Source organism: Vicia villosa, linkage group LG3 (genome assembly GCF_029867415.1).
Source record: "Vicia villosa cultivar HV-30 ecotype Madison, WI linkage group LG3, Vvil1.0, whole genome shotgun sequence".
NCBI classification, from domain to species: Eukaryota; Viridiplantae; Streptophyta; class Magnoliopsida; order Fabales; family Fabaceae; genus Vicia; species Vicia villosa.
This window is the reverse complement of record NC_081182.1, coordinates 40,120,850-40,245,837: the sequence shown is the minus strand read 5'-3', so window position 1 is coordinate 40,245,837 and position 124,988 is coordinate 40,120,850. Positions and strand designations below refer to the sequence as shown.

General features: G+C 31.9%; 6 protein-coding genes and 1 long non-coding RNA gene across 12 annotated transcripts; 2 read left to right on the top strand and 5 right to left on the bottom strand.

The window, feature by feature from the left end:
• Positions 1-10,303: 10,303 nt before the first annotated feature.
• Positions 10,304-16,377, bottom strand: LOC131661080 (beta-galactosidase 6-like). Its single transcript, XM_058930493.1, has 17 exons — positions 16,100-16,377; positions 15,519-15,614; positions 15,295-15,407; positions 15,135-15,201; positions 14,949-15,041; positions 14,727-14,870; positions 14,509-14,603; positions 14,309-14,414; positions 14,151-14,235; positions 13,806-13,924; positions 13,556-13,720; positions 13,279-13,460; positions 13,099-13,190; positions 12,907-13,016; positions 12,597-12,818; positions 12,364-12,509; positions 10,304-12,259 (listed from the first exon to the last, which is right to left on the bottom strand). Exons 1-17 carry the CDS (start codon positions 16,280-16,282, stop codon positions 12,103-12,105), a joined length of 2,175 nt encoding a protein of 724 aa, XP_058786476.1. The 5' UTR covers positions 16,283-16,377; the 3' UTR covers positions 10,304-12,102.
• Positions 16,378-62,409: 46,032 nt separating this feature from the next.
• On the top strand, positions 62,410-64,082 carry LOC131661079 (NAC domain-containing protein 2-like). The gene is made up of 3 exons (XM_058930492.1): positions 62,410-62,737; positions 62,823-63,097; positions 63,196-64,082. Exons 1-3 carry the CDS (start codon positions 62,578-62,580, stop codon positions 63,634-63,636), a joined length of 876 nt encoding a protein of 291 aa, XP_058786475.1. The 5' UTR covers positions 62,410-62,577; the 3' UTR covers positions 63,637-64,082.
• Positions 64,083-64,400: 318 nt separating this feature from the next.
• LOC131661078 (aspartic proteinase Asp1-like) lies at positions 64,401-69,334 on the bottom strand. Its single transcript, XM_058930491.1, has 8 exons — positions 68,951-69,334; positions 68,496-68,613; positions 68,099-68,322; positions 65,879-66,103; positions 65,643-65,781; positions 65,252-65,452; positions 65,067-65,139; positions 64,401-64,911 (listed from the first exon to the last, which is right to left on the bottom strand). The coding sequence occupies exons 1-8, from the start codon at positions 69,148-69,150 to the stop codon at positions 64,802-64,804; spliced, it is 1,290 nt and encodes a 429-aa protein (XP_058786474.1). The 5' UTR covers positions 69,151-69,334; the 3' UTR covers positions 64,401-64,801.
• Positions 69,335-81,990: 12,656 nt separating this feature from the next.
• Positions 81,991-84,207, top strand: LOC131655495 (uncharacterized). Its single transcript, XM_058925351.1, has 2 exons — positions 81,991-82,965; positions 83,056-84,207. The coding sequence occupies exon 1, from the start codon at positions 82,040-82,042 to the stop codon at positions 82,958-82,960; it is 921 nt and encodes a 306-aa protein (XP_058781334.1). The 5' UTR covers positions 81,991-82,039; the 3' UTR covers positions 82,961-82,965; positions 83,056-84,207.
• Positions 84,208-85,890: 1,683 nt separating this feature from the next.
• On the bottom strand, positions 85,891-102,197 carry LOC131661077 (cyclin-dependent kinase E-1-like). 6 transcript variants are annotated; one of them, XM_058930486.1, is made up of 16 exons: positions 101,863-102,197; positions 101,539-101,649; positions 101,151-101,254; positions 101,020-101,062; positions 100,792-100,890; positions 100,348-100,417; positions 99,774-99,868; positions 99,635-99,668; positions 99,450-99,534; positions 99,208-99,285; positions 95,283-95,330; positions 93,248-93,280; positions 92,872-92,980; positions 89,221-89,430; positions 89,050-89,116; positions 85,891-86,347 (listed from the first exon to the last, which is right to left on the bottom strand). In XM_058930486.1, the coding sequence occupies exons 1-15, from the start codon at positions 102,070-102,072 to the stop codon at positions 89,051-89,053; spliced, it is 1,395 nt and encodes a 464-aa protein (XP_058786469.1). In that variant the 5' UTR covers positions 102,073-102,197; the 3' UTR covers positions 85,891-86,347; position 89,050. The 6 variants fall into 6 exon arrangements, with proteins under 6 accessions (XP_058786469.1, XP_058786468.1, XP_058786470.1 ...); XM_058930485.1 differs by having other exon boundaries at positions 85,891-86,307; XM_058930487.1 differs by having other exon boundaries at positions 85,891-86,295.
• Positions 102,198-106,099: 3,902 nt separating this feature from the next.
• Positions 106,100-107,095, bottom strand: LOC131657920 (uncharacterized). Its single transcript, XM_058927268.1, has 3 exons — positions 106,755-107,095; positions 106,465-106,639; positions 106,100-106,420 (listed from the first exon to the last, which is right to left on the bottom strand). Exons 1-3 carry the CDS (start codon positions 107,093-107,095, stop codon positions 106,100-106,102), a joined length of 837 nt encoding a protein of 278 aa, XP_058783251.1.
• An 11,567-nt stretch (positions 107,096-118,662) lies between these two features.
• Positions 118,663-120,404, bottom strand: LOC131655494 (uncharacterized). The gene is made up of 3 exons (XR_009299791.1): positions 120,203-120,404; positions 119,406-119,632; positions 118,663-118,989 (listed from the first exon to the last, which is right to left on the bottom strand). It is a non-coding gene; the product is annotated as an uncharacterized LOC131655494 (long non-coding RNA).
• Between the last annotated feature and the right edge of the window lie 4,584 nt (positions 120,405-124,988).

Here is a 124,988-nt window from a genome sequence, read left to right as displayed (position 1 = left end):
GTTTATAGGGCGGACATCATGCTTCTCGTAGAGATTGACACGCCATCGTCGCGATGGTACCAATTCAATGAGGAGGCAATGAGACAGGCCTTAAATGCACAACAGATCTGATCGACGAGTTAGAGAAATTACCCATGTCCGAGAATTCGCCGCCAAACACAAGGTTGCTAAGAGATATAACTCCAAGGTTAAACTGAAAGAGATGCAGGAGTGCTTCCTTGTCTTGAAAGAAGTAGTTCTTTCCGCACAACAGGGAAAGCCGCAACCTAACTAGGAAGGATAATACCACAAATATCAGAAGCTCTGACACGGAGCGTACTAGTTACAGGAATTCGAAGGGCCACTTTTGCCCAGAACCTGTAACACTATTCATCTTAGATATTAAAATTAAAGTTATTTGTAATTCTCAATTAAACATCATGTTTTTAGTACCTCTAAATGATTATTAAGTATTTTATGCTCGACTTCATAGCGAATATCCTTGCCGCCCCTCAGAATAACATCTCATTGTTGAACTTCATAGCGAAGATCCTTGCCGCCCCTTAGGGCAACATCTCCTTTGTTGGATTTCATAGAGAAGATCTTTGCCCTCCTCAGGGAACCATCTCCTTGTTGGATTTCATAGCAAAGATCCTTACCGCCCCCCTCAAGCCACATGTCCTTGCTGGATTTCATAGAGAAGCTCCTTGCCGACCCCAGGGCAACATCTCCTTGTTGGACTTCATAGCAAAGATCATTCCCTCCCCTAAAGACAATATCTCATTTGCTCGACTTCATAGCGAAGATCCTTTCTGCCGCTCAAGGAAACATATCAATTGTTAGACTTTATAGTGAAGATCAATATCGTCCCTCAGGGAAACTTCTCCTTGTTTGACTTCATAGCAAATATTCTTTCCTCCCCTTAGGGAAACATCTCCTTGATGGGCTTCATAGCAAAGATCCTTACCTACCCTCAGAGAAACATCTCCTTGCTAAACTTTCATAGAAAAGATCCTTGCCTCCCCTCAGAGAAACATCTCCTTTGCTATATTTCATAGCGAAGATCCTTGCCACCCTTTAGGGCAACATCTCCTACTAGAATTCATAGCGAAGATTCTTGCTACCCTTAAGGGCAACATCTCATATGCTTGAATTTATAGCGAAGATCCTTATCGCCCCTCAGGACAACAAATCCTTGTTGGACTTCGTAGCAAAGATTCTTGCCGCTCCTCAAGGCAACATCTCCTTACTAGACTTCATAGTGGAAATCTCTTTCACCCCATAGAGCAACACAGATAGGCCTGGTAGCTTCATCATCTAGGCTATATACAATTTTTCATCTGTAAAACTATCACTCTCCAGGATAAATTAAATCATCGCCTGAGGGACCTAATGTCTCCTCAAGCGGGACAAAACTCAAAGGTCGCGCCTAAAAGTCACGAAGGATATCCAGCCTGAGAGACTTAATAATTAGTCTTGCCTAAGGGCTCAATGTAAGTCCCGCCCAAGTGGGTAAAAACCCTCGCTCAAGGTACTTATAGTCTCGTCATTCGGGTCCTATACAATTTCTTCTGGAAGACTTAGACTCTTCACACTAAATTAAATCCTCGCCCGAGGGACAAATAGTCTCGTCAGTTGGGCCATATACAATTCTGTCTAGAAGACTTTGACTCTCCAGGCTAAATTAAATCCTCTCCTGATGGACCTAGTGTCTCCTCGGGCGGGACAAAACTCAAGGGTCACGCCTAAGAGGCGCGAGGAATATCCAACCTGAGAGACTTGATAACTAGCCTTGCCTGAGGGCTTGATGAAAGTTCCGCCCAAGTAGGTAATACGCCTCACGCGAGGGACTGATAGTCTCGTCAACCAGGCCATATACAATTTTTCCTGGAAGACTTAAACTTTCTAGGATAAACTAAATTCTCGCCTGAGGGATTTAGTGTCTCCTCAGTCGGATCTCCCAAGACAACTAAGATCTCGTAAGGGGAAGTACTAGTTCTCGGGATACTCCCGCTAGTCGTGAGTAAAATACAGTTCGTCTTCTATCAAAATCCTCGTGCCTGAGGGACTGTATAATGTTATATTTGTAAAATACCTTGCCCAGGGCGAAGCCCTTGGAATCTCCCTAGAAGTTGAGACGGTAGAAGGTCGCCCAAAGGGAGGTATTGCCTTGCCTTGTAGTTTTCTCTCGCCCCTACGTGTGGAATGTGAGATAAGACATTGCTCGGGCATAGAGAAAGTTAAGGTCATTAACTAACCTACGACTCCCTTGAAAATAGGGATTCAACTATCCACTACTGACTAAGTGGGCGGTGTCCCTTTTCAAGGAAACCTTGTGTTATAAGGACCTCTATAAATACATATTCTCTCAAGGAGAAAGACAGACCCTAACTAATACACATTTCTTACATCCTAAAGAGCATCATGCTCATTACAATCTAAATACACTATCGTCGGTGGTTACATGCTTGCTACCAAGCATCACCGGACATCAACAAAGCCTCTCACCTCACTTGAACATCACTCCTAAACTACCTCAAAACATCATTGTACAGGGCTTTCCCGCCGCCGTAAACAAGCCCTTACTACTCAATCGTGTTGTAAACCTACTAAGACTTCTGAGTCTCCTTATTCTTACGAGAGAAACATACACACCTATACTTTTTAATCATTACAATAATGAAAAATATTAACTTGAAAGTGCTTTATGTAATATTAATTTGATGCAACAATTGAAATAGTACTAATTAGACTTAATTAATTTTTTTATCTTTTAAATACTTAATTGTTGTTACATTTAAAATTTTAAATATACTTTTGTTAGTCAATTAATTTTTCTTTAAATATCTAAAGTGGATTTATAATTAATTAAATATAAAATTTATATAATCTTTTTATTTCCAATTCACTTTTGACTATTTCTCATACTTTGTGTTTAAAACTGATGAATGCCACTTGAAACATAATAAATTATAATATAATTTTTGTAAAGAATTTAAATAATAAAAATAAAATTATATATAATTAAAAATAAACATGTTATCAAATTTTAGTAAAAAATATAAAAATTAAAATTAAAAGTAGTGTAGAGTCCTAGAGTTATATATATGAAAAGAAGTACTTATTAAGTCGAACAATAAATGGGGTCAATTAAAATTCCAGAAAAGTGTAGCCATAGATTGATAGTAAATGGATATAGTAAAAGAAATTGTGTAAACTCTATCGTGAAGTTTATAAATATATGAAAACTTATGTAAATCAAGCCATTGAATAAAAGCTTGTAAAATATTTTTCTCGTATATTTTGACTAGTGTCTTTTAGAAAACAGCATGGGGGTCAGGACAGCATGTGCATCATTAATTTATCATTTGATCCAAACATATCTCTGTTGTTCAACAACCTGACCAATGTTTGCGCAACTCATACTGCACCACGTTCGTGTGTTTTTATCAAGAACTGAAAGGATTCTCCTTTAGATTAAATCTTAAAATTCCCAATTCTAATCCCAACAAATCAAGAGAGGTCAAATGAGATTTTTTTGCCCAATAATTAACAATAACTTGTTAGGTATAGGTAGATCCAAAGAATCAATTCAGATCTGCATAGGTTTCAATAAAGTAATATCTAGTTTTCTCATAAATAGTCAATATATATTTTCATGTGTACTACAAGCTACTAGTAAGTAGGGCGCTTCATCTTACATTTCTATTAGAAAATTGAATTGAATCCAACTATCTTAATTTTTTATAATCGAAATGAATAAAAAATATTGATTTACTATAAGGGTTTTAAATTTCGAACTATACCAAATTATTAGAAGACAAAATTTTTTTAACCAAATTATTTGTTAAATAACCGAACTGTTTTATTCGTTTTTTTTTATTTTTTTAAAATAAAAAATTTATTTAAATTTATTTTTAGTATTATTTTATAAACTTTTTAATATATTTTTTTACATAACCCTTTTTAATAAAAAAATATATATTAAATTTATTTTCGGAAAAACATTTTTTATATTTGAAAAAATTGACTTTTTTATTTTCTAAAAAAGTAATTTCTTTTTTAATTTTGAAAAAAACTCGACTTTTCTTATTTTGGGAAAAAATATTTATTTCGAAAAAATCATCTTTTTTATTTTATTTTCATCGTAAATTGACATTTTTTATTTTAAAATATATATATTTTTTTTCAGAAAAATTGATTTGTTTTTATTTGTGAAAAAAAATCAACTTTTCTAATTTACGGAAAAACAACTTTTTTTGGGGAAAGATCGACTTTTCTTATTTTGGGAAAAAATCGGTTTTATTTGTTTAAAAAAAATCGACTTTTTTTAGCCTGTCACACTTGGAACTAATGAGCCCTCGCTCACCTCAGTTGTAGCAAGTCACATTCGAACCAACTCTTCAATCATTAGCTTTGTGACCCATCCTGCCACACTTGAAACACTTCCTATCATCTTTTGTGCACTCAGAAGCATGATGTCCTTCGACACCACACTTGAAACACTTAATCAGAGTATTAGCTCCTCCCCCACTTGGCTTCTTGTCATAACTAGCTTTTTGTTTCCCTTTATGAGCATATGACTTTCTTGGGAATTGACCTTTCCCTTTCCTATCATTCAATAGTAGGCAACACTCTCCCTACTATCCTCATCATAGATCATACTCTTGTTAACCAACTCATAAAATCTTGCAATCTGTTGATAACCAATAGCCTTCTTGATATCAGGTCTCAAACCTTTCACAAACCTAAGACACTTATACCAATAGCCAACAAGACCATTTTTATTGAAAATAATATGACATTAGCTTCCTAACACTTCAAACGGGGACTCAAACGCAGATACAGTTTCAAAGAAAATGCAAACACTGACATCATGCACTGACACGACAAGACCTCATTACACACCAAATAGATTTATTTCCAGAATATGTAACCATTTTTACAAGAAAATACACTGTATTAGGTTTCTCCAGGTTTGAACGGTGAGTCAAACGGACACCAGAAACTCAACTTATGAAATTTTTGAAGTTTTACAAAAATCCTGCATTTTTCCTGCGAGCAGCTCTTGGGTTCCCACTCAAATCCCCACAAAATCTCATTTAAACATCACTATAATACAAATTAAATACATAACAACCTATATCTAACATTTATCAACAATTAGATGAAGACACTTCTAGGATTCTTCCTTCTCTTCTCATCTTTTCTCCCTTTTCTCCTCTTTTCTTCTCTTCTCTTCTTTCTTCACTTCTCTTCTTTCTAATTCTATATCTCTCTTGTTTTGTATAACCTTTACTAACTCAAATCCACTAACGGCCTTAGTAATACATACTCCTACTTTACTTACTTATTCTCATTATTAAGCCCAACTAGTTATTTCTATTCTCACACTCATAAATTCAAATAATATATAATACACATCCATATATTCCATTTAATCAATTATTCATATATGTAAGATAAGTAATACACACGAAAATACAAGAGAAAATCTTTATCTTCCCATGCTTGATAACCAAAATAATAATATCAGTATCAAATGCTTCCAGTAGAGCGTGGAATAAAGATGATGCAAAATCACCCCATAAGATATAGTTCAATTCAACTATGTGCATGAAAACACTGTGTTTGTATCATAATAAATGAACAACAAAAGAATAAAACACATATAAGATAAAAATATCTAGTATTAAGCATAACAAAAAAATGCACTTTTGTTTTGGACCCGACTGTTGTTGGCAATAAATCATGTGTTTGAAAGTGCCAATGACATATGCTCAATGAAAAATGTGCACACTGTTATATTGATGTAAATAGAAAATATAAACGATATTAAGTTTGATAGTATTTGATTTGGCTCACTATATAGAACATTAGGAGCATATTTTGTAAAATTTATTTCTGTAAGTCTTTGAAATTGAGCTTATACATGGGGATGTCAGAACACTCCTCTGGACTAACAATTGTTCCATATTTAAAAATCAGCTTAAAACAATGAGTGCATGACTAATATTATAAATTATTTGGTAAGAACTTAAAAGTTTTTCATTAAATAGGCTTCACTTTCAACCAACTTAGGATTAAGTGATGCCACCATAACAGTAATATTAAAAGAAAATACATTAACCTACTATATTTGTACAAGGGTAACAGTTTTATAGTGTATTTAGGTGTACCTCTCTGTCAAGTAGAATCATCTCCAAATGCTCTTCCTTCACTTTACTATAAACAGACTGGATATCTTTAATCTTAACGTGAAAGTTCCACGGTTCCTTCATATCATTAATATCCTTTATTCGATTTACAACTTTAGCCATTCTACATTCATGTGGAAACAAACATTCAGATGTTGAGATGAAAACAACATTCAGATAGCGATGTAAGAAATACATCTACAGAAAATGATACACATCATCATATACATAACATAAGACTAAAAACTAGAAGAAAAAAAAAACATGAGCACCATGATATACATAACATAAGACTAAAAACTGAAAGAAAAAAAAAAACATGAACATCATCCTATACATAACATAAGACTAAAAATTGCAAGACTATACTTCTGTTGGGTTTGGGTTGTTTGCGTTTGGATTATAGAAAAGGATGAACAAAAACATCAGAGAAAATAAACTGCCTAAAAGAATGAACATATACATTAATAAAAATGTGAGCTTAGAGAACTGAAGAACAAACCATGATCTCAAAGAAAATAAACTGCAAAATAGAATGAACATATACATTAAAAAAATGTGAGCTTTGAAAATGGAAAAACAAATCCTTATCTCAAGAAAAAAAACTGCAAAAAACAAAGAACATATCCGTATTTTCAGCGTGTTAGAGAGGCTAAGAGAAAAGATTGGCTCAAATGAGAAGTGAAGAGAGAATGAGAACTGCAAAAGAGGTGAAGACTTAAGAGTAAAGATTGGTTCAGATGATAAACTATTTATGCCTATTCAGAGAGATATGCATAAATGTTGGAGAATGGACTGAGGTAAAAAATTTAAAATTTTAGGTTGGACTGTGAGGAGATTGAAGGTGTGAATGTATGGTTACAGAGGGTGCAACGATAAAGAGGCGTACTAAGTCGTCTAGTTTAAAGTTGACGGTAGTGATAGAAAATGTAAATTTTAATTATGTGTTTTTAACCATTTGATCAAAATCAGACAATTATGATAGATTGAGAGTGTAAATGTGTGGTTACAGAAAGTGCAGGGAAACAAAATCGAATAAAGGAACAGTTAAATGTTATATGACATGGCAGCATGTGGTTCAAAAAGGAGTAATTTAGTCATTTCATTTTCCTTCAACTTTTCTAAATATATATAACAAAGACTTTAGAGACAAATTTGTAGATAACATTACAAAAAGCAATTAGATTCTTAGTATTTAGGGCCCGTTTGTTTTGGCTTTTTTTAAAAATGATTTTTATAGTATTACTAAATTTTGCGAAAATTTTTTTTACAAAGAAACTTTTTATAAAAGCTTCAAATGAAAAATCTGTTTGAATATTTATTCTTAAAATATGATTTTAGGTTAATTCATCTATTTATGGGGAAAAAACTTGGATATCAAAATTTCAAAAAATCACTTAATTTTGAAGCTATTTCAAATAGATTTTCATAAAAATCATTTTTGAAATACAACTTTTTGGAAAAATTATGATTTTGACTAAGTTTTGGTCTTCAATTATGTATATTTATATTATAGGATGTCAAATTAAGTATTTCATTTTAGAAAAAACGAATATAAAAAAACTTGTAATATTTTGAAAAACGGTTTTAGAAAATCTATTTTCAAAAATACAAAGAAAAAACTCATTTTTTTAAAGCTGAAACAAACTGACCCTTATTTATGGGTCATGCTAACGAGTGCACAGGGGCAATGGTTAAACATTCTAAATTAAGAAAATATTTTAGATTCAATGAATTGATTACACCTAATCTTCTTTAAAAAAGTTAATTATTTATATTTTCAATGCATTTAATACATATATTTTGGATAAAAACATATCTTTTTACTTTATTAAACAATGTTCAACTTATCTTTTTAATCTCTTAATCAGTACCCCTGGAGCACTTGTTAGCATTACTCTTTATTTATTTACTCATAGTTAGATCATTGCTAATATAGAAGATTGTACAAAAACAAATACAAAAAACATCTCATTTCTTTCTCTTTCATTAACTAATATTGCTTTGTGTTTTGTTCTAAGGCGACCCTTCCATTAGCCAACTCTAACCTTTGTAATTCCTATAATTTTAATTTTAATTTTTATATAAAAACACATTTAAAATATATTTTATTTTTGTTGTTTTCAATTCTACTTTTTATGTATCCATGCATCATAAGAATTCAAATGCAAGGAGAAAAAAGCTATTTAAAGTACATTTTATGGACCCGTTTGTTTTGATTTTTTGATATTAATAGTGTTACAAAATTTTGTAAAAAATTTTTTTACAAAGAAACTTTTATAAGTTTCAAATAAAATTTTTGTTTGAATAGTTATTCTTAAAATGTGATTTTAGGTATTTCATTTATTTATGAAAAAAAATTGGATATCAAAATTTCAAAAAATCACTTAATTTTGAAACTATTTCAAATAGATTTTCATAAAAATTATTTTTGAAATACAACTTTTTAAAAAAATTACGATTTTGACTAAGTTTTGGTCTTCAATAATCTATGATTATGTTTTAGGATGTCAAAATTAGTGTTTCATTTTAGAAAAAACAAATATAAAAAAACTTGTAATATTTTGAAAAATGGTTTTGAAAAATCTATTTTCAAAAATACAAAAAAAGAATCCATTTTTTTAAAGCTGAAACAAACAGGCCCTATATCAGCAAACATCAACGCTGGAAAAGGGGAGTAAATTAACCATTCATTTGTAGGTATATGATAAATTGATGATATACTTTTTTTTAACCAAAAGAAAGACGATATCATTAAAAGAAGAGAAGACTTAGCTAAGAATCCTTAATGATAAACCCTAAATCTAAGAGAAGGGTCGGTCCAAATCATTTAGAGGTCATGTTCTATTTTAACAATAGGACCTATAATAAATTAAAGTATAAAAAATTATTTAAATTATTAATAACATAAAAATTTTAAAAATTATTTAAAAATATTTTGACAAATGCAACTATAACTTTTGTATGTTTTCTGTCTGTAAATTTTCTCTATTTTTTAGGATTGTTACTAAGTCATACAACTATGAAACCAATTGATTACAATTTACGTGGTAAACTTTAATTTTTTGATCTACTAATATATCTTTTAGGCTATGTTTGGATACAATAAAAAGAACGGAGCGGAATGGAGCGGAGCGGGATGAAATAGAGCGGAACGGAGTGGAATGGAATAAATACGTCATTCCATTGTTTGGATACATCATGATGGAATAGACTATTTTTTTCATTCCGCCCAAATCGGAGGGTACAAAAAATAGTGGAAAGTGATGGAATGGATTCCATCCGATACCACTCCATTCCATCCGTTTTTAATCTATCCAAACGATGAAACATAAACTTATTCCATTCCATTCCGCTCTATTTCATCATATTCCATCAATCCAAACATACCCTAAAGTATATTCTTTGATAACAATAAAATTAAGTTAGGTACCAGTATCTTTAATGTAAATTATATTAAAATTTTAATTTAATTTAAAATAAAATAAAATAAAAATTTGACATGGCAGTGAATCATAGTATTTAATTGGTTGAGGATATGTTACCAGCTAAATTCAAGGGTAGGAGTGTTCACCATTTTTTTAATACAAAACATAAATATTTCTTTAAAAAAATTCATACAAATTTTATTAGGAGGTGATACATTTATGTGCTAAATTAATAAAAAAAAAGGTATAATACTACAATAAGTTAATAAAAATAAATGGCTTAGTAGTGGGGGAGACAATTTGCACTAAACATAAATACCATTGAACATTCATGTAGTATATTTTATTTAACATTTGTAAATATTTAGAGGCCCCTAGCAATATGAGGCCCTTTATTGTGGCTCATGTTGTACATGCACAGAACCGGGCCTGTCTGTCTAGAAGTGCCCTTCTTGTTTAATAAGTACTCTCCAATGAAATTTTGATGTACATTATAAAATCAAGTTGTAGTTTTGCTTTTTAAACCAATGCTAGCGAGAAAATTCAAACAAAAATTGGCTTCCATATACATATATATATATATATATATATATATATATATATATATATATATATATATATATATATATATATATATATATATATATATATATATATATATATATATATATATATATAAAGCCAACGAGATCTGATTTTTCAAGGCACTAAATTATGGTCTTTGAAAGCTTTAACAAGAAGCATGCAGTTAGATTCTAACCAAAACTTAGAAAGATTTAATTTCTTAGACATTTCCATGGCCATAATAGCTGTTAAGAATTCCGCAGATTCCGGGGATTCGCTACCCAAGAAAGCACTGAAACTAAGGACATGGTTCGCATCATGGTCACTAAAAATGCCTCCACACGCGGAGCTCCAAGGAGAGCCAGATGCAACGCCATCAATATTGCATTTCACCCAACCAAGATTCGGCGGAGACCAAAGGACATCCACAGTAGTCAAAGATTTACTAGGATTTAGAGTGATGTTAAATCTTTTGAGCATAGAGAAGTTGGAGATAAAAGAGTTGGATATCCTGTTAGAATTGTTACTCACCAGCTTCACATGAGCAGTAACCATAGAAATACAGGATTTCTAGTGAATACAATTGTCCTTAAATCTGGCCTTGTTCCTAGCATTCCAAACTTGATAGAAAATACACACAATGCTAGCATTAACCACAGCTTTTGCCTGAGGAGACCAGTTACGATCAAGAATCTTCCTGCAATCCTCAAGGCAATATATGGAGAAATTCAGTTGAAGAATGTTACCAAGCCACTGCTATAAGTTCCTCACATATTTGCATTCAAATAATATGTGATCAGAATTTTCAGGATGGGATAAGCAAAGACTGCACATATAAGGAAAGGAAAAACCACGCTGCATCAGGTTTTCATCAGTTGGAATTTTATGGTGGATGTATCTCCAAACAATCATTGAATGTGAGGGAGGAGAATCCTTGTCCCAAGGAAAGGATGACCAGTTAACCGAAGGACACGACTTGAGAATCAAGTTGTATGCATCCTTAATAGTAAAAATGCCATTAGCTTTATGCCTCCAATCAAAAGCATCAGGAACTTCAACCTCAGGAATAGATATGTTAGAAATTGAGTTTAGGAGAGTAGGAAGAGCCATTTGAATGTTACTATTGATTGACCAAGCATTGTTAGACCACGAATCCCTAACAGTTGAAGTTAAAGCATAATAAAACCATTCCGAAATTTTATACTTGCAGGCTAGATTTTCACCAAGCCAATTGTCCAACCAGAAATTCAAATTCCTACCATTCCCAATGATCCAAATGCAATTATTTCAGACTGTTTCATGAGCTTCTTTAATGCCAATCCAAATTGAAGACTTTATTGAATACTTAATGACCTTGCCATTTCTTTTAACCCTGGCCTTAAGCAGATTAGTCCAGCTCTGATTGTTGTTAAGAAACCTCCAGCACAAATGAATATTAATAGCAGAGTTGTAAGTAAGCCTTAAGAGAATCTTCTTTCTGATAAAAATAGAATTCGTATTTGATAAAAAAAAAAAATTAATTGTATAAACTTTTAACACTTACATCCATACATCTAACTTTATAAGCATTTGTGGGGATGCTTTAGGAATAAACAATAATAATAGTATCGAGATATAATAATTTGATTGGAAATATGTCTAAATTATTTTCCTTCAAATTTTGGTGTATAAAAGTTGATGCGTAAACTTTTAAATATAATTTCTTTAGATTAAATATTACAATTTTCAATTATAGTCAGAAGTGATCAAGAAAGGTCAAATGAAATTCAATTTCCAATTAAATAACAATTTTTTGTCAGGAATTATATGGATTACAATGAAATTCCTTTAGATTAATTATTTTGGTGTACAAAGAATCAATCCAGATCTGCATAGGTTTCAATATAATTCTATAAGTATGATTTACTTATGTGTTTTATATTCTCTCTGTAACGTTAAGTAAAAGTGGGAAGTGATAACTTAGAAAAGACATCTTGTAAATCAGTAACTGAAACAGTATTCAATGATATACCAAGAGGGTTCCCACCACCTTCCTCAAACAAAACCAAACTATTTTCACTGTCTTTAAGGAAAGACCGAGGAACATGATACCTGTAGCAACATAATACATAACATTAATTAGTAGTTGAAGTGTCCTTGTCATAAATGGTTCATCCTTTTTTTCCAATGTAAAAATTACAAATATAATAACTTACAATGATTGTGAAGGATTGCCTTTGGAATTATGAAACAAAATCCAATAGCGACCAATGCTTTGTCCATTTATCCAAACCTCACCTTTCCCCATTGAGCTAAGGTCTAACACCACAGGATCATCTCCTTTCGGTGTCTCAAATGTTGTCTATCAAATTTCAAATGTAAGTACTATTATGTAACAGAACTAGAACTTCAAATATGCTAACAACTACTGTTTCATGTGTTATTTTACCTTGTACCAAGTGAGAGTAGTTTCATCAATCATGATATTTCCGAGTTCAGTCCATTTATCGTCTCGGCTATTTTGTTCTTCATATACTTCTAATTGTTCTCCAAGTAATCCAACCTGATATCCCCATGTAGAATTGTTCAAGTTAAGAGTCTCTTCTTCACTGCACTGAAGTTCCACGTTCATTAAACCAGCAAATCTTCTTTCTAGAAATGCGCCTGAATCCTTTTAACCAACACGAAAAATCTCAAACTTAAAATAAACTTTGAAAGTGGAAAGACATCATCAGTGTGTGTTACGATAAAAATCATACCGGAAGTCCAACCATAACGCTGAGAATAGAAATGTTGTTTGTTCCTTTGTCTAATATAACCGGAAGCTCTAATGTAAATGACTTCACATCATGGTTTCCATGCACACCTCCTAGAAAATTTGTTTAGAGTAAATTAATGATCATTTAACTAACACTTAAGATAAAAAAATTGTTAATTGCGTGATTATGTACCAATGAATGTGTTGTTCACAAAAGCATGAGCAACATGAGCAGCAGAATGAACAAGAAGTATTGGAGCACTGCAAGATAAATTGTTTTCAAACCTGTTCATAAAATCAATCAATTCAGGTTTTAGTCTAAAATCATTACTACATAATAACATGATACAATATATTAACTCATATAGCTCACCTAAGAGTATACCAAAGGTAATCAGAAGTGTCTTTAGTTGTATTCATTTGCTCGAGTAATGAGTTTGATCTTAATGAAGTGTCATCGAAATTTGGAATCACATCTTGAAATTGTTGCCATTCATCAACTGAGCTGAAGTTTTGTCTTGAAGTTATGATCCTTCTGTTGCTGGTTGTAGTTACCTGTGTATTCATCGTATAATTAAAAGGACTAAAACGAAACAGAAAAATCATTTTGGTACACAAATAATTGATTCTGAAAAAAAATTAGAACTTACATTTGCAGTATTGAAAGCTACATTTTGACAATCTGGTAAGATACTTATTGACTTGGGGAGCAAGTCATATGAACTATTGTGGAATTGGACAGTAACATTGTTCCGTATATCATTGTTTATAAGGAATGCAACACATCCTCCATTTTTGTCTTCAAAAACATAACCCTGATCAAAATCAAACAAAAGCCTAAGAATAAATTTAATTGATTTGCATAAACCTGTTGTAGAAAGAGAATTTGAGATTACTCACTTCCTGTAATTCACCTAAGGAGAAATTCCTCTGCACTCCTTGTAATAAAGTGGTTGAACAAGACTTGATTGCTGCATGCAACTCCTTGAGATGTCCATACTTTGGTTGTCTGAACAAACCTAATGATAATATTTGCAAAATTTAAATTTAACATCACAAACTTAACCAGAGGTTCTTGGTTCGAACTCAATCCTGGGCACGAACCAATGTTAAATTCTTTTGAGGGAGAGTTTTGGAGGCCACTCTGATCCTCCTTACTCAAGGATTAGTCGTTGTAGTTGCATGTCGAGGATACATGATTTCTACCACTCAAAACATGAATAAAAAGTGATGTTATACACTTACCATATTCATCGAGCGGTGCTTGATCATAATAACCTGTTATAGTATAAGCAGAGCCAGTTCTCCCAAAGTTTGTTCCACCGTGATACTAAATTACAAACAATGTTAATTGCATTTGTATAGTATTGGATTGATTTTAGATAATTGAAATGGATGCATACCATATAGTAATTGATAAAGCTTCCGTTTCTTGCGATAAAAAGAGTGACATGAAACGCAATGTCTTGAGCAGACCGTATATATGGCAATCCACCATACACTTGATAGCTTCAACCAGAAAAAGAAAAGAGGCAAATAAATATTTAATTAATTTGAGTTGAAAATAAATGTGTATAAGGTTGCATGCAATTCATGAACTTACAATGATGTCCAGTTCTCTGTCCACATTGCAGGCTTATTAGGAGAGTTTGGTCCTGTAAAAGTTTCTCCACATTTCATACCATTGCATGTGTTGATCTGCAGCAACATATAGAAAATCCATGCATTCATTTAAATAAAGACATCATAAAATCATTAATTTGTTTTTTTTTTTAAAAAGTTATAAACAAAATAGTCTGGGCTGATTGGAACTGAACTGACCACAGGATCCGGAGCATCTGTTTGCTTGCACATTACCCACGGTACGCCGGTATTAAGGCCTACTGCCATTTTTGCGGCCCATTCAACATACCGCGATCCTGCCGTACCGAATGCTTTTTCGACGTTTTGATATTCATTCTCAATCTATATATTATTTCACAAATGATTAACCATTCAATTCAATGGCGGGAAAAATTTGTCAAATTAAACTTTGATACATACCTGTGACAATATAATTGGACCTCCTTGTGAAGCATATAAACCTTCTTCTTTCAACATGTTGACAATTTTTGTTGTAAAATTTTGCATGTAGAACTAAAACATGTATTCATAAAAGTGAGATAAAATATAAGATAGATAAATAAGCGAACATGTTTTATATCAAAATAGTGTATAAAATGAATGTACCTTAAATGGCTCATTGTCTGTTCGGTAAACAATGCCAGGGACATCATGTAGCCAAAATGGAAATCCTCTTCAAGTTTAGCATTATAAATTAGTAATTGAAAATGAAATAAAACTTACTACATTTTTATATATGAAGTTGGTAGGGTGAAAATGAAATTACCCATATGTCCATTCACTTTCAATGAAGGGTCCAATTCTTAGACAAACATAAAGGCCTTGACTTTGAATTTCTTTTATGAATCTCACCAAGTCATATCTGCCGCTAAAATCATACTGTCGTATGTATATATTTATATAATTATATAATATGATTAAAATAAAAAAAATTAATAATTTAATATTTATAAAGTCGGAGTAATCTAGGATATGCAGAAAAAGCAGTACCTTGCCGGGTTGAGGTTCATGAAGATTCCAAAACACATACGTTTGTATAACATCCAATCCTCCTTGTTTTGCTTTCGCTATCAAGTCTCCCCACATCTACACAAACGTTTCAAATATTTTCAATATCATGTCACTGTCATCTTGTCTTGTTCTTCCTTTCAAGCAATTGATACCTATGTGTAATGTAACCGTAAAGTCTTTTTCTTTCAAACTTACTCATTCTTATTTTTATATAAATAATTAGCAAGAATAGACGCAACATATTTAGACGATGTCTCGTGAGTCCAATGAAACTGGACTATCCAAACAAACCATAAAGGTTTGAGACAGAACATTCTCTATCATACCCGTGATGCAACAGTGAATGTGTTACCTACAAAGTTCTTTGGTACAACCTTACCTACCAGAAAACACAAACAAAGTATGAGCTTATGAGTTTCACAAAACTAGATTTTTCTGTGCTCTAACGCCAAAACTGTTAATTAACTAATACTAAACTGAATTAAACTACTAAGTTCATAGATTAATTATATATGGAAATGGACATTGAATCAGAACTACATGCAAAAAAGTGTATATACCTGAGGGGTGCTGCGGGGATAATGAATAGAACCAGAGAAGAGAATATTTCTATGGCCATTGATGATAAGAGATCTTCCATCGTATGTCACTTCTTCTGCAGCTTCAACTCCAAAGCTTTGTCTCATAGTTTTCAACCATATTAACAACAAAAGTATCATCACCAAAGACATCCATTTTTCCATCTCTCAACTCACTTTCTCTGTTATCTTTATATATTCCTCTATGACCCTTTGTTCCAGTTATGAATTTGTGTATATAAATAATACTATGTATCCGTGACAAACAAGAATGAAATCTTTTATAACTAATATAGGTGTGAAGAAAACTCAAGCTTCTGTTAATTAAGTCCATACAGTAGTTAAGTATTTAATTTTTTTTTTTTTTACTCTGACCTCTAGTGTTATTATTTTTTAAGGAAATTAAGTAAGAAGTCTTAAAATTCTTTTTTTAAAAATATTTTGTTTATAAAATACGATTTTTTTAAAAATTAATTCCAAAAATACATTTTATTTGAAAAGGTAATTCTAAAATAATTTTTTTCTAAAAATAGAACAATTTTCTAAATGTTAAAATAAAATAATCTAATTTTTTATAAATAAAATTATTTTGTTCTTCTGAACACGAATTTATTTTGAAAATAAAAAAATATTTTTTCGAAAAATTAAAATATATAATATATTTTAAAACTATAAAATTTTAGGTGAAAAATTGGGGCCATTAGTTTAGAAGAATGGCTTATCTTAGACTTATTTATTTTCAAAATTTTAGAAGCCTTTAAAGTTAGGCTCAATTTTAAAAAAAAAAAAAAACAGTGGAAAAGATATGTGAGAGTCACAATTGAAATGGGTGTTTAGAGAATATTGTAAAGGTGGACCACTGGGCAGATATAGATGTCACAAGTTCATATTGTTGTTATGATAGTCTTTATAAAATATGGAATGAAAAATATATTTAATTACGAATTCACACTCATTTTTTTACATAGGGTTAAGTTACACTCCTTCTTATTCTATTATGTTAAAATAAATATTTTATGATCAAAATTATATTTTGTGAATTTAAAATGAATATATTTTTGTGATTCAAATATTCATCTCATATTTTTAATTTATTATTGATAAATGTGTTTCTTTTACTTTTTTTTATACATTTTTTTGATAAAAAAGATATTTGTCTCAATACAAGTATTTTAACCATATTTTATATTAAAAAATATATTAAATATTATAGAAAATATCTTACCCCACCCTATAATGCAAGTTGTCAAAATTGTCCTATGCTTCTGTAGATGTACTTCCACAAATATTTATTCTTAAAAAGAATTTAATTTTTTCTTAGGTGCAACTATGGAAGCGTTAATCCCAAATTAAATTAAATAAAATCTTCTGTAACTACATATACATATACAGAAGGTTTTGAAAATAGAGTATTACATAAATATACGTACGGAACATTATGTTACATTTTCAAATTAACTACATTTCACTCATAAACTCCAATTTTTTAAACAAAAATAAACATCAAATGATAGTAAATCAAAGTAATTAGAAATCTCAATTGCACTACTTTGATTTAGTATAATTTAATGTTCCATTTTTGTTATAAAAATTGAGTTTTTGAGTGAAATGTAATTGATTTAAAATATTACAAAATGTACGGAACACTATATTTTCAAGAACTTCCGTAAGTGTTTCATTTAATTTAGGATTTTTTTAATTAATTTCACTATTTTAACGTTTCGTAGATGTATTTACGAAAAAAATTTATTTAAAAAAAAAAAATACTTTCAGAATATATCTTCAAAAACAGAGGACATAAATGAAATTTCATCCGATGACTAAGTTCAAGTGGATTGAGATTTTCTCATATTATACTTTATTTAATTTAATGTATGGGCTATAAATATTTTTCTTGTGTTCTTTTTACTTATTACTTATTAGTGATAAACATTGATCCCAATTTTTTATTATGTAGTATAAATAAAAAGTATTTGTTCGTATTATTTTAAGAACTATCAATGACAAATATGTCATATAAATATTTTATATCAATAAATGACAACTATTTGTTATATATTTTATTTGGATGGATTGGATATAGTTGAGTGATGTTTATTAGTATAAATAGAGCTTGGAATATTCAATTTGATTAATAAATACTTTGATAAAATAGGAAAATGGACCAATGTTTTTTTTTTATTGCGTTGATAGTTGAAAATTTAGCATAATGTTTAAGATGTTCAAAAAAATAAGTTAAATTTAATGTTTAAAGTAATAAAAAAGGGGTTAAGTTGTAAATTTAGTGGCATCTAATTTATTTTAAATTTATAATAACTCAAATTCGTAAATATGTTTGTTAAAAAGTACAATTAGATTAATAGCCCTGTGATCGAAAGATTGTCCGCGATAGTAGGGTTGTTGATGGTGTTTTTAGAGCTAATAACTTATACAATGTGATGAGAAGCTTTGTATATTTACTTTTTGGCTGAAAAATAATTTGATCCCTCCTCAGTCTTAAGACTGAAGTATTTATATAGACTCCTTGGACCTTGGCTATAGAGTGGTAACCAGCACTCCTCCTTCAAAAACATGGAAAGTAAAGGGATTATTCTTCCTTAGATCATAAAGATGAAAATTATCCTCTTTGACCCTTTCTTCCAGTCTGTGATTGGACACGTCATCTCACACGTTCATTGGGAATGTGGGTAATGGGAGTGAGTTTAGGTGAACCAAAACAACCCAAGCGGGTGGCTACTAAGATCCTAGCGATCTTGTTGCCCATTTCGGGTGGCCTATGCTTCGTAGGACAACTCACCCCCTTGCTAGTGTGTTGTGTCTTCCTTACATGGGTTATTCCTTCTTAGGGTCCAGTACAATTATAACGGTAGACGTTCCTTTAAACACGAGGGCTCATAAAGAACAAACATGATTCAGTTTGATCATTTTCAATCTTCACATTTGCCCTAACCACCAAGGAGCTTTTTCAGGTCATATGTGTGAAAAGTATCTTAAGTAGAGCTTGGGGGCTAGTTCCTCAAGTAGAACTTGGGGTGAGTCCCTAAAACAGAACTTAGGATGAGTCCCACATGCGTCACAGACAAATGCACATGCAACATTAAATGCAGCTAATTATTGGTTTGTATTTGGAAGCTAAACTGGTATGGGTTCCTTACAAGTGTCAGAGAAGTTGGGAATCCTTTAGCAACCGTTGGTGTACATAGTGAGAGGGGTTCATCCTCTACTCTTTAACTTTTCAAACACTTTCTCCTCCTAACTCTCATTTGAACCTTCATCAATCTCAAAGCGGACTCGCTTCCAAACTTCACCAAATTCAACTCTCATTCCTACATTTACAGGTATATGGTTTTACTCTTCCTCTCTCGTTTTCTTCTTTAATGGAAATCATTAGGGATTTGGGTAATAGTAGAAATGTGATAGGGCTTTGAATAGTAGATAATGGTCATAAATGTATATACATTGCATGAGAAACATTGAAGGGGTGAATGGTTCAATTCACTATAGGCTCTTAGAATATGAGTGTTTGGGAGTTACGAGAGCACTAATGATTTTGCGAGTGTTTAGATAAGAGCGGTAATGTGATAGAGCATTTGAGTAGTAGAGAATATTTAGAAGTGTATGTGTGTTGCATGAAGAACATTGAACAAGCGGATGGTTCAATCAAATATAGGCTCCTAGAAATAAGAGTTTTTGGGAGTTACAAAAGCACTAGTAGTTATGCAAGTGATATTGACTTTATTTAATCTAGTTCTTTCCCAAGAAACTCCTAACAACTAATGGCTATTAAGGATGCTAAGTACACGAGTGATGTAGACTTTGGACGCCAGTACACATGTGAGGAAAAGGTGGCCTCCTTCCAGCGACATACCAGGCTCTCCGGTTCTCCCTAACTTTCGCAATCCTTATTTTTATCGGTACCTTCCCGTCATTCAAGATTTGAGGGTTCTAATTCCATTTAACTTGTTTGAAGCAAAAGTTTTAGCTAATACAAACATCTCTCTTTCCTATATTTTACCAAATGAATGGGGCTTTATTAGGCCTTCGAGATTGTATTATGGCATTGGATGTCTGCCTACCAAAGGGATATTTTTTCCTTTTATGGTATAACTAGTCCGAGAGGTGGTTAGGTGAGTCTTTGTGCCTTGTCTAGGAGGACATTATTCATGCCTCACTCCAACCATTACAAGAATTGGAAATACAGTTTTGTGAGAATAAGGGGGCGAGATGGTGCCTCCATGGTCACAACTGTGGAGAATGACGCCTCTCACTTTCCTTTTATTTGGATCGAGGACCCAGTGGCGACCATTGGATTCAACTTTGATTACCTTATCCTTATTGAGGGAGATGCTGTTCTTTTTTTGAATGGATTTGAAGTTATGAGCTCTCATAAAATGATTGAATACTTGTGTAAGTATATGACTGTAATTATTCCTAATTTTTAAGACTATTTACTCATTTGGTTATTTATAGTTTTATTTTTTCTCTTTTGCAGAAAATATGTCGTCTATCCTAATCGTTGAGATGAAGGCTTGACCAGGAAGAATGTGGGCCTTGTTCTGTTAGAAGCGAATCATGTGGTTTGGAAGAACTTAAACATTGAAGAACATGATGTTACTCAAGAAGATAATGGGACACAACTAGATTTATAAGAAGAATGTGAAGAGTTGAAGATGTATTTTAGTACATTGGATATAATTGGCTAGAAGGTAATAAAGAATTTTTTTGGGAACTAACACATCCATCCACAACTTCCATGTGTCCACCACCAGTAAAGTACAAGTCAAAAATGGGAAATAAGAAGAGTAAAAAGGGTCAAGATAGTGATGTACATCGTGATCCTTCACAGTGGTAGTATGTTGAGGGCTTGTAGGAAAGTCAGACAACAAAGAGACCATGTACAAAACCAATTGCAAGTCAACCATCTAGCAAGTCTTCAAGACATCTTTACTTGTCTCAGTTTCCTGTTTTCTTACAAGACATCTTTACTTGTCTCAGTTTCCTGTTTTCTGTGCTATTGCAGTTTTACTAGGATAGGGAGAAGAGTCATGGTTTTTGGTTCAAACATAGTTAGATGGTGAAGTTTATCAAAACCATCAATTATATTACAAGGTGTTCTACATTGTGAATAGCTAGCTTGGGTGTTCAGGGTCATGAAAAATGGATGACTATTCCTTATATGGGTTACCCTATTGCTTCTAGATTCAATGTAATATTGGTCTCGTTGTCCAAGAACCTTAACATCAATTTCTCTCCACTAGTGGTATCTCCATCTATTTCTTTGAGTAGACATAAGCTTATTGCAGTTGGTTTTGTTAACAACATCATTGAATTTAGGTGAAGTTGGAACTCAATTGTCTATTGCCACCTGACGTTGACCGCTGGAGACAGAACTCTAGTGAAGGTCCAAGAGCATGCGAAACAACATATGCGGAGTGTACAAGGTACTAGGCAGAAGTTGGGAAGTCAACATAATTTGTTTTGGATTCATATTGTAGTATATTATCCATTATATGTATATATTTTATCAGGTTAAGTGAAATTGTAAAGATACTTGTGATAAAATATGTTAATATTGTTATATTGTTATGTTAAAAATATCAAAAGCTTAGTTTAAAAAGCAAAAACATATAAAAAAAACCACTGCTTACCCTTTTTTTTTTAAATTTGAAAAAATTTGGAATGTATTGGATTTTCAATATATCCGGTATCTATTTTAGGTTACCAGCATTTTTGAAAACTTCGATAGTTACGTCTAAAATTCCAAATAATGTTTTTTAAAAACAAAGGGCCAATATTAAATTTTTTGAAAAATTCAATATTTCATCATACATTTTTCAGAAATCTTAAAAAATATCAAATCAATAGATTTTTATCGTTTTTTTCAAAAATATCTGATACTTTTTTCATAAAAATCAATAAAATTCAATAAATTTTATAAAAAACTGGTATAAATTCATCTTAAATCCTGTAAAACTAAAAACTTGTAAAAAATACGATATTTTAACATAAAATCTAGTACAACAAAACACTTTTTGAAAAACAAATAAAATTTGATGAAGAGTATAACGGTAAAAATATAACTACATGGAATGTGTCAGGTATAACTGGGGTGGCAAACAAAATTCTCTTAATATATTATGGAAAATTTTACTTTACACCCCTACAATTATACCTATACCCCTACATGAAAAAACTTTGGACCGAAATGCCCTCGTATAAATAGTACATATTTTAAAAAAATTCATTTTTTCCTCACATTTCAGAAAATTTTTCGAAACACCCAAAAATATATAAACCGGAACACTTTTTCAAAGTCTTCCGGTTTAGAAAAAACTACACCGGAACACTTAAAAAAAGAGTTCCGGTAATTTTCAGTTGTTTAAAATTGCATACCGGAACACTTATTTAAAGTGTTCCGGTAGTTTATTTTTTTATAAAATTCTAGACTTTACGCAACGGTTTTAAAACGTTGCCTAAAGTGAATGATAAATTTAAATAAAAGCGTTGCCTAAAGTGTGGTTTGAAGCAAGCAATCAGCGTAAAGTTTAGAATTATTTTAAAAAAATTAAACCTCCGGAACAGTTTTAACAAGTGTTCCGGAATGGATCTTTATACCTCACTTTTAAGCTACCGAAACTCTTTGTCTAAGTGTTCCGGTGTGATTTTTTTTAAACCGGAAAATTTTGAAAAAGTATTCCGGTTTATATATATTTTTGGGTGTTTCAAATATTTTTTTGAAAATATGAGGAAAAATGAAAAAAAATTTAAATATGTATTATTTATAAGAGGGTATTTTGGTCCAAATTTTTTTTGTGTAGGGGTACAAGTCTAATTGTAGGGGTAGGAAGTAAATTTTTCTATATTATGTTGAGTCTTAATCTCTAAATCCAATCTAAAAGGGATTTTAACCCACTCTTAGTTTGGGTCATGGGCTTATAGACATTTAACAAACAAGTTCCAAAAAAATTGTCGCATACCTTGACATTTATACTTTCATTCTTACAAAATATTTAAAAAAAAAAAAAAGTTGAATTTTATCTTTTTGTTCATTTATTTTATCCCTATAAAATATTTTTTTAGAAAACTTAAAACTTAGAGCTAATTTTGTTGATTGTAAAATTTATACATAAAAAACTCGTAAAAATATTTTTCTAGAAACATACTCACAACTTAGCTTACCTATGAATAAATCTATGTTTCTATAAATAAAATTGAATACCATAATACATTAAAAAAAATTTAAAATTACTTATAGCTTAATCGTAAACTTTGTATTAAACTTCCTAAAACTTTTAAAAAATTTATCCGCAGCTTAATAATGAATAATTTGTGAATTGTTTCAATTTAAAACTTACTTAACTGATCATAACTAAAATTGCTTGTAAAAAATATTATTTACAAATAATAAATAGAGGTTGAAGTGATAAATAATTGTAAATTCAGTTTTTCATATTAACAAAATGATGACTATTAATATGTTTCATTTTTATAAATAAAATAATGTATTTGTTATAATAGTTATGAGTTAAATTAGTTTTAGATTGAAAAAGTTGTGCATAAATTTACAAAAATTTATAAAACCAATTGTTTAATCATATAAAAATATTGTAATAAAAATTGTAGATTAGAACACTTGATCTAGTATTTCTGTCAATGTATTAATTGTGCCTAAATACATTTTTTACCATCACAAAGTAATATAAATGATAAAGCTTTCTATATATTTTTGTCACGTTAAAATTGATAAATTATGAATTCTTTCAATTTAAAACTAATTTAACTCTTACTTAATATAACTTTAAAAAAACTTAAATTTATTTATAGAGTACTTTATTTTTAAAAAAAGAGGTTTGCTAACGTAAATCTACTTGATTTTATATGAAAGTCTATTTTAACAAATAAGTGGGTGTATTTTAGCAAACTCCCGTGGAATTTGCTAAAATACACCCACTTATTTTTATGAAAATGTGTTTTAGAAACATGCACCTTAAAGTACATTTATTGATTTTGTAGTTAATGCTTTCTAAAATAGACATTTATAAAATCAAGTGGGTATAAATAATTTTTTTTAATATGAGAAAATAAATTTATGAAAATATTTCAATTCAACCTCTATTTGTCATTTACAAACAACCATATTTTTTTTGTTTACAAGTAATCTCAATTATGAGTTGAATAAATTTTAAATTGAAAGAATTTACAATTTAATTTAATTTTAGCAAGAGATAAGTCATGGATAATTCTTCTAATTTGTTTTTTAAAATAATATTAGTATATAATCTTATTTACAAAATTTAGATTTATCCGCAATTAAACAGTAGAGAAATTTTAAAAAATATTTCATACAATTTTACTTAAAATTTTTATTATAGAAAAACTAAACTCTAAATTTTTTGAAAAAAAAAATGTTATCAATATTTTTTTATAAGGATGTTGTTAAATAAATAAAAAATTATTTTTTAAAAATTATAAAAGTGAAAGTATTGTAAAGATATGAAACAAAGTTTTCACAAATATTTGCAACAGGTATGCTAAAAAAAAGTTTAGATTGTCCCGTAAAAATTTTAAAAGTCGAGTTGAAATGAGATAGATAAATAAGAGGGTTCGAGCTAAAATTTTGTCTTCAAAAAAAAAAAAACTCAACTTATCCCGTGGATCTCTTAAACAGCATCCCATATTTTAAAAAATTTTGATTTCTTCCGTAGATGCATCTACGGAAGCTGGAAGCGTATAAAACATAGTAAATCTTGGGAATTTTCGAATTAATTGGGAAATTCCCAAGTTCCGTAGATGTATCTACGAAACACTCTATTGTCAAACCCTATCAAAATGTATCTACGAAACATTTTAATTTTTCCATTTAATTGGAAAAATCTCACGTTTCACTATGCTTTAAGGGGTTCCGTAGATGCATCTACGAAAAAACCTAAATTTAAAAAAAATGGGGTACTTCTGGAAATGCATCTACGAAAGTACGAGGACAATTTTATCAATTCGGTAGTGCGTCAAATGTCCATGGGGTGAGGTGAGAAATTTAAAAAAAAAAGTGTAAGAACGTATATTTTAAATTTAAAAATAATTTTTTTTATATTAATATCTATTCTCGTAAAAGTTAAAAAAACAAAGCAAAGGAATATTTTAGTGTGAATCTACAACTTTAAGGGTGTGTTTAGTTCGAGGTAAATAGAGGGGATGGGAGGGGAGCAAAATCCCTCTAAGTCACACTTTTTGCGTCCCCTCGAATCGGAGGAATTCGGAGGGGAAAGGAGGGAATGTGACTGTTAATATTTAATAAATTAATATATTTACTAAAATACCCTCAATTTTATTTTATTATTTCAAAATTATTATTTTCTTTCGTCTGTTTTTTTTTCTCTATTGCTTATATCAATTTATTATAATTATTTTTTAACTTTAAATTATTATTTTTATTTAATAAAAATTATAATCACTACAATTTTTTATTTTTTATTATAATTTTTATCAAAAGTTGCTATCAACGTATAGATAATTTTGCGCCGAAAGTTGTAATACGTATCAAGTGTATTCAATTTTTTAACGCTATGTGGTAAGTTATAAATTTTTAATCACTCAATTACAAATATTATTTCCAAAAAATTATTTATGAAATTTTCACCTTGGAATATCATATCAGTTATATAAAATCATAAGGATAAAAATGTAAACTATTAATAAAACCCTTCTCATCCCCTTGTGAACCAAACATCTTTTTAATCAAAATCCCTCCCCTCCCCTCCCCTCCCCTCCCCTCCCCTCGTTTGAACCAAACATACATATAATTAATAAAAATCTTTTCCCTTCCCTCTCATTCCCTTCTCTCCATTAAAATTCTTCCCCTCCTCTCCCTCTCATTTAAACCAAACATACCCTAATATGCACCTAAAGATACAACTAAAACTAAAACAATATGTTTAACTAGCCGAGTCCATTTTTATTACCATCATTAAGGATGTCAACGGGGCAGAGAATGTTCGGAGGATACTTTTCAGTTTTTCGTTTCACCCCCAAATTTATTTTTCATCCTCATCCCCAATTTTCGTAACGGGTGAATATTTTCCTCCATCCCCATTCTCACAAATCCCTACGGAGATCCACAAAGATCGAATTTTAATAAATTTTTTATACTTTTTGATCAAAATTGTGAGTATTTTATTTTTTTCTTAAAAAAAAGACATATTTTGCATTTTGTTTTATAAAAAAAACACATTTATTATGCGTGAGTGTTGCAAATTCATAACTACCAGTTAATAATTGAATGAAAAACATCTTACTAATGGAAATGGACGAAAGTAAAGTGAATTTGAAGATTAATTATCATAAGAACAATGAACAAATGAGAGTGGTTGTTGTGATGATGAGAATAGAGGATATGATGAATGGAAGAGACAAATATAATTGAGAAAAGAAAAAGAAAAGATATTGTGTACATTTTATGTATTGTGTGCACTTTTTTAATACATTAATATTTTTTTTATGTAAAATTATATAATTATATACTCCCTCTGGCCATTATTATATGCAAATATTATCTTTTTAGGTTCATTGAATAATGAATGTATCTGATATTTTATGTATAGCAAATACATTCATTACTCAGATCCTAAAAAGAGAATATTTACTTATAATTTGAATATGGTCGGAGTCATAAAATTTACGGGACGAAGGATATTTTCATAATGATCCCCTCCTCAAAGTGTTATCAGAGGAATTTTTCCTCCATCTTCACCTCCAAAAAAAAAAATATCTTAACTTCAATACTTCAAACAAATAATTCCACAAAAATCTCCATTAATATATATAAATTACTATTCCTAACCATTAATATATCTATATATAAAACAAATTTAATTTAATTAATTTAATTTAATTATTTGATTATTTGATGTATATAAGAAGAGATAGAGTATAAGTTAAAGTCAATGTTGGTAGGCGAATGAAGAACCTTCCTAGAAACAAACACATTGAATTGAAGATGTTCATTTCACTTGGACCTGCTCCGAATCGCTACATCTTATGATTCACTGCTGACATATACATGTTTCTTATTTTTATATTCTCAATCAATTAGCTTATCATTACAACACTTTATAAGAAGACATGCTAAATTAAAATAACATTCTTAATGCCCAAGTATCACCTACTGCATCAATATTTATTTGAAAACCACTCGCATAAGACAAATTATTTTATGAAAATTTATTGACTATCTTTATGATATTATTGGCTGAGGCAACAATTATAATAATGTTGTGCTAGAGAATATTGTATTCAACTTTTTTTTCTAAATTGAAAACTACCGAAAAATTTGTCCTACTGCACGAGTCCCGTTTAGATTCACATCACATCAGATATCCATCAAACCTTTATTTATAAAATTTGAATTTATTCTTCAATTGGTTAACACATAATTACAAATGAGAATTTTTTTTATTGACCCCTCTATGGGGGTGATCCCTAACAAAATTCCCAAGTTGCTCCTGCTTCCGAGATGCATCTCCGAAGTATTTATTTTTAAAATTTTTCCAGACTTCGGAAGTGCACTTCCGAAAACACCAAATGAGGGGTGTTTTCGGAGATGCACTTCCGAAAACACCACCTCCTCCTCCTCTTGACAGGAAGAAGATACCCGAGCCATCCGACTCCTTGATCCAGACGAGGAACTAGACTCATTTGTCTGTACGAGTGCTCGTACTCCACCCCGTCCCCGCGTCGATGCAAGCTGCGCCGCACGTTCGCGTCTAGCCGACGCTGTTTGTGTCTCTCTCCCCTGTCTGATACGTGCTGGGTTGTCTGCCATATTCTTGAAACAATTGAAATCCATAAGAATGCAAAACAATTAAAAAAATAAAAAAAACACTTCTGGACACTTTTCGGAAGTTCATTTTCGAAACTGGTTAGGGAGGTGTTTTCGAAAATGAACTTCCGAAACACCCCTGCGAACACCATTTATGCAGGTTTCATGGCAGACCCCAAAACACATTTCAAAAACAGTTTTTATGCTTCTAAACAACCCTAAATACTACTAACAACCTACCCCTATATCATTTTTCTAATTTCTAACAACCCTAACATGCATTTCAATCATGGATCTAAAGCTTTAGAAACTTACAAATTGAAGGTGATTGAGATGCTTTTGAATGTAGTAGAACAAGTAGATGGAGCCTTTGATTTAGCCTTGGAAGTTGGTTTGCAGAAAATCTCATAGAGGTTGAGTTTGAAATTGGTTTAGGGTAAATGATTTGGGAGGGAGGGGTTGTTTTGTTTAAACTGCAAAACGCGCAGTATTTCGAAAATGCACTTCCGAAATGGTGTTTTCGGAAATGCATTTCCGAAATAAGAAAAAATTTGAAAAAAAGTGTTTTCGGAGATGTATCTCCGAAAATGTCATTTTTTTGCATTTCGGACATGCATTTCCAAAGTCTAGGGGCGTTTAAGGGTTTTCACCAGGGGTCACCAAGAAGATAGGGAGGTGGATAAAGAAATTCTCACTACAAATATATGCTAATAATATACATCAACTTTTAAGCAATGATTCGTATTTACATTAAATTGTACAGTCGATTATCTAACTTCAATTATATAAATCAACAGCAACATAAATATTTAAAAGATGAGTATTAAAAGTTAAAAATCTACCGCTGATATCTTTTAAATAGGTTTATATCTATCAGTGAGTCCAAATGAGTTAACAAAACTCAATTGAATCCATATGTGTTAATTTTAAATCTACAGATTTGAATAAAATTATTTTCCCAATTTAAATAACATTACTTTTTATTAGATATTAGTTCATTTTTCCAAACCTAAAAGTTATAACAGCTTCCCGTCAAATATCACATTTAAATCATTCATATTATATCATATTTATAATTTTTATAAATATACAATATATGACAACTCCTCGTCAAATTTCAATTCTAAATGAATATCTACACTCTATGGAATCTTAAAATTTCATTTTTAAATCAATATTTTCTCTATTTTTTTTTTGTCCAGGAGAATTTCATAATAGAAGTTTAACTCTACAAAATTTATAAACTTTTGTAAATTTTAAAATTTTAAAATTATAATAAAATTTGTTAAAAATGTAACTAATAATAATAATTTTAAATTTATATAAAATTTAGTATGCTTGATAATAATATATAATGATAATCATTATAATTAAATTAAATTGTTATAATAAGTTAATAGAAATATTTTTGCAAATCAACATATTCTCACTCTTAAAATTATGCTTAAATATGTGTTTTTCATTAGAAAGTTGTGTTTTTCATATATCATAATTGTCTCTTGTTTTTTATTAAAACAAATATTTACACCAATTTTTAGTATAAATATTATTATTTTATCATTAAAAAATTATATTTCACATAGGTATATATAATTGTGTGTAATTGTACATATTCCTAATATTAAATTAAAATATATTATAAATATTAAGTTGTATTTTAGTTATAAACTAAAATCCGCTTTAATATAGATCTATTCAATAAGATTGAGTGATGTATAAAACAAAATTAAATTGTTTATTATTATTAGTATTATTGTTAAATTTTAAAGCTAATGTAAAATTTTTAATATGATGGGTACTTTATCATCATTCATAAATATGATTTTTAGGAATATTATCTTAAGATTTTTTTTGGCTAAATTACAGTTTTAGTCCCCTAATTTTGTCTGATTCATGAAATTAGTCCCCCTATTTCAAATTCAAATAGTTTTGGTCCCCCTATTTTAAATTTTAACAATTTTAGTCCCCCTCTCACGTTTTTTTTATAGAAAATCGATGATATTTTTTTGTTTTTAACTTATATTTTATGTATAACGTACAACAATATATTAATATACGATGATTTGTCATGTTTCACAAGTAACTTGTTATTTAAAAAATGAAAGCATCGTTAATTTTAAGTGAAAAGTATGAAAGAGGGATCAAAACTGTTTAAAATTTAAAACAGGAGACTAAAATTGTTTAAATTTAAAATAGTGAGACTGAAATTGTTTAAATTTAAAATTGGAGAACCGATTTCGTGAATCAAGTAAAGTAGGGGATCAAAATTGTAATTAAACTTGTTTTTTAAATTGAGTGAGGTATAATTTTTGTCTATTAATATTAGAGTGTGTTTCATAAAAAAGTTATGTATTCGTCCGTCATAATTGATTTATAAAAAAATTATATATAAATTCATTGATAGTTTTTATAAATTCAAAATTATAAGGTATATTTGTTTCAAGACTGAAAACTACATTTTTTAAGAATTATATATTTAAAAATTGACCCTTAAATATGATAAAAATAATAATATCTCAAAATAACTATCCTATGCTAATAAAATCAAAAATAATAATAGTGATTAAGCAACTATTATTAATAAAATAAATGGGAAATAAATTGAACCAATAAAGTTACTAAAATAATAGATATTATATTTTAGGAGATTTCGTAATGATAGTTTATAGATACAAATTTTTTTATCTATATTTCCTATTAAAAAAATTAATGGTAAATTTTTTTTGCAAGATTTTATTATAAAAATGGATTTTTTTTATAAATTAATATTTTAATATAAATTATCATACTTTAATGTTTGTAATAAATTAATTTATTACATATATTTTTAAAAAGATTTCACAAGTAAAGTTTATAGATCCAAATTATTATATATTATTATATGCAATTGTGATTCGAAGAATCTACAAAAACCAATTTATATAATCAATTTTATTTTAATTTTCAATAACTATGAGTACTATGCAAAACAAAAAAAAAAACCTCAAGAATCACAAAGAAATGAGCCATTAGAAAAACTTGAGAAAGATTATCCAAAAACAAAAAAATATAGAAGATAAATAAAATGTGAAAAATATACAAAATTATTTTTTAGTGATGGAATAATGATTTACCTCAAACACAAAATGTGCAAATATTTGTTTTCACCAATAAAACAACTGAGCACCCAAAATATTATAAAAAAAATATATGGATATTGAGGGAATACACAAAAGAAAAGACGGAAAATCCAGTTTCAGACCAATTGTGATGTGATAAACGAAAGATAGAAGACATCACATGTTTCAGATTAAACAACTGAAATGAGAGACATTGGGTTTATGTAATAGTTCAACTTTGATAACTGAAACACTCAAGATTTATGGGAAGTCCTTGTTATTTGAAAGTAGACTTTTCATATTCTCCATGTATACATGTACATGTATTTAACTACTCTCCATGTAAACATGTACATATCTTAATATATATAAATGCAAGGTTGTCATGATGGCAACCCTAGCCACATGTCAACCTGATAACAACTCTAAGCATAAACCCTAATTTTGATTTTACTAATTTGACCTTATATTCTAATTGTAATTTTACCAATTTAACCCTACATTAAAAATAAATATAATAATAATAAAACCAATAATAGTAATATAAATAATAAGTAATATATATATATATATATATATATATATATATATATATATATATATATATATATATATATATATATATATATATATATATATATATATATATATATAGGGAGCATATCAAGTGAGAGCATTTTTAAATGAGAGATGAGAGGAAGAAATATCAACCATTGAATTCATCAAGAGAGAGAATGTTAATACATTAATGAGGCTATTAATTTCTCTCTCTTGATGAATCCAATGGTTGATATTTCTTCCTCTCATCTCTCATTTAAAAATGCTCTCACTTGATATGCTCCCTATATATATATATATATATATAATTTATATAAGTAATATAATTTATACAATCCCCTAATTCTAACTTTTATTATTTGATATTATATTGAATATAACTAATAATAATAATAATAATAATTTTATAAATATTGTATAATAACATAATGTTTAACTAATAATAGTAAGAGATAATAATAATAATAATAATAATAATAATAATAATAATAATAAAAATAATAATAATCTCCTTAATATAAATCTAAGAATGTCATCATGACAACCCTAGACACAAACTTAATCCTAATGCTTATTATTTAATATATTTTAGATTTAAAAATAAAAATAATTTTTTATAAGTTTATATTTTATTAATTTTGTTAAAAAAATTCAAACTATTGTTATAAATGATTAATAATATTTTAATTAAATTAAAAAATAAAATGATTGTATGTAATTTGTATGCAATTTGTAACAAAAAATTAAAAGTCCTTATTATTTAATTTATTTTAGATTTAAAATAAAAATAAATTTAATATAAGTTCATATTTTATTAATTTGAAAAAAATTCAAACTATTTTTATAAATGATTAATAATATTTTATTTAAATTATAAAATAAAATGGTTGTAAGTAATTTAGTTAATCATTGGTATACAAATGAAATTAAAAAAATTGAGTATTAAAAATCAATTTTTTTATATCTAAACCTTACTTATTTCATTCATTTTTTCAATCATTAATTAATTACTTTTATAAAAAGAACTAATTCTAATATTAGTAAAAAATTTATATTGTATCCAAATATTAAAAATCTTACTTATTCCATTTACTTTTTCGTTAATTAATTAATTAATATTATAATTTTTGAATTAATTATAATAAATATAATGACAACCAATCGTTACATATTATTCAAAAAAAAAAATCAAATAATTGTTATTAATTTTATTTATAATATTGAGCATATATTTTTTTTAAACGGTGAAGTATAATCTAAATAAAACAAAAACGGTAGATTATAACAAATGTTACAATTATGAATTTTATTAAAACAAAATTCAACCATCATTAATTGATTCCCTCATATTAGAAATCTACGTCTGATCAGTTTTATAGTTACTCTTTTTCAACTTTTCCACACTAACTCCAAATTAATTTTCTTTATTACTAAATATATTTTGTTAAAACGGTGGAGTATTATTTCAAAAAAAAAGGTGGAGTATCATTCATCAATCATATTTATATAATTATAATAATTCATATTTATATTAATTAATATTTTGTAACTTCCAAATATATATACATATATATTAATTCATATTTATATTAATATTTTTTTATTCTTTATAAATATGTATTTCATTATCTCTGTTTGGTCATCTTATTACACACATATTTATATTTTGTCATCTCATATAGCCTCATGCTTATGTGTCATCCTTACAAAATTATACTAATTAATTAAACCTCATTTACCAAAATAATAATAATTAAAATAGTAATAATAATAATAATAATAATAATAATAATAATAATAAACATAATAATTATAACTATAACTAATATAATTAATTCTAAAATTTTAAATACTTATTTTGAATATATGTTAATCTTAATATATATAACTCCTATTATCATTGATATTATAAACTATATTTTATTTATTTTATAAATTAGTAATAATAAAAATAATATAGTATTCAGATATGAATATTTAAAATAACAATAATAATAATAAATATTCTATACAATTCTATATTCAGTTTCCTTGGAATGTTGGCAATCAAAGGAACAAATGACTTTAATTTGTTTTAATATTAATTTATTCTCAGTCAACTTATATAACTTTTAGAATATTTAGAATACATATATATTTAAGTTATATATAATTTTATAATATATTGATTTAAACATTGGGTTATATTTTTAAGATACACACTTTTAGAATTATTACTTCAATTATTATTATTATTATTATTATTATTATTATTATTTACATTTTATTAATTTGTTAAAAAAATTCAAAATATTATTATAAGTGATTAATAATATTTTATTTAAATTAAAAAAATTAAGTTGTTGTAATTAATTAAATTATGAGTATTAAAGCTACATATATTTAGTGAATATAATGTTGTTTTAATAGACCGTTTTGAATATCAATGCATAATTGAAATATAATCACCATTTAATTAATTCACCTCTCTATTAGAATCCTACGTTAACAAAACTGATACATTTATTTCAATAAAAAAAACTGATACATAGTACTCATATTTACGTTAACATTCATATAATATAATTTATATTTATATTACTTAATATTTTGTAACTTTCATATAGATATTAATTCATATTAATATTAATATTTTTTATTATTCATTATAAATACCTCTTTTATTATCTCTCTTTGATCATCTCATCACACACGGGCCTCTCATCACACACGAAATTTTTAAAAATCAATGAATAGTGTTGTTTTGTTGTTTGTTTATATTTCTTCTACGATAACTCTAATATTTGAGATTTTGAGTGGCAAGATGTCAAAATTACTACCAATGGTTAGTATTGTAAACATATCATCAGTATATCATATTTTGTATTTTATTTTACATGATTAAATTTATGCTTTGTCATTATTTTGTTGTTATATGGATTACACCTGATCGCACAAATTCATGATCAATTGGGATAAAGTATTTCTTTGGTAAGAGTGAGGGCCTAAACCCGATAAAAAAAACATTATACAACAATATGCCTCGGGGTAGCATGTCCCCTAAGATCAGCCTCATACGACTCTCTAACGTGCGGAAGACAATTCTCAAAAACTGTTAAAGAAGCATTAAAAGTACGTCTCGACTAGCACACTGATTTACCTCCCGATAACAATGCAGAATATTAACCTTCCAATTCCTCTTCATCATATCTCAAATATACCTAATTAAAGGTAATTCTTTTTATCTATATTATGTATTTTTTTTTTGGGTTTATTACTTTTATATTATGTATTTAAAATTAATAAAAATATATGAAAACTTTTATTAGTATTTATCGCTAATAATTACCTTTTAAAATGTAATTTAGGAAGTTATTGAAGGTGGTGACTCAAATTTCAAAGATGAAGTGGTTGTTGCTAATACTTGCCAGACTCCAACTAGCAACTCACTTGGAGAGCGAAAGCTATGAGTTTGGAATCTTTAGAAACAATTGATCTCGAAGGTGACAATGCATCCATCACTAAAGAGTCAAAATTGTTATGTTTGAAAATAAAAGAAACAAAATGATTCACTCTCTTTTCAATTTGATGATTGATACTCTTTTTGGATTTGTTTTACGTCTTTTTTATCTATGTAATAACAGTCAAATATTTTATTAATAAATAAAAGATATTAGCCATGATTTTTTATTAATAAATAATAAATATTAGCATGAATTTTACTTTATTTTCAATTATACACTTATAAATTTTCATTCATTTCCTTTTATTTGCAATTATGTATTGATATTTAAAACAACTCATTAAAGAAAAATCATATTCACTAAATATATCTGGCTTTAACACTCATAAAGTTTTTCTTTCTTTCAATTTATTACCAATTATTGTCTAAACTTTATTACAATTACTTGATTTTTGAAATTACTTCCATAATTAAAAAATAACTTTTATATAAATAATTTAAAATAGAGAATAATTAAAAATATAAATATATAAATATAATTTTAATATATATTTATCATTTCTAAAATATAAGCTAAAAAATCTCCCTCTTCTATATTTTATATTTAAATTTAAATAATAAGTAAAAAAATTAATTTATATTATGAGTTAAATGTTAAACTCAATATAGTTCAGGTAGTCATATTTTGTAAAAAAAAAAACTTACTTATTTTAATATATAAATGAAACCATAATAAATCTTCTAATAACCTACAAAATAATATTATAAATACTTTTTGTATTATTGTTTCACATTAAAAATTTAATAATACAATTGCAAAATACTTTAAATATCCTACAAGACAATTTTATATATAAATAAAAGTTAAATATCAACTATTATAAAAAAATGTAATTATAAAAAATGTAGTTTTGTTTCTAATATATCCGTGCTCCCCGTGCGGAGCACGGGTCGACAATCTAGTATATTTAACTATGGAGAATTAGGTTAAAAGAATTTGTGCCCTTTTACATTACTTACACTTACACATGGTGGGATATTAATCATAATTAGAATTAGGTTAAAAATTTATTGTTTTTAATATATATTTTTTATTTTTGACTTAGGACTTTTAAGACATTTGTTGGCATATAAATTAATGCGATATTTAAATTTCCTTTTTATAAAAACAAAATATTGTTTTTTAAAAGAAGTGTCATATTTTCATACCAAATATTGTTTTTGTTAATAAATACCATAAGAGTACTTTATTAATTAATTAGAAGAGTTTAATATTTTTAGAAAGTGATTTTAAAATTATCTGCGGACAAGTTTATAGGTTTAGGGTCTGTTTGGTAAAAATAGCGGTTGACTGATAAGCTAATTGATAGTTTATAGCTTATAGATGATGATTGGTGACTAATTTATAGCTTATGGCTGATGGTTGAGACTGGTAGCTAATAAGCTAATTGAAATATTTGGTAAAATTAGTTGTTCAAGTAACTTGTAAATGTAAAATGACATAAAAAATATTTAATACATAATTATTTTATTTTAAATTAAAATAAATTATAAAGGATAAAAGTAGATTTTTACTAAAATAATAAGGATAAAAAAGGAAGAAAACATGATAAGCTATAAGCTATAAGCTAAAACGCTATTTGAAATAACGTCTGAAAAATAAGTTATAAGCTAGAAAAATAAGCTATAAGCTCGAGATGAAAAGACCGGTACCAAACCTGTTTAAATTGTCATATGAGTTTATAAGCTATAAGCTATAAGCTCAAAATTGTGTCTTACCAAACCCAGCCTTAAGATTTAGTTATCCGAGCAAAATATGGAAACCTTTTTTAGTTAAAATTTTCAATCGAAACTGTATTTCAACTAAGTAAAGACTCTAATTTCTTAAAATAGAATTTGCTACTTTAACGTATAACGCCCCGGACACGCGAGAGCATACAGTATAATTTAGAGTGTAAAATTCAGTTCCAAATACGCGAAAGTGACCGTTCCTATTTAATTATTTTTTCAAGAAAGAAAATATTGCCCCGCATGTAATCCTACTTAGAAATAATAAGGGTACTTTTGATCGATGAGAGCTTGATTAATGCATTTGAATGTGCATTCTCCTATGTTTGTAATTAGGCATTTTTCTAGTTTATTTTGTTTATTTTACTGTTTATTATGTTTTTAGAATTAAGTCTTTGTTTGCCTTTAATCTATTTTCATTTGTTGTTTTCAGCTTTAGCAGTTATTTGATACCTGGCAACTGTTCGAATCATAACTGGAGCTACGACAATCAGATTGACACATTCTGATATGCGTTGGAAAGCTAAGAGAAAGAGCTACAACTTCATGTTGAAGACAAAAGCTTATTCGGACTGCATAAGTCCCAAATATTTCGTTGAAGTTTCAGGCGTTAGAAAATAATTTTTTTCGGGACATTTTGTGGGTCTGGTTTATGTTTTCGACCCGGTTTGAGTTAGAAGTGAAAAACCTTATTTGATTTATAAGGTTTTCAGTCGCGCAACAGTAGCTTTTGACACATAATATTCACGAGAAAAATATACTTGGGCATTAAGAACGTTATTTTAATTTAGCATGTCTTCTTATAAAGTGTTGTAATGATAAACTAATTGATTGAGAATATAAAAATAAGAAACATGTATATGTCAGCAGTGAATCATAAGATGTAGCGATTATGATGAGGAACTAAACACCCAGAGTCGATCTACTGTAATTGAATTCTAAACGCTTTGAGATTTTTATTTTATCAATTCAATTTCGTTTCTCTTTCAATTATATTCTATGAAATTGCATTTGCTTAATCTGTTATTTCTTGGAATGTTTTGATTAAATTCCTATGATTGTATTCCTAACTGTTAATCGTTGTTTACATCTATTTGTCGTTAATTTGTGTTTCTATATCGTGTTTGCTTTATTCACGATTGTATTAATCTGTTTTCTTAAATCAAAATAGGAATTCAATCTATTTTATATCTATTGCACTTGTCAATTGGAATTGAAATCGAATAGAGATCGAAGCCGCGTAGAGAATTCGTATGGTAAAAACCAGTGATTAGCAGGAAACAGAAAACAGTAGATTGACTTATTTTTATAATCTGTTATTTTAATCACTTATTTATTATATTCCTTAAATTGATCCTAAAATCATAACCCCCCGGTAATCGATTATGTAGGTTAATATATTCAAGAATCCTCGTGATACAATACTCGAGTTGTCGTTACCGTAGCTATATTTTCAAAATTACTCGTTTTGATCTGTGCCCGACAGTGGATCAGTGCATTCCAGTACTATATCCCTGAATTTATTCAAAGTCTATTATTTCATTTTATTATTCTTATTCCATACCTTCTAACGACCGCCTTAGATAAACATCGTAGCAAAAGTAAACGATTGATTGATCATTTGGTCTTTGTGGGTTCTACAACCTTTTATATTACTCTGATACACTTTGTATACTTGCGGAAGAAAGCACATCAGTGGACACTAATGTTTATACCCGTACTCGTACCTAAGTACCCATAATCCTACATGTTTATCCGCATTTCTAATAAAAAATCTGATCGATTATAATTTATCATTTCATTTTAAGTTTTAAACAAAATTTTAAAAAAAATTAAAGATGTTATTTTTTAGTTAAAAAATTAACAAACATTTATATTAAAATGCATACAAATTTAATAGTTATGTATTTAATAAAATTGATAAGCATACATGTGTATATAATAATAATAAAAAATATAAATATATATAAATATACATTGTGCAGGTATGAGACGGGTATGTACTAAAGTACTCGTACCCGCACTCATACTCGCTTATTTAAGTGGACAATTGTCTGTGTCCATACCTGTACTCATTTTTCATATTTTTAATCTATTTTTTATATATAATTTTTGCGAGTATTCACAGTAATGAGTTTAATTGTTATCCCACCAATAAAGCGTTGAGTTTTGTGTGTCCAGATATAATTTTATTTTTCTCATCCTTATCCTTATCCACATTTTTTTTCAAATCAATGATTCATATTTGCTTAACTAAAACTCTAGGTTTTTTATATAAGCAACAAATATATTGAAACGAGTACAAGGGGTACTCAACTCGATTATAGAGAAAAATCAATTTACAATGGTATCTGTAAGGGGTTAACCTGTTACGAAATGTGATTGCGTCTAACTCATCCTTACAAAGCCGGCTAATAGGGTGAAGATTGCCCCCCTCTTATAATCACAGGTTCAGTTCATATATTGTCTGATGTGAGACTCTTAACATAACCATCTAAATAGCTACAGATAAGTTAAGCTGATTCGAATAACCAACATAAAACCAATCTCAAACCAACAATTCTCCCACAAAAACTATCTTCGGACTTTCCTTCACCCCTCCATTGAACAAGATCTAGGTTATTCATCTCAAGTGGTAAGTGTTAGGTTTGAAGATGAAGTAAAATATCATAAAACATTGGAATAAACATAAATAAAAATTATTGTTTAATTATAATATATCGATATGTATGATATGTAATACGAGTATGAGTATATAAAATATAGTATATAAAATACTATATGGATAGAGAATTAAATTTTTTAACTCCCAACAAAATACATAAATATATTAATATGTAAAATAACCATAAAAGATTATTTTAAATAAAATAATAAAGATAAAAAAAATATCACAAATACTTCATGATTTTAAACGTATTTTATTTGACATTGTGAATAAGAAATATACGTATAAAAATAGTAGTACTGGTCAAAGGATTTCAAAAGGGGAGTGAATATTCGTTACAAGCTTGGCCAAATATAAAAGAAAAAGACAGCAATTTGACTGGAGGAATTAAGAAAATCTCAATCCTAATCCATAGGATGGAATATGTTGGGCAGCCATAAATAATGAGTGTCCCTACTTGTTGAGATAAATCTTTTGGAAGGTAACATCCAGGTAGCTTCCAACGTTAGACCCAATTTCTTATCCACGCTACGCATATTAGATGAGTCACCCACTACGTCGGTCAAACTATATTTTTGTCTTTTTGATGTAGTTTTTATCTACTTTTTGTTGGATTTAGAAAAAAAAAAAACTTTTACAAGTTAAAATAAAGATAGACACTTTAAGACCAATGATATTCAATACAATCTCATGATTTAATATTATTTTATTTTAAAATAAATTAAAATTTTAAATTTATTTAAAAGTGACGAATATCAAAGAATTTGTTGAATATAATTCAGATTCAGTTTCATTTGCATTTCTTTTTAATTTTGCATTTGAGTATCATTTCATTTGGGTGTTAGTATATAAACTCAATGTTATTTTAATTTGTAATAGAATTCACAATTTCAATTTTGAGATAAAGTTAGTTACATTATCTCTTCTTTCATCTTCATCCTCATCTTCAATCTTGTGCACAAACAATTGATATTTAGAGCTCCGGTTAGATTCACAGGGAAACACGAGTGCACGTGAGACGTGTGTGATTAATTTTGTTTCTTGAATTTGCGTTGAATTTACGAATAGAATCAGAACACAATCACATTTCTTGATTATACGGAATTGAGAAACACATGTGTTGGTAAGATCTGAGTGAATTCGCACAAGAACGAAGATGAACGGCCAAAATGGTAGCTTAAACACAAAGCTTCCAGTATTTGATGGAAAGAACAAGAATCAGTGGATGATTTAGATGCGTGTGTTGTTTGGCGCTCGAGATGTTCTCGATCTCGTCAATGACAGTTACACGCCGGTTATAGCAGATGCAATTGACGTGCAAATAAACGCACAAAGAGAATTGAGAAAGAAGGATCAAAATAAGTTGTTCTATATCCATCAGTGTGTGGATATGAATGTGTTTAAAAAGATTGTTAATTCAATGATGGCGAAGGTTGTGTGGGACACATTGGTACGATGCTACAGCGGTGATACATTAGTGAAGAAGATGAGGCTTCAGAGTCTACGTAAGCAGTATGAGAATCTCAACATGAAGAACAATGAAAAGGTACTGATTACATCTCCAGGGTGATTCTGATCACAAATGAGATGAAGGCTTGTGGAGAAACGCTATCTCAACAAGTTATTATTAAGAAGGTACTGAGATCTCTTAGTCCTCAGTTTGATTACGTTATTGTAGCAATTGAACATTTTAAGGACCTGAGCACCATGAGAATTAAAGAGCTACAGAGTAGTCTAGAGGCACAAGAGTTGCGTCTGATTGAGAGAAACTCTGAAAGAGAGGTATAATAAGTTCTAAACGTGTCTTCTGGTAAGAAGAATCAAAAGTAGTCTTGGCCAAAGGCCAAGAAGAGACATTGTGGTTCTCAGAAGTCAGAAGCCTCCAACTCTGATGAGAAGAAACATCAGAAGGAAAAGGACAAGCTTGACAAGAGAAAGGTTAATTTTTACAACTATAATAGGTTTGGTCATTTTGCTAAGGATTGTTGGTCAAATAAGGAAAGGAAGTCAGAATAAGCAAATATAGTCATAGGAGATTATGATGATTAACATGTATTGTTGATGACTTCTGAATCTAATGGTGGATATTTGGTAGACAGGTGGTATATGGACACTGGCTTCTCAAATCACCTAACTGGAAATAAACAATGATTGATTGATTTTGACTATAGAAAGAGGACAAAGATCAGATGTGCTGATGATAAGTACCTTAACATTGAAGGAAAGAGAAATCTCAAAGTCAGAGTGAAGAATGGAAAAACTGTACTGATCAAGGATGTTTGATATGTTCCTGGTATGAAGAGTAATCTGATGAGTGTATGTCAGCTAATTGAGAAAGGTTTCTCAGTAACTATGAAGTATAATCTCTTGAAGTTGTATGATTTTGATCAGAAACTAATTATGCAATTTGAAAAGGGAAACAACAGAATATTCAAGGTCAATGTGGAGACAATTGAAACTAAATGCCTTAGCGCATAATGTGTTGAAGGTGACAATGAGATGCGGTATAAGAGATTGGGCATCTGAACTTCAGAAGCTTAGGGCATCTGAGTTCTAAGAAGCTAGTACATGACATTCCTAAGATTGTGAAACCTAAGAAGTCGTGTGAGATATGCATGAAAGGAAAGCAACCTAGATTTCCATTTGCATCAGAAATGGCTCCACGAGCAAAGCATGTTTTGGGAGTAGTGCATTTTGATGTATGTGGGCCATTTGAAGTGCCTTCACTTGGAGGAAACAAGTACTTTGTGTCTTTTGTGTATGAGTCCACAAGAATGACATGGGTAACACTCATCAAGTTTAAGCATGAGGTGTTTGCTGAGTTTCAAAAGTTCAAAGTGAAGGCTGAAAATTAGAGTTGTCAGAAGCTGAAAGTTCTCAGAACTGATGGTGGAGGTGAGTACAACTCTATATAGTTCAAGAAGTTATATGAGGAGAATGGAATTGAACATAAGATTATTGCATCATATACTCCTCAACATAATGGTCTTGCTGAAAGAAGAAATATAACTTTACTTGATGTGACAAGGAGAATGTTAAAAGAGAAAAAGCCCCCCTCACACCTTATCGGGTGAAGTTGTTGCCACTGCAACATATGTACTCAATACGTGTCCAACTAAGAAGCTGAAGAAAATCGTTCCTTTTGAAAAATGGACTGAAGATAAGTAAAGTGTGAGTCATTTTAAAGTCTTTGGTTCTGTTTGTTACAAACATGTCCCATGTTCAGAATTACCGACTGATGTAACACCCCTTTTCTAACCCCAAATAACTCAATACAAATACAAAGTAATATAACACGCATATAACAAAAGGGTGCCATGTGTCGTTTCCACAACAATGAAAACCAACAAAACCATACATCACATACATCTGATCATAATTATAACACATATTTAAAACTTCATGTTCTCTCAAATATGCATATTGCAACGAAATATTTATTTCTCAAAACAATTTCAATGATCATATCACATACTACGATCATCTACCAACATAGTGACAATATCATCTAATTAATAAGCCATATGAAATTCAAACATCGGCACCAATGCCATTTAACATAATATATCTAAATACAAGGTTAAATAAAAGAACATAACAATATCTCCTAGCAACACAACATGAGTTCAAATACCCCCTCCCGAGTTACATGACCAGAGCATCGACTCACTACCTAAAACAAGCAAAATGAATGGAAAAGCTCCTTGGCTAATCCTCGTTTAAGCACAACTATTCTTTGGAACCTGCGCGATGTCGCATAGAATACCATTACAACAGAAGTGAGAGAATTCACATCATTATAAGCGTATATAATATGAACAATGAATATAACACACAAATACCCAATAATTCATCACACTTCATAATCATAAGAGTTCTACAATTATCACACATACACAATTATCATTGATATTCACCAAAGATAGCAAGTTCCAATTATCACATAAGTACACATCAAACTCAACCACATGACCTAGCAACCAATGTAACTCCAATACAATTTAATGCGATTCATGCATGTGGTACCATCGTCAACATCGAGCTCACCTCGCTTTCGATTCATTTCTAGAATCAAAGCCATGCTCCCGATTCAGACTAGGATCTAAGCCAACAATATGAACTTATAGTTCACTGCTTCCGTTTCCACACTAGGATCAAAGCCACAATCGGAGTACAATCTCTCCATGAATGCATGTGCAACAAGACTCATAATTTATGCAATTAATATTATCACACAACCTTAATTATCCAAGCATATCACAATAATTCGCACACATCGAATTATCTACCAACACGTTGCACAATACACATATATTATCCACAAAACATTCATATAGCACTTATCGATTACACGTAACACATAACAGACAAGCCAATCCATGTTATCTTCCACAATTCACCAAAGTCAAACATAGAAACACAAGAATTCACCAAGTCAAGTTCCACACAAAATGCCTTCTAAACCTACCAAAACGTGCACAAGAAATTCCAAAAAATTCTCAGAAATTATAATAAATTATAAGCTTCCCCACTCGGAAACCATTTTCCAAAAATAATAATTTTCAATTTAGGAACCCGCGCTAAGCGCTCCCTATACCGCGCTTAGCAGGATACCTTATGTAACATGGCTTACATTATTTTCAGGAGCACGCTAAGCGGCCTTACCGCGCTAAGCGCCACCTGCGATTTAAAAAAAAACCATTTTAAAAGAACTTTCAAAAATTCATTTTAAATCAATTAAACACCTCCAAGCAACCATTAACCATACATAGATAGGTTCTTAATCATGGTTCTACCATATGTTATCAACACAACAACAAAACATGATTATTCATTCATTTTCCATAGATTCTACATAAACCCTAACATACAAAGTTATGAGAAATTGATATGAATCAAACCTAACATGTAATTTACCCATTGCATGGCATATACACCCATAATAACATAGATTACCCCCCCCCTTTACCTCTTAAAGATTTCTTCTTCTTCTAGGTTTTCCGTCTCTATTCTCCTCTTCTCTTGTTCTCTCTCGTCTGTTTCACCAAATGAAACTTACAAGACTAACCTAATCTCTACCTTTACTATCTTTGTAAGTTAAATGGTCTTAGCCACTCTCACCCCCTTATCACTACCACTTCTAATAATTAGGCCCAATTGAATTGTTATATAATCCACCTAATAATCCAAATAGCATAATTAACACAATAACACATAATAGTTAATTATCTCACAAAATAATAATTAAATAAATAGCTATTACTAAAATAATTATTTAATATAAAAATCGGGATGTTCAACATGCTTTGCCGTCCAAATACTACTCAAAGGCAAGCACAAATAACTATGTAGTTCTTATTTGTTAGACAACCGAAAATAAGATGCATCTTGTTGGTATAGGTAGTACCAATCAATCTTTATAAGCCTTCCTTCAACCATGCAGTCTCATACCTGCACAATCTCAAGATCCCTCTCATTCCGATGCAAATTCGGTTTTTTCCTAGAAGCTATCAAAATTCGTTCATTATCGTTTCTTGTACACCGGTGACCACTCCCCTCCCTCTTTGGCCTCAAGTGGTACAAACATTGTGGTCGGCATAATGGATCATGGGAACAATGTTCAGAGCCCTTCGTGCTTTTTCTTGATAAGTATGGAAATTTTCTGCAATACATAATGCCGAGAAAACCTAACATGAGCGGAGTTATAGAACGAAGAAATTGAACTCCTAAGGATATGGTGAGGAGTATAATTTGCTATTTTTCTCTTTTAGAGTCACTTTGAGGAGAGGCATTAAATAATGTAGTTTATATCCTTAATGGAGTGCCTAGTAAAGTAGTAGCTAAGACCTCTTATGAGTTATGGACTTAGAAAAAACCCAACATTAGGCACATACACATTTGGGGATGTCCAACTGAAGCAAGGCGTTATAGGCCTCATGAAGGTAAGTTGGATTTAAAGACAATTAAATGATATTTTATTGGATTCGTTGAACGCTCCTATGAGTACATGTTTTATAATCTCGTAAATAGAATAATTTTTTAAACGGGAAATGCTAGGTTCCTTGAGGATGTAGTGTTTGGAGGGGAAGGAAGCATAAGGAGTGTTGTCTTTGGTAAAGAAATTGTTTCTCACAATGAAGAAGTCTTTGTACCTATCTTTGTTCCAGAAAAAGATCATGAAATAAACAATGATGTTATTCCTAACATCCCTCAAGAACAAGACAATATTGAGTTTCTTCCTTAAGCACCACCTATAGTTCAAACTCAATAACCTCAAGAGCCCCCATTAAGAAGATCCACTAGAGAGAGGAAGAATACAATTCTAGATGTATGTTTTATTGCTTCAAGAACATGAAGATGTCATTAGTTTGAATTAGGAAGATCCTATCAACTATAGTTAAGTTATGCGGAGCCAAACTCTCTTAAGTGGGTTGATACCATGAAAGATGAGATGAAGTCGATGGCTGACAATAATGTTTAGGATCTCGTTAAATTACCTGAAGAAAATAAACTCATTGGTTGTAAATGGATATTTAAAACCAAAAGATATTCAAAGGGAACATTGAGATATATAAAGCTCGTCTTGTCGCCAAAGGCTTTACTCAAAAGGAAAACATTGATTATAAAGATACTTTCTCTCTAGTTTCTTCTTGCATTAGATGGATGTAAAGACTATGTTTCTAAATGGAAACATTAAAGAGATAATATATATGGTGCAACTAGGAAACTTTGTGTCAGGAGACCTAAAGTTTATGGTTTGCAAATTCAAGAAATCAAACAATGGCCTTAAACAGGCTTCTCGTTAATGGTATAACAAATTTCATCAAGTTATATCCTCATTTGGTTTTGAGGCTAATCCAGTTGATAATTGTGTGTACCAAAAGTTCAATGGGAGTAAATTCGTTTTCTTGGTACTATATGTGGATGACATCCTTCTGGAAAGCAACAATATACACTTATTGCACAAAACCAAAAGATTTCTCACAAAGAAGTTTAAGATGAAAGATCTTGGGGATGCCTCCTTTGTTTTAGGAATTCAAATACTTAGAGACCGCTCTCAAGGTATTTTAGGATTGTTACAGAGGAGCTATATTGATACAGTTTTGGTTATATTCAACAAAAAAGATAGCAAGCCAAGAGACACGCTCGTTGCTAAAGAAGACAAGTAAAGTATCCAACAGTGCCCCACCACGGGTCTTGAAAAATAAGAGGTGTATAAAGTTCCATATGCCTCATCTGTGAGGACTCTTATGTATGCTCAAGTTTGTACATGTCCCAACTTAGCATTCATTGTAGGAGTTATTGGCAGATATCTAAGCAACTCTGGTATGTAGCACTAGATATCAGTAAACGAAATAACGCATTACTTGAAGAAAACTAGAGACTTTGTGCTCACATATCAAAAGTCTGATAACTTGGAGATCATTTGGTATCCTGACTCCGATTTTGCAGGATGCCTAGATAACAGACATTCCACATCTGATTACATATTTCTCTTGACTGGAGGAGCCGTCTCCTAGAAGTCTTTCAAACAGACTTTAGTGGCTCCCTCCACCATGGATAGATTCTCCAAAAAAGATGGCAAGTTAAAAGACACGCCTGTTGCAAGAGAAGACAAGTTAAGTCTCCAACAGTGCCCCACCATGGATCTTGAAAAGGAAGAGATGCATAAAGTTCCATATGCTTCAGTTGTGAGGATTCTTATGTATGCTCAAGTTTGTACACGTCCCAATTTAGTATTCATTGTAGGAGTTTTTGGCAAATATCTAAGCAACCCTGGTATGCAGCACTAGATAGCAGTAAAGCGAATAACGCATTACTTGAATAGAACTAGAGACTTTGTGCTCACTTATCGGAAGACTGATAACTTGGAGATCATTTAGTATTCTGACTTCGATTTTGCAGGATGCCCGGATAACAGACATTCCACATATGATTACATCTTTCTCTTGACTGGAGGAGTCGTCTCCTAGAATTCTTCCAAATAGACTTTAATGGCTCCCTCCACCACGGCAGCAGAGTTTGTGGCTTGCTTTGAGGCATCAAATCATGTAATTTGGCTGCAGAACTTTGTCATAGGCCTACACATCATTGGGAGCATCAAAATGTCCTTGGAGATTTATTGTGACAATAGTGCAGTTGTGCTCTACTCCAACAACAATATGAGTTCTAAAAAATTAAAATTTATTGATATCAAGTATCTTGTTGTGAAAGAAAGAGTTCAAGAGAAGCAAATTTTGATAGAACATATGGGGACAAACTTAATGCTAGTTGATCCATTAGCCAAAGGTTTAACATCTAAGGCTTTTTATGTGCATGTTGCTAATATGGTTCTTGATTTTTTTTCTTCTTATTTCTATGTTTTATGCTTTTGTTCTGTTTTAGTTCAAACTTTATGTTATGTTTAATTTTTTACAAAAAATAAAAACTTATGAGGTACTATTGTTATAACAATGTTAATTTTTTTACTATGTGCAAATATTGTAATTTTGAATTGCACCTAAGGAACTTCAATTTGATCTCACTAAAGATTTTAGGAAGATCGATTGGAAATATGCATGTTTTATAGATCACATTCCATAAAATTTTCATGTCACTCATTCATATCGATCTATGTCATCAAGTACATTGATGTGGTGGTCGTCGGAGTTCCATCACGTTATACGCCAGTGACGACAGTCGTAGTGGTCTCATTGATGAACGAGGTGAATTAGATTGTAAAATTGAAATTTAAAGATAAATAGAATTCAAATGTGCGCCTAAAGAACTATAAGATAATTATTAAGATATATCGATCAAGTGGGAGATTGTTAGAATATTTTTATATGCAGAAAATTTATATACAATTTTTTAGGCGTGATTTTTACTATTTTCTAATGAAATTTTGACAAGTGCACTTAAATATTATTTCGGGAGTGAAAATAGGAGGAAATTGCATATATGTAAAAAAAAATTATACAATTGTCATATTTTTATTGAAAAATAGTAAAAATCACACCTAAAAAATTGTATATAAGTTTTCTCATATATTAATTCATATATATATTCTAATAATTAAATTAAGCGTATTAAATAATTAAGTGTCAATAAAGTTAAAGGATAGTTAGATTTCATTTAGAAATTAATTAATTAATTGGATTTGAGCTCAAATATAAGTAAATGTTATAATGGTCCATTTTAAAATAATGAGAATCCTAATTGGTTATACTTTATAAATAGAATATGATTCCTAATATAGCGCACACAAACATATTATCTCTTCTTTCCATCAGAAGAATCACAAAAAGCCGTCAAGTGCTTGTTGCTCGACTCATTAACCTTGGTGTTTCAGGATTACCATCAAAATGTTTTTTATCAATGAATTCAAGTACTACTAATATTATTTTGCCAATCATTCAACTGTATACATGCTTGTATGATTATTTAATTTATATTATACGTACGTAATATTTGGTTGGAGGTATATTTCTCATTGATGTTAATGATTAAATTCAAACAGATTCTTCACCACTAAAGGTGGAAAGAGCAATATCTCTCTCTAAAATAATCAAGAAAATGAATGAGATTAAGAGAGATAGTAAAAGTTAAAAAGTTAAAAAAATATTTTAGCACTAATTTTAAATAAAATAAAAGAACTAAACGTGCATACACTTTATGCTTTTTTAACTATTATGGCTTGATTTGTGTATTGCACAAATATTTCTCATTGTACATTTCTAACATTAGAAAGACACTATAGCTCTCATAAAATAACTCCTTATTTATTTTTAACATGAATACATATATATTTGGTCTCTAAAATATACCATTTTCTAAAAATTTCCTTCAAATTTTAGCCACCTAAATTTTTTCATCTACACTATATTAAATATTATTTGAAATTTTATCATTAAAAAAATCATAATAAAAATATAAAATATTTAAAATGATTTTTTAATAAAGACTATGATATTAATTTAAAATTTACTTTCTAATAAAATATTTATCTTTTAATGTTCATAATCATAAATGTACAATATAATAAAATTATTTTTCGAAATATTTTTAACAAACGGATTCATTTATGATAAAGCCGGGACCATTTCATACAAATTTATTTAGATATGATAAATATTTTTCTGGTACAGGATATAATAAACATTTATTAATTATGTATTATAGGATGTGTATCAGTGTATACAGGTTTTGCACAAATCCACGTAAAACATGTGATGGATTGATAAGCATAATATTCGGATTATGTCATTTTCTATAACCCAAAGTTAGCGATTCTTAATTATCCTGAGAGGACTAGTTTTTTTTCTTTAAATTATTTTATTCCAAACATATTAATGAGATCAATTGGGAGAGGTTATAAATTCATGCACCTTATAAATTGCCAATGGGAGTGTGATATTGATTTTTCACATTGACAAATAATCACGAGCTGATTATTCAATTTATTGATGTGACAATGCCAATAAAATACTACTAATATTCAACCTAACTCCAAAATACATTTTCAGTATCGTTATAATATAATGCTAAAAAGGAAACTTGAGTGTTACTTCTTAGACTATTCTTCTACATGTTGTTCAATTTCTTGTATCACAAGAAATAGAAATGGTGCGAGAGGGGTTTGGTGGGTTACAGATGAACTGAAACCACAAAAACTCAGCTAGACGTAGACAATGACGATGGTTTGCGTACGTGAACACCAATTTTTTTTACTTAAATCACGGTTGAATGGAGCTACCTTTGGATTTTGCTTAAACTCACTCCTATGAACATACAAAAGTACCTATTTTTCTAATTTATTTTCAAAATACCCATATTTACTATTTTTAAATAGAAATAATTTTAAGTGCCACGCCAAATAGGAGCGACAAAACGGTTCGTGGACTACCAGGTCAGTCTGCGCATCCGTCAAAATTGGCGAGTTGGGTTGAAATTTTGAAACAGCCTATTAACTGCAGCCCGCCCCGCGCATCTGCCGCAGCCTGCCTCGCCTACCCGTCGTGCCGACCTGCGGGCCACGACCCGTACATGATGTTGCTTTGGAGTTAACAATTATATCATATTACTCCCTCTCTTCCTTTTTAATTGTCACATTTTGACTTTTTATACATACCAATAAAATTAATAATGATTGTTACTTTTTAAGTTATAATTTATTTTATCTATAATACCCTTAACTTTTAATCATTTCAATATACTTTTTTTCTCTCTCAGAATAATTAGTTAGGGGCAATTTTGACAAAACTATAATGATTACTACATTGAAATTTGAAAATGACAATTAAATTAAAATATTTTTTTTTACACAAGTGACACTTATAAAGGAACGGAGGGAGTATTTTTTATTTCATGTGTAATCAAAACTGAAATACATTTTCAATTATATCATGTGTATATTTATAGTTTTGAAGGTGTATTATTCAAGGCTATTCTTTTTGTTGCATAGTATTCCTATTTACATGATTTCGATTGTGATCTTTTTTAGTAAACAGATTTGTAATAGCTGTCATCCGAAACAATAGTGTTGCGGTAATAGTAAACATACTCCAATGCCGTAACATATGTATATATTCTGAAGCAAAATTTAGTTTGCAAACATGCTAATTTTATTATTATTATTATATTATTAAAATTGCTACTTCTGGATGCATTCATCACTCTAATCCATTTCATTTATTTTGTTTATAAACAAAATAAAGTTAGAGATATATGAATTTAGAAATACCATTGATATTGACAAGTATGAAACAAAATTTGAGATCATCAACCATTGAAGTCATTCCATTTTAAAAAGCTTAACATGGAGCTATCAATTCTTGTTCTTACATTTGTTCTTTGGCAAGCTTTATAATAAATTGTTCTAAAATAAGTGGAAAATCTAATTGAAATAGGAAAAAACCTATTAATTTATTTTAAAAAATAAAAAATAAATAAAAAATTAGGTTGGCAAACCCACCACCCGCCAACCCGTCACATTGACAGGACGAGTTAGATTTTTAAACACAATTTCACATGGTGGGCTCCCCCAACCCCTTTTTTGGCAGACTTAAGGCGATGCAGGGTGGGGGCCCATTTTGTCAACCCTAACACCAAATCAATTGGTGTGTGCTCCTACTTTTACTTTGTGTGGATTTTTATGCACATTTTACATTTTTTTATAGAATTATTTATAGATTTACCTGTGAATTTTTTCCTACATAAATAAAACAAATTGCCGCAAGAAAATTCAGAATAGATGTAAATTCCGCAGAAACACACACAAAAATAACTAAAACTTAAAAACCACAATGGTACTAATGCAATTGGCGCGCTCCATTACAAATAGAAACACACGCCAATTGGTTTGACATGTCTTTTTTTTTTAAACATAAGTACTTTGAAAAATAAATTGAAAATATGAGTAGATTTTAAATTAAAATGGAAACTAGGGTAGAGTGGGAAAATTTCTAAATTTTGTTGAAATTTTAAAATGAAAATATCACTAAAATTAGTGTTTGCATTTAAAATTAAATAGTATATTGACTGAAGTCGATAGACAAGAAATTTACGTTAAATGATCTTTTATTATTCCTGAAGAGATTAGACGAGTATAAACAAAAGTAAATGTGATGAAGTAAAAAAAAATTGAGATCCAATACTCAACAATATTTAATAATTGGATCCAATACTTGTGCTGCAATTTATAGTACCACCAATTAAAGAAAACTAAAAGCAAAGAGTCGTCTTCGGTGGAGCTACACACGCGTAGATAAGAGAAAATGGTAAATGTCGAGAAATGAAGAAAAAAAGAGTCGAATGTGGGGCACCATGTAGCTCTAGTAATGGAAAAATCATGTATCACTTGTGTAAATAGTCGGACAAGGCTAATTAATGAAGGTCATGTCAATTTGGCCAGTAAGACTATTGTTTGTCTATAAATATTGGACTTGTAAATATTTTCAACACCCACAATCAATCACACAAGTTTTTAACGCAATTTATGCTCATGTATTTTTGTCTTAATAGTTTCTTATAATGCATTTCTGAGTTCAGTAATCCAAACTCCAAAATGTCGTACCTAACACTCTTTGAACTAGATAGCTGGGGGACATTGTTCATACCTAAGCTCAATCGTTTGAAGAAAAGAAAAACATTGTCGAGAGCTATTAGTCGATATCTCAACTAAGTTTCTAGTTCAACAACTGACAAAGCCATTGAAAAACTCAATTCGTCATCCCAAGATTGGGTTTGGTGTATGCACGTGTGTTTTGAGAAAAATCTCAGTAGCATAAATTATCCACTTTTATCATCATCAAACCTCCATAAATGTTGGGAATTCCAACACCATTGATTCCTCTCAATTCTTCTAGAGACACGGATGCTGATTCACCTAAAGCACTGGGGATTATGACAACGCCCTTTATTGGACACTAGATAGACAAGGGAATACAAGACATTATTTATCAAGTCTTTCAATAACTTATTGACATTATTAAATCAAAGATTCACAATGAGGTTCAACAAGCCAAAGAGTTGGAGACTATACAATCTAATTCGAGTGAGAATTATGAAATTTAAGGATTTCATGGGAAGTAAATTCAGAGAGATATTGCTACTCAAATCCATGTGATCGTTACAATAGTAATACCTTCAAAGATTCAATGATTCATATGCAATAAATACCTTTTATTCCTTTAAACTTTCAGCTTAGTACTTTTACCACATCTAACCTTGGGGGCACCCATGGGCGATTGATGTGTTTAACGAGACTAATTTTCAAATTGGATAGGTACATATGCAAGAAGGCTACCTGAAGTAGTTAGACAAATTAGCATGCCATAAATTTTTCCTTACGCACACACTCTACAGGTGAACATATCCTATGTCGGAGAATAAATGTTTGACCTAGTAACATAAACACAAAGGCCAATTGTGGATTAATGGACTGAGCAACAACAAGGTTATTTACTCATATGTATTAGATAATCCAATAACATACTTGCAAAGATTAATGCATCAATTTTAACCCTATTGGGTTCGATCACACCAATACTAATTAATGGTTATATTGGTGAATAATAATGAATTACTAATCCATTTTACCAACATATGGCGCTAGTGGTATCGATAATTTATTGAATCGCGATCAACAATGGGAAACCCTTCTCCTCATGTTCAATTCTAGAAAGGTTTCCATAACCTCTGAAAGAACATGTTTGCAGAAGTTAGGTGTAGCTAGACATGGCAACAAAACCCATACTCGCGGGTACCCACCCGAACCCGCCCCGAAGTTGACGGGGAAACCCCGCTTTGACTGGGTTTGGGTTCGGGTTTGAGTTTTCCCCGATCACCAAATATGGGGACGGATCGGGTAATGGGGACACTAGTACCCACCCCGAAACCGCCCCGTTTATTTCATTATATACATTATTATTTATTTATGATAAATTATAATATTAAATATGTGGTAAATGTTTTAGTAATTTGATTTGTATTTATTATTTAAAATATTTGAAATGTATCTATAGAATATTTTGAGATTATTTTATTTTATCATTTATAATGTAATTTGATTTTGGAAAAAAATAAATATTTCAATTAAAAAAATTGATTTTACTAAATAGATGGTGGCGGGGCGGGGATACCCGAACCCGTTTGGGACGGGTTTGGGTTTTATTTCTTCATCCCCGTTTGGGTTTGGGGCAGGGAACGGGGATTGTTTGGGGATTCGGGTTTGGGTTTGGGGGAGGTAAAAATCGTCCCCGACCCGCCCCGTTGCCATGCCTAGGTGTAGCCGAGACAAGACCTTATAGGAAACACCTGTTGGATCTAAACCTCATAGATGATACACTCAAAAGGTGTTTCAGAATACAACTTAAACTCATGAATATGCTTATATATATATTAACTATACTATGAGTAATTGGAAATATTGGTGTATTTTACCAAAGGTTACACAACTCTAGATTTGTCTTGGGGAAGATTGCAAGTAGACTATGGAGTATATAGGAAGTTTTACTATGTGATACAGTAAGGGAAACCAGACTGAATTCCATAAACTACAAATGTATAGGAATATCATTTATGAGGTATTCCTCTCTCCCACAAAACTTAACACAAACTCAAGGATACATGGAAATGTGTTTCCATGACAAATTTTATTGACTTTAGCCCTGAAGTTACGACAAGAGATTATATGAACTTGAAATAATAAGTAAATGAATCGGATGTAAACTTTATAGAAAGGTCCAGAAAGAAAGTTAGAAATGTTTTAGCCTAGTTTCGTCAAATGAAAGAATTTTACGTCTAATGAGATTCTTCCTGGTAGACAATATATCCTACAATAGCTACCAAAAAACTACCACTTTAGAAGGAACACAACTCTTCCAAACCCTATATAACACTTTGATCGCTCGGGTCGACCTACCTTATACTCCTTCCTCCAAAGAGGAAAGTCTGGTATAAGCAGACCTCACTATATACCCTCTCAAGGGATCTAGGATCCAAGCTCAGACATTCGTCCCCCTACTTAACCACCCCAACAATAGAATCAACAAAATCCTCCAAAAGCTCTCCCTCCCATACAAGAAAAGAGTGCTTCCACCTAAAGTCCCATACCCAAACATTTCCATCCCATGCTCCCATTAAATTAAGGGCGGAAAACGGGCATGCCCTCCCCATTTAGGTCCGCCCCGCAAAAGCCTGCAAAAAAAGGGGCAGGGCGGGGCGAGGTGGATATACTTGAGGGTGTGGGTCTAAAACCATGCCCACCCCGATCTATAAGTAAAGGTCCCCTGGCAGTGAACCTTTTAAGCCTAATAATATAAAAAATCATGTAAATTCCTGTGCCCATAAAAAATAAGGCGGACAGGGGGAGCACATTAGAGGGTGTGTGGCTAAACCTTGACCTACCGGGAACTAAAGTGCGGGCAAAACAGACATGTCTAACGGGCCGGACCCATTTTGTCACCCCTACTTTGAACCCACTGCATGAGACTTCTATTATGAGATGAGGATCATCCTTTCAAAAGAGACACTTAATGGGAACCCCCCAACCCAAATATAATGCTAGAACGAGATTTTCATACCATTTTCGACCTCCTTAGTACAAGAATAAACAAACTAGTATGAATGTCACTCACCTGTCAAACCAAGAAGGTTGATTTAATGAAGCCTTCCTAAGATCAACCTATCACGGCGCAAAAATACTCAAGCGTACGAACGCTCGAATTACAAAAGAGTCGCCACTGAAGTTTATTTTTTAAAGGAAAAATGTCGATAAAACCCTAAAAGAACGAAAATATGGTCATCACAACCAAATTTATGTTCGGGGTTTGATTATACGAGGGGAGGGTATTACCCCACACATCCATTGTACTCAACGGGAACCATTTAGGTAGTTTTACGAATAATGGTGTTAGCTTAAGTTATTTGATTTCTTCTAATTATTGCGATATATTTATAAGATAAAGAGAGGGGAAATTTTAGGGTTTTTTATTAGGGTGTTTGACAAGATTCTGAGTCATTCTCCAACGTACCCTCAGGTGCGATGAGGAATTCAAAGCTACATAGTTTTTAGTAGCAAATGAGTGTTTGTCTGTTGATTTAAATGTATCATGTTTAGGTTGCATTATAGCGGTTAAATGTTGCTTGTTGCTCTGGCGTGGGAGGCTGAAGCATTAGTTTGTATTGCGTTAAAATGGATAAAACATCATTCAAATGGTTTCGGGCGCACTTGGGAAAAAAGGATAGGTTTGATTGGTTGAAATTATTTTTAGGCGGAAGACGAATTCTAGGTTGGAACAAGGTGTACACCTCGGGTGTGATTATTCGGGGATCAAAAGGATGTGCATCCCAGTGTCCTTTTTCATCCATAATTGATTTATGAAAATTGTCTTTGAGGAATACGAGTAACTAATTGGAATAAAGTGTACACTTTGCGTCCGTTTATTCGAGGATCAAAAGGATGTGTATCCAATTGTCCTTTTTAATCCAAATATAATTATGTATTTTCAGGCGAAAGACAAATAATCGATTGCAACAAAGCGTACACTTTGCGTCCGATTATTCGAGGATTAAAAGATTTGCATCCAATTGTCCTTTTTCATCCGAGTTTATTGAGAAAATTATTTGAGATAAATTTGAATAATTTTGAAAATGGTCTTGGTTTTAATTGTGAAAAATAGTTTAATTTTGTTATTTATGACAGAAGACGAATAATCAGTTGGAACAAAGTGTACACTTTGCGTTAGATTATTCGAGGATAAAAAAGAGTGTACACTCAATTTTCTTATTTACTGAGAAAAGATTTTGAATCCGATTAAATCATAATGCAAAATTACAAAGAATAATGTAAGAACACGAAATGAGTTAACATACGCGAATTGAGTTAACGCATACAAATTGAGTTAACGTACGCAAATTCACGTAATGCGTGAATTGAGTTGACACACATGAATTGTGTTAACATACGTGAATCCGCATAACACGCAAATTGTGTCGCGATGGCACAAAAGTTAACGTAACGTTGCAAATTGTAACACGAGGGCACGAAAGTTAACGTAACATTGCGAATTGTAATGCGAGTTAACATAATGTATCGTAATGCATGAAATGTGACATAACGGAAAGTGATACACAAACAAGCAGCAATCATAACAAATATGCTAAAGAAAAATGCATAACACCACTGAATCGAAATGCAAACCGGCATAACGTAAGCGTAATGAAACATGATGAGATGTAATGCAAAAGCCGTCAACAAAAAAACTCATATCCATATAGCACGCAACGACAACGAAAGCAGAATGTCGCACTTAACCATAGATAAAAAAAACAACAAAATGCTAACGCAGAGTGTACGTATCATGATCAAATCGAGTCGAAATACCAACCGACAATAATATATGCGTTCATAACATAAGCAATATCCAAGACGTCACGCCACAACAATACACAGGAACATAGTCGAGGCAGTGACACGCAAACAAAATACAACCACATCTGTAATACAAAAAATAACAAACAACAATATGAATCACATGTCAAAATCAGAAGTTATATCTCATACTCCTTTTGAACATAATCAAACTTTCCTCTCAATACTTTTCTTCTTAGCAAGCCAAATCAAAACACATCAAGCATAAAAAACAAGATCGACGAACGGATAAGATTTACCACAAAGGAGTATTCTCCGGTGAAATACTCAATTTCAACAGAGTGGTGTAAAACATAAAGAGTTGAATCTTGAAGAGAGATAGACAAGAATGGACGGTCTGAGACAGAGTCTTATGATAGAAAAGATCGCGGTTGATGAAGGAGAAGATTCATTTTAAAATGTGTAACGTTTAAAATTTTTTCACGAAGATTAAAGAATAAAATAATATTATTATAGAACCTTTCATTTTTACTAAATTAATTATATTAATGTAAGTTGAAAACAATACTCAAAGTAAACAAATAAAAAAATGACATAAAAATTAAACATTTTAAAACAAATTTTATGTGTTAAAAACCACCTTCATTTTAAATGTTTGACCTAGTAATATAAACACAAAGGCCAATTGTGGATTAATGGACTGAGCAACAACAAGGTTATTACTCATATGTATTAGATAATCCAATAACATACTTGCAAAGATTTGATGGATCACTTTTAACCCTATTGGGTTCGATCACACCAATAGTAATTAATGGTTATATTGGTGAATAATAATGAATTACTAATCCATTTTACCAACATATGGCGCTAATGGCATCGATAATTTATTGAATCGAGATCAACAATGGGAAACCCTTCACCTCATGTTCAATTCTAGAAAGGTTTCCATAACCTCTGAAAGAACATGTTTGCAGAAGTTAGGTGTAGCCGAGACAAGACCTTATAGGCAACACCTGTTGGATCTAAACCTCATAGATGATACACTCAAAAGGTGTTTTAGAATACAACTTAAACTCATGAATATGCTTGTAGGAAGTTTGCAAGTAGACTATGGAGCATATAGGAAGTTTTACTATGTGATGCAGTAAGGGAAACCAGACTGAATTCCATAAACTACAAATGTATAGGAATATCATTTGAGGTATTCCTCTCTCCCACAAAACTTAACACAAACTCAAGGATACATGGAAATGTGTTTCCATGACAAATTTTATTAACTTTAACCCTGAAGTTACGACAAGAGATTATATGAACTTGAAATAATAAGTAAATGAATAGGATGTAAACTTTATAGAAAGGTCCAGAAAGAAAGTTACAAATGTTTTAGACTAGTTTCGTTAAATGAAAGAATTTTACGTCTAATGAGATTCTGCCTGGTAGACAATCTATCCTACAATATCTACCAAAAAACTACCACTTTAGAAGGAACACAACTCTTCCAAACCCTATATAGCACTCTGATCGCTCGGGTCGACCTACCTTATACTCCTTCCTCCAAAGAGGAAAGTATGGTATAAGCCGACCTCACTATATACCCTCTCAAGTGGTCTAGGATCCAAGCTCAGACATTCGCCCCCCTACTTAACCACCCCCAACAATAGAATTAACTAAATCCTCCAAAAGCTCTCCCTCCCATACAAGAACGGAGTGCTTCCACCTAAAGTCCCACACCCAAACATTTCCATCCCATGCTCATATAAATTAAGGGCGGCAAACGGGCATGCCCGCCCCATTTAGGTCCACCCTGTAAAAGCCTGCAAAAAAAGGGGTAGGGCGGGGCGAGGTGGATATACTTGAGGGTGTGGGCCTAAAACCTTGCCCACCCCGATCTAAAAGTAAGGGTCCCCTGGCAGTGAACCTTTTAAGCCTAAAAATATAAAAAATAATCATGTAAATGCTTGTGCCCTAATAGGGCGGATAGGGGGAGCACATTAGAGGGTGTGTGGCTAAACCTTGACCTACCGGGCACTAAAGTGCGGGCAAAACAGACATATCTAATGGGCCGAACCCATCTTGTCACCCCTATTTTGAACCCACCACATGAGACTTCTATTATGAGATGAGGATCATCCTTTCAAAAGAGACACTTAATGGGCACTCCCCAACCCAAATATCATGCTATAATGAGATTTTCATACCATTTTTGACCTCCTTAGTACAAGAATAAACAAACTAGTATGAATGTCACTCGCCTGTCATACCAAGAAGGTTGATCTAATGAAGCCTTCCTAAGATCAACCTGTCGCGGCGAAAAAATACTCAAGCGTACGAACGCTCAAATTACAAAAGAGTCACCACTGAAGTTTATTTTTTAAAGGAAAAATGTCGATAAAACCCTAAAAGAATGAAAATATGGTCATCACAACCAAATTTATGTTCGGGATTCGATTATACGAGGGGAGGGTATTACCCCACACATCCATTATACTCAACGGGAACCATTTAGGTAGTTTTACGAATAATGGTGCTAGCTTAAGTTATTTGATTTCTTCTAATTATTGCGATATTTATAAGATAAAGAGAGGGGAAATTTTAGGGTTTTTTATTAGGGTGTTTGACAAGATTCTGAGTCATTCTCCAACGTACCCTCAAGTGCGATAAGGAATTCAAAGCTACATAATTTTTAGTAGCAAATGAGTGTTTGTCTGTTGATTTAAATGTATCATGTTTAGGTTGCATTATAGCGGTTAAATGTTGCTTGTTGCTCTGGCGTGGGAGGCTGAAGCGTTAGTTTGTATTGCGTTAAAATGGATAAAACATCATTCAAATGGTTTCGGGCGCACTTGGATAAAAAGGATAGGTTTGATTGGTTGAAAATATTTTTATGCGGAAGACGAATTCTAGGTTGGAACAAGGTGTATACCTCGGGTCTGATTATTCGGGGATTAAAAGGATGTGCATCCCATCGTCCTTTTTCATCCATAATTGATTTATGAAAACTGTCTTTGAGGAATACGAGTAACCGATTGGAATAAAGTGTACACTTTGCGTCCGTTTATTCGAGGATCAAAAGGATGTGTATCCAATTGTCCTTTTGAATCCAAATATAATTATGTATTTTCAGGCGAAAGACAAATAATCGGTTGCAACAAAGTGTACACTTTGCATCCGATTATTCGAGGATTAAAAGATTTGCATCCAATTGTCCTTTTTCATCCGAGTTTATTGAGAAAATTATTTGAGATAATTTTGAAAATGGTCTTGGTTTTAATTGTGAAAAATAGTTTGATTTTGTTATTTTTGACAGAAGACGAATAATCGGTTGGAACAAAGTGTACACTTTGCGTCAGATTATTCGAGGATAAAAAAGAGTGTACACTCAATTTTCTTATTTACTAAGAAAAGATTTTGAATCCGATTAAATCATAATGCAAAATTACAAAGAATAATGTAAGAACACGAAATGAGTTAACATACGCGAATTGAGTTAACGCATATAAATTGAGTTAACGTACGCAAATTCGTGTAATGCGTGAATTGAGTTGACACACACGAATTGTGTTAACGTGCGTGAATCCGCATAACACACAAATTGTGTCGCGGGGGCACAAAAGTTAACGTAACGTTGTGAATTGTAACACGAGGGCACGAAAGTTAACGTAACATTGCGAATTGTAATGCGAGTTAACGTAATGTATAGTAATGCATGAAATGTGACATAACGGAAAGTGATACACAAACAAGCAGCAATCATAACAAATATGCTAAAGAAAAATGCATAACACCACTGAATCGAAATGCAAACCGGCATAACGTAAGAATGAAACATGATGAAATGTAATGCAAAAACCGTCAACAAAAAAAAACTCATATCCATATAGCACGCAATGACAACGAAAGCAGAATGTCGCACATAACCATAGATAAAAAACAACAAGATGCTAACACAGAGTGTACGTATCATGATCAAATCGATTTGAAATACAAACCGACAATAATGTATGCGTTCGCAACGTTAGCAATATCCAAGACGTCACGCCACAACAATACACAGGAACATAGTCGAGGCAGTGACACGCAAACAAAATACAACCACATCTGTAATACAAAAAATAACAAACAACAATATGAATCACATGTCAAAATCAGAAGTTAAATCTCATATCTTTTTCAACATAATCAAACTTTCCTCTCTATACTTTTCTTCTTAGCAAGCCAAAGCAAAACACATCAAGCATAAAAAACAAGATCGAAGAACGGAAAATTTTTACCACAAAGGAGTATTCTCCAGTGAAATACTCAGTTTCAACATAGTCGTGTAAAACATAAGGACTTGAATCTTGAAAATAGGAAGACGTGTATGGATGGTCTGAAATCGCGGTTGATGAAAGAGAAGATTCATTCTAAAAATATTGACGTTTAAATTTTTTTTCTCAAATATTAAATAATAAAATAGTATTATTATAGAACATTTCACTTTTACTAAATTAATTACATTAATGTAAGTTGAAAACAATACTCAAAGTAAACAAATAAAAAAAATGACATAAAAAATTAAACATTTTAAAACAAATTTTATGTGTTAAAACCACATTCATTTCTGTAATGGAGGAAAATATATCTATGACAAATAGAGTTTACTTTTAAAGAATGTCCCCCGACACTTTATTATACTATGCTTAAACATTCACTGCAAGTTGTTACTTCACAAATTTTGAACACGAAGCATAACGGTGATGGGTAGCCCAAGAATAGAACCACATGATTGGTCTGATCGACATGACCATAACTATTCAAGCCGACATTTAAAAAACGACCGTACGGGCTCACAAGAATAACGTAAGCAATGACAGAATCACCAAAAAACGCTGAACAGTCACACGTGCAAACCACCACTCAAACACTGCCACGTAGTGGCTGCGGTCAGCTGAAAATATCACGAACATTATTTATATGTTGAAAATTTATAGATACGACCTCCACCTCAGCATACGCACGTGTCTAAATTCACTCATCACTTTCTCTCACGCTCCTATATAATAAAACCCATCCATTGACTCTGTCTCATCGCAACTTTCATTTCACAAAACACAACACACAACAACATCATCAACAAGAACAAGAATCATCAACAAGAACAAGAATCATCGTCAACAACAACAACAACGAGAATTAACAACAAGAACAATCATCAACAACAGAGTCAACGTTTGAAGAAGCCTTCAGATACGCGAATGCAAGGTGAATTAGAGTTACCACCTGGTTTCAGATTTCATCCAACCGATGAAGAATTGGTGAATCATTACTTGTGTAGAAAATGTGCTGGACATTCAATTTCTGTTCCCGTTGTTAAAGAAGTTGATTTGTATAAGTTTGATCCATGGCAGCTACCTGGTACTTCATTTTTTCACTTATCACTTTTTTTTTTGCTACTTTTCTTTCTAATTGTATATCAATAATTTTTTTCTTATGTTTGCAGAAATGGGTTATCAAAGTGAGAAAGAATGGTACTTTTTCTCTCCGAGAGATCGAAAATACCCGAACGGTTCTCGGCCTAACCGGGCTGCTGGAAGTGGTTACTGGAAGGCTACCGGGGCTGATAAACCGATTGGGAAAGTGAAAGCGAAGGGGATAAAAAAGGCACTGGTTTTCTATGCTGGCAAAGCCCCCAAAGGAGTGAAAACTAATTGGATTATGCATGAGTACCGTCTTGCCAACGTTGATAGGTCCGCCGGCAAGAAAAACAACTTGAGGGTACGTTTGGTGTCCAATTAGTTTGATTATGTCTAAGTGTTTGTGTTAATGTTTCATAGAAAATTTTATCTGATTTTAGTTTGGTTTTTGATTTGCAGCTTGATGATTGGGTGTTGTGTAGAATTTACAACAAGAAAGGAAAGATTGAGAAATTCAACACAGGCAACACACAAGAGGTTCATAATTACTATCAGCATGAAGAAGAAGAACATGAGAGAAAGCCAGAAATTCAGAAGTTGGTGAATTACCAATTGTACATGGACACATCGGATTCGGTTCCGAAGCTGCACACGGACTCGAGCAGCTCCGGGCATGTGGTTTCACCGGATGTCACGTGCGACAGAGAGGTGCAAAGTGAACCAAAATGGAATGAACTTGGGATACAGCTGGATGACGCGTTTGGTTTTGAGTTCAATTACTTGGATAATAGCCTTTCGTTTGAGTATGAGGATGACCCTTTTGGGACCAATGATCAGTTCCAAATCAACCAGCTTTCGCCGTTACAGGATATGTTCATGTACCAACAAAAGCCATTTTGATTCTGTTTTGACAGAAAATGATTCTTTTTGGTATTGGGGGTTGCCTAATTTAATTTATTTTTTAGTAGGAAAAGTCATCGTTAATTAATGCAATTACACCTAATTAACTACTGTATGTGGACCACTATGGATAATTATTCTTATTCTCTGCTAGAGAGATCAGAGAATTGTGATTTTGGTTGACATGGACCATTTGGATTGGATTAGGTTGGACCTAATTTGTGCACAGATAAGGAAAAATTGTATGTAATTAAAAAAAAAAAGAGCAGTAGGGTTATCTTATCTCCAGTAGGTGTAGATCCAAACCTAATGGTTCATGCATTGGTGTGTCGTAAGAGCAGGAACTCGTGTAGAAAATTCTTGTATTGTTGCTGGTATGAAAGCATTTTTTCATATATTTGTAATATACTTTTCAATTCAAAGAGATGGAATGCTGCTTTATATTAGACTATTATACGCTTTATTTATGAATCCAGGACAAAAACAACGTTCAATGAAAAAGACTTGCATTAAAATACTAACACATAACAGCTTCCAATGTATTACTACTAATAATAAATTGATGCTGCTCAAAGAATTGTCATGTAAATATAAATTGTTTATAGTTGATGATGTTACTCTGTCTAATTAATGTTCACAACTTGAGGTTCCTATAATATACTAATGATAATAGTAGACATTGTGTGTTGAGAAAAAAAGCAGTATGCTAGTCTTTTACGACTGAATTCGTCTGTCTGAATAAACTGAATTTTTTTTTTTTTTATATTTTGTCTCACTTTTGGTACATGATTGTTTTATTCATAACAGCTGAGATATTGCAGCCTAGCAGGTGGTTTTATAATTTTGCTTTCTAGCAGCTGAGATATTATTGTATGAAATTATAGATCAATTATAGAATCAACAAATGCATCTGATCTTTGCACCAATTCCTCTTTCCAATTTAACTTCTCAAACTTTCCTGATATGCTATACTACTGATCATATTCAGTTGTGATCAGTTGGAATTACACTTTAAACACTAAAACTCAGGGTTGACCTCTATACCATACCAATATACTATTCACATGGATATCTTTATGAGGATATCAACATTTATTTGATACAACCATATACCCTGTTCTATAAAGTAGGGTATAAGTTGCTATGATGATACAATCTGTTGTAATCAAATGCTAATATCTCGGGATTTTGGAACTCGGTTACAATCTGTTGGTGCCCAGCCAATCAACTGCTTCTCATTGTCAAATACCATCACTTTGTCTAGCATGGACATGTCTGCATAAAAAAGGGCTTTTTAATAATGCATAGTTTCATCAAGAGTTTTGGTGAAAAAGATGAAGCTGAAAAAAATGGACAAAAGCAGTACAATTGATGAAAGCAATTAACAAGAACGAGCATCGAAAGAAAAGAGAAAGTAACACGATTCCTACCTCCGATTAGGTTCAAATCCTCCATTCCTACTTCAGAGCCGTTTAGAATGCCCAAGCAAACATTTCCCATGTTCTGAAAGGACAATTTATCAGCATTCAAAATTCAAAAATGAAAGGTATATTATTAACGATATAAAAGTTAATCTTAATTCTTGAAGAAATTGATTAGTTGGGACTTGACTCACTGATATAATCAGGTATGCTTCAGGAGGAATTTCAAATTGGGCTTTTGTTCTCCCACAGCCTGGGAAATTGAATGCAATAGGCTTGAAGTATTTTTTGACGTCGTATACACTTCTAAAAGGTCTTTTTCCAGACCAACATAGAGGGAGAGTTTGGTCTTCAGGTGCTTCTTGTAAAGGCTTTCCAGCTAATTCTTTTGCCAACTACATATGACAAACAAATGAAAGACCCGTGTTAAACAATGTGTCGGTATTTTCTTGTATTACAGAAGAAATAAATAACCTTTATTTTTATTTTGAAAACAATTCAAATATTGACATTGTTGTGGTAATGGCTTATGCATTTTGAAATGCTTGAAATTGGAAGATGTAATGAAAATAGCTTTCAACTGACCCAAGAAATTAGTGCTTGATAAGTGTTGGAGTTGAAGTAAGTGTAAGAGCTCCCAGTGTCAAAAACAGCTAAAAGATTTCCACACCCGGTCTTCTTCCCTCCAAAAACGAGTTCAGCTGGCCCTGCCGAGTAATGCTTGCTGAGAAAAATCACAAATTAACAAAAATAAATATTAATATGATTACATAAATGAGGAGAACATAAAATGTAGATCTGACATGTGAAAATCTACTTACTGATCATTCGATGACATTGGAGTCCAAGTCAATCGAGACAAATCATAAACATCTCCAAAGAAGATGTATCCTCCTCCTTGTGCACTCAAACAGTGTCCAACCACATTTCTTATCAAACCCTGACTACTCAACTGTGATACCAAGCTAGATTTTCCCCTGCCAAGGCCAAGCATACCATCTACAGGGTGGTAGGAAGATTCTGGAAAAATCTGATCATATCCACATCTAGAGAAAGTAACCAAAAAGAACAGTATTAGAGAGCAGGATCTTTACCCCTTAATAAAAAGTTGTGTATGGTATAATCATCATGCAACATTTGTGTTTTTCTGAAACACTTCTTGCAGAAATGATAAATTTAGATAGAACATACACATAGGGCCTGTTTCGATTTATTTATTTGATTTATTTACCAACATAAGTTTGGGAGAGTTTATAAAAACAGCTTATGACATGTCTATAAGGTGTTGTCAACATTTTTACATAAACTCTCCATGATAGGTTGTGGAAACAACTTTTAGTTTGTATGGAAACATGTTGACTAGAGCTGTCAAATAAGCCCAATTTTTCAAAGCCCCAATTTTTTAGCCCCACTAAAGCCCTATTTTATTAAGCCCTTTGTTAATGAGAAATTTTTTAGGCCCCAAAATTTTAGGCCCCTTAATTAATGTGTTATTTTTTGGCCCTATTGAAGGGCCTTATTTTGTTTCAAAAATTTCATTTCTAGTTCCAATATAGATTATTACTCTTGTAATCTTGCATTTATTTTGCTATGTGTTCTTTATTTATTCTCATTTATTCAGTTTGATAGTATGGTTGCATTTATTTTACAAAATATGCAATTCAGTCTTCTGAAGTTGTAAAAAATCAGTCGATTTATTTCTTTAAATTTACAAAATATAAATTTCGTTCTTTAATTTAAAAGTATTGATTAGTTTAGTCCATCTATCTAAATAGTTTTAAAATAAACACCTATCAAAACAAAAAAGATATATATATTTTAACTTAAGTAATTTTTTGATGAGAATTTGTGGTGCCACCCCTCAATTTATATTGCATACTCACGAAAAATCTGATACTACAAATGAAAAATTTGATAGTGTATTTTACAAAGTTTGAAAAGAATTTTGGCCGGTTTTTTAAAAAATAAATTTAACATACCGGATTTAACTATCGAATTTTTTAAACAAGTGTTGTAATTTTTTGAATTTTTTTTAAATTAAATGCAGTTTTAGAAATTTCAAAATTTTATGAATATATTTTGAATCCAATTTAAGCCAATTTGTGAATTTAGGTCCTACACAGATATGCAAATTAAATAAGTTTGATGTTTTATTTTTTACTATAAATATCACCACCCGTAAATTAAATATACAATTCATATAGTCTATAGTTGTTAATTTATATAATTAATTTATATTAGTACAATACGAAAAACTATTACAAAAATGCAATGGTTGAATGTTGTACCAACTGTTCGTATCTATTTATGACAACCAATAAATATCAGATGAACTATTCCCACATACTTGAATTTGTATAAATTTAATATAAAATGTTTTTATATAATTAATCTATTAATAATAAGTGCATGTTTGTACTAAAAATAATTATTATTTTATGATCTTTAACAAAATTTGATTTTTATCATACACACTTTAGGATAATACAAATTTGTTTTACAAGTTGCGACAACGGCCACTTTAGGATAATCTATTAGTTTTTTCTAAATAGTTGTTTTTTTAGTTTTAGAATTTCTTTAGTGCAATTTTTTAATTTTTTTTTTAAAAAAAAATTTAAAATTTTTTTATTTATTTATAATTTTTAATATATTTATTTTGTTTAAAAGTTATTATTTTTTGAATTTTTTATTATTTTATTTTTTAAATTAAAATTTAAATTTTATTTGATTTGGGGCCTAATGGCCCTCTTTTAAATTTTGGGGCCTTTTAAGTTTGGGCCCTATGTGTTTAAGGGCCTATTATTTTTGAATTTTTTTTAGGCCCCATTATTATGGGGCTGGGGCTCAAATTAATTGGCCCCATAAATTGACACCTCTAATGTTGACTATATGTTATCTTTTATTAAAGAAATATCTTATCCATAATAAGCTCTTATACGATGGCAGTTATGCGCTATCCAAACAATAATATAAACTAAGGAAGTGGTTTGAGTTTGAGGTTAAGCATTAAAACTAGCAAATGATGCGAAAGAGTTACTAACCCAAGTCCCATACGAACTTTAAGTTGGACTCCATTTGTAAAGTTGAGAACATAGACATCATTGACTAGTACACCAAGGGATGAGTAATAATCTGCATACTCAACTTCATAGTCACACTGATGCTGGACTTCACAGTCATAGTTCTCCGTCTGATGCACGGATGCACAGAGGGGATGCCTGCAGGGGACTAAGTCATTGCTAGGCCGGTAAAGCGGATGGGGCGTCTGAAAAATAAGCAACAATCATTGAAGATTAGTTATTATAGGAGTTTTTAATCAAACAAATTCTACATAAATATATCAATTTAGCTATGTAGTACCGAAATTCAGATTGACATGTCAATGTCAGTGTCATTGTTTCATTAGTATTTGACAATGAGTAAAACGAGTGAGAGTACCTGAGAGCACCGGGAGCAAGGGGCGTCACATTGAAGCCATGTTAGGTCGCTACCCGTGTCAATATCAAGAAAATATGGCCTTGGTGGATACCCAATGTTGAGAGTCACATTATAAAACCTGTAAATGTAAAAAAGTTTGTTATGCTGTTATACATAGATTCATCCATTATATATATGTTAAATAAAAGCTATAAGTTTGTGTATGAATGAGATGAGACAAAGAAAAACATGCTTTAGGAATGGGAAGAAACCTCAAAAAGATGTTTAATATATTCAAATTCATTGTTTAATCGTCACTCTTTTCGAGGAATAAAAGAACAGAACAAAACATGGAGAGGGGCCTCATAGGAAAAGCCACGAGGAAAGCAACAGCGGAGAAAGAAAGGCATAAAGTGAAACTGAAGGAAAAAAAGCAAAACACAGAATGTAAGAAAAAAAAAGTTCCTTTTACATACCCAACAGGGTAAACATTTCCGTGAACCGGGAACACGACGGATGAGCCAGAACGAAAACGGTTCAAATACGAAGGTGATGATGATGAGGATTGTTGATTTGCAGTTGAAGTTTTGTGTTTACTACTACCAAACCAAGCTAAACAAGTAGATGAACTCAACAAGAGTAGAACAAGACAGAATCCCAATTTCTCTGATTTCATGGTTTCACAATTTGGAGCACGAAAACGGAGTCTATGTTGGGGTGGGTACGTGCGTTATGTGTTTGATGAAATGCATGAAAGAAATATCAAGGGTTTTTAAATGAAGATGTGTGTGTCCGTAAAAGCATTGCTTGGATAATTAGAAGTGGGATTTCTTCTCATGCATGCCTTGCGCGGGGTTCTTATTCTTTCCTTCCTCTCTTATGAACCCTCCTGGGCATAAAAATACTTAAAAAATTATTGAAGCCAGACTGGTTAGTACAGTTGGAAATGTTTCTTTTATTTATTATTATGTTGAAAAAATATATTTTATATTAGTAAAAATTATAAATAAACATTCTTATTTTTTAGGAGTGTTCAAAACCGAAACGGTTCAATAAAAAATTGTAAAATCAAACCGAACCAAATCGAAATTAGAATAAACCGCATTTGGTTCAAATGTGTGGAGTACATTAGGTGCTCCAATTTGTTAGTTTAATTTATGTTTTGTGTGTAGAGGTTAGCAAAAGTCAAGCTGAGGCAAGAGTTAACTAGTCTGCTGATGGGATACGAGCTGAAGAAGCTTGGATTATGGAGAGTTAACATTTAAAAGTTGCTAGCTAATAAGGAAAGAATGGAAAGAAGTACTAAGTATTGAGAATCAAGTGTGAGTGTGGATAATAGTCCCACATTGGAAATGTGTGTGGTGACTTGAGCATATATAAGTGGGAGAACCCACTCACCTATCACCTTAAGGTTTTAGGTGGAGAAGTGGTGTCTCTCCCACAAAGGTGTGTTGCTCAAAGAAATGTCCCGGAAATTAACAATGCTCCCGACTCGACCCTCCCCTGATGTTGCGCTAACAAATGGTATCAGAGCCTTTGGTTCGAGAAAAAGGGACCGGCTAAAACTTGTAGTTGAAGAGAATCAACGGATGCACCTGCTGTGGCAGTCTGCACACCTTGTCTCCCATTGTTGTCTGCTAGTACGGAGATTCTTATCCCCTATGCTAAAAAGAGTCTTCTCTCCTCATCCAAGTCTGTGCTGGCTGATGACCATTGGCGCAACAATCTCAAGTCCTACTCTGAGTTCCTCTTAGGTTTATATTTTTTGTTCATTTTCTTGTCTTAAGATGTTTCCTTTGAGAAACATGTTCATAGCTTGTACTTAGCTCACTGTGAGCTAAACCTCTTATAGTTGAGCAATGTGATATTAATATTAAAAGTGTGTTTATGTTATATGATTGTGTGGTTAGTGCTTGCTTTATCATGTGTTTACAATTCCAACACTTATTTCTTTGATTGATCACCTTAGAGATAGGTAACAACTTGTTGTTGTGAGAGATCCAACAACAAGTGTATTTTGTAACACCCGAGGCCGAAGAAGGCGAGGGGTTGTTGCACCGCATGGAACACCTGGGGCCAATTGGGGCTAGGGTGGTCGCCACATCAGAATGAGAGGGATCCTAAAGCCGTGCAGGTATGAGACTGCATGGTTGAAGGAAAGCTTATAAGGATTGATAGGTACTACCTATACCAACAAGATGCATCTTCTTTTCGGGAGCCCGTTCCGTAAGAACTTCACAGTTAAGCGTGCTTGACTTGGAGTAGTATTGGGATGGGTGACCTTCTGGGAAGTTTCCCGGAAAGCGTGCGAGTGAGGTCAAAGCATGCTGAAAAGACCCGTGTTGGTTTGTGGGGTCAGTCGATCATCCCGAAAGCAGTCTGGGGCGTTACATATTTCATGAATAAAAATGGTTGAAAGAGTAGGATTGAGATATTCACTTGACCTAGATGGCTTAGATATAAGAAACTGCAACCATTAAGGAAAATCAAAACATTTAACAGACGTATATTAGGGTTACAAGTGGAACTTAGAGAATTGGTTTTCGCGCCTTTGTATGCATGTTTCTGATTGAGGTAGAAATACATCACAAGATCCTTCTGGCCTTTCTTGTCACGACACCACTCGTCATTAAACAGTAGCACACTAAAGTATATTAATGGATCAAAGCTCAACTATATTACTCTAACTACTTTTACACCACGTTTTTCTACAATTTACTTTATTTTATATGAAAGCTGGATTCAAAACATCACATATTATTATTTCTCTACTTATGCTTAAAGTGACATAATAGATTTAATACAAAATCATATATAAGTAGTAACACTCCATGTGGGTACGATACTCTTATTTTTATCACTTGCTATAATAAAAAACATCTATACTTGCATGTGACACCTTTGAGATTCGAACAATTGTGCTCCAAGCAAATTACTATAAAACAACTAGAATGCAATATAACAAAAACTAAAAAAACAAATTAGCCATAAATTAGAAGAAGATTAAGGGTGTATTAACTCATAAAATGTGGGTTAACAAGGGGACATGGGACTATAAATACATCAGTATCGTGATACTTAGGAGGGTAAGACATAGAAAATGCATAAATATAATAGCTTTTTACCTTGCGTGAGATGACTCTCAATACCACAACAACCTTAAAGTCTTTGACATTCCTTATCTACCAGGGATTGTTTTACATTTGTACGTTTAGTGAGTACAAACAAGTATGTGCATATCAAGCATTAATGAACCTAGGTGATTGTGAAATATGAGGTACGATCAACTAAATTTTAAAAGTCTAAATGAATTGACCATTAAGAATTTATAGTATGGTCTGCCTAAACTTAATGCAAACACAATGATATGTACAACCTATTTTAGGGGAAAGTAAAGCAGATTGGCCTTTGCATCAAACATACCTAACAGATTAAATAATGTACTAGAAGTTTGTGTGGTGATATATATGACCCTTTTTGAGTATTATCTCTAGCTGGGATCAATTATTTCACCATTTTTATTGATGAACATACAAGAGTGTTATAGACGTATATCATCAAATTCAAAAGTGAAGCTCTTGAAGTATTCAATAAGTTGAAAACCATGACTAAGAATAAGAGTGGAAAAGCAATAAAGATTTTGAGGACTGATTTTTAGTGAAGAGTGTACATCAAAGGAATTTGATTCGTTTTGCATTAGTAAAGGCATAAGACAATAAGTTACCTCACCATATACTCCTCGACATAATGGTCTAGCAGAAAAAGAAACAACATCATACTTAACATGATCAAAAGTATGTTAAAGCACAAGAACATGCCTCATATGATATGGGAAGAAGTAGTCAACACACCCCTTATATACTAAACAAATGTTAAACAAGATCATACTTGAAATGACCAAAAGTATGCTAAATCACAAGAAAATGCCTTGTATGTTATGGGGAGAAGCAATCAACACATCCACCTATATACTAAATAAATGCCCCCTTGGGGGTTTTAAGCACATATGTGATCAGAGAAGAAGTAAGTGGGAATTACAAAGTGAAATCATGATATACATATGATATCACTCCTCATGAGCCTATAAGTTATACACTCACATGGACAAAAGGGTGCACACCAATAACACATATGTGATTTTCAAGGAATTAGAGACATAGAAGTGACATGACACAACAGAGAAAGAAAGTGATATTAGTCAAGTTTTTGCACAAACTATTAAAAGTGAAGGTTTAGACGAAGAGATTGATGTTGAAGACACCGAAGTTGCAAATGATGGATCAATGGAAACTCAGACACATGTGAGGCAAGAGAGAACAAGGTGAATTCCTATTAGACTTGCGAATTGTGAACTACTATCTAACATTTCAGTCACTAATGAAGGTGAGCTTATAATTTTTTCTTTGCTAACTAATGTTAAGCCAATCGTCCATGATAAGGTAATGAAGAGTAAGGTTCGAAGAAAGGCCATGATGGAGGAACTCAACTTAGTTTAGAAGAATCACACACAAGGGTTGGTTTATTTACCTGAGAGAAACAAAATTATTAATGTGAAATGGATATTCAAGGTGAAGATGAACCCACATGATAGTAGTTAGAGGTTTCCCACATAAGTATATTATTGACTATAATGAGGTATTTGCTCATGTGTCAATACTTAAGACAGTGAGACTAGTTGTGGCAATAACTAGTAGCAAAAATAGGTTTCTCTATCAGTTAAATGTAAATTATGAATTCCTAAATGGTCCATTAGAAGAGAACATTTTTGGCACTTAACCACCATGTTTTAAGGTAAAAGGAAATGAGCACAGGGTGCATGAGTTGAACAAAGTCATGTATGGTTTGAAGTAAGCACCTAAAGCCTCAAACGGGAGAATTAATTAATTTTGTATTCAGTTGGGAATTAGAAAGCGCATAATTGAGTATGATGTCTATGTGGAAAATTTTAGCAATTTAAGAATCATGATTATATGCATGTATATGGATGATTTACTCGTCTCTTGCAGCCATTAATTTAAAATTGAGAATTTAAAAGACAAAAATAATGAAGGCTCAGTTTGAGATGAATGACTTAGGTAAGCTCTCATACTTTCTTGACATGAAATCTGTGAAAGTCAAAGAAGATGTGATAATGCATAAGCAAAAGTATGTGAATAAGATGTTAGATATGATTGCAATGACTAATTGAAATAGAATTACAAACTCATATGAAACAAATGCAAAGCTTGGTGAATTCTATGATGAAGATAAGTAGAAGCGTCATTCTACAAGCAAATTTTTGGATCACTGAAGTATTGATGCAATAGAAGACATAGGCATATGTTATACAATAAGTATAGTCAACAAGTACATGGGTGAGCCTAGAAAATCACACCTAGTGGCTACAAATAGAATATTCAAGTACCTATAAGGAATTATGAGATTTGGCTTGCTATTTCTATCTATTATGAAAGAGAATAAGGTAGTATTGATAGGTTATCCAAATTTTAATGGTGTGATGACTGTTAGGAGTAAATTAGTAGTATTTGCATGTGTCAAATTAGCTACCTTTTGAGCTGAAAGTGAACATATCTTGTGCTTTTTAAGGATTTTACGGTTAGAATTGAACTCTAGAGGTTCGATGCTAATTGTGGAACAATTTGCGTCACTTTGGGTGTTATTTGTGCAGATATTGAAGTTAAGAAGCAAAGACGAAGAAACACGCAGGCGTAGAGGCTCTGAAGAAGAGAAATCACAAAGAAGTGGGATAAAGCAAAGGTCGAGCCGCGCCAATCATGGGCGACACGCGCCTTAACATTCTGACTTGGTCTCGCGCCTCGCCAATCCGTGTCGCGCCGCGGTGGCTGCCTTACAAGGACAAATTGTTATAAATAGAAGCCCTAATCCTCATAAGAGGGAGATCTTTGGTGAACGAAATTGAGAGAGCAATCCTACTCCAGAGCCAACAACAACTTCCGACGGAGAATTCAACATCAATTGAAGACATTCCCTTTATGAAGATGAATCCCTCCATGAAATCTTGTGTGTTCTTGATGGCTATAGAGAGCTAAACCCCATTGTGTTGAGTTTAAGGTAGTAGTTAACCTATGAAGATGCAATTACTTTGATTAATTCCTGTGAACAATTGTTTAAGTTTTATTATCAATGAAAATCCTTGCCTTTATTTTATATCATTGTTGAACTATCAATCGAGAGATAGGGTTTATACTTTCGCCCTAGGTTTTTACGTTGACTTGTTGATTAATACTCAGAGATGAGGTTTTGAAGAAGTTTTCATAAATCATCGTTATTCATTCCCTTTATCTTTATAGTTATTCTGAGAGATCGAATATCATACCAGTAGAGGTGGTTCTAGATTGATCATTAGACATAATATCGGTTTTGAGGATGAATGAAGATAATAACTTAGATAATGTTCACATGTGGATTAATTGATTATTGTATATGAATAGGTTGATGAACCCTAGAACTCAACATATTCATTCACCATTGTTATTCAATCTTTAAGCTTTTATTCGTTTAAACCTTATTTTATTAATTGCAATTCGAGATCACATAATCAAACCAATACTTTTCATGACTCATTATAAAGTAACTATAGAACGGCAGCAATATTACTCAGTCTCTGTGGATACGATATATTAGAAAATATTTACCCTAAAATACTTTCAACAAATTGGCGCCGTTGCCGGGGACTGTGTCAATATTGCACGCATTGCAATAGTCGTATTAATTTTAGTTATTTACTTAATTTTAGATTTTTTGTTTAGTTCCTTTATTTTAGATTTTTTTTTTGTTTTGTTTGGTACTTAATTTTAGATTTTTAGTTTAACTCCTTTATTTTAGATTTTTAGTTAGTTACTTTATTTTAGATTTTGTTATTGCAATAGTCTTTTAATTTTGATTTTTTTATTATTATTATATTTTTTTTCGTGTTATTTCACTTGGCTACTAGTTTTGTAGATTTTTGTTTGTCGGAATATTTGATCCAAATATAAATGCCGCGATTCATGCTCAAAACGAGATCCTATTTCAACAAATGGAGTATCTCCTTCAAAGTGTGTCACAGTTCACACCTCAAGTTAATGAGTTTCATGATATCGGATGGTGCACACCGGAAGATGAAATGGAGTATCATATGGCTAACCATGAATATCAACAACAAGGGCTTTCACACTATAATCAAGGTTATCAAAGAGGACCCTCTGAGTTAGAGGAAACCATGAATCAATTCATGCAATTCTCTTTAGCCATTCAACAAAACCGGAAAATGCAAGATGTTCAACTTACCAAATTCTTCGCCGAGCAAAACGTAAGGCAAGTCTCAACTTTTCAAAACCCTATGACTTGTGTAGAAACTTGCAATGCTACTTCAATAAAGAGTGCAAAAGTGCTTGATGAGGAAGTTGAAAACAATGATGTTGAGAAGGAAGATGATAATCGTGCAGCGGAAGAGGAGGAAGATGAAATTGTTGTAACTGAGGTGAATAAAGAAGTGAAAAAAAGAGATCAATCCAAAAGGAAGAAAGCATGTGACAAGATGGCAAGCAAGGTGATACCGAGTCAACACCTCCCATACCCACATGCACCATCAAAGAAAGATAATGCTAGGCAACATGCAAGGTTTATGGACATATTTAAACAACTTCATATAAATATTCCATTTGCCGAAGCGTTGGAGCAAATGCCCAAGTATGCTAAATTCATGAAGAATATGATCGCAAAGAAAAATAAGTACCCAGATGAGGAGACCGTGTTGCTTGATGCCCAGTGTAGTGCCATAATCCAAAGAACTACTCCAAGAAAGGAATCCGATCCGGGACGAGTCACTTTGCCATTAAATATTGGAGGTAACTTCACTGGTGACGGGCTGATTGATCTGGGGTCTAGCATCAACTTAATCCCTTTATCCATTGTCAAGAAATTAGGGAATATTGTGACGAAGCCTACTAGGATGACATTGCAATTAGCCTACAAGTCTATCACCTCACCATATGGAGTGGTTCAAGATTTGCTAGTAAAAGTAGACAAATTCTTTTTCCCGGTGGATTTTGTGGTAGTTGACATGGAGGAAGATCATGAGGTACCATTAATTCTTGGAAGACCATTCATGAAAACCGCCCGAATGATGATTGATATGGATGCGGGGATCATGAAAGTAAGGGTGCAAGATGAAGAGGTAAAGTTTAATCTTTTCGAAGCCAAGAAGCATCCTAAGAACAAGAAGGATAGTTTCCAAATCGATGCCACCGAAGAAGAACTCAAAGATGCTGAAAATCAAGTTCAGAAAGACAAAATGAAAGCATCTCATGATAGAAACATCAGCCACAAAGAAATTCAAGTTGGAAAAATGGTGCTCTTGTGCAAATCAGGACTCAAGTTATTTCCGAATAAAGGGAAGTCAAAATGGTCGGGACCATTTGTGGTAAAAGAGGTATGAAATTATGGAGCCATTGTGGTAGAGAATCCTAAGACAAATGAGAGTTGGACCGTTAATGGAAAACGGTTGAAAGATTACTTTGAGGGAGTGGAGCAACATGTACCATTTTTAGTTCCTTGAAAGCGTTGACCGTCGAGCTCAAACAACGTTAAACAAAGCGCTTTTTGGGAGGCAACCCAACGCAGTAAGTTTTTATTGCTTTCTCGTTTTTAATTTTAGTTTTATGTATCATCAGACCGGTTTGATTGAGCAGGAACAGAAACCTAAGAAAAATGCAGCACCGCGCCGCGAGACCTCATACCGAGGCGCGACACGTTGGCAGAAGCTTTCGCGCGTCGCGGAAGATCTGCGCGCGCCGCGGTGATGCGAAAGCAGTTTTTCCCCTCTAACCTGACCTCAGTTGCCTTGCGTACTGTGGTTAGCCGGAGCCCAACCCTCTTCTTTTGGGGGGAGATGCAGGTGCTCGACCAGATAAGTTCCAGGAGTAAACGGAAGGGGATAGTGAGCTGTTATGTTTATGATAACTGTTGTGATGATTTTTTTTATGTCATTTTGTTTTATTTTTTGTCATTTTTGCTTTTGTATTTTTTGTTATTTATCCCCAGTTTAGAATGAGTAGTTCCACAGCATAATGAAAAGCTCAGGCAAGACAATGAAAGTACCAACAATGGAGCAACATGCGTAAAGTGGTAGTGAGTGGAATTTTTTCAAAAAAAAATTAATTTTTCACTTTCTTTTTCAATACGTGACAAGGCAGGTATGAATTTTCGAACTTAAACTCTTAGTGTGTGCATGAAACGTAGATTGTTAGAAATACTGGCAGAAGTTCTTTATGGTACATTATTTTTGTTGGATCAGCTTAGCCTTAACCATTGTGAGGAAAGCTTTCCATTATTTATGATATGCAGGAGACCATCAATTTTTTTGACTTGTTTGTATTATGCTAAACCGTTTGTCGCATCGTTTGTGGAAATCTGTGGAAGTGATTTAGGCATTTGTTTGAATCCGAGAGTTTCTTTGAGCCGATTCCATCTTAAAACTTATTTTCTTCTGTGAGAGTGTGATCCTTTGCTAACCATTCTTTGAGCCTGAGGTCAAGATAAGTTTCATCATATGCACCAAGGAAACACCTGGTGAGTTTTGATCTCAATAAAAAGTTTTGTTTTGGACCATCAACCATAGAATTTGGTGATGTGTTTTCTCTTTGACCTTCATAGAAAGTAGGAGAGCATTCATATAATCTAAATACAGGTTGATCTCCAAGTTGGGGAGAGTCATAATCAAAAGAAGAGTAAGTATAGATGGTGATTTGCAAAGAACGAAAGAAATTCGTAGCTTGAAAAAAAAAAGAAACAAAAGAAAAACAATGTTTGAAAGGAAACAGTTGTTGAAAAAAAAAAGAGAAACATCGAGCTACGAGTGAAAAAGAAGAATGGGTGAAAAAAGTTTAAGGTAAAAAGGAAAAGGAAAGGAGTTATGATTTGGATGCTTCCCTAGAATAAGAACAACCCTCGTTTATCTTCTTTTCTTTGAATCTAAACCACATTACAACCCTGGAAAGACCTTCTGATTCTCAGATTCCACAGGACTTGATGCTAACAATATGGTGAATGTATGATATGGATTCTTGTTGATTTAATTGTTTGGATGAGTGTTTAACCCCTCTTTTATTCATCATACTTTTTGATGAGAGTGATTAGTGCTGATTCAACTGCGGTTGTGTAGTGTTTTGAACTTCTGGAGGTAATTTTCTTTCAAAATATGTTTCATGTGTGTGATCTGAGTTTGCAGGGAGATGAAGAGTGTCTGAATTGGTCACTGAATTGAACCATTTGAAAAACTTTTTGAAAAACTTGTTGCATGACTGGTGGTATGTTTTGTTGTTTTCATTGAGGTGAGTAATTTTGTTTAGGGACAAACAAAACTTTAAGTTGGGGAGAGTTTGTTAGGAGTAAATTAGTAGTATTTGCATGTGTCAAATTAGCTACCTTTTGAGCTGAAAGTGAACATATCTTGTGTTTTTTAAGGATTTTACGGTTAGAATTGAACTCTAGAGGTTCGATGCTAATTGTGGAACAATTTGCGTCACTTTGGGTGTTATTTGTGCAGATATTGAAGTTAAGAAGCAAAGACGGAGAAACACGCAGGCGTAGAGGCTCTGAAGAAGAGAAATCACAAAGAAGTGGGATAAAGCAAAGGTCGAGCCGCGCCAATCATGGGCGAGACGCGCCTTAACATTCTGACTTGGTCTCGCGCCTCGCCAATCCGTACCGCTCCGCGGTGGCTGCGTTACAAGGACAAATTGTTATAAATAGAAGCCCTAATCCTCATAAGAGGGAGATCTTTGGTGAACGAAATTGAGAGAGCAATCCTATTCCAGAGCCAACAACAACTTTCGACGGAGAATTCAACATCAATTGAAGATATTCCCTTGATGAAGATGAATCCCTCCATGAAATCTTGTGTGTTCTTCATGGCTATGGAGAGCTAAACCCCATTGTGTTGAGTTTAAGGTAGTAGTTAACCTATGAAGATGCAATTACTTTGATTAATTCCTGTGAACAACTGTTTAAGTTTTATTATCAATGAAAAACCTTGCCTTTATTTTATATCATTGTTGAACTATCAATCGAGAGATAGGGTTTATACTTTCGCCCTAGGTTTTTACATTGACTTGTTGATTAATACTCAGAGATGAGGTTTTGAAGAAGTTTTCATAAATCATCGTTATTCATTCCCTTTATCTTTATAGTTATTCTGAGAGATCGAATATCATACCGGTAGAGGTGGTTCTAGATTGATCATTAGACATAATATCAGTTTTGAGGATGAATGAAGATAATAATTTAGATAACGTTCACATGTGGATTAATTGATTATTGTATATGAATAGGTTGATGAACCCTAGAACTCAACATATTCATTCACCATTGTTATTCAATCTTTAAGATTTTATTCGTTTAAACCTTATTTTATTAATTGCAATTCGAGATCACATAATCAAACCAATACTTTTCATGACTCATTATAAAGTAACTATAGAACGGCAGCAATATTACTCAGTCTCTGTGGATACGATATATTAGAAAATATTTACCCTAAAATACTTTCAACAATGACATAAGTGATAGAAGAAGTACAATAATGCTGTAATTTCTTGGTGTACAAATAAATAGTTTGTCACAACATTTTTACCATGTGAGGCAGAGTACATAGTTAGCTCATTTACTTCATTTCAAGCAATTTGACTGGATTCATTATTGAAGGAGATGCAATGTGAAGTGCAGAAACCATTAAAACTATAAGTCAGACATAAATTAGGCCAAGATTTCAATTTCACTTGTGAGGAGCTAGCTCATAGAGACTAGGTACCACTTCATAGAGAGCAAGTGTTGAATGAACACTACTAGAAAATTCACTTTTAGTGATCGATTTAGTGTCTGGAAAATTTCGGTCATTGTAGAACTGAATTACTTACTAAAATTTGATATTCATGAGCCAATTTTATAAGGTCACTAAAATAAATCTGTCACCGATTTAGAGACTAAAATTTTGTGATTGCCTATTCGATCACGAAAAATATTTTTATTTACAAATTAATTTATATAAAAAAATTAGAGACCGAAATTTTGATCATTAATATTTTTTTGTCATTTTCTATTTTTAATCCTCATTATTATGTTACTATTCCTCTTCCTTTTTTATTTTAAGATTTTAATCTCTTTTAATTTTCAGAATACATCTTTTTATTGTTTGTACAAATTTAATATATATTATATAAAAATGATGTTATTTTATATTTATATATGCATAAATAAAAGTGAATTATATTTTTATTATACAATTTTTATGTGTACAATGAAGTTGCATAGTAAAATCAAATTTATATAGTGATTTTTTTAATTTTATTTAATAATTTTTAGAGATTTTATTTATTTGTTATATGTATATACGTTTAAATATAAAATATAATAATATATGTTAAGTGGTGTAGTGGTATTGTGTTATTTAAATATGCAAAGGTCATGAGTTTGATTTTTGGGTATCACAACTTTTAATTTTTTTTAAAAAAGTTTGATATTGTTCAATAAAATTGCAAATAAGGGATAGATTCACAAAGACATTAAAGATAGATAGATTGTGTTCTTAAGAGAACAAATAAAATTGATGCATACATCGGTTTATCAATTAATAGGGGAATGTTAAATGTTAATAATCCATGATCATTTGTATCATTTGTTTTTTAGTTATTATGTTTAGGGACTTTAACAACTAACTAATTAACTTAGTTAGCTAATTGAGTTGGTTACTTGATCAACAAAATATATAAAGCTATTGTATACTTTAAACTTCATTCTATTCAATAATCAATCACTTTTAATAATATGCTTCATCTTTTCCATTACATATGTATATGTATTCTTGCTTGCATCACTAAAAACAAAGTGTTGAGCTAACAATATCTGATAAAGTACAAGGAAACCTATCTATGTTAAAATAGAAGGATATTGTTGTAAAGCATTTGGAGGTTTTGCATGGACAATATGTCACAAGAGGACACAACAAAAAACATGAAAAATCTTGTTAACAATAGCGACAATACATCAATTTAAAACACAAATGACCGACGAAATAACATGAAAGATCACTATTGTTATTGACAAAGACAGATCATATACATTTGTTCCAAGACAAAAGTTTGATTGTCAAACCAGACATTCACATTCAACATGTTAATTATAACCATTATTATAAGTACCTATGAATTGAAATACACTTATGTAACACTCCCCCAAGTTATTCAATTGAAGAAAAGAAAATGATTCATCCACCAACTCAAATTTCAAAATCCAATGCTTGCTTCCATTTTGTAACCCAACATAATTATCATTCTATGAAAAACATCCTCCCCTAGTATGATTGTAAAAAACATCATTAACCAAGAAATCTAGACACAAAATATATAGAGTAATCAATTTGAACCTTTTGAATATCAAGGTCTAAACTCATTTTTTGTTGTTTACCAAAAAAACATATAGATTCAAAAGGTTACTTCACTAGAGTCAAAGAAATGAAAGAAAAGAAAAGGAAAGCGACCAAACATGATAAACATATCTTGTATTGTATGTTAAGGACACACACAAAGCAAAACAAAGCAAAGAAAGAACCTAAGAAAAAGATGCTTCCACTAAAGCTGGTTCGCTCTCTCATCTTAGGTGAATCCATATCCATCAACAACAACTCTCACTTTCTAAACCAAAATCACCATCACAATCACAATGAACAACAACAACAACAACCCAATGAAACAACAACAACAAGAAGAAAAAGATTCAGAAAAAGACATGGTCTTTTGTTTCTCCCAACCAAAGAAATCATAACAAACACATATAGGCTTGCCACCATTGCAAGAGATTTAGGAATGGATTTACACCCAACACCATCACTTTCTCACATCATCTTCTCCAACTCATCTTCTGCACCGTCAACATCTTCTTCTTCTCCTTCAACACCCTCTACATCTACGTTCTCTGTCTCTTCAGCTTCTTGTTCTCTTCTCAATGACGCTGTTCCAATTCCTTTTCCTTCTTTTGATACAGTGCCACTGACCCATCTTCGATACTTCGTCACGCTCTTCCCACGCGCTTTCAAGGTTGTTCTTTTTAACTCTGATGAGGATTCTAACGCTGTTGGGTCATCGAGTGGAGACGTCAGTAACTGGGATTGCTCTTCTGTTTCGCTGTGTTGTCGGGTTAGTGGTAATCGGGTTGTGACGATGGATGGGTTTTGTCGGATTCTTGCTGGGAAAGGTTGGACCTTTTTCAAGACGAAGCAGAATTCTTCCGGGGATTTGCGCGGTGGTGGTGTTGTTTATCTTTTCAGGAAGGTGGATGTGAACCGGGTTTGTGTGGGTCGGGTTGGAGGACGTGATGGAGCATGCAGAGTGAGGGAGGTGAGATTGCCGTATTTGGATTTTGAAAATGCTCCTCTCAGGATTTTGCAGTATATTTTGTTGATGACTGATGATATATTCTGTTTAGCATGAATCTGGTAAGTCTTTTCATCACTTTCTGCTTCATTCAATGTTTTGGTTTATTAGAATAGAAATGTGTTGATTAGGGTGACATTTGAACTGTGCAGTCCTTGACTTTGCATAGAACCATAATCAAATGTGGTTTTGATTATCTTTGAATTTGAGGGAGGTTTTACATGATGACAGAAGATGGAAAAAAACAAATAAAGCATCTGCTTTGGTCTTGCAAGATGTGGTTGATCTGGTTTAAGGACTATTGAAATGATGTTCTCTAGTGATGGGAAAGAGCTAGACTTTTTTGTATTAGCGGAGGTGCCAAAGTGATTCAATCTCTTGGCCTTATCATCTCTTGTATTGTATTGGTGAAGGAGGATTTTCCTTGGAGAAGTCTATGAGACGGAGACAAGACACAACATTGACATTGGTAATAATTTGAGAAAATAGAAGGAATCGATTAGTCATATTTGTTGGTGTTGGGTTAGTACGTGTCAGACACCATACAAACATGACTTCAATATAATTTGCCGGTTTTACAGAAGGGGAATTGTGAAATCCTTTGACTCATGTGGATTTTACCTTGAATGCACATGGTTTGTTGTTTGGCTAAGGAGGGAGGTGGAAGGAAATGAAGCCGAAAAGGTTGCTAACCTGAAGAGCTATAAAGTTTTCATGACAGCAGTTTATGGTAAGTTGCATTTGGTGGGTCACATTGTGTGTAGAACTCGAAGATGATGCTGGTGCCATTTTCTGTGTTCCTATATCAATGTGTATCTGGAGGATGATAATCATCAATTCTCCAATGCTCTGGAGGAGATTGTAGGGGTGTGATTTAAACTTCCTGTACTTGATCATCTTCATCCCTTTGGTTATGAAAGAAGTGCATATTTATGATTCATTTACTTTGTAAAAAAATAATGAAATTCTTCAAGCAACATGTTTTTCATAGGTGAGGAGGAGGGCCAGGGAATGTGAAGCTTATCTCTGGAAAAACAGCATACCTTGGATTAGTTAAAAATTGGGATGAGAGATGGATTTTGTTGGAAACATGAGCAACAAATAGTGTAGTGAAGCATCCTCTTAGAGATTAGTTCCAAGTTTTTGCAGATAGTCCCAATGTGTGTTAATTAGTTAGTCGATGGTTCTCATTGTTACAAACTAATAGTTTATTTGCGATGATATTTTATGTAAAATTTTGGATTTGAATATATGGTGACCATTAGACCAATAACAAAATTGAAAAAGTTAATTGATTATGACAACTATTTTTTGTGTTAGATGATAACTTAGTTGATTGAATTAATAAAGAGATAATGATTTTGTTTCAAAAACTTCACTAGAAAGAATGATTTTGTTTTATGGAGGATGAATATGAGAGCTTCTGACTCATCAAGGGGTAAAAAGAAGCCTGAGAAGAAGAGAACAAGTTACCATTATCTCACTGAACAAGAAAAGAAGAGCATCTTGAGCAAAGCTAATAACATAATAAAATTGAGCTTAGAAAATAAAGTTCTACGTGAGGTATCAAAAGAATAAAACAAAAAAAATTGTTGTTCAAAGACACTTGCAAATGGTCTCTATCTCAAGCAAAAATGTATATTCTTAATATGCAAGAATGAACATCAGTGGAAAATCATTTGGATGAATTCAACAAGTTAATGGATTATAATTCTGCCATAAGGAAGTTAATGATTTATGTAATGAGCATGGCATATATAGAAACAATAATGTCAGATGCATGTATGCAAACTTATCAAAGAATTTTTGGAGAGAACTCGTCCACACAGCTTGCTATTTGATAAATAGGTATCCCTGTACTACGGCTGTAAAACTCCTCAGCAAATATGAAACAAAAGACCAGCTGAATACAAAAACCTTAGAAGTTAGAACCTAGTTTACTACCATTCAAAGAAAAACTACAACCAAGAGCTAAAAAAGGATCTTTATAGTAGAAATCCTTACGGTTAAATAATCTAATCAATTTATAATCATAGATAATTTATATTTTGTAATTGGTCACTAAAACTAATTGTTCCATTTTCTTAAGATGGTTATAAATCAGTTATTAATCAGTTTTATAATTAATTTTGATTTAAAAAATTTTTAAAACTATTTTTTATATTAAAAAAATGTTTTTTTAAATTATATTTAAAAAAAATACTTTTTCAGAAGATAAAAAATTTATTTCAGAAATAAATTGGAAAATTTATTATTATAAAAGTTAATTTAAAATATTTTTTGTGATTTTCAAAAAATTGACTAATTTGATTCATATTTTTTATATGGATGTCCAAAATATAGATTTAGTTAAAACAATTTAGATATAAATAATCCAAAAAACCAATTAATTTGAGCACTCCTAATAAGTAGTAGGGATGTTAAATTCAATGAAAAGGATAGTGATTAACAAGATTGCTTAAGTGATTGACCTGAACAAAGATAAAGACATAACCGAGGTTGATGTGGAGCCTAAAATGACTAAAATTGGTGATTAGGATGCAGGTGATGATATTGGAGAAGATCCTTGAGATTCAAATGAATAAAATGACTATGTATTGTGTAGAAACGGAGTAAGATGAGCCATCAAACACCTATAGTATGAACACTAACTGAAATTGACATATTTAAGCATATAATTGACATTTTTCAATATTTCATGTAATTTTCTCTCCTCAAACACCTCTAGTATGGACACAATGGTTGAAATAGTAAAAAAAATAAATCTAGAATCTAACAAAAGAGAGCAAGGAAGAAAATGTCCCTAGTAATATATTTATGCTAGATTGCAGGTTTTGGTATGTACATGTTCCACCTCTAGTAGTAGAAAGCTTATATACCTCTGATTACGTTATTAGAAATATATTTCCGCTAAAATTAGTCCATGGTCAAAAAGTAATATCATTCCAAGGAGCACAACAGATTCAAAACGGAGGAAAAGTCAAGTATATATTTCCTTCAATAAAGTGAGGCAATAATATACATCAAGTACAATAAAGTTTCAGTTGATTCAATTTCCTATACGATCCCTTACATTTCACCTTGAGAAACAGCTGTGAGAATACAAGAAAATCGTACAACTATACATAAATATGATATACATGTCTCACCAGTAGCTCAACCATTTCCCTTGTTTATTCCCCCTTCAATGGCTCCATTGCTGTTCCAGGAGAATAGTTCATATTGCAGCATCCAGCTTCATGTGCCCAATGAAGTTACAAAAAGTGAAGTTCACAAGGATGAAGACAAATCTATCCACAGGGTTATGACTTATGAATTGTCCTGATGAATGAGCTCAAGTTTGCCACTATTGACTTGAAATCTATCTTCACTTCATATCTTTCCATCAAAACCTAACATAATATCTTCAGAATATCTTCCATTAAATCTATCTTCACTCGATATCTTCAGAATTATTGCAAATATAAAAGAGTCATCCAACACTACTACTAGTACAAATATTCAAAAAAGTTGAATATTGATGACAGAAAATGAAACTATAGGAAATAATTATCAAACTAATTAAAATCAGACTAGACAATGAACCTGTGTACCGATTTAAGATTCAAATGTTCGACCAAAATTCAACCAAGAATGGACTGGTAATATTTAAATTTAATTTTCTATATCTAACCATATTACTTTTTTATATAAATTTTAACAATATACTATAATGGGTATTTCTTTACCTAAACATCTTACTGATAATAATATTACAATTAGTAAAACATTATTTTAATTTAAAACTAAATTAAACTTAAATGGTAGTAAGTTAGTAACATTTTTAACCATAACTTTTTTCTACTTTGAAATTGGATTCTGATAATTCTATTTCTGACTATATTTGCCTATTGTTTCACGACAACATAATCCGCAACTGTTAGAATTTGCCCCGATTTTGACGGAAACCCCCTGCTTTGACCAGGTGCACTGGTTAGAATTTTTCTCAATATTCAAAGTCGAGGACGGGGTGTACATGTGAATATATCTGTCAGGCAACATTCCAAGAACCCACCCTATTAGTAAAAAATATTATTTTTTATATACATACCACCCCAGGTAGCGGAGGAGCGGAGCGGCTGACTCCAAAAATTAGATTGCGGGATGACCGCTATTTAATTATTTTTTAAACAAATTATATAAATAATAACTACAAAAATAAATCAAACAAATAAATCAATAATACAACAAAACCCATACAAGATTCATAAATCAAACTATCAAAACACAAAGATTAATCAAAAACTCTTAATCAATTCAACATCAACAACTCTTAAATTTAATCAAAACATCACATCTCAAAATTCAAACTTAGACTACTATTATATCAAGAATTAACATACAAACTATTCTTCTTCAAACAAAGCAACCTTGCATTAATTTAAAGAAATTGATACTAACAATAAATAGAGGAATATATTGATTTAGATAAAAGATTTAGATGATTTATACAGGAAAAAGAATAATAGAGGAAGAAGAAGAAAAGAAGAATAGAGGAAAAAGAAGAAAGGTACAAAGACAGCGGCAATGGCTTGCCCTTCGAATGGAATCAAACGCGAGAGAGGAGAAGAACTACACGGGCAAACGCGAGAGACGAGTAGAAGTAGAGTTAAACACGATAGAGGGAGAGGAAATGGAACTTAGGGCAAATGACAAAAAAATTAAAGGTGTTTTGGGATTTCGCAACAAAAACACAGAAAGTAAGTTGGTTCAGGAAACCACTCCGCTTCGCAACCTGCGATTGTTCCAAAAGTGTCCGCGATTGAAAACTGTTCCGCGACGTGCGATTTTATGTCGGCCGGCCTCCGTGCCAGTCCCTCTCCTGGGATAGCGCCACTATCAGCCGGGATTGATAACTCTTATAAATACTTATGCATTTTATGTAATATGTAGTTAAATACTATAAATATAAATGGCGAAGGCGGGGGAACCAATTTCAATCGGAACGAGTGCATGGCGGAAGAAACTGATCTCTGCCGAGGGTGGGGGAGACAAAACATAACCCACCCCTGACCCACCATGTTGTCTTTCTCCTGTGTTTTAAATCTCCACCTTTAACCATATTCTTTCCCTTTTTTTCAAATTCTTAAACCCCTCTACCTAATATATTTCAAGGGCCATAGTTTCTCCACATTATTTCTTCATGTTGAAATTAACATGAGAGATCCTACTAATCTAATTCATAAACAGTTTATATTGAAAATGAAAGGTAAAAAACTAGTATTGAAAAAAGAAACAGTAATGACACCTAAAACCGGCTTGTTGTATGCCTATGGTCAAATTGAGTTGCAAAATATACAGAAAACGGCATTAATGTTGTAAATTGCAGATAGTGAAAAATAGTGAATTGTTACGATTCTGCTATATACTGATTTTATAGCACCACTATATCAGCTATTTGACAACATTTGGCCCTAATGGCATATCGTGGAACAATAGCAGTTTGTTCAAATTCGGGGATACTATAGCGGTATAGCGGCTATTTAACAACATTAAACCGCATAAGTCATACATTGAGGAATTAAGGAAGCAACATAAAACAAGTCAAATATAAAATACAAAATGGAGCCACTTTTAGGTAATATATTTCTCAGACTGCATTTATGAACTGCAACAAACCAGTTGACAGCAGGTTTTGACAGTTTTATATCGGTTCTCGATTTGTAAATCAGATTTTTTTCTAGGCGGATTTCAGTCCTAATTGGACTATATGCATATCCGATTTTGGTTTGATTGGTCTAACGAGCAGGTCCAAATTTTGATTACCCTAATAATTCTCAATAAGATATACACAGCATGATGTTTTCCACAACCCAAACATCACAAGTGACAATTAAAGAGGTGAACCAGGTTATGCGCAATATGTAGTTTCTCAAATACTTTGTAAGAATCTCTAATAAATTTAATTCAAAATTTCATATAGAACTCTCATGAATCCTAATTGCCCATTAAAACTACTGGACAAAACATGAGAAATTATTGATATTCCTAATAATCCACATAAAAGAAATTCTTCCAGTTTTATGAAATGCTAAGTTTCTCTATGACAGAGTACATCTACCACCACCGCCGTTGCCACTAATATGCAGTGGAACAATGTTATTTACCTTACATACGTCTTGGTTTCTGCTGCGGAGGGTATCCTGGCATTCCCATTTGGTCTTTTCTCCTCAACTGTCAAAAAACAAAATAAAACAGAGTTAGTTACATATTACATCGACCACAAAAAACGAAAAAACAGGATAATAATTTCCTCCTTTTCCCAATAAACAATAAACCTGTTGCTGCTGATGGGCCTGTTGCGGAACACCTCGTTGCATTGGGATGCCAGCAGGATTAATTCCACTACCCATCCCTGGCTGGGATGGGAGGTTATAAGCTTGCAGCTGATGCATTCTTTGCATGCCAACATTCATTGGTCGAGGGACAGGTCTATTTGATACATGACCACCAGGCATGTTTCCAGCAATAGCAGCTCCAGACGAAACCTGAAAAGTTATATACATTAAAAAGCATTAGGTGGAAATGTTTAAGCATGCATATGCTTGCTCGAGTCCAAGTATGCCAATATAAACCTTTACTTACAAGAATCATGAGCAAGCAATTTAAAATGACTTAAACTTCAATAGGAATCAAAACTTTTCATTAATAGAAGCTACTCAAGTATGTAATCAAGTCATAGTAAGTATAACAAAACCATTGAAAATATTCATAACCTCTAAGGAAAGAGCAGTTAAACTTGGGGCAGCCTAGGTAATTCATCCCAGTATTTTAAAATCGGAACAGACTGGTCAACTGGACAGGTCTAACCGAAAACTGGACCTATGGCCTATCGGATTACTATATTAGATTCAGACCGCACATGTATTTGAACCGGTTCAAACTCGTGTAAACCAGCAGGAACCGATGCAGTCCAGTTTAGTGAAAATAAGTTAGCATTTTAATTACAAAATGATATGATGCGAGTGGTCTGATCAAGGATCGAAGTGATGGTTATCAAATTCACGATCTAAATCTTAAAATCTTATGATTTTACGATCTCACTCATCCCCAATGATCTAGATCTTAAGTAGAATCGTGTGTTGTAGATCTTAAGTAGAATCGTGTGTTGTAGTCAAATTGTGAAAAAATGGTAAAAACCAATTATTATGTGTGATTGGCCAATTCCGACCACAATCGGCCATTTTTCTGCCCCCACCATTACAAGCCGAAAAGGATGACGATACAAAGGCGCAACAATTTTGGTTCGGCGGCGTCCATTTTCCCACAAATACACTTGCCTACGAAAATATAATATTGAAATACTTATTATTTTCCATTTAAGTAGTATCTTATGATTTGTTACGATCTTATGTTTTGCAATCTTGCTACCCCCTCTCGATCTTACAAAATAATTGAGTAGGATCTTCCGGTCTTAGTTGCGATCTTATATTTTAAGATCTTACCATCCCCTCCCGATCTTATGCAAGATCCCGATTTTGACAACCTTATAGAACCCGCATTACTAATCTTCAACAATGCACCTTCTGCCACTGCACCATCTGTCCGTCGAGTTTTGGTTAAACCGGTCAAACTCGTGTAAACCAGCAGGAACCGATGCAGTCCAGTTTAGTGAAAATAAGCTAGCTTTTTAATTACGAAATAATTAGATGCAAGTGGTCTGATCAAGGATCGAACCACATTACTAATCTTCAACAAATGCAACTTCTGCCACTGCGCCATCTGTCCGTCGATTACTCTAATGTTGCTTTTAATTCATATATCCTATATAGGTATTTGATTTAAGAAAATCACATTGCAATTAATACTTGCCACATATCTTGTACTATATATGTGTAATATTTAGGTAATCATTCATCTCTTTTTTGGGTATAAGGTCATATTAGATGTAAGTGGTTTGATCAAGGATCGAACTCGCATTAATAATCTTCAACAATGCAACTTCTGCCACTGCGCTATCTGTTTGTCGATTACTCTAATGTTGCCTTTAACTCATATATGCAATACACGTATTTGATTTAAGAAAATCGTATTGCAATTAATATTTTCCATATAACTTGTACTAATCAATCATTTCTTTTTTGGGAATAAGGTAATAATTCATCTTTAAACGCGAAAGAATCCAAATATTAGGTAATAACTCATTATTTTTAGTTTTTGACGCGTAACTTGTACTATTATAGAATTCAAATTGTAAATACAAAAATGATATATATTATATTAACTAATAAGTCTTCCTTTATTTAAACAATAATAAGTTATTAATATTAACATTCAAATTTAGAAAGAATAAATTTAGGATACTAAGTATTTTATAAAAAATATATATAAATTTAAGTTGTGAATTTATTTATTTTTTGGGACACAATGGAGCCAAAGTCCAAAAAGGAAAAGAAAACTACAACGCTACAAGCTGAGGTAACGAAAAATCCCAAAAATCATGAAGCTAACATCTAAGACACCTGAAGAGGAGGCAATTGGAAATCTAAAAAATCCACTTCTCTAACACATTTCATGTTGGACAACACATCAACACATCTATTTTCTTCCTTATAAATATGCATGAAACGAACATTCCAATCGGGGGAAAGCAAATGTCTAATCTTACGCTTGATAGTCCATCCCATAGAACTCCCGGTATTGCCACACACCCACACCATCGATACTACGAACAATGACCTCCAAATCCACTTGCACTATCAACTTCAAAATACCTTTTCTCCTAGCCAAGCTCAAACCTTCATACACTCCCTGCTATCAACTTCGAAATACCTTTCCTCCTAGTCAAGCTCAAACCTTCATACACTCCCCATATCTCCGCCATATAAGCAGTAGTTTTCTCCTTAGTTTTTGCAAAACCACACACCCAAACATCATTCTCATACCTTATCAACCCTCCACAACCTGCAAGCCCACAACTTCCTTTGGATGCTCCATCCGTACTCAAACAAAACCATCCATTTGGAGGGTTTTTCCACTCGCTATTGTTGGTTACCTTAGGTCTCTTAGCCATATCACTCTCAACTTGTTTAGCCACTACTTCCTTTGGATGCTCCATCCATACTCAAACAAAACCATCCATTTGGAGGTTTTTTCCACTAAATATTGTTGGTTACCTTAGATCTCTTAGCCATATCACTATCAACTTGTTTAGTACCAAAAGATGATGAAGATCTTGATCCATAATATATTGGGGAAGACAAAGAAGACTACATGTCTAATAGCAAAGGAAATGATGATGAAGAATTAGATTTTCATAATGCTTAAACTTTTATTTGAGTTTTGATAATGCTTAGAAAACAGTTTTGAGATTTTCATGATGCTTAACTTTTTTGTTCTCTTGAATTTTGTTGGAATTATTGACAAGTATGTTATGCTTAAAATTGAGGCTTTTCCTTCTAACTACGAATACTGCATGAATTTTAAGTAATTTATTTCATTTTTCAGCCACTATGTTTTTATTAGTATTAATTGTATAATAATCCCTAAATATATGAAATAGCACCCGCTCCGCTCGGCTTCATTTTTAGGGTTGGCCGCTCCTCTCTCCTCCACTATCTGGAACTGACAACAGAACTAACGTTGTCCTTCACTTGTCTAATAGTCACTTATTGCTCTTTCTAATTTCAAACTTATAATAATATTTCGCAAAAAGTAAAGATTCATATAGTACTGCACTGCCAGATTAATAAAATAAATACTAACTAAATCCGGTCAGTAGCTAAACTTCTGAGAGTATTACTCTTTTACAATATATGACTATTTTCCACTAAAAAACAATTCAGGGACAAAGCTGAATCATGTCCACTAGTTCTGATATACCCTACTCATTGAAAATTTTAAATCTACAACACTTATCAAAATGGGTACATGATAACTCAAGCCTGCACAATTTCAGTTTATAATGATATATTTCTATAGGACTTTACCGGCTGTGATTGCTGCATGTTGGTTGTCCCTTCAAAATCTGTTGTTGTATCCACTGGACGTGTGGGATAATTTACAAATGGCTCTCCAGGTTGGCATGGTACAAGTGCACTGGGCATTGATTTGACAAAAATGTTTAATCAAAGACAATAAATGATTTTGGAATGCATGCTTAATGAAGACAGCTGCTTTACTATAGTATACATAGAGCAGGAAGAGGAGAAATAATGAATATTTATTTATAAATCTTGCAAAGAAATTTTCAAAGTAATGAAAAGTAACCAATAATTCTGGGAAAAGGCTTTATGCAATAAAAATGGGGAAAAGGCGAAAAGACCAAAGCAAAATAGCAAAGGAGGAAGGAAGAAAAGGCCTTACTTCCGCCCAGGCTGTGGTTCCATTTTGAAATACCTGGAAAACAAAGTATAACATGTTGAAAATATAATATCTCAAAGATAAAAGGGAACTAGTTAAATACCCAACAAAGATATTACATATCTAACAAGGTGTATTTCCATCAAAACTCATAGTACATGGTCTTTAATGTAAAAAAGATTTACAAATGCAACAACCAATTTTTAAACTCGCCGAAGGCATAAAACTAAATCGGCATGAGGACATCAAATCTCAATTACCACTAAAACCAGTGATCCAGCAATATATGGAAGCTCTCCAAGGATATATATATATATATATATATATATATATATATATATATATATATATATATATATATATATATATATATATATATATATATATATATATATATATATATATATATATATATATACACGTTAAAAAGGCTGTTTGTTTCGGAGTTTTTTGGTAAAAAATAACTTTTATATTGGATAAAAAATGCTTCTAAAATTTTTAGTGAATTTGCTTTCAGCTTTTGAAAAATATCAGAATCTAAAAATCTTAGTTTTGATTATTTTTTAGTAGCTTCTAAACAAACCGAAATTATAACTACCTATTCAAATTCAAATAAAATGTATTTTTTAATAATTTGACTCTAATTAAAATTTTCTGATTTACATAAAATCTCAACAGAATAAATCATTTTTTTAACACTCAAAATGAAAAAGACAAATCACAAGCAATTATGAAACAGTCAGTAGACCACTTATATGAAAACATAACATGAAATATTTGATAACACTCTAAAAAAATTGAACCATAACACTCTAGACCCTTGGACATCAAGGGTCTGATGACACTCCATGAACCAACTACCCCAAAAGCTTAAACTGTTAAGCAAAAAACATATAAGTGAAACATATTATAAATTCACACAAAAACTTTAATCCAGCAGCATTAGGGCTACATAACTGCTTTTTGTGTAAATAAAATAGTTTAGGTAAAGCTTCTGGAGTTTCTTTAATGATGACTACAACGTAATAGTTGCTCATCCTCAATAACTTTTGAAATTTTCAATCAGGATTATGTTAAATACAACAATAAGAAGGCAACTACATCAGTTCCAGAAAATCTTTGATAGTATGCCATATCAAGAATATAAAAAATGGAAGGAGAATATGTTGTATCTAGTCATATTTCTGTAGGCAGAAAAACCATAAACAAATATAAGTTAAATCCAGAGAACGGATTCAAAATTTAATCATAGCAGTGGCCACAAGATATTTAATGATAAGTATTATTTAAAGGGGGATTGTTAACGTAGACCCACTTATTTTTATGAAGGTCTATTTTAGCAAGCATTAACTAAAAAATGGTTGAATGCACTTTAAGGTGCACGTTGCTAAAACACACCTTCATAAAAATAAGTGGATGTATTTTAGCAAATCCCTGTGGGATTTGCTAGATGTACACTTATATTTATGAAGGTATGTTTTATCAAACTTTAACTAAAAAATGGTTAAATGCACCCTTAGGTGCATGTTGCTAAAATAGACCTTCATAAAATCAAGTGGGTCTACGTTAGCAAATCCCTTAAATAAATACAAATGAAAGGTATATATTTTAACACATTGAATGTGGTTTGAATAATTTTAGAAACTTTTTAAATTGTGTAATTATCAATATGAGCATATAAATACTATTTATTAATAATATAACATTATAAGGTATGAGAATATTTTTTCTCAATACATAATTAATATAACATTATAAGGTATACGAATACTTTTCTCAATACATTCTTAACTAAATTTTACTGCATTCGAATGTCACATAATATTAGTTTTATGATTGGCCGACAAAAACACTATTAATATAAAATAAAATTGATTAAACAATAAACAGATTAAGCACAAAATGTAATTATGTTCCAATCAGCGGCGGTTATGCCCATGCTTGCGCTTCCCTAGTTCCATCTCTAGTTAAATCATCCTTTTAATCACTAGATATGTAAATTTCATGCAAGAATACAAGAAAATAAAAGGAGTCTTACTCATGCTCCAAAGCTTGTGCTGCTGTTATACGCCTTTTAGGATCGTATCTGCACATAGGTACACAAGCCAATATTAGAGGGCAAAAAATACAGAAAACTTTCATTAAAAAAGAAAGTCATACATCAAATTCACGTATCAACAAATACTAGATGAAATTCTTACAGGTTGAAGGCCACATGTAACAAAACTGAAATAGGGTTGCATTTGGTTAACTAAAATGACTATAATGGGAATGACATAGAATCATAACTCCTACTAGCAATATTTAGCATTAAAAATTAAATGAATATGTCATTCTATCACGGCATGGTATGCCAAATCAGATAGGAATCAGAAAAATGCTTGGTGGCAATATTCCTGTAGATGGGGCTATCACGAAGGCCTGCAAAAGAGAATAAGTAAACATGATAGAGAGATCCGCACTCAGTTACAGAATAAGGGGGTCACTCTCGAGGTTCTGAAAGATGTGAAGCCTACACATGAGACATGACAGCTGGCAGCACGACTTCGATTGGTGACTATCATATTTCCATCACAGGCATGGCTCGCTGTTCCATTTTGAACAAACTCATCGAGGAGTAGAGGTGATTGAGGAAATCCGAGGTCAACTCCCAACTCATGGTCTACTATGGCCTGCTGAGATTCACCATCTCTATTTTAGGTATTCGGGAAATCCTTCTCAATAGACGAAATATTCCCATTATGTAAATGCCAATAGAATCAATGTTATTCATTGTGAATTTGAACATTTTGGCATTTTTTTCGTTTCTTCAAATGATATTGTTGATTGTAAATATATTGTGTTTGTTATTTGATTATCTTCTTATTTTATAGAATCTGAGTTTCCTTCAATACTCAAGGATTGATTTGATTTGATCCCTGTATTATGGGTTTGTGTTTGATTTGTTTCTTCTATATATACATGTAAATCTCTTATGAAAGTTGTGAGAAGTATTAAGATTAAGGTTATTAGAGTTTATCTAAGATATGTTGGGACACCCGCTACTGGGCCACTTGAGTCACACTCCAGTTGTCTGGTCCTGGGCATGAGGAGGAGGGGGTGTTGAGAGACTCATATTAGTTTAGATATGGTCTAAAAATATGTTTATAAGTGGGAGGCATCTCCCACCTTAAGAGTCAGTTTTGTAAGGTTGAGTTTGGACACACCAAAATTTTAAGAGATATGGGTCAATCATTTGTTTCTTTAGTTTCAACAATGGCACTTGTAGAACCGGCTATTGGGTTAGCCATTTTCATTATAAATTTCTAGATCCCAAGGACTATTATAGTAGAAATTATTAACAGCATTCAAGGAATAGCCCTAAATGTCTGTGGATATAAGCAACTTATTACATGGAAGGCTTGAAAGAAGAAAATGAAATAACGACACAGGTCATAATAGATAGATGTTCGTGCTAGTTCTTCCTCTAGCATGACAGCTCCATTTCAGGGAAGGCTTTTTGAACTATAGTACCATGATACTCTGTTTTTTGGGGCCCTGGTTCGTGCGGGTTCTTGCTCTAGCATGACAGCTCCATTTCAGGGAAGGCTTTTTGAACTAAAGGTACCATGATACTCTGTTTTTTGGGGCCCTGCTTTGGTTTCTGGTTTGGTGGTTGCACGTGTGGGCAACAGTATTAGTTGTCGCATTAAGGGTAGTGGCAGTAAGGATGGGTGATGATAGGAGCAGTTGGCAGGTGACATTCGTCATGGTGGTCACTGTGGGACGGGTGAGGATTTCCATATTTCTAAAAGAAGGTATAATGCTGCTAGATAGAGTTAACTTAATTAGCTATTAATGGAAGGCATGATCGTTCACTTATTTGATAGAATAGCCATTCAACTTATTCCTAATCTCTTTCCATAGTAACTGCCAAATATAAGCCATTTTGGCTATTCAAACTCTTAGATTGCTCACAATAAAGTTGGTTGATAGATTGTTTTAGGCAGCGTTACCAAATATCCGCAATTGCGGCGCTATGGTGGATATACATGGCGGTTTTTGAGCTAGCCGCAATGGTAAATATCGGCCGGTATTGCGGGTTTTTCCGCCATAATTCGCTATAACAGCACCACAAAGCGTCCGGTATGGTGGAATTTCGGCTCTCCGACATGGAGCGCCATCTACCATGGGCAACACTGGTTTTAAGTAACTCATTCTTTCATAGAATTATACAAGCGGAAAGAAATTTCCCCTAATATCCCTAGTTTGAAGAATAATGATAATTCGTACTCGGGGAGAATAAGAATTCATCATGTATTGATTGATTTCCTTCTATCTATTTAGTGTTGTAGAGAAGATCCTCAAAATCCTTAGTATCAACAAAGCACTCAATGACAAATATACTCTTTTGTGGTTCAGATGGCGATTTACAAGGATAGCAGCAATGCTGAAATCTCTAACAAATGGGAAGAATCAACATTGCCACACAAGCTAAGCAGATTGATTGCATTAACTACTAAACACGATAACCTAAAATAATTCAAATTTCAAACAACATAGAAAGAAGTCTATGCTGTCAATCTCAATGGTGGCTCAGAGGGACTGGCTCCGAAACTAGAATAGTGGCGTGGCGTATAGCAGAATTATTGCTATTATAATATTACTATGTTTTTACTAAACCACTACTACATGTATATAGATTCCAGTCTCGATTATAAGCAAAAATACCTACCCTCACACTGATTAAGAATTTTAGTTAGTTGTAAATAATTTCTTATTATAATAAAAGAAATGTTTGTACTTCCTAAATTGAATTTCGTGGAAACTTGTTCCCTAAGAATAAAAAGGTTAGTAGAAAATAAAATCAATACTACTTGAAGGGCATTTCAAGAATGATATCATTAAATTAGGTTAAATTAGTTTTCTTTAATTGGCAACTGTTAGTATGTTAGTATACTTTTTCCCCTTTACCAGGGTTTGAACTCTGGTCCTTTCGCTACTTTAACTCAATTAACCCTTAGTTCATACCAGTTAAATCATACTAGATTTGTTTTAATTTTCAACCACAAAACATGAGTATTTTTGTACTTATAATCAAGACAGGAGGGACTAAGTATATATAACTATGAATCATAATTAATACTATTTATTAAATAATTAATACTATATATACCAAAGTTCTACAGCATGGTAGTGGCTCACTAGGTTTGCAGACTTATAGAGCTGCGTTGCCCAGGGTATGAATCCTATCTTGTTTACTTTTCACATTTTTTAATAGTTTTAAGTGGTACGTGACCAAGCCCATTCTAATCTAACCCTAGATCTCAAGGATTTTGTATCCCTGCAAACAGACTACCAAGGCGCCGCATTTCTTCTGCTTTCTTCATTTGTTTCTTAGATCCCTCATCTTTGCATCCTTCTTTCGTCCTTTCTTCTTCTTTGACTAGATGCCCTTCCTCTTCATTGTTTTTATTCTTTTCTCATCCACATCAATTTTTTTCTGGCCATAAGAAACAAAAGTCCCTGTGGCGGCTGCGACATGACAAATTCGGCGCAATTCCAGCGCAATTTGGGGTCGCAGTAGCCGCACCTGCAAAACGTTTTGCAGTGGGCACCATAACTGCACCACGATTAGCCGCAAAAGCGGCGCTATTCACAGTATAGAAAGAGGTAGGGAATGTTTGAAACAAATTAACATGTGAACCGAAACTATAAAATTAACAACAGGAACAATTACAACAATAAGTGATGATGACAATGATTATGATGAAGAAGATGATCACAAAGTTAGAAAACATAAGTAACAAAAAAACACAAACCCATAACCACCTGGATAAGGCAACGAAATATTGAGGCTTATTTGACCACCCTATCACAGTATTGTGGGGGATATCACTAAATCATTAGCACATAAGGGGGTAACTTTTCATCATGTTCAACTTAGCATCATTTAGAATTTAAATGAAAAAGGAAATACTTACTCAAGCATCTTTGACAAAAGGTCATATGCAGGACTTTTTGGAGATAGGTGTACAACACTATAGAGATTAGCATTGTCACTGTTTGCAAAAAGCAGAACAGGTCCATTAGTTTCATGAAGAAAAAAATATATGCATATCAGTTACAAAGAACAAGCACGTAAAAGAGAAAACAAAGGACTCAACACTATGAAAATATGTCTATCCTGCATTTATTAGAATTACACAGCAATTAATGATCTTACTATTTGTGTCCTTGTATATGTTGTGTATCCTGTTGCCAATGGGGATGATGTTGTAAGGAGGGCCATTTTTCTGATGTGGGATGGCCTGACACATTAACAATGACCAGGATGTGGGTTTGGGATATCATCAAGAGAATAAACATCCCCCAACATGGAGAAAGGAAAACAGTAAGCAAATAAATTACCTAAAACCTTGAATATCTTGTCAAGTTGATCAAGCTGCACAAGTGGAACAATGATTATTTAGAATCCAACAATGATACTACATCCAATAATAATACTCAACTGTAGAATAAAAAGAACACAAGTTTTAGCATCAAGTACCTGAAAAGGATTTGGTGTAGCTTTGACTTCTGCACCTTGAAACAGTGGCTTCAAGGTCAACAACTCAGCAAAAATGCACCCCACAGCCCACATATCTAAATGTCTCTTTAAGGAAAAGTAACTGAACCGCTATTAGAATGAGATCAAAGGGAATTCAGACACATTTATTTATCACACACAATTGATTAGTCTATCTTTCAATTATGTGTACCAAAGTCCCCAACATTAACTACATCCACTAAATAAATTACATTCATCAAAAGTTAGTCATACCATGTCAACCTTTTGTGTATGCTCTGTTCTAAATATTGCTGTGTCAGATTCATCAAAACCGTAACTTATTCAGACATCAACCTCAAGTCAAACTAAGGATAGCAAAAACACCAATGTAATAAAAAAAAAGTACAACACGGGTTAAAAGACTGAAGAAATACCCTTGATGGATTGATAACGATCATAACATCACACAAGTGTAACTCCAAAGTTAACATAATCTTTTATACAGTAAATCTTGACACACAACACACACAGAGATGGAGGGGGAAAGATACACACCCCTAAAATTAAAGGATACCAACAGCACTGGTATAATGTTTCGCTCCAAGAAGCAACTCGGGAGCACGATACCAAATGGTTACAACAACCTGCATGTCAGTATTTTATAAATCAGGAATCTAAACGATCAAACATATCAAAAGGTAAAATGAAGTACAAGTGCACAGCTAATTGAAGTTAAAGATGACAATAGACCCAACGGCAAACACATAGAGAATCAAAACACATAAGTTTTGACGGAAGGCTCAACAGTTCAACAAGTTAAACTTGAAACAAATAACAATATCCATCACTCAGTAAGCTTACAGCAGAAAGCTGGGATAGTGCATAAACATTTAATGTAGTCTTACTGCAGGTATTATATGCATAGCCAGATTTCAAGTCAAATATTAAAAATAGAAGAATCATGCAGAGAATATACATGAAGATTTCTCAAATACACAGATGAAAAATGTACCCATACCCCATTTTCAGATAATGGCTTCAGAGGGGCTTGATATATCCTTGCAAGCCCAAAATCAGCAACTTTAACAACTCCATGTTCCTCCCCATCACCCATAACCTTTTTGAAGAAAGCTCGTTAGAAAAATGAGTCCACAGATAAAAGATGGACAAGTAAATTTAAACTCAAATGTCTACTTCGGGGGATAAAATTATTAATCATATCATAATAAGGTGGCAAAACTCGTACCAATATATTCGATGGCTTCAAATCTCGATGTATTATCCAATTACTGGAGGGAAAGTATAATAATACAATAAATCAACACAGGAAAAAAAATAAAATGGAATATTCTTCAACTTCACAAAGAATAGACTAACCTGTGCAGATAGTTCAGTCCATTGAGCAACTGCCATAGTATCGATTTAACAGTGTACTGGTTAATCGCTTGGTTGACCTTATCTCTATGATGTCTTATTATTTCCTGCCATTCAAGATTGCAATCTTTATACTCAACTAACTACAAGAAACAATTCCTTGCTGCCTACATATATTTCTTCCCATATAAATTCACACAACTTTTTAAGACACTGAAGTAACAATAGCACAAAATCTGATATAAAACTCATATTTAAATGAAAAAATGAAATATTTAAATGAAAATAACCTAAAAAATAAGACATTCAGAAACTATAAACTTTCAGCAGGAAACACTGGTAAACTGCAAAACAAAATGACAATTTCAAGTCAAATGCGTCGTCGACTCACATAAAGGTCATGTTCGGCATAATCAAAGGCTAGATACAGAGACATGTCTGTATGATTGATGTGAACATTCACAAGCTTCACAACATTTTCATGAGTGATCTCCCTCAGCAACTGCAAAATCAAATTAAAAAATACTCAAAACCAATCCAAACCATCAAAACTTCAAAAATTGAAATAACCGAAAACATCCGCTACACAGAACAGTTGCATTAGTACTAACAATCCAGTCATTTCAGCGAGTTTGGTTCAAAGCTCTTCATCAGCTGCAACATAAAATTCGGAGAAAAAATTTATAAATAAAAAAAAAAGGAAAAAATATTATACCATGATTTCACGAATGGCGGTGGGAGAGACACCGTCGCCGTCTTTAGATTGTTTGAATTTCTTGATGGCGATGGATTTTCCGCGGTTTGTAGCGGACTTGATCCGAGCGAGGAAGACGAGACCGTAGGTTCCTTCTCCGATCTTCCCGATCAGATCGTACTGCTGAAGCCACTCTGGTTTGTTGCTGCTGGAGCGGTTGCCGTCGCCCATGGTTGCTCCTCCTTCGGTTTGTTTCGATCACGAGCTCGACGCAGCCACGAATAAGAAACTGAAGACTTTGAATTGGATGGACCAATCGGTTAACTGCTCTGCATAAGTAAAGTACCTCTACTTTTTTTGTTTTTGTGGTCAAAAAGTATATTTTTTCTAGACCAAATAAATAAATAAAAAGTCGATATAAACTCGTGCATCTGCACACAAAAAATCGTTCATATCTTAGATCATTTGATATAAATATTTTCGCAAATAATGAAGTATTGTAAATTTTATATTATTAATACAAAACAAAAAGTTTATGTTTGCGTCTGTGTCTTAATACATATGTATTAACAACAAATAATAAAATATCATTGATAAATTTGTCATTTGAGTAATATGTAAATCTCGACTTCAAGCTCAGATAGAGAGATTTGATTTGAGTAGTATTGCCTAGGTAGAATCTCATTAATCAATAATATATAAGTTTTAAACTTATACTCGATAAATTTTACTTGATATAAAACATATGTTGATCAAATAGTTATTCGACTAAATGAAGCTCTAAATTATTAAAAACAAACTAAGTTATACAAATGGTTGTTTTGACTAGATTGGTGTTTTTGGCATGTCATCGACTGAAGTTAACCATTTGTCCATCCATAATGTTGATATTTTGACGTTGAAGTGTGATCAATCATAGCATAAATCATTGAAAACTATGCAAGAATCATGTTGATGTGGAAGATTGGATTTCAAGCTTCAATATTATTACATCAAGCATCTATTAAGACGCGCATAATGCGCTTTCAACACCAAATCAACAAATGCTAAAATAAAGAAAATGCAAAGAGGTCAATAACTATGTATCGCATAGTGAAATTGTCGACAGAGAAAAAAAAGGGTTTTCTCCAAGATCTTGACATAGCTCAAAGATTTAACATACCAAAAAGCATGCGTTGAAGTAGAGCAATATTCGTTATAAAAAATCAAGTGTTGAAGAAAAGTAGTTTTTAGGTTTGTGCTACGTGGCAAACATGCAAGTCACTAGCTGTTAATTTACTTTACTATAAATAATCGTCGATGACTCTGAAGTCAATAGTGTTTTATATTTTCCTAAATCACATCTATCAAAAATATAGTTGTTTTTTTTTTTGTTAATCTTAAGTATGTTGTGACATTTAAAACTTAATTTATACTTTTTATGATTATACATCTTTTAATTTTTGCATTTTTCTTGCATTAATTCTTTGCACTTTAAATTCACTATAATTTAGAACTCCCTACACTTTTCTTGCCTCAATTTTAAATTTAACTTATCAATATTCTTTCAATTATACATATTTATGTTTTATACATTTAAAATTCAGTCGATTGTCATTTTGATTTCTTCTGAAATATCCTTTATTTTCTCATCTATTTTACAATTCTTGTCATTGCATTCACTTCATCATTTTTCTTGTTGCAATTATTCACCTGTCATCCATTTATTTGATATGTGTTTACAAAATAACTTTAACATAAAAATAAAATACAAACTCGTTTTATCCTTAAATTGTTTGCATATGTATATTATATGTTACTTTTTAACTTGTATAAGAATCTTACACTAAAAACTCTTTTTTTTTTTATGTTAAGAGATTCATGCCAAAATTAAATTCAACACTGACAAATTAGCATACTTAACATAATTTTTGTGAGTAGTTTATGCACTTAAATGGGTGTAAATCGCACACTTTAGAGATACAATTTGTATGCGATTAAGAAGTGGTAAAGTTGATTGTCCTAAAATGCTCTTAATAAATATAAATATACTTGTACCAAGACAGTGATAAATTCTACAAGTGTTAGTTCTAATAATGTGAATGTTGGTTCGTTTATGTCAATTACTAGAGGTTCAACAACATATGTTGGTTCGTTTAGAAAAAGGAATGGAAGGTCAATGGTTGAATTCAAGTTTTACAACTTACATATCTTTGGCCTTAAATATCAGGATTGACCATATAATTTTTTACATAGTGTTATTCTCTAGTTGTCATTTGACAAAAGTCTTTTTTTTTCGGTTTTGGAGTTTCCATGTTAAGTTCTTGTGTTATTATTATGTTCATCCTTTTCTCTACGCATTTGTTTATCCTAACAATTCACATGTCTTTGGCTAAGAATATTCTTGGTACACCTTCATCCAATGAGCTCTGGGAGACACTTGAAGGGCTATATTAAGGAAAAGGTGTATCAAATCGGTTGTTGTTGAAGAAGCAGTTTCATAGCTTGTGTATGGATGAACATATGAAAGTATATGATCATCTAAGTATTCTCAATGGTATTGTTTCTTGATTATAAACTACTTGAGTCAATATTGAAGATGAAGATGAAACTTTGAGACACATATGATCTCTTACATTTTCCCATGAGCATATTAAACCTGTTTTGATATATGGAAAGTTATATTATTTCTAAAGAAATAAGATTGAAGGGTGAGGATAATACTTCATCAAACTCAGTGTTGGTTGTTAGATAAAGGTCTTATATGAAGAAAAGCAATGAATTGGGTGAGAGATGTTGGGAATATGGAAAGATTGAGCATGTAAAGTATAAGGGTTTTGATGGGGCAGCTTCAGAGAAGGACTATGAGTCAAATGCTAGAAATCCCTCGTTGTGGGAGATGATGATCTTCTATAAAAATTGAGAAGTGTGTCCTTGTGAAATTTTTTCGTTGTCATGGAAAAGGACGAGTTACTGTTAATGGATTAACACATGGCCATTGATGCAAAATGTGTTGTGAGATTATGTCGATGGTTGAAGAGATTCCTACCAACTTGTAAGTTGCACCATAAGTTTTCAACTTAGTTTTTTCGACATGTGGAAATTCTTGAAGTGGATTAGCCTCAAGTTAAGTGTACTCTTCTTTAGATGAAGTTGATAGTTTTTTTTAAACTATGATTGTCGGTGAAGACGATGTGAAAATTCTTGAAGTAATGTAGTTTCAAGTGACGATACTCTTTACAATGGGTATGATTATCGGTGAAGACAATGAAAGCTAATGTATTTTTTTAATCAAGGAGGATATTATTAGGGTTGGTTGAAAATAGACATGTTGAAGAAGTCCCGCATCGCTTAATTTTGTAAAGGAAGAGGAAGTCCAAGGCTATTTAAAAGATTCAAGTTCTTCTGCACCAGTCAAAAACACTTTAAGTTTGTATTTGAATTTTTATATTTTCTCTTATACTCTTGTGTTAGGGTGTTGTAAGGGTAGTTAAATATATGCTTTCGAGAGTGTGGATGTATTGGTGTCTTGAGGTGGTTGAGGATAATCTATGTGTTGTAAGTTGTAACCATTTTTATATAGTTTTATGGCTTAAATATTCTTTTGAACCCTTTAAGTTGATGCATTTTTTATTTTCATCCTTGTATATATTTTTTCTTGGAAATGATCCCTGAATGTTAAAAATCTTTTTGGTTTTAGTCTTTAAAATTAAAATCTGCATGAAAATTCGAAGAAAAATTTGCAGAAAACTTGTAGATTTTTCTGCGAAATTTTAGTTTCAAGAACTAAAAGCAAATGAAATTTAACATTTAAGGACTTTATCTGAGAAAAATATATAGGGACGAAAATAAAAAATATGCAAACTTACAAGGACCAAAAGACTATTTAAGCCTAATTTTATTCTCTGATTGTCAAACATGGAACACATAAAAAGCTGAAAATGATAATGAAGGACTCAAACATGGAACACATTCTAAAAGTTCAGTATTCTCTTCATCAAACATAACATCGAGCTCGTGCAACTACAAATCTAAAACATTAAACAAACAGTCATGCTTATAATGATGCAAATTAGAAACACTAGAAGTTGTAGCATGTCGCCTAGGTTTCTTCCCTTATACTAGGCACATCAATATCATGCTTATTGCAAATTTCCATAACCTTAGATATAAGTTCTTCCCATCCATCATTCCTTATTTATTGTAATTCTTATTTGGTAGCATTGACAGGTTATAAGGCATTCAAAAGATCTTGATCACACTTTTGTAATGCTACACTCTAATCATTTGTAAATTCTACAATCTCAACCATCATATATAATATGAAGATTAAATCAAAGGATTGAAGCACATCTAACAAAAGCATAGTTTCACCATGTTTTTCAAATGACGTATCATTCCCAACTTCTTCAAGTACTCCAATAATGGCATCATACAACGTCATCAAACTTGTGAGAGTCCTAACATGGGAACCCCAATGAGTATCACCCGCTCTAGCAATAGATGATTCTTGATTTAATCCACTACCTGTTTCTATTTGGCCCTCTTCAATCAATTTAGCAAACTGAGTTACTTGTTTGTCTCGAGGTAATTCTTGTCTCTTGTTATAAGATCGAATGAAATTAACAAGCATATTGACCTTACCAAAAAACCACTAACATCTTTGTGAGTCTTAGCACATGCAACAAGTGCCAGTTGAAGTTGATGGGCGAAATAATGCACATAATAAGCAGATGGATTCATATTTTGGATTAAAGTTCTCAAACCACCAAAGTTACCTCTCATATTGCTAGCTCCATCATACCTTTTCCCCCTAATGCTAGATATACTCAAACCATTAATAGACAACAACTTTTCAAGTGCCTCCTTAAGTGACTCAGCACTTGCTTTCTTTTACCAAACTTTCATTTTTAACATAGCGAATAACAACACACATTTGTTCTTTGCGAGCAACATCACCACATTCATCAATCAAAACACAAAACACATCATCCGCAATATCACATATAATTTGTTGAGTTGTTTCACTAGCACAAGCAGCAGGAAGATCCTTTTGAATCTTAGGGGCAGTTATAAGGTTATTTCCAGGAGCACAATTTATTACACTAGCTATCTCTGAGTTAATTTTCTTTAAAGTGACCACCAACTCAAGAAATGACCCCTTAAACAAAGAGTTAATAGACTCATCACTACCTCTAAATGGCATGCAACAACTAAAAAGAAACTTCGTAGCTACAAGGGATGTGTTTACACGAACACGATATTCAACAATCATTTTTAGTTTGATTAACAAATGAGGCCTTAATACTTTAGTTCGGATTTATGAGAGCCTGATCCATATGCACGCAATCAACATGACTATTGGAAGAAGTAGCATGGTTAGCCAACATTTGAGCCTTCTTACACTCACCAAAACCGTCTCCCGCAAAGTGATCCCCCCCACATCTAAAGACATTTAAAAAAACATGGAAAATAAAATGCTAGGTCCTTGATTCACTATAATCAGTCCAATCATACAAGTCAAACCAATTTTTGCAAAATCGACAGTTTTGTTTACCTTGAATAGACCAAGGGTAAACAAAATTATGAGGAGGTTGATAACGACCTATTTTTAAATAAGCTTTCCTTACCTCATTTTGGATGTCACGATGATAGCTTGAAATTGGAGGTCTAATTTCAAGATTCGTTTCTAACAATTTATAATCAACAACTTTGATACTCTCACTTGGATGTTAAGTTTATGATGCTTTAGATTAGCCGAAGAAGTAGATTTGTCTCTAGAAAGTACCGGAAAAGATTCTTCATCCTATAAAGAGAACAATGAAACAAATTGATTAGAAAGAAAATAATTTATGAGAAATTAAGAAAATTGATATTTTTAATAAATTGGGGGGTTTTTGGGTTCAACTCAAAAAGGAGAAAAGAATGAGGGAAATTTGAAATACCCACTTTAACTTTGATTTTCAATCACCCACAAATAAATGCGACCAAGCCAAGTGAACAAATTAGAGGGAAAAAATAAGGGGTTTTTGGATTAGGAAATATGATGATAGCAAGAGACAAATATGAGAGATGGTGGGGTTTGAAAAGAGAAAAGAAGTTACTGAGTGAGTGAGAGAGAGAGAGAGAGAGAGAGAGAGAGAGTGAGAGAGAGAGAGAGAGAGAGAGAGAGATGAGTTGGTGGGTGTTAGTATTATTTTTTTTCATTTATAAATTAACTCAATAATAATAAAACTAAGTATTATATATAATATTAAAAAGGCTTAATTGTAATTTTGGCCCCCCTATTATTTATTTTTTTGGGTTTTGGTCCCCCTATTTTAAAATTTGGAATTTTAGCCCCTTTGTTTTAGTTTTTTGAGGATTTTGGCCCCTCTATAAATTCAAAGGCAATTTTTAATGAAATGAAACTCAAATTAATGACATGTTCAACATAAATTTTAAATAAAAATAGCTTTTTTGAACAGATTATTGCTGAACTGGCACTGACACATCATCAATAAGGGCGTCATTTCATTTAAAATTGCCTTCGAATTTGTAGGGGGGCCAAAATCCTCAAAAAACTAAAATACAGGGACTAAAATTCCGGATTTTAAAATATAGGGACCAAAACTCAAAAAATGGATAATAGAGGGACCAAAATTACAATTAAGCCTATTAAAAAATGAAAAATATGGTATGCTTGTAGCCACACTGTTAACCCACATTTTGTGAGTTAATACATGCCTTTGTAGTCGTAAGTTTTGTTTTATATTCTGTTTATTTGCTTAATTTTCTTGCATTTTTATTATCTTAGTTAATATAGTGTGAAGCAAGGGATTTTTAAAATTCTACCTGCAAGTCCGTCTACCCGAACTAACCATATTAATTCATATGATTTATATCATCATTATTGTGAGATATTGGATCGAACTCTAGTATTGTCGAAGGGTAGCTTCTTGGTTCGACAGTTCGACAGAGTTAAGCATGAAGTCGAAGGATTGTTCACATGCTGGTGTCGAAGTGTGCATGCTGTAGTCGAAGATGGGTCTAGCGTGCAGATGTCGAAGATGCTAGAGTTGTTAGCATGTTAAATTAGGTTTTAGTGTTTAAACCCTAATTTGTTCAGTTAGCTTGTTTATTAAGTTGGCTTGTGTAATGGGTCTTGCTGAAAAAGCCCATTAGTTAGTATGTTAGGTTTTATTATAAATAGCATACTAGTCTCTCATCATTGCTAAGCTGCAAATCCTAATTTAGGGTGAGAGAGGTTATTTGTTATTCTTGTAAACTTGTAATCTTGTTTTAAGAGAAAGTGAAAGAATAACAGTTATAACCAATTCTTGTGTTCTTATTCTCTTCCCTAATTCCCTATTATACTTTGTTATTGGTATCGTTTTTCACAACAAATTGGTGCGGTGAGCGTGGAGAAGATGCCGTCAACAAAGTATGAGATTGAAAAGTTCACCGGAGTGAATGATTTCGGTCTGTGGCGCTTGAAGATGAAAGCCCTACTGGTTCAGCAGGGTTGTTTGGAAGCGTTGAAGGGAGAGGCAGCCATGAATGCTGCATTAACGGCAGCGGAGAAGACGACTATGATTGAGAAGGCACACAACGCAATTTTGTTGAGCCTTGGTGATAAGGTTCTCCGGCAGGTATCAAAGGAGACGACGGCATCAGGGTTATGGGTGAAACTTGAAAGTTTGTATATGACCAAATCGCTGGTAAATCGACTCTACCTGAAGCAAGCTTTGTATTCATTCAAGATGATTGAAGACAAAGTATTGGCTGAGCAGTTGGATATGTTCAACAAGCTGATTCTTGATCTTGAAAATATTGATGTGAAGATCGATGATGAAGATCAAGCGCTGTTACTATTGTGTTCTTTGCCTCGATCACATGCTCACTTCAAAGAAACTCTCTTGTATGGAAGGGAGTCCCTGACGTTTGAAGAAGTTCAATCAGCCTTGTACTCTAAGGACTTGAATGAACGAAAGGAGCATAAACCTTCGACTGTTGGCGAAGGTTTGGCCGTTAAAGGAAAACTCTTACGAAAGAATGGTAAGTTCGACAAGAAGGGCAAAAGCCAGTCGAAGTCTTACAGTGGCGAAGCATCTGGCATTCGATGCTATCATTGTAAGAAGGAGGGTCACACAAGAAAGGTGTGCCCTGAACGCCTGAAAGATCATGGAGGTAAGGATAATGGCAATGCAGCCATTGTTCAAGATGATTTTGAATCATCTGATGTTCTTGTAGTTTCAAGTAGTGACTCGAGAAGAGAGTGGATTATGGATTCAGGGTGCACTTGGCACATGACTCCAAACAAAGACTTGTTCGAGGAATTATGTGATCAAGATGGTGGATCAGTATTGCTGGGAAACAACAAGGCTTGCAAGATTGCAGGTATTGGATCTGTTAGATTCAAGCTCCATGATGAGTCAATAAGGTTGTTGACTGAAGTCAGGTATGTTCCTGATTTGAAGAGAAATCTGCTTTCTCTTGGTGAATTCGACAAGAAAGGATATGTTTTCCAAGGAGAGAAAGTATCCTAAGAGTCATGAAGGGTTCGAAGGAAGTCTTGAGAGGTGTGAAGAAACAAGGCTTGTATACCCTTGAGGCTGAAGTTGTAAGTGGTTCGACAAATGTTGCATCCACGAAACCGTTGTCGAAGACAGAAATCTGGCACATGAGATTGGGCCATGTCAGTGAAAGGGGTCTGGTCGAATTAGGGAAACAAAATCTGCTTGGTGGAGACAAAGTCGAAAAGCTGAAGTTTTGTGAACCCTGTGTATTTGGAAAATCTTGCAGAGTGAAGTTCAACAAAGGCAAACAAAGAACACATGGATCCCTTGATTACATCCATGCTGATCTTTGGGGGCCTGCAAGGTGTCCATCACATTCAGGAGCAAGGTATTTTCTATCCATAGTAGATGATTATTCCAGAAAATTATGGGTATTCATCCAGAAGACTAAGGATGAAACTTTTGAGAATCAGACTGGCAGAAAGGTCAAGAGGTTGAGAACCGACAATGGCCTTGAATTTTGCAATGAGGCATTCGACAGTTTTTGTGCTGCCTCTGGTATTGCAAGGCATAGAACTACTGCAGGTACTCCACAGCAAAATGGTTTGGCTGAAAGGTTTAATCGAACTATTTTGGAGAGAGTCAGATGCATGTTGACTAGTGCGGGGTTAACAAAGGTGTTCTGGGCTGAGGCTGTTTCGACAGCAACATATCTGATAAACAGATGTCCTTCGATAGCGTTAGATATGAAGACACCTGAAGAAGTTTGGTTGGGACATCCACCAGATCTCGACAAACTGAGAGTATTTGGCTGCGTAGCCTATGCTCACATTAGGCAAGACAAGGTCGAACCTAGAGCTCTGAAATGCATGTTCATGGGATACCCTGAAGGAGTCAAAGCTTATAGGCTATGGTGCCTAGAGCCAGGTCACAGGAGGTGTATCACCAGTCGAGATGTAGTTTTCAATGAAGCTGAAATGGCTTTTAAAAAAACTGATGATGTTGGTCGAAGTACAGAAACATCTGACGAAGAGCTGGAACAGGTAGAGATTCCTGTTGAGGTGGAGCATGTTGATGCTGAATTGCATATCCCAGATGAAGTCGAAGAAGAACAGAAGATGCTGAAGTTGAGGAAACTGACGATGACTACCTATTGTCGAGAGATAGGTCGAGAAGAGTCATCAAGCCACCTCAAAGACTTGGATATGCAGATCTTATAGCTTATGCCTTAATCTCTGCAAGTGAGGTTCTAGACGAAGAACCTAGAGATTATAAGGGAGTTATGAGGAGTCAAAATAAGACTGAATGGCTGAAGGCCATGGATGATGAGATGAAATCTCTTCATGATAATCACACTTGGGAACTGATCAAGAAACCTGCTGGGGCAAGGTTAGTCAGCTGTAAATGGATTTTCAAAGTTAAGGAAGGAATCGAAGGAGTGACGTCGAAAAGATACAAGGCAAGGCTGGTCGCAAGGGATTTCACTCAGAAAGAAGGTGTCGACTTCAATGATGTGTTCTCTCCTGTTGTGAAGCATAGGTCCATTCGAATGTTGCTTGCCATGGTGGCACAGTTCGACCTTGAACTGGAACAAATGGATGTGAAGACTGCGTTCTTGTATGGTGATTTAGATGAAACGATCCTGATGAGGCAACCTGAAGGGTATGTCGAAAAGGGAAAGGAAAATTATGTGTGCAAGCTAAAAAGATCTTTATATGGGCTGAAACAATCTCCTCGACAGTGGAATAGGAGATTCGACAAGTTCATGACACACATAAGTTTCATTAGAAGTCAGTTCGACCACTGTGTTTACTTCAGATTTCGACCTGGTAATTCATTTGTTATTTTGTTGCTTTATGTTGATGATATTCTCATAGCAAGCAACAGTGTCGAAGATGTGATGAGGGTGAAGGCTGAACTCAATAAGGAGTTCGATATGAAGGATCTGGGAGCTGCTTCCAGGATTCTTGGAATTCACATTCGAAGAGATAGAAAGAAGTCGAAGTTATGCCTATCTCAAGAGGCATATCTACGGATGATTCTTGAAAAGTTTGGTATGTCGAATTCGAAGCCAGTTGTGACTCCAACAAACCCTCAATTCAAGCTGAGTATTGATCAGTGTCCCAGTACTGATGTCGAAAAAGCCTATATGAATAGCATCCCATATGCTAATATAGTCGGTTCTTTGATGTATGCTATGGTCTGTACTAGACCCGACATAACATACGCAGTAAGTCTTGTAAGCAGGTACATGGCGAATCCTGGAAAGGCTCACTGGCAAGCATTGAAGTGGATTTTAAGGTACATAAATGGGTCTCTGAATAGAGTCCTAATTTATGGTGGAGCCTTGGGTGAAGATAGTAAAGCAGTAATAGAAGGATATGTCGACTCTGATTATGCAGGTTGTATGGATTCCAGAAAATCTATTTCTCGATATGTTTTCACTATGTTTGGCACTGCAATTAGTTGGAAAGCAACACTTCAGAAGGTTGTTGCTCTATCAACCACTGAAGCGGAGTATATTGCCCTAACTGAAGCTGTGAAAGAAGCATTGTGGCTTGAAGGTTTTGCGAAGGAGCTAAAACTTCAAGGTCGAGGTATCACTGTTAAATGTGATAGTCAAAGTGCAATACACCTGTCGAAGAATTCAGCCTATCATGAGCGAACTAAGCACATTGATGTGAGGCTGCATTTCGTCAGAGGAGTAATCGAGCGTGGAGAAGTCCAAGTGCTGAAGGTTTCGACTGAAGACAATGCTGCTGATATGATCACCAAGACATTGCCGAGTTGCAAGTTTTTCCACTGTATGCAGTTGATAAAGCTGCATGAAGAAAGCTAGTTTGTTCCTTGACGTTGTAGAGTTAGGTCCAAGGTGGAGATTTGTGAGATATTGGATCGAACTCTAGTATTGTCGAATGGTGGCTTCTTGGTTCGACAGTTCGACAGAGTTAAGCATGAAGTCGAAGGATTGTTCACATGCTGGTGTCGAAGTGTGCATGCTGTAGTCGAAGATGGGTCTAGCGTGCAGATGTCGAAGATGCTAGAGTTGTTAGCATGTTAAATTAGGTTTTAGTGTTTAAACCCTAATTTGTTAAGTTAGCTTGTTTATTAAGTTGGCTTGTGTAATGGGTCTTGCTGAAAAAGCCCATTAGTTAGTATGTTAGGTTTTATTATAAATAGCATACTAGTCTCTCATCATTGCTAAGCTGCAAATCCTAATTTAGGGTGAGAGAGGTTATTTGTTATTCTTGTAAACTTGTAATCTTGTTTTAAGAGAAAGTGAAAGAATAGCAGTTATAACCAATTCTTGTGTTCTTATTCTCTTCCCTAATTCCCTATTATACTTTGTTATTGGTATCGTTTTTCACAACAATTATCATAAAAAATAAAAATAGTATAACATATTCCACTTCATGAAGAAAAAGATTAAATTAAACCTCATTTTTTACATTCATAACATATACGGGAGAAATGAAAAAATTAAGAATTTTATACTGTTAGAAAAAATTAATTGATGTAAATTAAATATTTTTAAATTATTTTTTGCATATTTATTTCTAAACCAATCCGTTATTTTTCGATTTGGTTCGATTTGGATTTTATCAAAAAAATGTGTAAATTCAATCCAAATAAATCTATATATTTTTATCAGTTTAAGCATCGAATTCTCTTAAAACCAAAATCAAACTGATCCGCGAACACCCCAAATTATATCGATATAGTAAGATTGTATTAGTATTCTTTTATTTTTCTACTAGTACTTAGACCCGTGCGAGGCACGGGTTAAATATTTTTTAAGTAAAAAAATATTTTAAAAACATATATAATCTAGAAATAGTATATATAAAAAATTTAATTTAACTAAATATTTTTGTAAATTATAAAATAATTTGAACATTTCTAATTTATTAATAATTTGTAAGTTTTAAAAACAATTAACTCGTTAAATAAAAAATACCACAAAATACATATAAAATCAGTTAGTTTATTAATAATTTAATCATGTGAAAATTACCCAAGGTAAACTATATTATAATTTAAAAAAAAAATATTGATATAAATAATTTTGATATAAGTTTCATTTGCAATTTAAAATATAAGTTAATTATTTTGATCTTTTATAATATTATTTAACTGTTTAAAATAAATTTAGATAAAAATAATAAATACAAAAGTGCGTCCACGGGTTAAAATTTATTTAAGTAAATAAAATATTGTAGAACTAATTATAACTTATAAATAAAGTTACAATTACAACTTTACAAATAATTTAAGTAAATAAAATATTTTACATCTTAAAAAGAATAAATGAAAACAAATTTTTCACTATATATTGCGAGGAATTATTTACGATTCAAATTCTTATTATTTATCGAAATTATATTAAAAAACTTATAATTTTATTTTGATTTTTTTATTGTCAAGCAAATTCTAACTCAATAAAAATATGTCAAATAATATATAATCAATTACTTTTTAATTTAAGCTACTAATAAAAAATAGTTTACATCATCAACAAATTATTCTTTTAAATGAAAATGATTTACAAATTAATTATAAATAAATTTCATAAATATTACTTATTCATTAAAATTTTAATATATAAAACTAATTTTTTTAAAATTTAATATTAATTGATATATCGGTACCAATTATTTTGATTCGTCTTATTAATTTAAACATTCAACGTATCGTTAATTTTTCAAACGAAATCAATTGAAAAAATTTCATTCAATTAAAACCAATCTTTATTTTCTATCATTTCTTCTAAACTCTATTACTTTTAAAATTCAACATATTTTCAAATGGTTATAAAATCTTATATAATAATGATTTAAATAAAACAATTAAAAAGAATATTTTACAAACAAAATCAATAACATTTTAGAGACACGGAAAATAATGACTTAAATGTATATCCGTGCGAGGCTCAGGTTAAAATTTCTTTTAGTAAAAAAAATATTTTAGAACTACTTATAATTTATAAATAAAGTTATAGTAACATTATAATCTATTATAATATGTCTTTGTTATTAGTAGTATACATAAGAAATATTCTTCAAAGAATAAAGTATTTATTATTAATAGACATTAATAGATATATTTGTATTACTTAAAGATTTAATATATTATTTATATTACTTAAAAATAGTAATAGGAATGAGAATTTGACATCTTTAAAACTTACCAAACAACTCATTTTCCTATATTATATTTAATTGATTATATGAGAATTTTTCTTTTCCAAACATTGAATTTTTAAATTAAGTTTAAAATAGAAAATATTTATATTGAATCATTTATAAAAAAATGTGAGCAAGAGTAAAGGTTGGAGGAGTAACTTCATTAAAACGGTTTTTACAGAAACGATGTACAGTTGTTTGCGATAACAGGAATAATAAAATACATGATAAGAACTAGTAAGATACCCGTGCTTCCGCACGGGTAAATTTATTTAATATTGTATGAAATTAATTAGATACATATAAATTTTTAATAAATGATTTAATTACAAATGAAAAATATTATATAAATTTAATTATATAAAAAAAGAATCTGGAAGATGAAGATAAAAAAATGAAATTTTAACATTTAAAATTAAAAATTATCTCTCAATTTATAGTAATTGTTGATTAAAATAAAATAGAAACTTTGTTGATAATGACCCGTGAAATAAAAATTTTATTTGATCTGATATAAAATATATTTAAATACAATTGTAAAATGAACAATAATCATATGAATTTAATTGTATTAAATAATCTTTAAAAAAATCGTGAAATGAAGAAAAGACATTTTTTTTAAAAATAAGGATATTATCTCTCTAATAAAAATAATGATTGATTAAAATAAAATAAGTATTATGTTGACAGTGACCCGTGATATTACAATATTTTTAATTTTATTAAAATTAAAAAATAAATTATTGTTTAGAGTTGATACATAAATAGAGAAAAAAATTAAAATGAAAGTAAGAAAGTGTGGGAAGACAATTTGAGAGAAATTTGAAAATTTAATTAAGAAAGAGAAAGTGTGTAATCATCGATTAAAATAAATTAAATATTGTATTGATAGTAACCCGTGAGATAAATAAATATTTAATTTTATTAAAGTTAAAAAAAATATATTATTAATAATTTTTGTGATTAAATGAAAAAAAATTAAAATGAAAGTAAGAAAGTGTGGGAAAATGAAATGTGAAAGAAATTTGAAAATTTAAGTAAGAGAGAGAAGAAGTGTGTTGGGGAGAAAAAGTTAGTTATTGAAAAGTTAAAAAGTTGGACCAATGAGAGACCGACAATTGGCGCTTGGTTATTGAAAGGATGAAAAGTGATATGTGATTTTGTTAGTTACCAAATTGCCCTTTTTTATTTGTAAAGAAATTTTTAACTAAGGGCATAATAGTCAGATTGGTCAATCTTTTATTAATTGTTTGTATAGTAGATAACACGACAAACATAGCGGAAGAAATAATAGATACCGTAGTGTATCGTTTGTGGATGAGGAATAAGTATATAGAGGACATTGTTCATCTCCTCATGACATAATTTTGTTTAGATTGTGTTATCAAACTGGACTCTTGGGTCGTTTTGTATTTAAGAGGTTTTAGAATATAAATATATATTTCTTTTTTTAAAAAAATGTGAATAAAAATAATTGTTTTAATTCTGATAAAAAATGAAAACGCATCGTTTGGTCAAAATTTATTTTTTATAGTTGATCAACATTATTAAAAATATTAAAAATATTAAATTGAAAACTAATAATAAGTACTGAAATTAATAATGAAATATTTGAATATTCAAATATAATTTCAATTCATTCGTTAATTTCGAGTTCAATATATATAAATATAATTGTGAGGAAAAAACATATCCTCATAATTACCATATTTAAAAAAACATATCCTCACGTATACTGCTTTTTTATCAAGTTAGAAAAGAAATTAATAAATTTATTGTCTCAATAAATAAGTGTAACACATTAAATTCTAAATAGAAATTTTCTCTTAAATGGGAAGATATCAAACATAAAAGTTCATAATTCTACTTAAATAAAAAAATTAAACAAACACTGATCTTTTTTAAATTTGAAACATATATAAATAGTTTCTCATAATACTATAATCTTACCATAATTTCAAAATTTAATATTATATAAGTATATTTTAATATATATCATAGTGTAATTAATATATTATATTTTTTAAAAATATATTGTACTTGTGTTAGTCTTAATAGAAATAGAAGAATAAATATTAAATTATATATTTAAATTAAAAACAACTACTTAAGATAAAAAAATTATAATAACTTTTCATTGACAAAAAGTTGTGAAAATATGTTACTGAAGTAATTTTAATTATACAAATAACATATCATAAATATGATTTTTTTTATTTATAAATGATTAAGATGGTTATTAAATTTGTGTTAAATTAAAAATTAATTGATTAGTATCAATTTAAGTTTGTTTAAAAATAATAATATTTATTTTAATTACAAAATATTGTTTCAAGATAAAAAAAAAAAGGACAACGTCAACTATTCGTAATGTTAATGTTGTTGCGTTAGTAATATAGGTTGCATTTATAAAAGAGAGAAAGAGAAAAATACTAATTAAAAACTGATTTGATACTTGCATCTGGGAAAGAGAAAAAGATTTTATGAATTAAAACTGGTGTGAATGACATAGTAATTGCAATTAATCAAGGTTTGAAATTAAATATAACTTTATTTGGAAAAATCAACTTTATAGTAAATATGGCCTCAAATCAAAATACATAAATCTTAATAATTGGTTAGATATATTAATAATTGGTTAGATATAATCACTTTTAATATTTTATCAAAGTATTTTAACATTTATAATTTAAACATGAATCTTAATAATTGTGCGTGAGAGATTAATGCAATTAATTAGCTAGAATATAAATAGGAAATGATATTAAAGGAAGAATATTATAAAATATAATAAAAATTATGATATTATAATAATGATTTTATGGTATAAAGGACACATAATAATAATAATAATAATAATAATAATAATAATAAAAAATATAAATTATAAATAAATCCAAAAGTAATGATGCCGGTTCTTGAAGTGGGAACCTGCAAGAGAACTTCAAATCCTGTATCATTTTAAAATGCTCAGCAACAGTTCTCAAAGTGGGTCTATCTGATGGCTCCTTTTAAAGGCATCTTTGTTCAATGTCGGATATTGTTCTTGCTGCTTTGGATGGAAAGCCATAAATAAAATACATGATTTTTGGCTTGATTATATGGTGCACTCATTCTTCTAACAATATTAATTTTGCCTAAAATGTTTATAACACAACCCATACAATAAATGATTAATATTTTACATTCACAAATGGTGCGTGTAAATCTTCTTCAATGCAACCACCACTTTGTATGATCATAGAGCAAAAATATGATTTGGTATTGGACACTTTCTTAGAGTTACTACTACCATATATTATATAAGAAAGCTAAATGTAATTCTTGAGCAACACATGAGCACAACATCTTATGAGCACATCATCTTACATGCTATAAAGATCAATAAAGTCTTGCTTCACCAGCAAGGCTGCAAGTCTATAAAGCCCATACGGTACAGGATTACTGACTTCCACACGCTGATAATATTGAAATTTAAATCCAAGAATCTGTAGACATAAATAGCTATATCAACAAAGATAAAGATGAACACATAATTGTAAAATAGGTCAGTGGAAACAGTATAATAATCATTGCAGTTTTTTAAATCATTTGTTCCATAACATGAAAAAAATAAACATAAAGCTGACATAACAACATAAAGTTTCTTAAGTTCAATATATCCAATATGATTTCATACTAATTCTTCATGTAAAAAAGTAAGACTTAGTGCAACACACATTACAATTTTCATTCTTGTATTCCAATCAATTGATGGTCCATCAAATCTACCATAAAATTGGAAGTCCAAGCTTCCATGGTATAGTCTTTCATATACCATCATTCTATGTTATAAACTCTCGCGCGCGTAAAAACCTAGTAATTTACAAAGGTTTGGATGTTGAAAAGTTGCAAGAGTATTCACCTTGTTTATGGATTCCTTAAAGCACTGAAAAAAGATAGATGATTTTAGGCCACTTCAGAGAGGTTCTCATGTTAGTATAGGAATTATAGAAAATACTTTTAAGTGGTTCCATGTTAGAATAGGAATTTCCAATAATCCTTATTGGTGCCAGCATCATTGTCAATCATAGCACCACTAATAACTACACAAGGTCCATCTTGAAGCTCAAATACATACTGGATTAAGTCCTGAAAAAATAATCATAGCACAATAAAGCTCAAATGAGTATCAGAATAAGAATGTACATTAAAATATTTTAGACACAGTTTTAAACCATTTAACAAAGATATCATAACTTCGAGAAAAGAAAGAAATCATTTTGCATTGGTAGATCTGTTGTACATGTATACTTAGAAGGAAAAAAAATACAGTTAGTCTCTGCAACAAAATGAAATTCTCAAGCAGAGAACCAAAATTCTCTAACAATACCTGTACATACATCAATTAATAGAACAAAACTAAAAAAATAAGTATTTGACCTCTTGTACATATGTCAATTAATAGAACAAATTAGAAGTTCATGCTTTTAAAGAGAGGTTAAGCAATGGCTCCAATGCAGTAGGTAAAGGAAAAAAAACAACATAAAAAACCAGATCCAAGATGCAAGCTTTGACATGTATGACAATACAAACTTACTAATAACCTAAGAGATGTAAGTTGAATGAAGAACAATTAACGACAAAAAACATTCCATTTGAGAAGAAAAACTCATTTAAACAAAAGTGATGAAAGATCAAAAATTTCAGATCCAATATTACCGTGTAGTAAATGAAGGCAAAATCGCGTCTTGCGGCTGCCATTGTAAATCGTAAAAGAAGGGAAAATTGTAATAGTAAGAAAAAAGAAAAACGGTTCGAAGGGATGAAGAACTGGAAATGAGGTAGGTCATATTTATACATGTAGAATAAGCAATCAATCCAAATAGTTGAAAGAAAAAACTTTGAAATTAAAATTGATGCTGCAAACCTTGAAAAAACCAAGAGATTGCATCGTGAATGCAATTTTTTTGAACTGAAACCTCCCATATTAATGGGTGCTGAGAAGGAAGATGAATCGTTATGAATTTGGAGAAACAGCCATAAATTGTGGGCTTCTATTGTGCGGTGGCGTGGAAGAATTTTTTTTTTGGGAAAGAGGGGATGAATATCAATAGACAGCATATTAAATATTAAATAAAAAAATTTGGGAAAGGGGGAATGAATATCTCACGTAGAATTAAACTAAATTAAATAAAAAAATATAAGAATTCAATAATAAGTATTTAAAATAGAAATAGAAATATTACTTGAAATGGAAAGTTTTAAAATAGTATGGGACCTAGAATGATGACACTTGGCAGACTTGCCAAAGTTCTCATCTTGCTTTTTTATTATAAATGATGCCATTTTTCTAACAATAATTAAAAATGAAACAAGTAATATTGACTACTCCAATTACGTGTCTAACAATTACAAGCTTATGAAATTGTGTAGTTAATAGTTATTCATAATGGTATAGTTTCTCGAAAGTAGTAACTCTAAACCTACCAACTAAAATGATGTGAATTGTGCATTAAATTGTTGTTGATAAGCCACATTACACTCCCCCACACAAGACCCTTAATAAATGATTGAAGAGCACCACCGTTAATTCTTCCAGTAATATTCCCCAGAAATTTCATGTTTTCTTTTTGATACTCCTCACTATTGCATGCAAGTAAAGAAAAATAGTAACAACATTTTTTGCATTGAACCGCTATAAATGTGGAGACAAGTCGGGTAAAAAATTGAATTAACTTGGGGAGTACTACTATAGTTAACATTGAAAATGTATTTACTATCTTCTTGGTTCTGTGACCCTTTAGCCATACAGAAAACTAGAATCTCGCAATTCAATCACAATCTCAATAATTACATATTCTCTTATATTCTAAAATTTTCGCAAAAGTTTGATGGAGGTTTTGAAAAATTTCCTTTAAATAATTCTCTCATTGTTTTTATAATATATGAAAAACAAACTTTCAGAAGGACTATTCTTAAAGAATTTTACGAGTTTTAAAATTTTTGCTAAATAATCCACTATTTAACATATTTGTTTCAAAACATAAAAAATGCACTTTTGGAAAAAAATCCTCTCTTAATCGAATCAAAATTAAAAATTTCGACGTCACTTTTTTTAACGACAGATAGATATATGCTTTTTTAATTTTTTATTGTAAACAAATTGTAAATTTTTATTTTTCTTAACATAATTAAAATTATTTATTTAAAAGATTTAAAATTTATTTATAATAAAAAGTAAAGAGAGAATAATACACAAGATAAGATGCGATTAAAAATCCCACAAAATACAAAAGGTGAACTAAAATAAATAAATAAGATGTACCAAGTTAAGAGAAAGACAAATGAAAAAAAGAAACCAATGTCACAAATCATGCAAAGATGCAAGACATTTTTATCCAGATAAATAAGAAAAAAAATCAAAACAAAAAACATTGTACCAAAGAAATTTTTTAAAGTCAACACTATGATCATACGAAATTCAAATGAAGACTTTTGTTTCAAGGTTAGCCAATGGTTTGACCTTCAAACTCAAAGATGATAGCAATCAACGTGAAGATATTTCAAGCATCATTAAGAAGATTTAAGGTTCTCGGGTGATGCTAAATTCAAAGATAATGTTGTCAAGATTTGAAGCTTCAGAGTTGTGAAAGAGAGAAAGTGTGAAAATTCATTTGGTCGTGTCCGTCTGAGTGACCAATGTCTTGTAAAGGCATAATGATGTTTCTCAAATATTACGGCAAAATCACAAACGCACACGCACAGACACACACTAAAAAAGCCTATCATTTTTTATGAAAACCTCTTGAATTTTTTTAGGTCCTAGCTAACTAATTAGGGGGTTATCTTATCAATTAGATAACTTTTTACGATTGGATAATTGATTATATATAATCATCTAATTAATTATTTTCACTTAGTTGAGTCTAAAATTGATTAGGACAGTCTTTTAATTATTCATAACGGCTAAATATTAAAACATTCCATATATGGCTTGAACAATCGATGATTGATGGTCAATAATTGATTGGCCTAATCGATTATGACATTTATTTCGTCCATGAGTTATTTCCAAATTTAAATCGTAACCTGACATATATATATAGAGAGATTTTATATCAATTTATATCATCCATAAAATGAGCTTTAATCTAACTTTTTTACTCTCGTCATTTTCTCTAAATTTCTCATTTTCTCACATATATTTTTCCATTAGTGTGTCAAGAGTATTCTTGAGTCTAAGTGAAGATCATTGTTCTATGTGAGGATTTAATTGTAATTCACCAAGATAGTATTATCTCTCGAGTAATATTGTTTAGTTGCGAGTTAAACCAATAAAAGCTTTTGTTTTATCTTGGGAGATTGTCTTAGGAAGTCTTCATTTGGTTCATGAGTTTCGCCAAACAGAAAAGCTCTCTTTTGGTTTGTGAATATCTGCCATCAAAACCTCCATAATGGTTATTGAGTTGATGAGCTCAGTCCAATTAAAAGTTATATTGGTTATAGATTAACCATTGTAAATTCTCATCTTGGTTCATAAGTTAAGCATGTGCAAAATCTTAGTTAGTTGGATATCATCTTTGGTTTTTTTCTCTCTGCCTTATCTTTTTGCTTTATTTTCTTTCCTTTGATTTTGTGTCCGCTCCGTCCCCGCTCTCATCATTTTCTCTAAATTTCTCATTTTCTCACGTAAATTTTGTCATTAGTGCTTCGAGATTATTCTTGAGTCTAAATAAGAATCATTGTCCTAGCGCGAGCTCAATTGTAATTTACAAAGAGCTCGTTGTTCTAGGCGAGGATCATTTTAATTTTCTCACGTAAGGATTAGTGTAAAATCTCATCTTGGTTCCTAAAATTAACCTGGTGTAAGAGCTCAGTTGGTTTGGCATTAGCCCGTGTAAAATCTCAACTTGGTTCGAGGCTAACTCGTGTAAAACCCCAGTTTGGTTGAGAGGATAGCCAACTCAAAACTCCATCTCGTTTCGGAGGATATTCAGTGTAAAACTTCATCTTGGTTCGAGAACATCTCGCGGAAAATCTCTGTTTAGTTTGGAGGATAACCACTATAAATCTGATTTGTTGTTTGGTTGAAAGTTAGCCTTTAAACTTCATTTCCTTGTACAAGGAAGTTCATGGGCACATCTTTCTAAAAGCTCTCAAGTTTATTGGATACTCTTAGTAATAATTATGAGGATATGTGTAGGTCAATTTAGGTCGAACCTGTATAAATCTTTGGTGTTTCTCCCTCTACCTCATCTCTTTACTTTATTATCTTTCCTTTGATTTTCAGTATATCCTTTTATTTTGCTGCGTATTTACTTGTTTGTTTTACAAAATATTTTCAAACTCTGATTTTTCAAATGATTTTGTTTTTAACCAACGTTTTTCAAACTTCCACAATTCATATCATTTATTGTATGAATTCACATGTACAATAAGAAGAAGCACCATTAACAAAAAAGAAAACTACAGAGAAAACACCTAGAACACTTCATGCAAGGTGAATGATTCTCTAACCGTTATTGACTCAGACAAATAATAGGGTTCTCACGTCAACCTGAGAAAACACATGAGTTAATTGTAGACTTACTAAGATACAATTTCCAAAGCAAATTTTTTCTTTAACATCTTTCACAGTAATAGACGGAGCTAAAAACATGATATCATTATGGAATGTTCATAAAGACTGCACAACCAAGTGCCATATCATAAAAAGTCACCCATGATTTTAGACACCCCTCTTAGTGGAATAAACATATGAAAGAGAGACAAACCATCCCTAGGAAGAACTAAATAACACCCCAACCATCTAAAAACTCAATACTAAACAAACTTCACAACCTCACATGTCATAAATAGATGAGAGGACGAATATAGTGGACCTTACATATAGGACAAAAACCACTTCCCTTATTCATTAGCATCATACATTTGAACAAGTTCTCTCTAGTAAGGACCTTATCTTGAAGAAATTGTCAAAGAGAACACAACCACTTTCTAAGGGTATCAACCACTCTAAATGAGAGGAAGAACTAAGTTCACAATATTGAGCGGAGGATCATTAAAAAATCAATCTCAAGATGGGATGAATAAGCCGAGGCAAATGAAAAAACGATATCCTTACCACGATGCCACCACTTGCTATTAGTGTCTACGAATATGGTTGAATCCTTAATAGCTAAAACGAGGGTGACAACCATCTCCTATTCATAAACAAAAATAAAAGTTCTCTTACACCATAGAACCTAAAACAAAGCCTCATTCTCTCACACCCCAGATCTCTCCTACAGACCGATCTGGTTGATCATAGATGGTAAATAACCCATAAATGGTCTAAGAGAAGTGACATCAACCCAAGGATCGTTCCAGAAAGAAGTAAGAAGGTAAGTTCTCACCTTCTTATGAAGGTTGACCACAAACCAATCAAAAGAATCATTGCTTTGGAACCAACGAGGGACACACCTTTCCACTAGGTAGATCTAGAAGAAAATTGACAGACCTACCT

Coding starts and splice junctions, on each gene's coding strand:
- LOC131661078 (XM_058930491.1), bottom strand. CDS start 69,150: ATGAAATCAGAGAAATTGGGATTCTGTCTTGTTCTACTCTTGTTGAGT. Junction 68,614..68,950: donor GGAAATGTTTACCCTGTTGG/GTATGTAAAAGG, acceptor TTACATTTACAG/GTTTTATAATGTGACTCTCA. Junction 65,453..65,642: donor ATCAAGCACTAATTTCTTGG/GTCAGTTGAAAG, acceptor TGTCATATGTAG/TTGGCAAAAGAATTAGCTGG.
- LOC131657920 (XM_058927268.1), bottom strand. CDS start 107,095: ATGATTGTTGAATATCGTGTTCGTGTAAACACATCCCTTGTAGCTACG. Junction 106,640..106,754: donor GTTGCTCGCAAAGAACAAAT/GTGTGTTGTTAT, acceptor GAGTATATCTAG/CATTAGGGGGAAAAGGTATG. Junction 106,421..106,464: donor AAGATGTTAGTGGTTTTTTG/GTAAGGTCAATA, acceptor TCTTATAACAAG/AGACAAGAATTACCTCGAGA.
- LOC131661080 (XM_058930493.1), bottom strand. CDS start 16,282: ATGGAAAAATGGATGTCTTTGGTGATGATACTTTTGTTGTTAATATGG. Junction 15,042..15,134: donor CAGACAATGAGCCATTTAAG/GTACATTCATTT, acceptor TACATGTTTTAG/TTCTACATGCAAAATTTTAC. Junction 13,017..13,098: donor TGTGAACAACACATTCATTG/GTACATAATCAC, acceptor CAAATTTTCTAG/GAGGTGTGCATGGAAACCAT.
- LOC131661079 (XM_058930492.1), top strand. CDS start 62,578: ATGCAAGGTGAATTAGAGTTACCACCTGGTTTCAGATTTCATCCAACC. Junction 62,738..62,822: donor TGATCCATGGCAGCTACCTG/GTACTTCATTTT, acceptor TTATGTTTGCAG/AAATGGGTTATCAAAGTGAG. Junction 63,098..63,195: donor GCAAGAAAAACAACTTGAGG/GTACGTTTGGTG, acceptor TTTGATTTGCAG/CTTGATGATTGGGTGTTGTG.
- LOC131661077 (XM_058930486.1), bottom strand. CDS start 102,072: ATGGGCGACGGCAACCGCTCCAGCAGCAACAAACCAGAGTGGCTTCAG. Junction 99,535..99,634: donor CAAGATATTCAAGGTTTTAG/GTAATTTATTTG, acceptor TTAATGTGTCAG/GCCATCCCACATCAGAAAAA. Junction 99,286..99,449: donor CATATACAAGGACACAAATA/GTAAGATCATTA, acceptor TTTTGCAAACAG/TGACAATGCTAATCTCTATA.
- LOC131655495 (XM_058925351.1), top strand. CDS start 82,040: ATGTTAAGGACACACACAAAGCAAAACAAAGCAAAGAAAGAACCTAAG.